The following is a 144179-nucleotide window of genomic DNA, read 5'->3' on the forward strand; positions in this document are numbered from 1 at the left end:
TCTATCTATCTTTCTATGAGGGGTTAAGCAAGATGTTATAATTTTAGCTTTCTATGCTCTGTTCTTCTGCCTTCACACCACCTAGCAAGCAACATTCAAAACAGGCTAAATGATTTTCTAGTTGTGATACCCATCATATTTAATGTATAAGTGGAAAAGGTGATTATTCAGTCCAATAATCAAACATATATGGACAATGCATGGAAACATACACGGAACAATAATGAAAGGTTTATAAAAAAAATCATTCCTATTTGTAGAGACGTAGTGAGATGTAGCACTCAGGGAGAGGCTCTCTCCTGCCTTGTAAGAATTGATGTTCTCTTTACCCAGCAGCCCTCCCATCACAGGACCCACTGGGAACCCCAGGTCACCTATCTCCCCACTACCTCTCCTTTTGGCTACCGACAGTGGCATCAACCAGCAGCTCACTCCTGGTAGCACCTTCTAACATCCATGGACAAGATGGTGAAGACATACTGTTGTGGCCACCAACTGTGGAGAAAAGAACATTTCACTACAGAGGAATCCTTTGATTTGTGTCTGAACCAGGAGCCACTGAGATGTTTATGTGATAAAACTTTTATAAATTCCCCAGACATGGTGCAAATATCTACACAGAAGATCTCTCCTGGAAGTCCTATGTAACTAAGAATGTAAATAGGTTCAAACAATATTCTATTAAAACCTCAATGCATTCCAAAGTTGGAGGGGTGGCTACAATTCTGTAGGGGAAAGAAGGAAGGAAGAAGGGGGAAGGGAAGAAAAACAGAAGGAGAATGGGGAGAAGGAAGGAAGGAAAAAATACATTTCTGGTAGACTAGTACTTCTCAGCCATGACTGTATAATGAAAACTGGGTGAAAAATAGCAATGCTCAAGCCCATGTGAGAGATGTTAAAATTCCCCAGTGACTCCATGTGCATTCAGGGTTTAAAATCAATGTCATGTGGCATCATATTTTATTAAATAGCGACTCAATAATATTCAGTTACTCAACAAGAGTGGGAACTAAAACAGATTTTAAGTTGTTAAGAATCGCTACTAAAAGCCCACCTGCTTATTACAGGGGTCTAAGAGTTCCAAAGGCTCTCCGAGGATTCTCTCTTTCCTTGGAGTAGGTACTGCCATATTCCTGAGTCCTGAACCCCACTTTCTGAGGGCTGCAGAGGAGCCCCACACCTTGTAATTCTCCCCATGTCTCACTCTTCTAAAATTGTTGCCAGATCGATGCTTCAGGCTCAGTCCAGTCACACATCTTTTTCTAATAATAAGACAGACTCTGGGGCTTTTAGCATCCATAGATCATTCCCACAACTCTTATTAACTAAAGGTTCATTCATTCACTACATCAAAACTTTTATAACTGCCGGCCAGTTGAAAACGACCTGAGGCAGAGTGATGAATTGGAAAGATCACCACCGCACAGGAAGCTGAAGGCCTTGAATCAAGCTTCAGATCCGTCTCCCGATGACCTGCAGCAAGTCACGTAACACTTGGAGTGTCTGTTTCCTTAAACATAAAGTGAGAAAGTTGGTTAATGTCTACTATCTCTTGCGACTCTGAAATGCAACTCTGCATAGAATGTTCTTATCCATGTGCTGGTGATGGTGCCAATGGACAATAGAGCGAGAAAGTAAGTACAGAGAAGCCTAAGAAGAAAGTTAATGGTCCAGATGAGCAACAAGTTGACAAATTTGCTCTCAAAGCATTGGCATCCCTGTAAGTCGCCTGTTTGAAAGGCTACAATGGAGTCATATGGCAGTAAAATTTGTTAGGTTCCACTTTCTGCCACTTGTCTGTATGAAAAGACAATTTTCACTCCCCTCACACTGTGAAAACCACCCTTGCAAAATGAAAAGGCAATGATCTGATTCTCTAGCTGTTAAATTGCCTATACGAGAGAAAGTGGTGATGTTTAAAGTGAAGAAAAAAAAAATTCCTCCAATATGCCAGGAAAGTTTAAAAATATTCCAACCCCAAGTTCAGCTCACTGTTCCTTTACAACAGCTCATGCACCCACATCTCTGCATTCTTGTCTTTCCAATGACCATGGCCATCTCATCATGTGACCTCCTTCTCAAGACCACCCTTCATGTACATCTTTGCCACTTGATGTGACCTTCCTCCTCCAAAAAGTTGTAAGACTCCTTATTTCCTGCAGATCAAGCTAAACTGTTCAGCTTGGCATTCTCAGATCTCCACTGTCTAGCCCATAACCTAACTTTCCTCTCACTTTTCTTCAACATATTTCCTCCAGCCACTTTGCTCTACTTATTGTCCATCTATCAGTGATGGCATATCTGCACTTTGCCTTGCTCAAGCTCTTCCTCCCACATGGAATGGCTCTTCCCATTTTCTCCCACATAGACTCATCTCGGGCATTCTTGGCAACTGAGCCAGCTCCCATTTCATCTCTGCCATGAAGCTTTTGTGTTGGTTTAGAATGATCTTTCTCCCCTCAAATTGTACGAGGCAGCACTTAAGCTTACACTTTCCTGTAATGTCTACTGTGTTGTTTATTATGTGTTTCCTGATTAGACTGTATATTCTGAAGGACAAAGCAACACATTAAATGCTACTTTCTGCCTGTTTCTTCTCCTTTCTTCTGTCCTTTCTACCTTCTTTTCCTTCCTTCTTTCCTTCCTTCCTTTCTCCCACTTTCCCATAGTATGCACAGTGGAATAGAATAAATTATCAGTAGTCACCTTATTAAAAAAAGAAACAACACAGTAATACCAGACCTTAATCAATCAATGGAATACAAAAGTTCACTCATGTCCCTTAGCTTTTAGCATGGAATTCGACACCTTTCAGCGTATTCCTTGGTGAGTATACTTTGTACTACTCAGACACATTCCCAGTTTAGGTCCCTTTAAAATGGTGTGTCCACAAAGGTATAGAGATGTCCCAAGAAATATGAGCCACCTTAAAAAGTTAAGTATTACAGTAATTAAATCGCTTAATTATTTCTTACAGTTGAGTGTTAAGTCAACCACTCATCATTTAGAGAGTTAAGGATAACAGAATTAGAAACTACTAAGTCAGGAAGGGAGCCCACCTTCTGGTTTTATAGATGAGTCAGCTGAGGCTCAGACACCAAGTCTAAATGAATCTAAATCTTGCAAAGTCCTTTGCCCTCCCCTTCCTCTTCTAGCAGCATGTCTCTAAAAAGGGGTTCCTCGATGTCTGCCAAACCCTTCCCCATTTAGTCCTTTTTGTTTCCCAAAGACTGTCTATAAATAGCATGCAGCCTTACACAGGGACCTAAAGTTGGACAAAAGGATCAACCCATAGAGATCTCTTCCAATTTTTGAAATGATCTTATTTATGCTTTTAGGATAGAAAAGCTTTCTAGAAGCAGCCTCTAAGCCTTGGTGAAGAGAGAATTTTTATGGACCTGAGGGCTAGCTATAAGAGGTGAGTTATAGATTTAGATATGTAAATAATGATTGTGTCTAAGAGGCAGTTGCATGGAATAGTAAGAGTCTGAGGACAAGCAGAAGTGGGACAGAGCTGGTGCATCCTTTGCTACTGGGTTCTGGAACTCCCAGTCAGGCTTGGCAAGGGGTTAAGAAGAACACATGGCCCTCCTTTACCTTCCTCTCTCCATACACAGAATGGAGTTATGTTAGAGAGATACCCCACCTGTAGCCTCAGAAACAACATGCTTTTAAAGTCACTCTGGGATCCCAGAATACTCTGTCTCTTTGTCTGTATAATCTTGGCACACCCAGTGAAAAGGTGGGATCTTGCCGCACCCAAGGTAATCCTACTATTCTTGGAACCTACCTGCAAGACCCCCCTGCTTCAAACACGCGGTCCTGGACCATTCAAAGACTTTTAGACTCCCTTTTCATTTCTATTTTAGGATGGGAGGTGGGTTGTAAGTGGAGAAGAAAGGTTTTCCTAAAATTCCCCTAGGAATTTCCCCTAACATTTCAGCCCAAACTTCATTTTTGTTGTTTTATTTTTTGAAGACTGGAAACCAATTGCAGTTCTTCTCCCTTGCCTCAACATGTTTTTCTTCCATAAGTAAGAGTTTTGCGTTTCTGGAAGCAGGAAATAACCTTATTTTGCTCATTCTTTTTGAAGCAGCTGCTTCGAGACTCATCCCTGGAAAAGTAGTTTTATTCTCTCTGGATCTTAAATTTCCCACCTGCTCAATAAAAGGGTTGATGAGGGATGGTTAAATTCTCATCCACCATAAACAGTGGAGGAGTCTGAGGCCCATTGCCAGTTGACTTTTCTCCTGGAATGTCCAGCACAGAGTTAGCTGAAGGTTAAGGATCTCTCCAATGCCATGTGGTTAACATGGGGGTGAGGCTCACTGGCTGCAAGTTTGCAGCCTCTCCGTGGCTCAAAGACACCCCTCTCCAAGATTCTCGAGTGTAAAGCTGCTGCCGGGTCTTCTCCATTCTTTCCCGCGTCCTGGCGGAAGGTTTGTGTGGCCCAGCTCTGTCGGTCTCCCGGCCACCCAGCTGTCTATACCATCTTTAAACCCAGTCGAGCCCGCACCGCACACCTAGCTCGGTTTCTCACGGTTCTGCCACTACCCCTCTCCTCCAGGTGCCTCTCGGTTCCCACTATTTCGCACTTCCAGAAATCCCTTCAGCCACACCAGCCACACTTTGCACTCCTCGCTTGAGGCTCTGGAGCTAGGCGCGGAGGTGAAGTGGGGGCGCTCTCCCGGGGCGTCCCGGGCTCCACCTCCACCTCCCCACATCAGCCTTTCTTGTTCGCTGCCCCCCACGCCCCGCCCAGACCCCTGCTGCCTTCCCTCCAAACTCCTTGTGTGTTCTCCCGGAGCCCTTTTCCTTGCATCCTTGTAGGGAGACTCCTCCCCGCCCTTACCTCCCCAGTAAAACGGGAGCGGGTCAGTGGGTAGGGCGGCTGGCCCAGCCGAGTCACCGGACCGGCTCTCCGCTGGGCGGGGACGGGGACAGAGAAGGCTCCGGGCCTTCCTCCGGACTCCAGGGAGCGCTGAGCTCTGTCGGGCAGCCGCACCGCGGGTCCGGATCACTAGAGCAGCCTGGAGCGGGAACCCGGCACCAAAGCGCCCGAGCCACTGCCTCCAGCCCGCGGGCGTCCCCCGCGCTCACCCCGACTCCGGAACGCCGGAGCCTCGGGCGCCCCTGAAGCCCCGCTCAGCGTGCGGGTCTCGAGCCGCACAGCGCGCTCTTTTCCAGGCCCCCAACAAGGAGGGGCGCGCGGGGGACCCCAGAAGCACCTCCCGCCAGCCCGCCCTCCCCCTTCCCCGCCCGCGCACCGGGTCCGCGCGGCGCGGCGCTGCGCTCGGATTCCGGGAGGAAAGCGCCGCGCTGTGTCCCTGGCGTCCTCAGTCCTGCCCCTCGAAGTGGAGATGCGCGAGAGGCAGGCGAGGGCGCGCAGCTCGTGAGACGCCGCGCCAGCCGGCACCATGCGCCTGCGGCCGCTGCCCTTCGTCGTGGTCCCCGGCTTGCTGCAGCTGGTGAGTGTCCGGCTCGCCGCGCGCCTAGCGCGCGGGGGACGCGTTTCGGCGGGAAAACCGCGTCCGTGGCCGACTCAGAAGCGGAGACTGAGGTTGCACGGGACCTCGGGTCTGGGAGCACGCGGGGTGGAAGGAGTTTGGGGTTGCTTTAGGGGTTGGAGGGGAAGAATCGCGGAATTTAACAGGGGGACCTAGAGGCGTTTGGAGGGTTTAGCAAGGATTGGGACTTGAGGGCTGGGGTAAAGTAGGCAGAAAGTGACCGGGGAAGAATATGCGAGAGGGGATGAGAGTAGAGGGGTACGATGAGGATGATCCGCAAGATTTGCCTCCAGGCCAGAGTTTGAGGGGCTTGGTGGTTTTTGTGTTTCACATGGTATTTTGCCCGGATGCCTGCAGACACTCCTTTCAAACCGGGCATCGTGCATCCTTGTTCCCAGTGTCAGTTAGTAGCTCCTTGCTAAGGGAAACTTAGGCAAAAGACAGATTTGGGAATCGGGGGGAGATTGGATTTGTCTTGGTTTTCCGTCTGGCTCAGGGGACTGGGATGGGGCTTTGCGCCGGTGGGGTTGCGGGATATAACTTTCACGCCCAACTCCACGCTGGAGCCCCCTCTCGGGAATCTGGTAAGCAGTTTGCTGCCAAAGACTTCTCCCACCTCGTCTGTCTGAGGGGGCTCTGAGGAATATGAAGGCCGTTAGAGAGTGGTTCAGGGTTCTCCGGCGAGAACTGTTGGTGTTAGGTGACTGTTAGTCCTTTAACTATCTTCTCTCCCTGGTTTTCCCGCGTGGCGCCGCGCTCTCCTCCTTCCGAAATATGCCTCCATAATATATATATATATATATACTGTTAGTTAATTATACTTAAGGAAGATCCCAAGTAAAACCTTCCAGAAGACAACTTTTAAAGTAAAATAGAGAAAGGGACTGCTTTCGCCTGTGGATTTCAATTGTTCTATAGGCACTTAACCTTGATACAGTGCTGTTAAGGGTTTTCTCCAGGTTCCACGGCTTCTTTGGTCCTTACACTTAAGATTTTGCTCAGTTAGCTCTGGGCTGTTAAAACAAGGTTAAGGAAACCAAGCTCTCAGAGAATGATTCATCTCTCCTTTTCTCCTCTCTTCTCTTCTCTTTCTCTTTCTTTCTCTTTTCTCTTTCTCTATTATTTCCTTTTAGAGTGAAAGATAACTAACTTAAGAAAGTTTCTCTGTGAGATGTGTGATACTGTAGATGCCGAAGTACTTGCACATTTTGAGGATGGAAGGGATTCTAAAAGGTCTTAGTGAAGGGGAGAGGATAAGGAAAGGCCTGTCCATTCTGGTTACAACAGAGATTAGCTTTACTTGCACAGCATTGGGTAAGAAATTCTTCAGTGACATCAAGAAGAAAATGCAGTGATGTTTCCAAATGTCCTTCATGGAGCCATCACATCCTGCCTATATACAGTATTGCATATTAAAATAAATTTTGCATCTAAGGCATTGTGCATGCAACATATATGCCACATTAGACTTTAGTATCACTTGCTTTTTTAAAATGTTTAAGCTGGATTCCAATAAAAGATGGTCTAACCAGCAGCATTTGTATGGTGTATATAAATAAAACTCCAAAGGCCTAGAGAAATCAGGTACTTAAGTAAGATTTCCAGGATATCTTCATGAATCTCTTAGTTAATTTAATTTTGCATTCAGTGATCATGAACTGTGTATCTGTTCCACTGTGTAAGACTCTTAAAGATGAGGAAATATATTTGGGCATATGATGAGAAAAAGTTCTCCCATCAGCCACCGTATTGGAAATGTTACATTTTTTTTTTCACACCACCAGAGTCAATAAGAAATAGGAAATACATCTTGAAGGGATTATATACCCTCCTTAAGAGCTAGATTCTAATATTACAGCATGGATTGATTGATTCATTTTTAAGGAAGCTTATGTCAAATTCTAATCCGTTTTTGGATTGTGCTTGGGTTGTAATGTTTTTTTCCTGGAGCACTTTATCATGGTAAGTGAGGTGTGAGCTGCAGCTGTGTGATAAGCACACATTCCTTACTCTGCCATCCTTTTGAACAATAAAAGGCTGTTTACATTCTCCACATTCTTAGAGCTGTTTCCAGCCACACAACACAAGGGGGTTAGGATGTGAGCTGAAAACAGAGTGACTGAGGAAGGTAAACCTAAATGAAACCTTCCCCAGGCCCACCATGTACCCCACCCTGGCAGGTATCAAGGAGGGCAGGTCATAACTGGACCCTTTGGATGACTCACAGTTTTATTCTACCTTTTCCAAGCTGATATTGGACTTACTTGCTCAGTCCCAACAGCAAGTGGATAAAGTGTTTTCTAGATGTGAAACTGGACTTTTAAATTTCTAGGAACTAGACATAGTTGTATTTAGTAGATCTGCCATGGGGGGAGTGCAGAAGTGGGGGCAAGGTTGGATTATTGCTGGAATTAAATTTCATTTTTTCAACCACCTGGGCAACCTGAAGAATGTACTTTTTAAAACACGCTAAGTATTTTAAACCAGTAGTGGATTCATTTGGGGATTTTGAAATGGAATTTTAAGAAAATGGTCTGTTTCATCGAAAACAGTCACACGGAATTGGGTCCAAATAAGTCAATGGGTCCAAATAACCACATGATACTGGTACAATAACTAGAATGTTTTTACTTGTTTTTGTAATACTTAAAATTTGTAAGAAAACAGTCGGATGAATTGGTAAATATTGCAGGTAGCCTATGAAGTACGTGCGTATTAGCTGCCCTTGTCCAGTTCTCCTTCCTGCGTCCAGTGTTTTAACAGATAGATTGCTCACCTAATTAATAGGATTGCTAGGCAGTTGCAAAATTTAAATATCAATCCTGAATGTATTATTTTTTCTGAAATCCTTATTCAGCAACCATTCTTTATTATTGTATTAACAACACATTATTTCTTTTCTGCCATCTAATGATGAGAAAATTAGCATTTGAAATTAATATTATAATATAATGAGTGTTATTTCCTGACATGATGCAAAGTAAAGACTTCTCCAGATGACAACTTCTTACAGATTTACATGATAATTTAGGACTCATAATAAGTGTGATTTTTGCCTTTAAGTAAAATGCAGATTGTAAAAGATTAAATTTGAATTTAAATAGATTATTAGCTTGAGTTTAAGTTAAAATTCAGTGATGATTTTTAAAATAAGTTTGTCGTACATTTCATCTTGTTTTTCTGTGTTACAATGATTTTACAAAGTAAAATATAAATTAGAAGTGATGTAAGATAGCGAATTTTTAGAATTCTATAAAATCAGAACCCTTGTGAGGAAAGGTGTTATAATTTTAAGTTTATCCTCATTGTGTAGTGTCTTCCCACATGAACTTACTTTGTTTATCTTTTAATAAATTAGTAATTTTAGGATTTGTTTACTATGATATTCATAACATACATTATTCTCAGCTCCTTGTTTACTATGATATTCATAACATATATTATTCTCAGCTCCGTATTTACAAAAAGTGGTAACTCATGACTGTCTTCCATTCAAAAATCGTAATTTCCCTCATACAGTTCTGATCAATAAACATCAAAACAGTATTTTCTAGTGTAGGATCAATAGTCTCTTGGCGAGATGATGATAACGCACAGCCGTAAAAATACTGCAATATCATGGCTACGATTTAAGAGTTGACGGGGCATTACAATTAATTCCTCATTAAAAACACCATTATCTTAGACGTTCTTAAAAATGAGAATTAGGATTAGACAGCTAAATCCTCTATTCTCGCCATTCATCTCTCCGTGCATGTTGTGTTCCCTTGGCCTATTCTGAGATTTATGTTATCTGGTTCAGTTTTAAATGCCTTCCACATAGGAGATTGACTCCTCTTGGGAACTTATTTTATAGCTTAATAGATTTCCAAATGGAAAAGAAAAGCTTTCTTAATCTTCGTTGTTGTTTGTTTTTCTTTAAGATTCTTTTTGTATTGTTTTTGATTAGTGATCAAAATGCTCAATAAGGCAGAAGGCTTTTTGGAAAACCTTTTAGAGGTTTGACATTGTCAGCTTAAAATGTGTAGCTCTTGCAAATCGAATGAATTAAGAAATGTTGATTTTATAATATGTTGTTCACCTTTTACCTGTTAAAGAGCTAATCAATACACTTTGAATGATTTAGACATTTGGTAGTAGCAATCAAAGGTGAATATAAATGTGTCACAGGTTTGTGATTTTGTAAAAGCTCTAAGACGGTCTCTTACTGTTTACATATTCTGTGGACTCCTTTACCTGAAGCATTGCTGGGTAAGATTTGAAAAAAGAATTACAGCTGCACACTCAAGTGCCTACAGTTAGGGCTGTGTCAGCGTTTCTGTAGAGAATCTCATTTCTATCTTAGCCATAAGCATTATTGCTGGTAAGAAGTTGGCATTTAATATCTTGATCTGGGAGTCAATTATTTTAAAGCTGCTTTAAAAAATTGGTCCAAATGATCTTGAGCACTCATCCATGTGAGGTTACTCTCACAGTATTCATACAGTACGGAAGACCATGATTTAACAAACTAATTTCTGTATTAGTCTGGTATAGACATTATAATGTTTAAATTATTTTAAATAATCCTTTCCCAATTAACCCATTTATTGCACTGTTGTAAGACTTTGAAACACTATTTCATCATAAGTGTTTTTTACCGTGCCAAAATCAGATGCCCTAATGATTATTTTTATGAGTTTTTACTTTCTAACAATCTACTTGATTTTTCAAAAATTATTTTTGAAATGACCAATGGTGTTAATACAACTCCATTCCTTATTTCAAAACCCTATTCCATTAAAAAAAGGATTTAAAACAATTTACAGCATAGATTTTCATATTATAGAAGGAATTCTAAGATATGATTGAAAACGTTCATTTTAGGTTATTTTTAATTTATGAAAATCTAGATTAAAAACCTTCAAACAACTGTTTGGTTCATTGTGCTATAAGATCAGTATATAATAAGGGATTCTGTTTCTTTGTAGAATGACCATTAAAAATTAAAATGTCATTATCTAAACCCAAAAGCTACAAATCGTATTTTCCTTTTTTCTTTGTCAGATCATTTAAGAAGTTAAAATAATGTCTTTAAACTTGCCGTTCTTATCAATTTTGTCTGTCCTTGATTTATGGACGTACGATAAGGGACAAGGGAAGTTTTGTATACTTAAATTACAATAATAATGCTGTCTTAAAGGTGCGCGTACTTACTATTTTCAAGTTTCTTCCATACATTTATCATGTTCTGTTCTCCCAATAAAACTATAAGATCAAGAGGGGCATTTTAAATGTCTCCATTTGTGTATTGGAATGAACAATGTTCCATTTTTTTTTTTTAAGATTATTTATTTATTTATTTGACAGAGAGAGATCACAAAGTAGGCAGAGAGGCAGGCAGAGAGAGAGAAAGGAGGAAGCAGGCTCCCTGCTGAGCAGAGAGCCCAATGCGGGACTCCATCCCAGGACCCCGAGATCATGACCTGAGCCGAAGGCAGCGGCTTAACCCACTGAGCCACCCAGGCGCCCCAACAATGTTCCATTTTTAAATAAATTGCACACTCAACAAATATTGACTGACTGGCTGTTTTGACCCAGACAACCACACCGAGACGACAGGAGACATTGGGGATGTACCAGTAAGCAGAGTAGGACTGCTCTGAGAGTGTGAGTGTGTGGATGTTGCCCACACATTTGTGTGTATGTGTCTTGTGCAAGTCCCTTAACAACCTCAACCCTTCATCTATAAATGAAGTCATTAATGATAAAGTGGATGAAAAGTGCTTTCTTGCATCACTTTCCTTTTTATCATATGGTAACAGTGTTTCTGGATTTTTCTTTTTATGAATTACATCTTTAATTACTGTAAAATTTAAAGTATGTCTTAACACAAACATAATTGTTTTAAAGATAAGTTTTACGTGGAGTTTATGCTGTGTAGCCACATCACAAATGATATGTGTATTTAGAAGTAGATTTAAAACACTGCAAGATTGATTAATGTTATCACTGTTTATGGGAAGAGAAAATTAGTGAAAGTAGGCAAAGGGAATTGATGAACATTTATTTAACCCATATAATCACAAAATCAATAAAATTTAAATTAAAATGGTGTATTCAGGCTTTTTTCCCCATCTATACTATTTTTAAATTGTAAACTACGAAAATTCTGTTATTGAATTAATTTAAATAAAAGTAAATTGATGCTGAGTTAAATTCTAATAATTAAGATAAACAACGTAACGCTGTAATACTGTACTTCAACCAGAAAATGATCATGTGACTTTTGTACACCTCAGTAGAATCCAGCCTATTTAAATCAGAAATAGTTTTAACTAACTAAAAAGTTTTCAGGAATTTAGATGTAAATGGTATGGAAATTTTAAAAGAAAACCAACAAAGAACTGGCATGTGAGACCCTATCAAAGGTGGAGAAAATGTTAGTGGTCTTAACATTAAGAAACGAGCCATCTGAAACAGACCTACTAGTCCTGGGGTTCACTCCAATTACATATTAAACAATGTAAATGTCTTTAAAAATGAACCCTGACGGGGCACCTGGGTGGCTCAGTGGGTTAAGCCTCTGCCTTTGGCTGAGGTCATGACCCTGGGGTTCTGGGATCCATCAAGCCCTGCATTGGGCTCTCTGCTCAGCAGGGAGCCTGCTTCCCCCTTTCTCTCTACCTGCCTCTCTGCCTACTTGTGATCTCTCTCTGTCAAATAAAAAAAAAAAGAAAAAAGAACCCTGACATTGTGATATTACTGTTTGGGCCAGATAAGGTAAGTTTATGGTCATAAAAACACTTGTTTAATTCTCTTCATGTAAGAATATGCAAGATTATGACTTTCAAGCATTGTAGTATAATACTGACAATATAAAAACCTTATCAGTTTTACCTTAAGTTACATAGATGTATATTTATTCATTCACAATAGTAACTTAAGAAATAGTCTAGATTATTTGCAGAGGGAGACCGCATGTTTAATTTATATAAAGTCCATGTGATTCCCATTCCAGAATTCTACCCCTCGTTTATATGTACAGACTTAACTACTGAAAGTGTTCGATTGAGTATGACAATCGCATGACATTTTGAATGGATAATGTATACAATAAGAGAATAGGGACTCTAAAGAACTATTTAACCTTTTGCAGTAGTGATAACAATCATTTTTATTAACAAAGTCTTACTTTTAATAACCCAAACAGAAGACAATTGGGATCAGTAAAAAAGAAAGGGAGGTGAAGTTTTCAAACGTGTGTTTTCCATAACTCTGAATTCACCGGTTAATCGCATGTCGATGACTCCCAAATTTGCACCTCGGTCCCTGACCTGCTCTTCAGACTCCAAGACCATATCTCCATAGCTCCCTGTTCATTTTGACTCGGATGTTTTATTACCAACTCACACCCACTCACCATGTTCAAAGTCACATCTTTCCTGAACAAGTGCCTTCTAATATTCATGGGTTCAGATCTTCTAGTCACAACCTCCCCCTTTTTAATGTCTGGTATCTTTGTGTTCAGACTGTGGAGACAAGTGACTCGGTATAAAGCGCTACATGGTTTACTAGATTCTTTTCCCATATGTGATCCTGTGTTTTATCTTCGCATCAGCTGTGAAAGGTAAGCAGAACAGTAATGACTTTAGTGCATCCACTTTGCAGATGAAGAAACAAAAGCGTTGAAGGTTTCAGAAATGGGATGTAGACCAGAAAAAGATAGTTCAGCTAAAAGGTCAGGGCAGTATCCACTCACAGCAGAAGGTCATGAGATCTGACTTTGACCTCCAGAATGCCTCACTCTGTTCAGTGTCCATGCTGAGGTAGAAACCTCAACTCATTCATTTTAGGAAAGTTTTAAACAAGTTTGTCATAAAGTCAAAGAAGGTAAACACAACAAACAGGTTCTTGGATCATGTCCTTTGGTCAGCAGTTCCATTTAGAATTTAATCTCCCAGAGTCCAGTTTGCCAAGTACTTTGGCCAGTAAATGTAGCTCCAGTTATGATCAACCGAGGATCTAAGAGTTCCTCTAATTTCTCAAGATCTCAACCTGCACCACTTGAGATGAAAAAGATGAACAGGAAGAGAGCAAACGGTCTTAATTTCTATTAAGGGCCACTTAATCCCAGGTGTCTAAGGAGAAGGTCGCAATGTGAGAAGGAGCCTGGGGGATGGGGCCCGGCTACATAGTAGGTACTTACCCTTGTGCAGAACTTGGGAGCATCCGTATATGATTGTTCTTTAGCAGTAGCAAACTTCCTCTTGTTTTCTCTTCCCTTTCTTACATTTGTAAAGGTAGTATATTATTGACTCTCCATCCTGATCTCTTTGGATCTCTTTTTAACATTTCTATGCACAACCCCCTCCCCTCCACTTTTTGATTTCCATTCTAACTCTGGGCAACGGTAAATCTCCTGCAAAGAAGTACCCCCAGGTGCTGGTGTTGGATGCACCTTGCCAGGAAGCACTCAGAGTCAGAATGTCCTTCTGTTCTCTTCCCTCCCCCTTCAGCCAGCTTTTAACAAATGACTCACAGGTGCCAGAGTTGTCTTGCTTGGAGACTTGGCGGAATATTCCAGAGTTTCCTTTAAGGCAGCAGGTTGAATCTACCTCAAGTGGATTTTGCCTGACATCATACATTTCTATGGCTTCCTTCCACTCTCTGACCTGCAGCTCCACGCTCTTACCAGACTTCCCTGGAACCTCTTCATTAGAAATCACTCGCATTCAAACACTGGTTCAGGGTCTGCTTCTGGGGAAACCGACCTAAGATTTCTGTTTAAATTTTTTTTTTAAATATTCAGAAACTTTTAAAATAGGTATTCTCATTCCTTTCTGCCATCTCACAGTAAGAGATAATCACTATGAATAATTTAATGTGTATTTTTCCAGAAATTATGGATATGTATGCTTTTATCATAATTATATCAACACAACATAATGTGCTATAACATTTTTGTTATAGAATATATATTATGGCCATTTTTATATAATATAGAACAGCTTATATTTTTGAGGATTCATAGTATTTCATAGCATTGACATACCATTAATGTATTTGATCAATCCCTTATTAATATTTTAACTGTTTTGAAGTTTTTGTATATACTTGTAAATATGTAAAATGAATTCCTAGAGTTGAAAATTCTGGTTCAATGCTGGGAATGTACAATATGATTTTTGATAAATATAAATTGTCCCCTAATTGTCCCCTAACAATACCAAAATAGAGTACCACACACAGTGTATTGGCACATGTGCGTTCCTATCTGGATAGTGTTTTCTCTTTTTTTTAACTTTTCCAATCTATTAGAGGAAAGAACTTCATTGTTTATAGTGAAGGTGAAGTGTGTTTTCATATTTAACCATTGTATTTCTTATTCTTATTAATTTTCTTAATTTTTCCATTCTTTTTTTCTACAGCTTTAAATTTATATGTCTTTTATATTGCTCTTGCACAATTGTTTATTTTATTTTATTTATATATATATTTTTAAAGATTTTATTTATGTATCTGACAGAGAGAGATACATGGAGAGAGGGAACACAAGCAGGGGGAGGGGGAGAGGGAGAAGCAGGCTCTCACTGAACAGGGAGCCCAATGTGGGACCTGATCCCAGGGCTCGGGGATCATGACCTGAGCTGAAGGGAGACGCTTAAGGACTGAGTTACCCAGGCGCCCTTGTTGTTTATTTTATTACTCCTTGGATATTTTATACATTATGGGGTTGTTGTGGATACTGTTTCTATGCCTGACATTTTAAAATTATTTTTTGCTGGCATAGAAGGAAAGATATTTATTTTAGTGTATTTATGTTTGTATGAGTTCTATTTCTGAACTAGATTCTTTTTAATAATCCTTTAATTTGATTCTCCTGGATTTTACATATAGATAATTTTATTACCTATAAATAATCTGACATTTGTCTCTTTAGTAAACATTGATGCCTCTTGAGTTAAAATCTATTCTCCTAGTGTATTGAGTAAAACCTTCAGAATACTGTTGACTAACACTGGGAAAGAAAGAGTTCTTGTATTTCCAGCGTCAGTGAACACTTCACTCAATATGTTTACTTTTAGCTTCTGGTAATTTATCAAGTTAAGAATATACTTTTATATTTTACATTAAAAAAATTGTTGATCTCAGAGGTCGATTTCAAATATGTTTTTAGCATCCTTCAAAATGATCATATATTTTTAAAATGCTAACCTCCATGTATTTCTTACTTATATAACATAATTTTCCCAATATTTTTCCTAAAATTTTCCCAATATTAAGCTGTTTAAACCAAGTTAAATGATCTATATTTTAATATACTGGTACATGTGTTTTTATCTTCTTAGTATTTTATTTAGGAACATTGATAATAATACATAAGTAAAATATAACAAAAGTGGTTTTACATCAGGATTATTCTAAGATCATAATTAGAAAGACTTTTTTTTTTCCTTAGTTCTGGGAGAAATTAAGATGAGAACTGCTTCTGCCTTGGAAGGTTGTTGGGAATCATTTTAATCCACTTGAGGCTTTTTGTTTCAGGAGAGATCTATTGGAAACATTTAATTGCCATTATGACTACTTATCCCCTCAGATTTTTTTTCTTAAAAATTTTATTGAGTCCCTTTTGTTATTTTAAAAGAAAAGTATGCATCTTTGCACATCTTCAAATTTACTTAGTGTAATATCATATACGCTATTACTTTAATTTTTAAAAATTAACTTCATATCTGTGAATTTACACCAAATCCCCCCGATCCTCCTGCCCCAACCAAGTTTGTGTGTTTCGGAACAGCCGTTGCTGGGGGACGGCCTTCATTCTTTTTGTAGATCTATGGCTGTAACTAGAAACTTTCTGTGGCAGATTCCAGAGTTAATTCTGTAAGCTGTCCAAGATGAATGAAGCCTCACGTTAAAGGGTGAGCATCTAGAGCCTCAGCCCTCTTTCTGCTCACTGGACAGACATTGCAGCCTTCTGGGAACAGCCCTGGTACCTGTGTGAGCTCCCAGCTCCCCCTAGGCTGAGCTTGGTGGTGGGAAGAGGGTATTCGTGGGTGGGAGCGATGGGGAGGGGTGGTTGGGAGTAAACCCCAGCTTACTGCTCAGGTGTTGTTCTCCTTTGTCATTGATTACGGGCTATTCAGCACATCTGGCTTTTGCATCATTCTGATCCACTCTTCTTTCCTTCCTCTCGAGGCTCTCACATCTTGTGGACTCTTGGCCTCCTTTCCTCTTTCTAGCACCACTATGCATTCATTCTTGTTTTTGCATTCCTAGTTCATGTCGTGGGAAATCTGGGAGGGAGGCAAGGTAAATACATTCACTCAGCTTTCCCCATTGCAACTGGAAATCTTTTAGTCGTTTTTGGCTCATTTTTCTTCATCCCCTACAATATCCATTCAGTCACAAAATCCCACGAAATTTCCTTCCAAATCCTTCTGTAAACTGTCTCTTCCTCTCCACCTGGTGCCATTTCATCGCTACAGCAGCTTCTAGCTGGTCTACTTTATTCCAAAACAAGCCTTCTAAATTCATTCCACATGCCATAGAATCAGCTTTCTTAAATCCTCTTTGAATTTACTGTATCACTCAACTTTTTTTTTTTAAGATTTTATTTATTTGAGAGACAGAGTGAGTGAGAGAGAGAGAGAGAGCACATGAGCAGGGGCCAGAGGGAGAGGGAGAAGCAGACTCCTTGCTGAAGAGGGGGTCCAACATTGGGGCTTGATCCCAGGACCCTGGAATCATGATCCTAGCCAAAGGCAGACACTTAACCAACTGACCCACCCAGGTGTCCCTGTCATTCTACTTTTAAGAATGAGATTGTGATTCCCGTTTTCCTAACATGTGGTATCTAAGTTTTTTTGGCCTGGGTTTCTAGCCTTTAATCACTTGTCCAATATTCATCACATGCTACAAACTGCAGCCAGGTCTGCATCCTTAATACTCTATGGATCCTTTAGAGTAGAGGGAAAGCTTAGGTTTTGATGACAGAATGATTTGGATTCAGTGCTTTCTTTGGCATCTTGGACAAGCCAATACGTCTACTCGATGTCAGTTTCTTCATAAAATAATGTCAATTATAGCTATTTCATAAAGTTGTGATGATTGTCTAAAAAATGTAAAATGCCTAGTACCTAGTATTAGCTTAAAAAAGATCAGCGTTCCTTTCCATCGGCAACATCTTAGCTTCTTGGTATGCAAGCAACGGAAGCTGACTCTGACAAACTTAAGCAGAGAAGAAATTCATGAGAACAGGGCAACTCACGGGAAAATTTGTAGAACCAGGCATGTCTAGAGCAGAATCAAGGATCTGGGTATCAGGAAAGTATCATTTAGACAAGAGGATGAATAAATGCCAACTTTTTTTTTTTTTTTTTTCCTCCAGTCCTTCTTTTGCTTCATTTAGGATGTCATGTTCAGGTTAAGAGCGTCTGGTAGACTTGAAAAAGTTGGGCTGCTTAGACCAACAGTTCTACACATCCTAAGGAATCAACACTCCGTGTTCCCATTAGAGAGAGCTTGTGATCGGAACTCCTGCTAAAGGAAGAACTCTATCAGAGGAGGAGACCCAAACTCCTACAGCTCTTCATCTTGATTAGTGTGATTTTTTTTGACTCATAGATTTAAAAAACCACAGATCACCAGACATTTAAGAGAAATCATTGACAAAAAGGAGGAGGAGGAGGAAGAAGAGGAGCTACCCTGCAGGAAACAAATAATATAGTGGATAGATTTCAATTTGAAGGATTCCTAATTAGTATTCTCAGAAACTCAAGAGGTTATTGCATCCTGAAAATAAGAATAGACTGCTATGAAGAAAGATCAATTACTCAATGAAAAAGAATTCCTGGAAATGAAACGTATAACAGATGAAATTTAGAAGTTGAGGAGAAGATTGAAAAGAGCAGGGCTAAAGTTTATGCTGGTGAACTCTTTTTACTTTTTCTTTTTTTTAAGATTTTTTATTTATTTACTTATTTGTTTGATGGAGAGAGAGAGGGAACATAAGCAGGGAGAGTAGGAGTGGGAGAAGCAGACTCCCTGCTGAGCAGGGTGCCTGATGCAGGACTCTATCCCAGGGCCCTGCGATCATGACCTGAGCTGAAGGCAGACGCCTAATGACTGAGCCACCCAGGCACCCATGCTGGTGAACTCTTAAGAGGAAGTCAGCCACAACAGAACCAAAAGACCAAAATAGGAAATAGGAGTTAACAGTGATGAGACACAGAAGACAAATTCAGAAAATCCAGTTCAGATGCTCCAGAAACAGGCACTGTGAGGGGAGGGAACATAGTAAAAAATTTAAAAACAAACAAAACAACAACAACAACAAAAAACAGTGTTGAAGGGGCTGATTTAAAAAGAAATAAAAATCTGGTGAAATTTCTGAACTTGAAGGAGAAAATAGAAAATCCTGAGAGTTTTCAGAGAAACGAGATTACGCCCCCCCCCCCCCACGCATACACATCTCATTAACCACGCTGGATGTTGGAAGCAAAGGAATAATGCCTTCATCGTTCTGAGAGGAAAGGGGTATTGAACCAATAGCAAAACTATAAAGTATGAAGGAAAAAGGAGAAAGAAAAAGCAGAGAAAATAAAAAATGACTTGGGCATGCAAGGATCTCAGGGGAATTGCTACTCACTCCATATGGAACAATTTTCAAAGAAATACCTCAGCCAAGCAAGTGGAAATATAGAACGGGGGGATGATGTGGGATATAGTGGTGTCTGAATAGGAGTCAGAAGTGAAGGAAACTGGAAAAGGATCCGTTAGCCTCTGACCTTGGAAAGGTATGGGGTTCCGTTTCCTTTTCTAGTTCAGTCACACTGTGGCTCTACAGGGATTTCCATTTCAACCGTTTCAGTTCTCTAAATGCTGTTTTTTTAGTGTTTAGAATGGATTTACACACAAAGCATGAATGATTGAAATATAGTCTAAGAATGGAATGTAACTGCAATGAATATTAATGAACTTAAGTAACAGAATATTTTAAAAATTTGGAGGTAAATGGAAGACACAGGTGAAGATAAGCAAGCATGCCAGTTTCCTTATCTTTCATAGGAAGCAGTTAAGAGGAGCTGTCTAATGTTAAAAAAAAATTAAGAAATAGAATTCAAGGGGTACCTGGGTGGCTCAGTGGGTTAAGCCGCTGCCTTCAGCTCAGGTCATGATCCCAGGGTCCTGGGATCGAGCCCCGCATCGGGCTCTCTGCTCAGTGGGGAGCCTGCTTCCTCCTCTCTCTGCCTGCCTCTCTGCCTGCTTGTGATCTCTCTCTGTCAAATAAATAAATAAAATCTTTAAAAAAAAAAAAAAAAAAGAAATAGAATTCAAGTATTAAAAGCTACCAAACAATAGAAGAATTAAAAATAACACAACCAACAAAAATTCTCATGTGAATTTATTTACAGTGCGCTTTTATTTTTTCCTGTCATATAAACAGATTAGAATACTAAATTTAATAGTAACATCAGGAGATGGGATTGTGACCTTCAAATGTGATTGTATGAGTGCACTTCTTTTTGTGTAGTGTTTTTGACAAATATTATCACTATGAATTTCAAAATAAGGGAGGTCTTCTTCGTAAAGGGAGCAGTTGTAAAGACATGCATGTGAGGTAATGTGTGCTTACACAGGGATGTGATGGGTATGTTAATAGCATAGATTGTGGTGATATTTTCATGAGTGAATACTTATCTCCAAGTGTATATGTGATAAATGTATAGCTTTTTGTATGTCCATCATGCCTCAATAAAGGATTTGAAAAAAGGGGTAAGCAGAGGTCATCTCTTGGGTCTTGCCATAGGGCAGGGTTTCCCAACCTCAGCACTATTGACATTTTGGGCCAAGTAATTACTTGAGTGAAGGGTTGGGGTAGTGAAAATGGGGCTGCTCTGGGCATTGTAGGATGTTCAGCAGCATCCCTAGCCTCTACCCACTAGATGCCAGTAGCACACTCTCCCAGCTGTGACAACCAAGAATATCTCCAGAAACTGACCAATGTGTCCTGGAGGACAGACACTCCGGGACTGAGGCCCACCATGGTAGGAGATTCCTGGCTGTGAGAAGCAGAGCCACGTGACCTCTTTGGCCTCTGCCAATTAAATACTCTATCTTTGCGCTATTGGGAAGGGATCAACATGTTGCATAGACCTAATTTCTTAACACTTTTTTTTTCTTTTAACCCCATCTCAGTTTCCTTCAGTTCAGTTTTCTTCAGGTCAGTTCAATTCAAACTGTTTTTGAGTGCAGCTCTGTCAGACACTCTGCCCAGGGTACCCACCTCTATTAATTTTCATTTATAAGGCAAATGGATAAGTAATTCCTCTGATATTGCCCTCTTGGATAAGATTTCCCTCTTAGTAGAAATTCACATGCTTCATTTTGCCTCAGGTACAGCTCTTACCAGTTGTTAGGGCTGCTCAGAGAGTTTTAGTAAAGCCTTTGAATTTCCATATTTTAAAATGTGATAATAAGAAGTTTAAAGACAGCAAATAAAAATGAAAATGGTGATCATCAATGATAGTTGGCTAATAAAAAAGTGAACTAAATCACACTTGATGTATGTATTTGTTACAATTAAAATGTAGTGGGATTACAGTCTTCAAAAGAGTTTATCACAAACCTAGATTACATTATGCACATCAGAACTAGAGAGTAGCACTTTTTTTTAAAGATTTTATTTACGTATTTATTTGTCTCAGATTGAGAGAGAGAGAGAGAGCAAGTGCACATGCGCATAAGCAGTCAGAGTGGGCAGGCAGAGGCGGAGAGAGAAGCAGGCTCTCCGCCGAGCAAGGAGCCTAATGTGGGACTCGATCCCAGGACTCTGGAATTGTGACCCGAGCTGAAGGCAGTGGCCCAACCGACTGAGCCACCCAGACGTCCTAAGAGTAGCACTTTTGAATGGAAAATTTGCTTCAGTGTTTTTGAGATTTTTAAAAAGTAGCTTAAAACTATTAAATTCAACTCTTAGGAGCTAGAATATGTTTCCTTTTTATTGAAAAATTGGGGGATTTCAAATTTGCTGAAATGTAAACGCTGAGGTACTCTATTTTTATAAATAGTATGAATCACTTTCTTCTACAATGGAATGCTTTTTTAATTAAATTTCTTCCTTAAGGCAATTCTTAAAAAAAAAAAATGTATCTATGAAGGTATACTAGAAGTTGCATCTTCTCCCCTAGAGATAAACATGGTAAGAAACAAGTAAATAGACCCTGGCTGGTGTTAAAATTTGAAATATAGTATATTTTCATGAAATTACAGATATGTATAAATGGTGACTTTCCTTATTGGGATAAAGTCTGGGAACCACAGTGGGCTATGCACTATGCTTTTCTGTCTATGGTGGATAAGCCTCTGCATAGGCTCCCATAGCCTCTGGAGTGAGTGTGTTGCTCACCCCCGGGGCAGGCCAGTACATCCTTGTTCCTGCCCTTATACACACACACATGCACACAGATATACTCTCCGACTGAACTTTTCCCACCGCATCAAAAGTGGTATCTTTTGATTGGCAGGGAGGATATTTAGTCTCTACTTCGGCAGTTAGAGACCTGATTATATTGTGCTAATGTCACTCTCTGCAAATGCCCAAACAAGCCAGGATTTACTGGTACACTCTTAGCTTCCCTCAAAGGTTAGCGTAGGAAATAGCCATAGAAAAACATTTTTTTGGTAACACATATATTCATATTTTCATTCACTGCTTTGTTTGCCAGTTTAAGGGTCTACTGTAGGCGTAGTATTCTGCCAAACTTTTCTTTAGAATATTTTCCTAGGGACAAAATTCTAAATTTCTTTAGAATTTTTCCTGGTAAGTCAAGAATCCTTAAAGAATGAAAAGTTTTCTACTCAGTGTTTCCTATTAACTTTTCCTACCAGGAAGAGCAGAGCTAATTTATAGCTCATTGCAACACGTATCTTTACTAAACCCAACTTTCTTCAAGTTTTTCTCTCCCACTATATAGTTCTTGACCTTCTATTCTATTACATACATAATAGTCCTATTATGTATAGCTTATGTCACGTGCCTTGAAAATACTTTTTGAAAGTATTTGAGCTGAAATTTTCTTTGCCAGATGTTTCTCCATTGCTGTTCTGATGTTCTTGAAATTTGGTGGGGTCTTTTCACTTCTGTAGGTATGAATTTCCTCAAAAGTTTTCCTTGTGAAAACTGAGGTGGTTCGATTCCACTGTCCTTGTATGCTGGCCCCCGTGACAGCCACAGCGAGAAAGCCTATTCAGGGCCTTTGGGCGTGTTACCTCAGCGTCTCTGGGTTGGGGCCAAGGCACCAGGTGTTGCTGGGGCCCAACCAGGTTTAGGAACCCCTAGACCAGATGGTCTCCTAGATGTTCTTTGGGTTTATGAATTTACAATGCTGTTGAGAGCCCTGACCCCCAGTGGGTGGAATGTAAGCCAGCCCCAGGGAAGGAGCCTAACTCTCCTGATTACACTGCCATTGTTACAGGAAGGAAACCCTCAGGTCACACAACAGTGTTCTTCCCAGCTTTTGCAGACCTTTCCTCCCGAGGCACGTGAAGTGCTTCTCTCTGGGCTACTGCACACAGGGCACACCTGCGTTGGAGCGTGTATGTGATGGTATTTACGGATGTGCACTTTTGTATATCCCACTGAACTTAAGTGCAGTCCGCAAACAGAGAGCATGGCTGTCCATCTCTAATGCCACAGCCAACCACCAGTAGGCATCCAGTAAATGCTCAGGTGACTGAATGAATGAGCTTTTGAGAGAAATCAGCCAGGAGCCCCCTGCTAAGCTGTGCTTCAAAGCTAATGGAAAACCACCTGGGTGACAGATCACACGGAAGAAATTTCAGTGGCAAATTAAATCTAAGCCTTTAGATGTCAGCGTCACTGACCTCCTCCAAAGCGTACCTGAACCCCCTTTTTTTGGAGCTCTGGATTTCTACAGGAGAGGGTTCTTAACTTTTCTTAACAGTATTACAAGGATCCTTTGGGACAGAACTTTTACACCTAGGTTACACCATCATACAAAAATAGATTTATTTGTTGTGTCTGTTATCTTCTACTAGAATGAAGAAAGGATATTCTCAATAGTCAAGGAACTGATTGATTCCATTGTTTACTCTTTTATAAGGCAATATAGATAAGCACAATTAAAATTTGTTGTTCATTAGCAAATATGCACCTTACAATGCTTTATAATCTCTTCCCATGATTATCATAGACTCATGATTTTAGTAAAATATGTTTTGCTGTTGTTCTTCTTAATATATTAATATTTAAATAATTAGAGAAATAGATAATATAGGAAATTTTTAAAAAATTTATTAACATAATGCATTATTTGCTTCAGGGGTGCAGGTCTGTGAATCAACAGTCTTACACAATTCACATATTTCTAAAGGTTAGAGTCAATCATTTGATAGAAAAAAAATCATGAAAATAAGGATTTAGATATCCAACAGTTTTATTTTTTTTAAAGATTTTATTTATTTATTTGACAGAGAGAGGGAGATCACAAGTAGGAGAGTTAGGTGGAGAGAGAGGGGGAAGCAGGCTTCCCGCTGAGCAGAGAGCCCGATGTGGGGCTCAATCTCAGGACCCTGAGATCACAACCCGAGCCGAAGGCAGAGAGAGGCTTAACCCACTGAGCCACCCAGGCACACACATCCAACAGTTTTAAATTTACGATCAAGTTTTCTGATCTGGTTTTAAATTTTGATATTTTAGTGCTTTTCCACACAAATCTCCTTATTTCAGCTATTTATTATTTTCTGAGACCGCAGGTTTAATCTGTTGATATTTATATACTAAGGCCACTTTCTTGGTATAGCTTAATTTACCCCCTTTTTAGATTGTAATCATATATCAGGTTTTTATTTAGCATTAATTAAGGTGATTATTTCCTCGTTGAATCTTTAAAAAATCTCAAAGGCCACATGTGGTTTTAGCAATCATCACCTTACCTATGAGTAAGCACCGTAACCTCCTTGTAACAATGAGCTATGCCCCAATTCTCCCACCTTATGTATAAGTAGATGTGATGCAACACAATGGCGCATGTAAGTAAGCATGGCCTGACCCGAGGAGCCAAGTATGGCTCTGTAGGGAATGGTGCCTCTTCTCATTATACTAAACAAGCATATTTCTAGCAGATAAGGGAGCAGGTCTACTTTCAGTTGAAGATTATTATGTGTAGACAGTTATGGTTTAAGCAGGACACAGCTCAGCAGCTCCGGGTGATAAAGGCATCCTCTGTTTACCCACAGCAACACAGACTGTCAGGGAAGGTTTTTGCATTTTCATTCGGGACCAGCTTTTCTTCTGGGTTCTGAACAACAAAATATTATGGTATAAGAAGCCCTTTTAATACATTGTACCACACTTAAGTTAGCACATCAAAATTGACTCAACAAAGGCATATGACCAGATCATTAAGCAAATTTCTTTTATAATATTTAGTTTTGATTTGTTTGTCTTTGGGTTTATACTGGAGAGAGGTAGAACCAAATCAAATGTATCCAAGTGGTTATGAAATGACACGCCTGCAGCCGAAGAACAGTAGTTCACGAGTGCCTCCAGTGAGCAAAAGCTGTCATCTTTGAATGTTATTAATGAGAGACTTAAAAGTTTCTGTTAAGAATTCTGGGGTGCTAGGGACTACTGGGTAAAGTGTGAATCATGGGGGGAGATGTGCCAGTATTGGTGTGAAATCTGGTTCCTTTAGTGATGTGATAACATGTCATAGCTTGCGGACTCCCATTATCTCAAGCTGACCTTGTTGATGACATAATACAGTGTAGTTCAAGGCTCTTGTCTCCAGACATGTCAGAGAGAGGTTACAGGGTGTGCTTGTAACAGAAGCAAAAGTCATGCTTTTTCACTTTACATCTGTTGCCTCTTCTCGCCTCACATACACCCAGCTTTGAATCTACTTAATATGCTTTCTAACAGAAACTTCTACTAAGCTCTTTCTCTGGGGACCCAATTCTGTATATACCGTAATTCTCTAAGACAGGAAAAAAAGCTCTCTAAATATCAATTGTGCCTAACCTGTACACTACGCTGGATTTTAATAAGCCTAATCTAGGATTTCAGCCTTTGTAACCGTGTACTGTGAAATGGGGCGACGTTTTGTATGGTTAGCTCTACTCCCATGTCACCCTCATGAACACCTACAAGCATCTTAAATGGTTAGCTTCAGATGCCTGGCTTTTAATTTTCTAAATCTCAGAGCCCCTAGGTTTCTCTTTAGCTGAATCTGCCAACCTTCCTTTTTATCTTCAGATAATCCATACATTTGAATGCACATGATGAAACATATTTTGCTTTAGATAGGTACTTCAATCAGAATCTTTGAAAGTTAAATTTTCTTGTATCAGCAAGTGGCCAGAAAACCACTTTCCCAACTTTATTTTAGTGACATATAGGGGATAGAGGAAGATGTACTTGGGTACTAAAGCCCAAGCCAGGATCCTCCTTTCTCAGCTTCAAATGGCACAGGAAACCCCCATCAGATTTCCAGCATTCTGTCCCAGAATAGCACTCATTCCTGTTGCCACAGAACATGCTTTGGCTTCTTGCTGAGAGCCAACAGGAGGCACAGCAGATGTATTAGTAAATCACAGAAATTACAAAACTATGAAGAAATACAGCCACAGGACACTGAAAAGCTCTGCTGCATAAATGTGACTGGGAGTATATTGTGGCCCCTGACTGTTGAGGACCTGGCCAAGAAACTGGGTGTTAAGGTTGTCCCATTGCTAGGACAATCAGCCATAGGTGAGTGGTGAGATCAGGTACTACAGATCAGAAAAAATGTGAGGCATGGGGGTTAGCCAAGGGCGGCCACAGAATGTTTTCGAGACTGGCAAAATGACTGAGGTTAGGCAGGGCATAGGCAGGGAAGACTGGAAAGATCTGGAGAGGTTCAAATTGAGGGAAGGGTTGGGGCAGGTGGCAGCAGTAGGTCAGGCACAAAGACAGAAGATTTGGTCCATGATGGGTCTCTAAGTTTCAGGTAGAGTTAGCTCTGGCACCCTGAACATCTCTGTAGGACAGGCATCTACTTGGTGGCAGTGTTATTCAGTTGGAGGCTTGTATGTGCCATAGGCTGGTTTCATCTGGTGGCTGCTCATGCCCTGATATTTGCTTAGCAAAGGGAGCTCAGGACTTTATCCTCAGCCTTGCTCCTGTAAAAAAAGTGAAATTATTGTTCTTTCAGAATTTGGCTTCAGAAGGAAGGTCCATGTCTGGTCTGACTGACAGTTCTGCCAGCCTGTCCACTCTGCCCTGAGGCTGGCATATTAATCTAAGAGACTGGTCTTCAACTTTTAATTTGCAACCACCTGGGAAGCTGCCTAAAACTGCAGGTTCTTAGCTGCTGCTCAAGGAGATAGATACCAGGTGTGTAAGGTGAGGCCCAGGAGCCTGGATTTTAAGCAGCATTTAAAGGGTTTCTAAGCCCTTAAGATTTAGAGATAATTGGAGAAATACTAGCCTAAAGGGAGCTGGTTCTACTTTATTTTAGAAAAAATGTTGCTCTAGGGCCATTAATGACTGAGCATTTCTAAGGACCCTGACTGAATTTGTTCTCCAAAGCAGGGACCCTCTGCAACAGATGAAATGTAGTTCCTACTCATTACACCTTCCCAGGATTTCACCATTGCTAAGCGTGTTTCTAACACACAGTCTTTTTCGTTATGAAGGGTCAGGTTGAGTCATCTTAAAACTTAAGCAGATATTGAGTATGTGGACAGACTCTGAATATGCAACGGAGCAAATAGGAGAGTGGCTTGCAGATAGATTTATTATTCACTGGTAATTGGGGAACTGGAGGCCCATTTATTTTACCGTTGTGTATCTTAGACATATGGTATTTATCCAATTTAGGGTTGGCTTTGTTAATTTCCTCACTTGTCTTTCAGAATGAACAAATTGCAGGTAAATTTTAGCTTTTCAATTTGGAAAAAAAAAGTTCATAATGGCTTATGATTTTGAAGCCTTTTTCGGAATGATTGTTAATTTAAATACTTTATTGAAGAATAGTGGTATAAGTGTCTGTGACAGATACTACTGGCTGGCTGTCATAATCACCATCAACAGACTCTTTGTTCTTTGTAAAATTCTGGCACAAGTAGAATTGTAAAATTCTTAAAATTCTTAGAAGATATTACTAGGGACAGTGGCATACAAGTAAAAATTTGCCAGGAAACCTTTTGCTTTTTTGATTAAAATAAGGATATATTTGGTTGGAATGCCTTTTGCCCTTTGGCACTTTACCTCCTTTCCACTTGGATTGTAGAATTGTAGCTAGGGGGTGCAGCAGCCATCCTGTGAACATGAGGCAGCAAACGCAGGCAGAGAGCTACATCTTGAGGACAACAGAGAGGAATGATGACAAAACCTGGGTCTTTTATAGCTTTGTGGCACATCTGTGTCAGCAGTTGCCTGCCTGTCTTAGGGCTTCTTGTTTCTTGAGTACCTGACTATTTAAGCCACATATTGTCCTAATTGATACAGGATGCTAAAACATTTTGTGACATGTTCCACCTTAATAAAAATATCCATTATTGGGGCACCTGGGTGGCTCAGTCAGTTAAGCAACTTATTTCAGCTTAGGTCATGATCTTGAGATCCTGGGATAGAGCCCCACTTTGGGCCCCTTGTCTATGCTCAGCATAGGAGTCTGCCTCTCCCCATTCCCCCTGCTTCTGCCCCTAGCTCACGTGCATGCTCTCACTCTCTCTCTCTTAAATAAATAAAATCTTTTAAAAAAAATTTTTTAATTAAAATACCCATTATCAAACATAGTTGCAAACCATTATGAACAGGATATCTTAGTTAAAAAGAAAGGAAGAAAGATGGTGGGTGGCTCAGTGGTTTAAAGCCTGTGCCTTCGGCTCAGGTCATGATCTCAGGGTCCTGGAATTGAGCCCCGCATCTGGCTCTCTGCTCGGCAGGGAGCCTGCTTCCCTTCTTTTCTCTCTGCCTGCCTCTCTGCCTACTTGTGATCTCTGTCTGTCATATAAATAAATAAATAAAATCTTTGAAAAAAAAAAAAAAAGGAAGGAAGAAAGAAAAATGTCTTACAGATCATTTATTAGAGCCTGGTGGGATTCAGAAAGAATTACAAGGAGTTTCGAATGACAGTCTCTTCCTCTTAACAGCATACATGATGGCAAATTAACTTTGTAACTTGAGGTAGTGGCTACAGAATATCTCAGGATCTGAGATGGTGAGTTCTGCATCTTATAAAGTAGCCAGAGGAAACACTTTCATAACATAAGCATATTACGGTGTAAGAACTGGACCAACTCTCATCCCCTCAAAATCAGAGACAGAAAATGGAATGTTTCAGTACAGCTCTTCAGTGAACTTTTGCTGGGTTTCTTGGTGGGGGACAGTTGGTGTAAATAAAACCTGAGTACTTAAGAATTCTCCAGACTTGGTAAACCAGTCAGAGAATTAGATCTGCAAGGCCACATCTCTAATTATGAGTCTTTCAATTTTGAGAAATGGAATGTGGAAAGGTTATCATGTGACTTAACAAACTTGAGATGTTTCATAGTGAGATGGGGCATGTTTCAACCAGAAGGCTTATGTAGGAGTTCATGGGGCTCAATCAAGTGGAGACATAAGTCAAGCACAAAAATAGTATTGTGTAAGGAACTCTCGACTGGGGACATGAATTTGAACTTGAAAATTAAATTCTTGTTAACTAGCTGCTTGACTCAGAGTAAGTCATATCACTCAACCTCGGTATTTTTCCCTGAAAAATGTTATATACACTTTAAAGTTATGCTTAGGCTTAAAATTCTGTGATTCTACAGTAATTTCACAAGGATAGAGGGAACAGGTCCTTCGTGTCAAAGCAGATTTCAAGCACAGGCCTCCTACATACCTGAGTAGCTCCTTGGCCAAAATACCCAGGTGATAATATTAAAAATTCAGTGATCAGTTTTTTCAAAAGAAGTGCAGTCTTATTCAGCTATGATTTTTCATTCTTCTGGAGTTCTCTGTGTTAAAAGAGCTTTGGCCTCTTTTCTGAGATCTAGTCTGTGGAATATACGAGATAGAAATTTCCTTAAGAAGTTGCGTCTGAGAGTCATCCCTGATTCAGCCTGTGCCTCTCCCTTCTCTCATCACACATCTTGTTGAAAACTACATCATAACAGTGGTGTTCCTTGGACCACCACTCTTGTCACTCAGAAGTATGATGCTGGGAGAAAGTTCATTGGTGTGTGCCTTAGTCAGGCTTCAAGTAGGCAAGCAGAACCAGTGAGAGATTAGATAGATGAATAGAGAGAGGATAGATAGATAGATAGATAGATAGATAGATAGGGACACACACATACGTGCATGCATACATATATATCTATCTAGCCATATATGTGTGTGAACACATTGTTCACTATCCACTGATCCTAAATTAAGGTTATAATTTAATAAATTACCTTTTAACCCACAGCCAGACTAGTGGCTTTAACTCTCTCTGTCATACTGACAAATCCTAGGGAACAGTGAGAGTTTGAATTCATTAGATACCTTCCTGAGCACTTTCGAAGCAGAAAGTGATGATGAGACAGAGTTTCTGTTGTTGAACCCATTTTCTTTCTCACGCAGTTTATTCATGCCACCTTCAATTGTTATTGTGATTCTGTAACATAGTTATGATTTTGAATTGATAAAAATTCTTTCTGAAGAGAAAGATAATGTCATGTATAAAACTTCAGTTAGGTGTCTTTGAAAAATTAAATAAGGGCTAATTATTTTTCTAATTGCTGGAAAATTAGGAATGGGCAAGACAACTGGAAAAAAGACAAACACTTTTCTAAAACTCTGGGCAGATTCTGTATCCAGATTACTTTGCAAGTATGTTCATTTGGGAGGTACTTAAAGGAATTGATACAGTAAATCGTAGAGAAATTATGGTTTTCATAAGAAATATGACATTGTAACTGCGATCATGGGCCCATTCTCAGAGAGAAGCTTTTGATCTTACAAAAATGGACATATTTACATTTTGATCAAAATAAAAAAATGTTTATATTAGAAGTCCTTACTAACGCATTAACACAAGGAAAGTAAGCAGTGTTCATATTAGAAAAGGATGAATAAAATGGGTGATTTGATTGTGTAACTAGAAAACCCCCCAAAATCAGTAACAGCAAAAAATCCTAGAACTAATAAGTGGGCTTAGCAAAGTCTCAGGACACAAGGTTAATATACGAAAGTCAATTTCTGTCTTATATACCAACAAAGAACAACTGGACTTAAATTTGAAAAATAATAGCATTAGAACAACACCCAAATTAATGAGGTACTTATGTAAGAAATCTGAAAAAAAAAAAATGTCAGGATCTATCTGTGAAAAACTACACAACACTGATGAAAGAAAACAAAGAGGAGCTAAATAAATGGAGAGAGAGGCCGTGTTCATGGTTTGGAAGTCTCAGTGCTGTTATGATGTCATTTTTTACTAACATGATCTACAGATTAATGCAATACTATTAAAAACAAAAACAAAAACAAGAAGGCCATTTTGTAGATATTGACAAACTGGTCCTAAAGTTTATATGGAAAGCAAAGACCCAGAAAACCAGTATAACACTGAAGAAGAAGAACAAAGTTGGAAAACTACCCTAATTTGGGGACTTACTATTAGGCCATAGTAATCAAGACATTGTGGAGTTGGTAAAAGATTGATCAATAGAATAGAATAGAGGGACTAGAAATAGACCTGCACAAATCTAGTCAGTGGATCGTTAACAAAGGAGCAGAGGCAATTTAATAGAGAAAGGACAGTCTTCAACAAATGATGCTGAAGCAATTGGTTATATATATGGAAAATACATAACTAGACACAAATTTTACATCTATCATAAGAACTAACTCAAAATTATAAACCTAAATATAAATTACAAACCTATAGAACTTCTAGAAGAAAATAGGAGACAATCTGGGTGATCTTGGGACTATTGATGAATTTTTAAATGAAAACCAAAAGCACAATCCAGGAAAGAAAAAAGTGATAATATGGTCTTCAGTAAAATTTAAAAATTCTTGGTGAAAACAGTAGTAAAAGGATGAAAAGAAAGACCACAGACTGAAAGAAAATGTATGCTGAGTGTATCTGATAAGGGAATTGAATCCAGAATATACAAGGAATTCTTATAACAATAAAAACAATTTTAAAATGGGCAAAAGATGTGAATCTCATCATAGAAGATATATAAATGGCTAATAAGCATATGGAAAGATGCTCAGTATCATTTGTCATAGATAAATTGAGCATTAAAACAATTATGAGATACCGCTACACACCTGTTAAAATACCTACACGCCAAGTAACTTCCAATACCAATTGCTGGCAAGGATGTGGAGCAACAAGAACTCTCCTTCATTGATGATGAGAAAGTAAAATGGTACAAACACTTTGGAAGACAGTTTGGTAGTTTCTTACAAAGCTAACCATAGCAATTGAGCTTTTACATGTTTATCCAATAGAATTAGAAACATATTTATACACAAATCCCTGCATGCAAATATTTATGACATCTTTATTCTTAATCACTAAAAACTGGAAGCACACAAGATGTCCTTTAATAGGTGAACAGATAAACAGATATTGGTACATATGTATAATAGAATATTATTCAGTAAAAAAAAAAAAAAAAAAAAACCGTGAGTGGTCAAGCTACACTTCATGGTTGCATGACAGTCTGGAAAGGGCAGAACTGTAGAGACTGAACAGATTAATGATTGCTAAGGGTTCAGGGGGCAGGGAAGGATATGAATGGCAAAGCATAGGAGACATTTTAGGGCAGTGAAGCTATTCTGCATGATACCATAATGGTGGATATATGACACCAGGCATTTGTTACAATGCATAGAATTTTGTTGCACAAAAAGCGAATCTTAATGCATGTTTAAAAAAAAAAAAAAGAGTTTAGGAGCGCAGGGGATTCTAGGTTGGAATACAGAATATGACAAAACAGTTTAACTGCACTAAAAATGTATGAAGTGACCTCACTGAAGAGGATAGGGTTCGGGGAGTTGCTGACCTAAGCAACTATAAATGAGTCGGGTCTGCAAAACTAAAGGCAAAAATCTGTACATAAGCACTGTACTTGAGTTGATAAAAATTTTTCCCTGGAGGTCCAAGTCACTAGTCCTTACATCACTATACATGTACATTGGAATCAATCAATCAAGTAAGTGCGTGGTGCATGTTGGAGCTAGACTTCTTACTTTGGATCTGGAATCTACAGATAAGGAAGGGAGAAGGCTATAATGATCCATGTGGTAATGGGTTAGACTTGGAGTCACCAATACAAGCTCATGTTTAGAATAAATATAGATGGTTGTACTTAAAAATATTTATAGATGTGTGTATATATGCAAGTTAGCACACACCCATGTATTTCCTTGCTCTGCCTGCTGAGAGGACCTTGCAGCAACAACACCCCAGTAGCAATGAGCACACCCATCAACCACATCTTAGTTTCTAACACCATTTTTTCAATAAAAGGAACCAGAGCTCCTTAGAAAAACAACCAATTCTAGAACTAAGGCAAGAGATACACAGTTCATGTCTGGAGCATCTTGCAGTGTCAGAGAATAAGAAATTGTTCAAAAAGAGGGGAAAAAAAAAAAAGAAATCCTCAAATGATGACAAATGTCAAAAGGACACAAGAGCCAACTGAAAGAGCTTCCAGTGGCCAAAGCTGGGTAATGTGAGCAGCAAGATAAATCATTATGGGATGAATTGTAACCCAAGGTTTAAAATAAGTGAGTCTTTATTGATACAAATTACCAAATAAGCAAATCTCCACCCGGAAGGATTCCAAATGATTTTATATAGATACGCCACCTTCAAGGAGGAGTGAAGTGTGGCTCTTCTCCTTAAGCTTGGTCTGCGCATAGTGACTTCCTTCTAAGTAGTACTGTATGGAAAGGGGAAAAACTAATTTGTGGAGAAATCTGAGTGAAGTATGGGCTTTCATTGATAATAGTGTACCAGTATTGGTTTCTTAATTACAACGAGTATGCCATACTGATGGAAGATGTTAATAATAGGGAAATCAGGGAGAGGGTAAATGGGAGCGCTGTACTACTATATTCATGATTTTCTGTAAATTAAAAACTTATAAACTGAAGTTTCTTTAAAACACGTTTAAGGTATGTGTGATGTGTAATGTACATGTCCATCTCTTTTCAACTGGCCAAGGCCCAAGGGTCGGGCCCAATCTCATCAGATCAGAAGCATTCTCCAGAAAGCCCTGCCATTAATTCAGGACCTGGAATTCCACTCGATGCCTTTCTTTTTTATTTTATTCAGTCCCTACCGCAACACTGTGGGGATGGTGTTTTTCTTCAGCTCTATGAATAAGGAGCCTGATGCTGAGAGGAAATGGGGGGCTTGTCAGAATTCTATTTCTAACAAATAAGATTTGAGTGGAAAAGAATTCATATGGGGGCTTTTCCGCTTTACATTTCCTTTTTCACACTGTTAGATATAGGAAGCTTTTAAAGCCATGTTGTTAGCTAGAATTAAATCATTCTCTATTGCTCTATTCTCAAAATTTATTTTTTAATCCCTTCAGGCCTCCATTTCATTAATGTGTCTTTGAGACCAAACACAAAGTAATTTAGGCATCTCAAATATTCCTGAAGTTATCGCCCTATAATCTCAATGATGTCTGTTACTCAATTTAGTATGGAGTATTTAGTGTTGAGTATTAAATTTAATATTTAGCATTACAATTCAAATTCAGTATTCCCCACAACCTTTAAAATAAGAATTGAAGTTACCCTAGAAAGAAGAATATAGTAAGATTAATTTAAGAAAAATCTAAACAGAGTTATGAGGTGGATAAACAAATACTTTAGCCATAAAAGCTAATAGAGTTGTTAAAATTCATCATGAAAGCTGCCAGTGTTTTATCTGGTAGCCAAGAAAAAGAAGGAAATATTAAGTTATATTTCTCCTTTGAAGAGGGAACATACCAGATTTTCAGTAAAACTTTCCCTTAGTTCAGATTCTGAAAGAATTTATTATTTAGGGTATTTCAAGGGGGTAAAACAAAAAAATTGTTCACGATAGTTTCACAGCCATTAAGAAAATAAAATTTATATAATTGTTTCTCATAAAAACTGACTAAAAGATTGAAGTCGTAACAATAAAAAGCAATTCAATGCTCATAGTTATTTGAGAGGATATTGTGATGTAGTCCATGTATATTGTAGGAAATTCCAAATTCTGATTCACTTTGAGGATACATTAGACAAGTAAGAGTGTATATACATAGCTTGTTCCTAAAACGATCTTCTCTAAATATTATCCTTCTCCTCTGGGTTTCTGGGAGTAGCTGGGTCTCAGAGAGAGCATGGTATATTTTCTAGTACGTGATCTGTACTGTTCATTGATTTCTTGCACAAATATTTCTTTCCGAGGAGCTTCTGTGTCCCAAGATATCCTGGTTCATCTAACAACAGACATCTGTCTCCTGAGCATGTGCTCTAGTGAGAAAGACCCAAGAGAACAAGGAAATAAGCCATTAGGAGATGGACAGACAGTAAGGGGTGCTATGGAAGAAAAAACCCAGGGTAATGAGACAGAGGTGGGATGAGGGGTGATGGTGGGGACACATGTAGGGTTGAGCAGGTGGAAAAGTTTTATAGAAGGTAGTAAGCCAAGGCTTCTCAGGCTCAACAGTAGACCTGAGGTCAGAGGGGAAATAAAGAAGCCAGACATGGAATACCTGAGGAAAAAGAATCTGTTTCCAGAAAGAGGGAACAGAAGATGCAGTGATGCCTATTTGGCTCATTTTTGCCCATTGTAGGCATTAATAGCTTACATAACAACAAGGTTTAAATAGTAAATTATAAATGTTAAATGAAGGATGCATAGGCTTCTTCTGGCATTTCACCTTTCACATTATCTGGTTCAGCAGGAAGCCTTTTTGCCTCCCATGATGGTGGTGGTATCACAAGGCAGCTTTTGAAAAAGTTTAATAAAACAGGAGACTGTGTCCTTGAAAGATGAAAATAGACTTAAATTTTTCTTGGAATATTTTTCCATAAGATGAGGAAGATTTTAATGAGGACAGACTTGCTTCTTCATTAAAAAAAAAAAAAAAAAAAAGTATACTGAATCAAGAGACATAAATTTGCTGCTTATTAAAAATAAATTTTTTAAAACTGGAATAATACTGAAATCTAGTATTGAAAGACTCTAGTAACTTGATGGGCCTACCATTGTAAACACCAACTGTATGGTCATTTTAATTATAATTTTAATTTATGTCAGGGAATTATCTCTGAACTAAAGGGTAAAATGGGGAAAATGATCTGCCAGTGGCCAATAGAGGAGTGTAGGTGTTAGCAGAAAGAAGTATTTAACGAGGTCTTCTTGCCTAATCTAACGAGAAGCTTAGGACTATGGATTTTGAAGCATATTTCCGGGAACTAAAGAGCTTTATGTCATTACTTTAAGGTTATGTTACACACCATTCACCAAGTAAATACATTCCCAAACTTATTACAATTCTAAGCATTAAGCTTAGGGCCTCCCATAGGAATTTATTTTATACTTTTTTTTTTATACTTTTTTAAAGTAACAAACTATTTGATAGAAAATACTGAATAAAATAAATTCTTTGTTTAGTTTAACTCAGTACAGTCAGCTCACTTTCGGTTAGTTTCTTCTGAATGCTTTTAAAATAATCTACAAATGTGTGATCATGTTCGGGGAGTGCATTTGGCTACAGAATGTTCTCATTCAGGCTTGCCAGATCCTTCAGCCGAAAGATCTGTCCATACCACACCACGTGAGAAGTCACAAAATAGCCTCTGGCACTAGAAACCACAGCTATCATTTGTAACTTGGAATGAGTGCCTCAACATTTCTGATTTTACTATAGCTTGTAATATTTAGATTTTTAATTTTGGCTATCTTAACATGGCTGGGGCTATGCATACATCTCTTTTTCCTTTTAATTTCATTTAAAAAAAAATTTTTTTTTTAATTATTTGACACAGACAGAGATCACAAGTCGGCAGAGAGGCAGGCAGAGAGAGAGGGAGAAGCAGGCTCCCCACTGAGCAGGCAGCCCGATGTGGGGCTCTACCCCAGAACTCTGGGATCATGACCTGAGCTGAAGGCAGAGGCTTAACCCACTGAGCCACCCAGGTGCCCCTACTTTTAATTTCATTTTTGAAGTCATACTATTGCCCAGTAGATTTTGGCGACAGTATCTTCATTCACTTATCTGGAAGGTAAAGACTGGTTCTTATTCACCTTTGTGTCACTAGTACCTAAGCATAGCTCCTATCCTTGTAGCAGTTCTCGGTAAATGTTTGGTGAATGAATGAACGGACACCAGGGTGAGTCTCCACTCTGCCGCTACCCAGCTACAGCTCTGCTGGCTGGGCTGGAGCCATGATGTTGGTGACATCTAGACTATATTCCAAATAGATTTTCTCCTTACTTCATGAGCTTCTTTTATTTGAATGCCTACATTGAATTATTTAATTCTTTGTTTGCTTATGTCATTGGCTGAATTTGGACTGTATATTAATGTTTAGAATTAAATCATTTGCATACATTCCAAGTTTGGGGCTTTTAAAATCTTTTTTCCGTGGGAGATACTAAAAGCAGAATACATGGATGACTTTCACATTCACAAAATGTTTCTTTTGAAAATAGTAAATGGTGAACTATAAAAAGAAACATTTCAGTCCTCACCATAGAGGAGAATAAAATAAGACCTATATTTTGGATGAAACAAAAGATTGCATTATTATTTTCATCCTGTAGGAGCCTCACATCACCCCATTGTGTGTGTATCACTTGTGTTTTCTGGTTAAGATCACAAGGAAAAAAATGTTGGAGCTAAAATGCCTACCATTTCCCTACCTTCCCTGAGATTCAAAGGAATGGACGCCTGCCCCCTAGGTTTCTGGCTTCAACCTGACATGTAAGCATCTTTTGAAATGAAAAAACAAAACAAGTCTTTTGTAGAAGCAACACAGTCCCTGCTATTGGTTTGATTTAAGATACCAGAAAGCGCTTGCACTGGTCTTAAGTTAAATTGATAGAGGAATGTTTGCTCATTTAAATTCATCCTTATGAGGAACAAAACTTAAATGTAGTGTTTTCATAAGAGAAACCTTTCCTGTCAGTAAAATTTATTATTGCATCCTGATATTATAAACTGTACTCTTAACTATTTGTGATTTAAAATTATCATTTCTTACCTCTGTAGTTCAAGCAACTATCCTCAAAACTTTGAATGTTTTTGCTGTTTTACTTTTTAAATTAAGAATTCAGCTTGGGATAAAGAGGCAGGTGAAAGGTAAGGTATAGAGAAACATCGAATTCTTGAATTTGTTTTAGATTTTCTGTTTTCTGAATAAAAAGTTTATTCTTTGCAGGATCCATCATTAGAAAATACAAAAGCATATTAATAACATAAGGCAAAGATATGAAAGTAATTTGATAAAAATAAAGGAGCATATAAAGTATTATCATTAATAATAACTTTACTAAATCAAATCTGAAGATTCAGGACTGAATGAATGAAGTCATGCATTTCAGCCTTTTGGTAGGAGAAGAAGCAGGAGCAAGAATGCAAACCTACATTTCTTTTATTCCACTTTATTATATAATCACAGAAGAATCCTGAAGTTTGCTGACCACAATGCATACTTTTTTTCTAAAAAAAACTCCTTTCTCCAACTGCTCTGTTTTATGTATTGCCTCCCCTTATTCTTAGGGTTGCAGTAACATGCCATCTTTGATTTCTAAAAGCAAATCTAATAGTAAGTAGAAGTTTCATTTCCGCTATTTAGATATGTCAATTTCTCCTTCCTCTCCTAATACATTTTCCACAGTATATTACCGTATGTGTGTGCGTGCATGTGACCATACATCTCAAAGGCAGACATTTTCCATTTCCAGCTCATTTCTATCCATTATAGTAATAAATCTTTCTAGCGGACACCATAACGTTTGCACACCTTTGTGTTGTTTGTTCTGTCATTCTTGTCTAGCTATGGACTGGACCACGATGGGGAGTGGCCCCGCTGGACCAGTGGATACTCATGCCATGCAGAACTGTAAAGGCTATAAATGACGACTCTGAGCTAGTTTTTAATGAGCGGCCACTCTGAAACACTAAGCTAAGTCAGAACTTCCCGGCAGCCCTCCTCTCAGCAGTCCTCTGAGATTGATATAACTCTTTTGTTCCCATGTCACGGAGGAGGAAACAGACTGGCGAGGTTAAACAAACTAATTGTTTGTCATTCCTCATCCTTCCTGACACACGGCAGGGTCACTAGTACGTGGCATGGGAGCAGGCACCTAGCAACATCCCTGCAACATTGCATGAATGACTTCATGAAGTCACTTGCCCTGGTCAGTGTCAAGGCCAAAAGGGATCCATGGCCTCTGATTCCAAACCCAGTCACCTAACCTCAAGTATACCGTGTCAGAAAGAAGCTGTTAACATCACCTAGAAACAGCGAGAGGAGCAAGGAGAGCCTGGAAGTGAGAGCAATAACGGCTAGGGGTGTGGAGGCAAAATTGAGTCTAAGTCAGGACAGAGGAAGACAGTAAGCAGATGCAGCTGTTTCCGTAGCTTTGCCAACCACACAAGGAAAAGTGAGAGCCCGAGGCACATGTCTGCATTTGCACCCGAAAGGTTGCATGGCTGAGGTCCTCGACTCTTGAGGAACAGGTGACCACTTACTTGCCCACTGGGCATGGACATGGAGATGGGAGGAAGTCTCTGTAAGCAGCAGTCTGAACTCAGAGACGCCCACCTAACCTGGGGAGAATGAGTCTGACTCGGTCCTTGCACGGTGGGACTAGAGCCTGGAAGAACTACTCCCTTCACAACAGTGGAAAAAGCCAGACGAAAAGGACCAGAGTTGTGACCAAGAAGCAGATTCAAGGTGGTCCATAAAGGAAGGGAGGCTTATGAAGAGGAGGGAGGTCTGGACACCAGAAGGAGGGAGACAGGGAAGATGATGGTGGAGTAGCAGATTGAGGGAATCAGTAACTGCAGGGGGGATCAGATACACCCGCCCAATGTCAAAACATTGAGCTCATCAAAGCAAAGCTTGGTCTAGGAGGTGGTGGTATACACTGATAGGATAACATGTTCATACAGGCCTCTGAAGACTGACGGGACATAGTAGGACCAGTGCCAACGATGACAGTGAATAACTGCCCCCCTCCCCTCTGAGAGCCTTTCGTTTGTCCTTTTCTTTTCTTCACCTTCTTTTCTTTGGACAGAAAAGACATCCATTCTTAAGCCAGTCATCAATTCACATATTATTGGTCTGTACTTGTTAGGGGGAAAATGCTCTCATATATTTTATTGGTGGAGACAAAATTCTTAGAACAGTATATTCTGATAGTCACAGCCAAACCACATTATATGCCTGCAGAAAACACACAGTGTTTTTTGTTTGTTTTGTTTTGTTTTGTTTTTAATGGCCAAGCCACTCTTCTACTAGTAATGATCATAAAGAGAGAGTAAGATGTTTAAAGCTATGGATTTAAAAATAAAATAACAGGGTAGCTTCAGTCATTTTAAAAAGATTTTATTAGGGGCACCTGGGTGACTCAGTGGGTTAAAAATATTTTATTTGTTTATTTACTTACTTACGATGAGAGGACAGAGTGGGTGGGGGGAGGGAGAGGCAGGAAGAGAGAATCTCCAGCAGACTCCCAGCTGAACGTGGAGCTGATGACACAGGGCTCAGTCCCACCATTCTGAGATCATGATCTGAGCCAAAATCAAGGGTTAGAGGCCCACCAAACTGAGCCACTCAGGTGCTCCTAGCTTTAGTCATTTTTATAAGTTTCATTAATATGTAATTCACAGACCATAAATTTGACCCTTTCAAAAATGTACAGTTCAGTGGTTTTTAGTATATTCACAGAGTTGTGCAATTGTCACTATCTAATTTTAGAACATTTTCATTTTATCCCCAAAAGATATCCTACCCATTAACAGTCACCCTCATCTCCTACTTCCTCCAGCCAGAGACAATTCAAGTTATTTCTTTATGGAGTGACTATTCTGGGCATTTCATACAAATGGAATCACATACTATCTGGTCATTTATGACTGTCTTTTTTCACTTAGCATAATGTTTTCAAGGTTCATCTATGTTATAGCAGGTATCAGTACCTCATCCCCTTGCATGACCAAATAATATTCCATTATCAAGATACACCACAATTTGTTTACCCACTTACCAGTTGATGGACATTAGTTTGTCTTTTTCAACTAGAAGTGGTTCATGTCTGGATAACTATGACCTCAAAGTGATACCCCATGGCATATGTAAATCCATTTCTTCCTATGTTGGGTGCAGACTCACGGCCTTAGTCACAAACACCCAAACAACTACATGGTTGCAATGGCAACTTTCTTGAAATATATTTGAGAATTCTTTCTTTTGGCCAGCTCTTTGAAATGTGAATTACCTATATTAACCAGAAGAAATAGTCTTGCAAATTAGAAGTGATCTCATGGACTTATACCAATACATGTTGAATTAGAAGTGAAAAGTCATGAAAAAATATTTTTGCTGTTTGTGTTTGCCATATCCATGTCCAAGCAATATTTGTTACATTTAAACCACTACCATATCTCTAGTCTCTATTATGATGTTGATAATAATAGTAGTAGTAATGTTGTAATGTTCCAGGTCAGTCTATATGCCTCCCAGATACCTTCGGACATGGCAAAACTTGAGTCGAGATTTAAATTAAGTCACTATTTCATTTTCTTTGAATTCATAGAATAAATAAATAGGTAAATAAAGCTGGCTTGCTCTGGACCCAGGAAAGGTTGGAGGGAAAGGGAGGCAGTGCCAGCTTGCTGGGAGTGAATACAGTGTCAACCAAGTGAGGGATCTGCATTGCTCATTGGTGTGTCCTGCTGTTGTTTTACACACACTCCTGTCACATTCATACATTGTGACATCCACAATGTTGATGTTTTGGGAATCTTGGGAAGAAATCTTTATTCTCATTTTATGTGATTATATATTAATGTCTGAGTTTTTTGTTTTTTGTTTTTTAAGTTGAAATATAGGTACACATAATGTTCCATTAGTTTCAGGTATATAACATAGTGATTTGAATTTCTTTCTTTTTTTTTATAAACATATATTTTTATCCCCAGGGGTACAGGTCTGTGAATCGCCAGGTTTATACACTTCACAGCACTCACCATAGCACATAACCTCCCCAATGTCCATAACCCCACCCCCCTTCTCCCAACCCCCCTCCCCCCAGCAACCCTCAGTTTGTTTTGTGAGATTAAGAGTCACTTATGGTTTGTCTCCCTCCCAATCCCATCTTGTTTCATTTATTCTTCTCCTACCCACTTAAGCCCCCATGTTGCATCACCACTTCCTCATATCAGGGAGATCATATGACAGTTGTCTTTCTCCGATTGACTTATTTCGCTAAGCATGATACCCTCTAGTTCCATCCATGTTGTCGCAAATGGCAAGATTTCATTTCTTTTGATGGCTGCATAGTATTCCATTGTGTAAATATACCACATCTTCTTGATCCATTCATCTGTTGATGGACATCTAGGTTCTTTCCATAGTTTGGCTATTGTAGACATTGCTGCTATAAACATTCGGGTGCATGTGCCCCTTCGGATCACTACGTTTGTATCTTTAGGGTAAATACCCAGTAGTGCAATTGCTGGGTCATAGAGTAGTTCTATTTTCAACACTTTGAGGAACCTCCATGCTGTTTTTCAGAGTGGTTGCACCAGTTTGCATTCCCACCAACAGTGTAGGAGGGTTCCCCTTTCTCCGCATCCTCACCAGCATCTGTTATTTCTTGACTTGTTAATTTTAGCCATTCTAACTGGTGTGAGGTGATATCTCATTGTGGTTTTGATTTGTATTTCCCTGATGCCAAGTGATGTGGAGCACTTTTTCATGTGTCTGTTGGCCATCTGGATGTCTTCTTTGCAGAAATGTGTTCATGTCTTCTGCCCATTTCTTGATTGGATTATTTGTTCTTTGGGTGTTGAGTTTGCTAAGTTCTTTATAGATTTTGGACACTAGCCCTTTATCTGATATGTCATTTGCAAATATCTTCTCCCATTCTGTCAGTTGTCTTTTGGTTTTGTTAACTGTTTCAAAAGCAAACACTTTTGATCTTGATGAAATCCCAATAGTTGATTTTTGCCCTTGCTTCCCTTGCCTTTGGCGATGTTCCTCGGAAGATGTTGCAGCGGCTGAGGTTGAAGAGGTTGCTGCTGTGTTCTCCTCAAAGATTTTGATGGATTCCTTTCTCACATTGAGGTCTTTCATCCATTTTAAGTCTATTTTTCATGTGTGGTGTAAGGAAATGGTCCAATTTCATTTTTCTGCATGTGGCTGTCCAATTTTCCCAACACCATTTGTTGAAGAGACTGTGTTTATTCCACTGGACATTCTTTCCTGCTTTGTCGAAGATTAGTTGGCCATAGAGTTGAGGGTCTATTTCTGTGCTCTCTATTCTGTTCCATGTATCTATGTGTCTGTTTTTGTGCCAGTACCATGCTGTCTTGATGATGACAGCTTTGTAATAGAGCTTGAAGTCCGGAATTGTGATGCCACCAACGTTGGCTTTCTTTTTCAATATTCCTTTGGCTATTCGAGGTCTTTTCTGGTTCTATATAAATTTTAGGATTATTTGATCCATTTCTTTGAAAAAAATGGATGGTGTTTTGATAGGAATTGCATTAAATGTGTAGATTGCTTTAGGTAGCATAGATATTTTCACAATACTCATTCTTCCAATCCAGGAGCATGGAACATTTTTCCATTTCTTTGTGTCTTCCTCAATTTCTTTCATGAGTACTTTATAGTTTTCTGAGTATAGATTCTGTGTCTCTTTGGTTAGGTTTATTCCTAGGTATCTTATGGTTTGGGGTGCAATTGTAAATGGGATTGACTCCGTGATTTGAATTTCTATCGGTTACGCTAGGCACAGCTCACCACAAGCATAGCTACCACTTGTCACTCTACATTGTTATTACAATACCATACCAAAGTGTTTTTGAAATGAATATTCAGCAAAAATATTAGTAAGAAAAATCCTGTCAAAAGTGCATCAATACTTAAGATCCAAATTCATCTCTTCATTATTTAAAAAAAAAAAAACCTGCTTTTTGTTTTTTGTTTTTTGTTTTTTCTCACTGTGCTCTATTGGAGATCACTCACTTTCTTCCAGGATTTCTAAGTATTTTAACCTAGGTAGGTTCCAGAAAAACATCCACACCTCCTTCGGGCTTCAGCCCCTCATCCAAGAGATTACCTGAAGACAGATTCAAGTGTTAGCTCAGAGACGTCTCACGTGTCTCTGATACATGAGATACCTAACTCAGAAGTTGTGGAGGATAAATAAAACAATCTGAATTTTGAGCCCAAGACTCATTATTCCTGGGATTAATACCTTCGTAATGAACTGGTTCAATTCGAGCCAAATTTTATGTTTCTCCCTTTCATTTGGAATGCTGACAGTTGGCTGGAATTATGGGCTAATGATGGCATGGGATTGACTTTTCAGGCTCATAAATAGAGAGCAATATGCTAGCTTCTGCAGAACGTGTAACCATGAATTAGCAATAGTGCATTTTACCATGGTAACATTCTACCCATTAATGCCTAAATCGAGTGCAATACAGGGCTTTCTGTACTTCGGGGATCCTCTACTTCTCTCTGTTCTGCATCTAGGTAATTATATCAGATCTGGGGAAGCAGAAACAAATGTAGTTAATATCCAAACAGTTCTAGTAGCAATCCAGAATGGAATTAGATGTAACCACTATGGAAAGTATATAATGCACTAAACCTTGCTTTCACATCAATTTCTGCTACTTTTGTTCAATTAACTTGGGTTTTTTTCTTGTGAAATTAAGATATTTGTGTCGAGGTTATTTCATTTCAGGACCACGAGTAATTTACAAGTGGTACAAGTTCCCCATATAGGGAAATTAGATGACAAGAGGTACCGTCCCCAGTTGAGAAATTCGTTTATCTCTTTCAGAAATAACTGGGATTTGGATCATATAATTTCAGAACTTCAATAGTGAGAAATATGAACCAAAAAATGGGGGATGATTTCCTGTTTTTCTAACATTCTCAAAAATCACGTCAAACAGAAGGTAAGCAAAGGTAGCTCTCAGAGACCCTGACCTAACGTTTCTTTATTATTTCTGAGCTCCCCAGCTCTCATCCCTGAGTAGCTGCACGAATGCGGGTGTGCATGGCTGTGCAGGCCATCCATCCCTTGGGCCAGTGGCCTCCGCAGCTCTGCCAACACCATCTCAGCTGGAGACGGTAGCTATCTTTGAACACTATGCTACCATGGACCGATTTCCCTCATTTCCATGCGCAACAAAGGCGAACCATCAACAGCATTCCCGTCGCAGAGAATCAGGCCAAGTTGTCAGACAAAGGTGTTTTCATTCCTGTTCTCAGATCTGTTAAGTGGATTTCTGTTTTGTTGTATTTTAAAATAAGTCATTTTCACCAGGAGTTGATACAACGCCTCAGACTTGCCAGGAAAATGCGGAGGGGGAGTGGGAAGCAAGGGGATTGTCCCAACATGGCTCTTCTCTCTAAGGATCTGTTTCACAATGTATTTTTTTCCCACCCAACCCCCACTCACATCTCTCCTTACACTGACTGTTCAAAAGTACAGGAGGCACCAGCACTGGTTTCTGACACTGCCTTAGCGAATTTGCTGTGTGGCTTCATGCTTATCCTTTCAGATCTGTGGTGAGGCCTCCTTCCCCCACCCCCCCCAAAAAGCCCCATCGTGAACACATTCTTACTGCGATCTATAAAGGAAGCAAGAGACTCTAAACTTTATAATGCAATAAGAATTAAAATTTGGATGATAAAAGTTACTACACATGAGTGAGTTTGTCTCTCCAAATCAGGGAAATAAATTAGGTTCCCTGCTTTGTAGCATATGGTATCCTCAGAATTGCCTTCATATAATTATAACTCTGTTTATTAAAAAGAATTATGTAACAGTATGGTTGATTTATTCTGATGTGATTGGCTTAGTAGCTTAATTGGACTAAAGCAATATACTCGAGATAAAATTAATTTAATTAGCTGATTCATTTCAGGATGACTAGAACCCCTCATCACACTTTGATAATCTTCTGAAAAGGTGTGTGGGCAAACAAGCAAAGTTCATGAACAATCGGATACCCGTGTGGTATGTTGATTAAGAGAGAAAATAGGGGGAAAATAGAGTAGCGGAGTACCTATTGCCAGAGAGATGAAAAATAATACTTTACCTCAAGCTCTTAACTCTTTTTTTTCCAATGGACAGATTTTCTCAAAGACGTCTGCGGTCCTAGAACCCTGTCTTCCTAAGTTAACCAGGACCTAGTTACTAAAGTCTACTCCTGACTTGTCCTTCCTTTTTCTGCCGCAGACTGCAGTCATGATCTCCAGTGGGGCAGGCCTTTTGTGCCCCCTGGGCGCTAAGGTGAAGAACTGAGCATGAACTTGAGCCCAATATGAGCCAGTGTGCACGGTTCTTTTCTGTGGACTGAGAACACCAGTGTGCAAATTTGTACCATTTCAGCAAAAGAGGATTTTAGGGATATGGATGGATTAGGGAAAAACTGCCATGGCTGTTACAAAAGCAACTCAAAGTGCGCATATCCAAATAATTCTAGAGAGTCAAGAACTGTATCTTCTCACCTGCTTCTGGTCTGTTCTCCCTGCTTGTGCCCCCCCCCCCCCAATAGTCTAATCTGTTCCGTACAGTGCCAGTAGATAATATATTATATATCTTTTTGTTTCTTTATACGTATGTACAGCTTCTGCCTCATTCCTGAGGCAGATTCACTACTGCTGGGTTAATCTTACACTGCATCTTTGATCATATGTCATTTCCCTACTTGAGAGCAGATGGCTTTTCATCAGCTAAACTGCAGAGGAAGAAAATCACAGTTCTTCAACCCGGTGCTCATGTCCCTCTGTAACCTGCTCCCACCATAGTCCTCTGGCCTCGCCTAATGTGACCCCCACTGAGGGTGACAGGAACTTGGGACTTCTTGCCCTTTCCTCCCGGCCACTCTCGTCCTGCATACCGTGGCTCATTCCGTATTCTCTTTCCACAGTAGCTCCTCACCACATTTCATTTCTGTTTACCACAGGAAATCTTTTCTGATCGTCGGGGTCAATACTTACTTCTTCCTCTTCTGAGTGTGTGTGTGTGTGTGTGTGTGTGTGTGTGTGTGTGTGTAAAATTTGAGGGGATAAATATTGTGAATGTTTGTTTGTGTCTACCTAGTTTTGTTTCCACGAGGGCTGTGGCCCATCTTCTCTACCCCCCGCACGTCCTGGTGCAGCAGTCAGATCTGAAACCTGAGGTGGCATTCGATGATTACTTGTTGCATAAATGAAAGCACATTACTGTGATTGTGGTTGTGGTGTTGCCTATCATTGTTGTTACTTTATTTTTATCACTGATACAGACATACCTAAGAGCCTGCGGGTTCGGTTCCAGACCACTGCGATAAAGCAAATATCATATTAAAGCAAGTCAAATGATTTTTTAGTTTTCCAGGATCTATAAAAGTTATGTTTCAGGGTGCCTGTCTGGCTCAGTCAGTAGAGTGTGCAATTCTTGATCCCCAGGTTGTGAGTTTGACCCCATGCTGGGTATAGAGATGACTGAAAACTAAAATCTTGGGGGAAAAATGTTATGTTTACAGTCTACAGTGGTCTGTTGAGTGTGTACTAGTATTATGTCTGAAAAAATGTACATACCTTAACTATGCAAAACTTTGTTGGTAAAAAATTGCTAACCATATCTGAACTTTTAGCAAGATGTTAATGGCTACTCAATAATCAAGAAGGTGGTTGCTGAAGGTTGGAATGGTTGTGGCGATTTCTTAAAATAAGGCTACAGAGAAGTTTGCCACATTAATTGACTCTTCCTTTCATGAACAATTTCTTTGTAGCATGTGACACTGTTTGTTTGATAGCATTTTACCCACAATAGAACTTCTTTTAAAGTTGGAGTTAGTCTTCTCCAACACTGGCACTGTTTTATCAACTAAGTTTATGTAATATTCTAAATCCTTTGTTGTCATTTCAACAATCTTCACAGCATCTTTACCAGGAATAGATTCCATCTCAAGAAACCACTTTCTTTGCACATCCATAAGAAGCAATCCCTCATCCGTGAAAACTTTATCATGAGATTGCAATTCAGTCACATTTTCCGGCTCCACTCTAATTTTAGTTCTCTTGCTGTTTCCACCCCATCTGCAGTCATTTCTTCCACTGAAGTCTTGAACCCCTCAAAGTCATCCAGGACGGTTAGAATCAACTTCTTCCAAACCCAATGGATGCCTAATGTTTTGACCTCTTCCCATGAATCATGAATGTTCTGGATGACATCTGGGAAGGTGAATCCTTTTCAGAAGGTTTTCAATTGACTCTGCCCAGATCCATCCAAGGAATCATTATTTAGGGCGGCCACAGCTTTGCAAATATATATATTTTTTAATAATAAGGCTTGAAAGTCAAAATTACTCCCTGATCCATAGGCTGCAGAATGGATGTTGTGTTAGCAGGCATGAAAACAACTTTAATTTCATTGTCCCTTTCCATCAGAGCTCTTGGGTGACCAGGTGCATTGTCACCAAGCAGTAATATTTTGAAAGGAATCTTTTTTTTTTCTGAACAGAAGCTCTCTCAACAATAGGGTTACAATATGCAATAAGCAGTGCTGTAAACAGATGTGCTGTCATCTAGGCTTTATTGTTCCATTTATAGAGCACAGGCCAAGTAGATTTGGCACAATTTATGAGGGCCCTAGGATATTCAGAATGGTAAATAAACATTGGCTTTGACTTCAAGTCCCCAGCTGCATTCGCCCCATCAAGAGAGTCAGCCTGTCCTTAGAAGCTTTCAAATCAGACATTGACTTCTCCTCTCTAGCTATGAAAGTCTGAGATGACATCTTCCAGTAGAAGGCTGCTTTGACTAAATTGAAAATCTGTTGTTGAGTGTAGCCATCTTCATTCTCAGAACTCAGATCTGAGATCTTCTGGATCTAGATCTCAGCTAGATCTTCTGGATAATGTGTTACTTCTGGATAATGTTAATCTGTCAGCACTTCCTGCTTCACCTTCTACTTCTAAATTACAGAAATGGCTTCTTTCCTTAAACTTGATGATCCAAACCTGGCTAGCTTCAAACTTTTCTTCTGCAACTTCCCAACCTCTCTCAGCCTTCATCGAAATGAGGAGAGTTACGACCTTTTCCTGGATCAGACTTTGGTTAAGGGAATGTTGTGGCTGGTTTGATCTTCTCTCCAAACCAAGGAAACCTCCATTTTAGCAGTAAGGCCATTCCCCTTTCTTATTCGTGTGTTTACTGGAGTAGCAATTTTCACTTCCTTCAGGAACTTCTCTTTTGCATTTGCAACTTGGCTGGCTGTTTGGTACCGGAGGCCTTGCTTTCAGCCTGTCACGGCTTTCAACACACCTCCCTCACTGAGCTTAAGCATTTCTGGTCTTTGCTTGAAAGCAAGAAGTTTGTGACTTTTCCTTTTGCTTGAGCACTTAGAGGCCATGGTATGGTTACAGGCTGGTCTAACATCAATATTGTTGTGTCTTAGGGAATAAGGAGGCCCAAAGGGAAAGAGAGAAAAAAGGGACTGGATGGTTGGTGGAAGAGTCAGAACACACATTTATATATTATTTGCTGTCTTACATGGGCATGGTTGATGGTGCCCCAAAAGAGTTACAGTAGTAACACTCAGGATCACTGAAGACAGATCCCCATAACAAATACAGTAATAACAAAAAAGTTTGAAATATTGTGAGAAATACCAGAGTGACACAGAGACAGACATGAGCAAATGCTATTGGAAAAATGAAGGTTGCCACAAACTTCCTGTTTGTTAGGAAAAAAAGAAAGAAAGAAAGAAAGAAAGAAAGAAAGAAAGAAAGAAAACGAAATAAAAGAAAAAAGAAATATCTGCAAAATGCAAAAAACTGAAGGCAAATAAAATGAGCTATGCCTAAACAGTGCTTTGTAGTTTCTGCTCCTCCTTGGGCAATAAAACATCGCCTATGGAAGCAATCATTGCTAACTTATTCACCATCCTGTATCCAATGTCAACTTTAATCTGTTGCTTAAGAAGTATTTTCTCTTAAAAAATAAGACCCTGTTTCCTAAGAGTTTGTTAATTTTTGAAGCCTTTGAAGGCTTTGAGGGTTTTTCTGGCTCCCATCATACTGGGTAGTCTGTGGGTTGCAGGCAGATAAGGTCTCTGAGGATGGTGTCACAGGTGTGTCCATAACCGAAGAAGCTGATGAGAGACAAAATCCCAGTTCACCTGCTTCTGCCCCCTTTGATGCTACAGCACATGTGGCATGTGTGATAACATGTTTCCCACAAGCAGCACTAACCAGGCAGAGCAAGAGAAGCAAATTCAGGCAGTCCCCTCGGTTCTGCCTCTTTGTTTCAGTGAAGTTAGATTAGGGTTGCACTGCATTGCATTGAACTTGGGTGCTTTGATTTCTTTTGTTGTAGGAACAAAACTGTAAAAGAGAGAATAGAACAGAGGTGCTTCTATAATGAGCATTGAAGTGATCGAGGAAATCTATATTGGACAAAAGACCCATTTATCAGTGCCATGAAAATCCTTTGAATAACCACAGTGTTTTTTTTTTTTTCTTTAAAGTCTTTTATCCCTTGTCGTCTGAGGTAATAGGTATATCTCTAAAGGTTAGATAAAGATTTTTGCACACAATGAGAGAAGATGAAATATGTTTTCCAAAATAAAATTATAAATAGTGATTACTATATGGAGGTGAGTCAATTAATTGTTGTGAGCTATTCCCAGTATTTTTTTCCTTCATCATTTTATTTAATTACAAAAACAAGCCCCATATTGTTACCATTGTTACCATTTTCCAGTTTAAGAAATTAAGTTTTAGAAAGCAATAAAGTGGTTTGGAATCCAAAACCTAATCCAAACTCTGCTTTCTTTCTACTACACTGGATTTCATCTATATATGAGAATGAAGATGTACAGCTTAACTGGACAATGGAACAACTCCTTTGTGTTGGTCACTGGATTATTAACCACAAGTTAGACTGGCAGTGACTTTGAAAGGATGACACACCACATAATGATTCAAAGAAGCACTCTCCTTATTACTTGCCTGAAAGTTGTGTGTTGTGTATTTTATAGACACCGATTAGGATACCAGCAATTTGGCAGGGCTGGGCATCCAGTTCTGACTAATTCCAACACATTGCTCTTGACTTGAGAGATAATATCCCTGGATGGCCGAGACATTCCAGAGACAGATTGGCTCTGAAATATGTAGTAAAATGTGTGGGGATTGGTGATAGGGGAAAGTAAGAAAGAAGGATACCATATAATGGGATCCTAACTCTAAAACCCACAAAAATCAGTCTCAACCATCAGCTATTTTTTATAGTACCTATGAGATTTATGACCTTTTAGATCAATAAAAACCAAGTCCAGACATCCAATATCGTTTCCAGACTAGTACCATATTTATGTTCAAGCACAGCTTTTTGCCTGCCACAAACTCCTTTCCCACCTGACCTCAAAAGACTGACTTCTCAAGATTTTATTCTTGGCTTTCTCGCTTAGTAAAATCTTCTCTACCACACCCCAGTTAATATCTCCCACTATTAAGACTAATTACCACTTACAAACTGATGGCTACTAGATCTATACCTCTGACCTTGATCATTTTTCTTATTTTCATCTTTTGATTCTACATTTTTACCATGATGCCTCTGAGCTACTATAAGCTTATTGAATTACCTATTTTCTCTTCCTGTCCCTGAACATCCCCTGCTCACCATATTGCCTCTGTTCACCATGGTACCATCAGCCATCCAAGCATCCAAACACAAATCCCTAGAATCGTCCTGAGTGCATTTCTCCTTCACCCCCCTTAGTCTCCCCCACCAACACGAGGTCATATTTACTCTCTCCTGTCCTCCTGTCCAGATCTCCTCCCACTCCTGGCATCTCCCTCTGGCTTTTGATTGTCACCTTTCTAACTGGTGCTCACTCCCTCTATTCCATATTCCGTTCTTCTACAAGCACACATTCACTTCTCATGATTTAGCTCAAACACAACCATGTTTGTAAAGCTTTCTCTAGTTTGAACATTTCTTCCTCTCTGCCACCAATCACACTGAATAGATACTTTATCTCATTGCCTCCCTGTGATATTGTGAGTTACAAGGCGTATATATTTGGTCATTCAGATAGATATAGAGAAAATATATTTCTCTTACATATTTGGTCTTTTGGGTTCTTGACTCACAACACACCAAATCCTTGGAATTTCCTGAACAGTAAGCATCTTTTGTTGTAATATTTGGTTTCTCATCTTCAGTTCCTAATACCACTTCAGAGCCATACAGGTGTAATGGGTATCTCATGTTCACAACAAACCCCTTTGCACCACAACTGGGTTTATGGTAATGAGATGACTTTTGTGTAGCACCTAAGGATGGGGACTGGTTGCCAGGGGAATCAACCCTGTGATTAGAGGGTTGGAAATTTCAGTCCCATGCCCCTGACCTCTAGGAAGTAGGGAGGAACTAGAGGTTGAATCAATCACCAATAATTTAATGAATCATCAGTGATTTAATCAATCTTGCCTATGTAAGGAAGCCTCCATAAAAACCCAAAAGGAATGGGTTCAGAGAGCTTCCAGGTTGGGTGAATACATGGAGATTTGGGGAGAGTGGCCTATTTGGAGAGGGCATGGAAGCTCTGCACCTCTTCACCATACCTTCCTCTATGTATCTCTTACTTCTGACCATCCTGAGTGACGTTCTTTTATGATAAATCTGTGATTAGTAAGCAAACTGTTTCTGAGTTATGTGAGTCACTCTAGCAAATTAATTGAACCCCAAAAAAGTCATTGGAACCTCCAACCTGTAGGTGGTTGGTCAGAAGCACAGGCAGTGACCCGGACTTGCAGTTGACATCTCATATTGGGGATGGGAACAGTCTCATGGGACTGACTCCGTAACCTATGGGATGTGACGCTATCTCTGGATAGATAGTGTCAACCTATAAAGGAGGCAAAACTGAAAAAGAACAAAGACATTTATCTGGGAGTCTCAGAATTGTAATTCAGGGAGGGCAGATTCCAGCAGTAACCAGAAAAGTGTCCTGCCTACAAGGTGAATGCAGGGGGTTTTATGAGTCAAAAAAGACGGGGAACAATTAATGACTCGAATAAATGAGGACAAAAAAAGTATTCATTGATACTAACAGGCAGAGCTGCTTTTGGTTACACATTGATCAACTCTTCTATTGATGTTAAAAAATGAAACTACTCCTGGGTACCTTAATTAGTTTAGCTATTATGTCTTTAAAAAGTCCACAACCCATTGTCTTATGATGAAGATGTCCATTGTCCTGTTGACTTTATAAACAATTGCTTGTAAAATATTTGCTTGCTGTTTCTGGCACAGTCCAAAGGTCTTTTTGCCCAGTTCACAATGAGTTCATTAAAAAGAAAATGGAGATTTTCTCTAAATGGAGTCTCTCATGCCCTGAAATTTTATCTAATTCCACAATAATGTCAGATTTTGAGTTAAATTTAAAGACACCCAGCTGGTACCAGAACATTGCTTATTGGTGGGGAGAAAACAACCCCCCACACATTGAGATTGGGTGCTCAGAACTTTACTCCCCTTTTAAAACACAAAGTTGAGAACAAAGATGGAGCCCTATTGATCTTTGTATTCCTGATGCTCAGACTGTAATAAGTAGTTAAGTTTTTATTAAATCAAATATCCCCAAGCTGAGTTCTGCTTCTCAGTAACTTCCATGCATTCTTTCAGACCTACTCTTGACAACTACTCCAAATGTCTCCTTTTATTTGACATTTTATCTAATATTTACAAACAACATTCTGATTGATTCTGAAATCTTCTTGCTTCCTGATGTAGAACTGCAAATCTTTCCATTACCACTGTCTTTATGTTCTGGAAACTTCCAGATCCTGGTCCACCCATCTTCTGGAGACAGTTCATTACTTAATGCTCCTTTCAGAACCAAGTGTGAATATCACTACGTGATCTGAAGTCCATGAGTGCAGTGACCTCCTTTGATCACCCCATATAACGTCCTTCTATAATGTGACCAAAAATTGGGAGAGTTTTCTTAGGTGTTATATCCCCTTCTTGCTTAAGTATAGCTGGAGGACAACTAAACATACAGATATTTTTTTCACATGAAACAACAATTTCCACAGAAAGTTTTTCCAGGTTTAAGTGCAAAGACTTCCATTTTTCTCCATTAATTTCATATTCTTTCCTTTTTGCCTTTCAAGATCTTTCAGATTCTCGGTTCTGTAATCTGATAGGCAAATAATCTTTTCCAGTTTAGAGTCACTGCAGATTTGATAAGTGGTTTCCCCCTTGATTCACACAGAAATAAAATATCTAGATATTTACCTCTGTTTTAAGTCAGATATTCTCTCTAAATCTCTGTAATGTTCTATTCTGTCTTTCTAAGGTACCCCCAGTTAACAAAATAGCCTTCTGTTTATATTGATTTCTTTAAATACACTTATCACTGGATCACTCATACTAACCAATTTCATAGAAATTTTTCAGTTAATAGAAAAATCATTTTAAGGGAATTTCTCCTTTAAATCATTTCATTATAGGCCATGTTGATACATGGAATGAGAAAGAATTTTTAGAAGATACAACACAGCTTACTTCAATAAATTCACTTTTCTCAAATTCTTAATAAAAGAAAAAAGAAAGAAAGAAAAGAAACAAGTCCTAAGGTATTGGAAGCATTTGTGCATGTTAAACAGGACAAGAAATGATTTAAGAGCACAGAAGCTGCATTTTGAAAAGGAGAAAATGTAGTCAGTTGCTTGAAAGTCTATTTTGCACAATACCAAATATTTGTGATTTGCCTCAGGTTTTTTTTTTTTTTTTTTTTTCTATTTAATCTGGAGGCTTTATGTCAGATATGTCATGAGGCATACAATCAATGACAGTGAGCAAACTTTTAAAAGTGGAATCGAAAGAATAAGCAATGGAAGTAGGAAGAGCCATATTATTCAGAATTATGCAGAGCCAGTTATTAGGACTTCACATAAAAGTTTAAGGGCACAAGCTAAAACCAGAATGCCAGCAGAAGGAACACTGAGAAGACCGTAGGCTCAGAATGATAGGTCAAAGAGATCACAGCACAGGCTCATAAAACCAACGTGACAAGACAAGAGAAGGACACTTCTAGTGAGGCTTTGAGGTACATGACTCAAAAGGCTGGGCCAGCAGACCTGAGGATCTCCCCTCATTAGAAAGAAGTCCACATCCTCAGGTCTGATGCTGACAGAACTTTAGATGAGACCTTCTCCTGAAAGGAACTCCCACCTTGACAGTTTAACAGAGTTACTTGTTCAACTTTTTCTCATTACCTAACCATGTGGCTGCCTTTTAAAAAGTCCAATTATACATCCGACTCTCCTCCAGGCCCATATGTATATAACAGGTCACCTAAGAAGCTTCTCAACCCCCTGCTCTTCTCTGGGACTTTCATGGGCCAAATTTCTGTACAGGATTCTTGAAATATTTTTAATTGCCTGAGATGATTGTATCCCTAATCACAGAGCTTCCCCTTCTGACACAGCACGTACAAGATCAGCAGACTTGGAAAGCAATGATTTATTTCTAATTTGACATACTTTGGATGTAAACCAAGATGTCTGAGAACAATCAGCTAGTTCCTTAACCTTCTTTGCCACATTACTCACATTTTTCTCATTTCTGTTTCCTCTTTATCCACACATCCATCCACACCTGCCTACTCAACACAGCCTACACAGATATCATTTTCAGATTTTGGCTGAGGTGCATACACACAGATCAGAGGTTGAGGCAATGTATAAATCATGAGAACTGAGAAGCATAACTAGAAACAATGCAGAACTTTTGAGCAAAAACAACAAAGAGGTACTATTACAAAAAGAAGTGAGTTTTAAGAATTGTGAAGCTGGGCTTGTCAAGGCCATGCTCCTGCCTCCTCCTTGTGATGGTTTTAGTGGCGCTGCTCACTGTAAGACCAGAATACTGACCTTGGCCCTAACACTCCACCCCTCTCCTTGGGTTGACCTCTGTGATTTCTAACAGATCTACCACGGACTTGCTTAAATCGTTCATCCATGTGTGCATAGACTTCTAAAGACTCAGCCTAGTATTTATCAAAGAACTTGGAAACAGCCTCACCCACCAATGACAGAATGTCATGGGCATTTTGAGCCAGTACTCGCATCACTTTGATTCCCATCTTAAGTTGCCAAAACTCTGGGGAGGCTGTGCCAAAGAGTAGACCATTTGTGAGTTGCCACAGTGCTGTCCACAGGTGGATTTATTTGGCTTTTGGGTTTCCTTGGTCACCATCACATTGTCAGCTCCTAGATTAGAGCCAGCAAGAACAGGTACTCAATCAAAGTGTGCTGCTTACATTTAACCAAGGCTCTTCCGAAATCCCATCAGTTTACTTTCAATGATTTTTTTTTCCAACAAGAACAGAGTAATGCTGACCTGATAGTCATCTGTCTATTCAACAAGTACCGTGCCCCCTCTGATTATGAGCACATATAGCATATCTGATCCAGGCAAACAAATGGAAAGTGGCTCTTCCTCTTAAAAAGCAAGTAGTATTATGGAGAAGGCAGAAACTGAATGATAAATATAAATGATTAAATGCATTTAAGTGTCTATGGATGCTCTGAAGGGGAACAATAAGGAACTCTAAGACAATGAAAGGGGGGGAACACTTTATACTGGCCATCAGAAGAGACCTTTCTAAGGAGGTGAAGTTCAAAGTGAGAGAGAGAATGACCAAGAGCAGAGGGAAGAACATTCCAGGGAGAAAAAAGAACATAGATGAAGCTGGAGATGGTGTTACTATTATCTATTGCTGGGTAACAACCCTATCCCAAATTTAATGACATAAAACAACCAATTTACGAGCATCTGGATGGCTAAGTTGGTTAAGCCACTGCCTTCAGCTCAAGTCATGATCCCAGGGTCCTGGGATCGAGTCCCACATCGGGCTTTCTGCTCAGCAGGGAGCCTGCTTTCCCCTCTCCCTCTGCCTCTCTGCCTACTTGTGATCTCTGTCAAATAAATAAATAAAAATCTTTTTTAAAAAATTAACTGTGCTCATAGGTCCTGTGGGTCAGGAATTTGAAGAGGCTGCAGCCAGAATAGCTTCTCCCTGCTCCACAAAGTATGGGGTCCCATCTGTAAAGACTAAAATATCTGGGTGACTTGGATGACTAGGGGCTGAAATCAGCTAGAGTTACTAGGACTTTATTCCCATGACTGGCTCTTGTGTGGGTATAACGTGAAGACTGGGCAGAGCTGGGGCCATGAACCCGAGCATCTACAGGTGGCCTCTCCATCGGCTTGGACTTCTACACAGTATGATGCCCCAGGGAAGTCATATTTCTTACATAGAGGCTTAGGGCTTTAGAGTAAACAACAGACGATTTCTAGCCTTCTATACCTAGCCTCAGAAGTGTTTTAGGCTGACATACATCCCTCCAATTTCATATATTGAATCCTGGGCTCCAGTACCTCAGATGAAACTGTATTTGTAGATAAAGCTTTTCAATACGTAATTAAGGTTAAATGAGACCGTGTGATTGGCCCTTCCACTATGAATGGTGTCCTTATGAGGGGAGATTAGGACACAGACAGCATCAACGAAGGGACAAACCATATGAGGACACAATGAAATGATGTTTGTCTACAAGCCAAGGTGAGGAGCCTCAGAAGAAACCAACCCTCCCAGCACCTTAATCTTGGACTTCCTTCCTGCCTCCAGAACTGCAAGGAAATCAATTTCCATTGATTAAGCCACCCAGTCTTTGGTCTTCGTTACAATTACTTCTTATGTCACTCTCTTGGTATGAGCAGTCTCAAAGCCACCCAGATTCAAACAAGAGAGACATGGACCTCATGATTTCTTCATGATGAGTGTCGAAAGATGGGGGGCAGTGTTTTAAAACTGCAATGTGTTGGAAAAAACTTGGCAGTTGGAGGACCTAAAGGCCAGTGTGGCTTGGACATGGTGGGCAAGGTGTCACGCGGAAAGAAGTAAACACCAGGGGGATTGACTGTTCAAGGACTTTTTCATCCAGGCAAAGAATTCAAACCGTGCTCTAAATGCAGCGGGATTTTTGAAGGTTAATCTGGAGATGATGTTTTGATTTATATTTTTTAAAAGCTTCCACATCTGGAAGCAGAGTGACTGATTATTACATGGACTGAGAGATTCAGAGGAACAAAATCATTGACTTGGAGGAAGGGACTGGGGTGAAGATAGAGAGGGACAGGTAGGTACAAAATAGGATTTGAAGGTAAAACTGGCAAGATTTGATGAGGAACTCAATGTGAGTTTGCAGGGAACTGAAGACATGAGGGGTAACTACCAGATTTCCAGCTTGAGAAACTAATGATGCTATTTTCTGGGATGAGTAAAAAGAGAGAGACAGATCGGGTGGGAAGATGAATGCAAATCAAAGGCTTATTTTGGATACATAAAGCATCTTTTGAACTTCTTCAAATGGAATTTAGCAAATCTTCTCAGAAACAATAATCCAGAAATGAAAAAGCCCCCATAATTTTACTCATGTTTCTCTCTTTTAACAAAAGTAGAGTGGAAAGAAATTAGCTGGAACTACCCAAGACAAATGTCACCTCCAGCTTCCAAGCACCCCTCCCGCCCTCATCCCCAGCTGAAGGGAGACTCCAAGTATGCAAGCATGTACTAAAAACTGTGCTTGTAATTAGAAAAAAAAAAAAAAGGAAAAGATTAGACCTGTAAAAAAATATCAGTCTCACTTTATAAAAGAAGGAATATTACTTTTTAAGAAACAAGTAAATCCAATTTGTCCAGGAAAATAATCAGAATATATTAGAACTCTCTATACATCAAGAAAAGAATAAAACTCTAAGCAGAATTTGGTACTGATCTCATTTTTTAAAGAGGAAATAACAAGTTTCCTTCTTATTTTAAGATTTTTTTTTAAATTTATTTATTTTGACAGAGGGGGAGAGATCACAAATAAGCAGAGAAGCAGGCAGAGAGAGAGGGGGAAGTAGACTCCCTGCTGAGCAGAGGGTCCGATGCGGGGGCTTGATCCCAGGACCCTGGGATCATGACCTGAGCCCAAGACAAAGGCTTTAACCCACTGAGCCACCCAGGTGCCGTAACATGTTTTCTTCCTAAGAACAACAGGTATCACCTGTTCCATGATGCAATGTTTAGCAAAACATAAACAGAGTTCTGAACGTTGGGAGAAGAATGGACTCAGACACAGTCTATGGCTTTCTTTGGAAAGCAAGTAATTTAGTATAATATTTGGGCCAATATACATTAAAGGAAATATAAAAAAGAAATATAAATAAAATTCTGATCTTTTTAACCTTAGAAAACTAATCAGAGTCATAAAATACCTTAATTATAAGTATGAGGAAATGACTTAAACCCTTAAGCGAAATTTTGTGTCTACTTGAATCCTTACACTTAGACTGAAAAATGAAAACAGAAATAATTAAAATGTTTTATAAAGCCACATCTGAATATTTTTACTGATTTTTTTTCCAATTTTAATCTATAATTTTGGTTTTGTTCACTATGCACAGCTTGATGCCTAGATAATGGCAAACATTTTTTATGAGGGACGAAGTGTGCCCACATTGTTGTTACAGCCTTATTTTCACATAAGAGTTTTTATTTATACTTCATGTTTATAAACATTCTTTATGTCTTTTTTTTTTTTTTTTTTTTAAAGATTTTTTTATTTATTTATCAGAGAGAGAGGGGGAGAAAGCAAGCACAGGCAGACAGAGTGGCAGGCAGAGGCAGAGGGAGAAGCAGGCTCCCTGCCGAGCAAGGAGCCTGATGTGGGACTCGATCCCAGGACGCTGGGATCATGACCTGAGCCGAAGGCAGCTGCTTAACCAACTGAGCCACCCAGGCGTCCCAACATTCTTTATGTCTTAAGGAAAAATGTATTTCTGTTAAAAGACTTCTGTTTGACTTCTGCTAGATTAAGCAACTGCTCATTAAAAATAATAATAGCTAATGTTTATTGAGACCTTTCTGTACATCAGATATTATGCTAAGTAACTGAAATGACTTTCTTTTTCATCTAAATACTTTGTATCAGGTATGTGCTATTTTTGTATCCAGAGGATTAAAAACTCCGTATTAGAGATTGTGTTAGTGTGCTGGGGCCGCTATAGGAAATACAACAGACTGGGTAGTTTATTTTATTTTATTTTATTATTATTCATTTATCAGAGAGAGAGGGGAGAGAGAGCGAGCACAGGCAGACAGAATGGCAGGCAGAGGCAGAGGGAGAAGCAGGGTCCCCGCCGAGCAAGGAACCCGACGTGGGACTCGATCCCAGGACGCTGGGATCATGACCTGAGCCGAAGGCAGCTGCTTAACCAACTGAGCCACCCAGGCGTCCCTAGACTGGGTAGTTTAAACAACAGAAATTAACTTCTCACAGTTCTGGAGGCTGGAAGTCCTAGATCAAGGTAGGTGGGGCTGGTTTCTGGTGAGACCTGTCTTCCAGATGGCCTTGCAGACAGCCGTCTTCTCTCTCTGTCCTCATGTGGCCTTTCCTCAGAAGGTGAGCATACAGAGAACTCTAGAGACCCTTCCTCTTGTAAGGACACCAGTTCCCTCCAGTAGAACCCCATTCTTATGACCTCATTTAATCTTAATTGCCTCTTTGAAAACCCTATCTTCAAATATAATCACATCAGGGGTTAGGACTTTAACATAAGAGTTTTTTGAAGAACCCAGTACAATCCATATGGAAATATTAAGAAACTCATCCAAGATCACATACCCAGCAAATATTGGAGCCAGGTTTAGAACCCAGGTAGTCTGACTCTAGAGCTCTACTTGACATGTTCACTCATTCTGCCTTATATATTAACCTCTGACTCTATCTTCCAGAAACCTTGGCAGGTAAACAAAAATTAGAAGCAATGTAATCAGCAGAAATTTATTTAGGTCAAATAACATTAAAACATGTTTCATGTACTCAACCAATAAAGTTGGTCTTTCATTCTGTGTTGAAGATAGTGTGTGTGTGTGTGTGTGTGTGTGTGTGTGTGTCTTTTTTATTTTTTTCCAATTGATGCAAAAAAAGGAACTTACTTCAGTATGGATTGAATTTTTTTAATCTCCAGAAATCCTAAGTATAGCAGTAATAATAATAGTCCATTTCAGTAACACAATTTCTATATCTAGGTTAATAATCTAGAGGGAAATATATCAACATTATGTTAATTAAACTCTCAGTTGGCCGTACCTTGGGAGATGTTATGAATGGTCCTGGAGAGAGAGTCAATATGCAAATAGTTATAGTATCAAGATATAGTCAGGAAATTGTGGCACAGATGAGACAAACTCATACATGCATGGAAGAATATAAATGTAGATAATGTGAATGGCAGTAAACACTAGACGCAGGCATACTGGAACAATGATAATACTTCTTACCTGTGCACTTGAGAATGGGTTCCACACAGTAAATGGGTTTTTTAATGCAAGAGAATTAAAAAAAGCACAGAGACTGTCAGAGAAAGCCACTGATCATTGAAGCTGGAAAATACAATTCATTGTCAGAAGGCTATTTTGAAATACAAAAAGCAACTATATACATAGCTTGGTGGAACAAATGTGGGATAAATTTAAGAATAGAAAGCAATGTATCTACAATGCCAAATATTATGTAACATAAGCCTAGAATATCCTTTTGCCTCAATCTGGAATTAAAACTATCTATGTAAAAGAGCTTGCTTCCATGAAATTTATCTAAAACAAAGAGTCACAATTTAACATCTATTAATAATTATTTGCTTTCGGGTCAACACACATTTACTGACTCGGGCCCTCAGATGAGAAATCGTAGCTTTTTGGGTTCATCTCCTTCCTCTATCCCCTTTCACAGACCTCCTCTCTCTCCCAGATGGGAACATTAGTAAACTACCGTAAATTCTGCGTGTAGAAGATGGGTAGATGCGTGGCTTAGTCTTCCCTCTGGGGAGGCAGAGCCTATTTAACACAGCATCAGATTAAAAATTTAAAAAGCAACCACTAAGTAAATATTTGTAGTGAGTTGCCTCAGATACCTGCGCATTTAAAAAACTTGCAGAGGTTTAAAACAGTAGGATAAAATATTCCTTAATTAACTGTCCTCTCCACTTTTTTGTTATGGAATAGACCTAATCCGTGTTTATCTTCCAGACTGCATTTTCAAAGCAAATACCAATTGTATTTTAACCACAGTATGTCTTAGCTCATCTTCACTGCTCGCACTTGTTAGCACAAAAAAAAGTAGTGAAGCCTCCACAATGTGGGACACAGCAGGGAGGGGGCAGTAGTAGTGACAGCAGGCAAGGCAACAGGCTGTCCCTGGTGTAGTTTCTTCCATTCAGACTGATTTTCAGCTGTGTGTAATCCTATTGTGTTATGAGCGCCTGGTTCCCTAGAGAGCACATAGCATAATGCCTGCTGCATAATAAGCTCTCCATTGCTGTTTGTTTAATTCATCAGTTACAATCTTGGTCTTCTTGAGCCACTAACAGACTCATTCAGACAAGAAACAGACACGCATCCCCCCAAACAAGTATCAGGAGTGGCGTTTTGTCATTTCATCAAATCCCTTTAGTATTGAAGCAGTCATATATTAGGAGCAATTCAGGGTATCCCCCATTTTCTCTGAGGAGGCTATGCTTTTCTTAAAGGTAGAAATAACATTGGATAGTTTTGGGGGAAAAACAATCAGAATGGAAGGGAAAGGTATGGAACAGCCCACAATGACCTGCTGAGCTCTGTCCCACTGTGCCGTCACACTGCCATATCCAACGTCCAGAAGAACACACACCTACACTCATCACATCAGACAGAGGGGGGTTGGTGAAGTCAGGGCCAGCTTGAGTGTGTGACTTGCTGTAGCCGCGTCACAGGCCACAAACTGAAGACGTGAGGGAAAACAGTCATGCTAAATGTGAGGCAATGCTCCCTACAGTTGATAAAATGTCTTATGTACCTGAAGTCGTGCCTGATAAAAATATTAGTAAACCAGGAAATGCTGGTTTAGGAGGGATGGTGAAAGCGTGCAGGGGCTCGGGAAGTGAAGGTACCAACCATGGGTAGAGAAGGACATGTGAGGCCAAAGAGGAGAGACTGTGGGGTCCGTGTGGGCTCAACCGTGTGCAGCTTCATGGGGTAAGAGCTGCGAGGCTTGGAATGAGGCTCAAGTGCCCCCTCTGAAAACTGGGGACAGTGAAAGACAGCCCAGAGCCGCACTGTGAGAGCTGAGCACAGTGCCGGGACCTGACAGGAGGCAGATGCCCAGTAAATATAAGTTTCTCGTTTGGATATTAAACCTAGGGGCCTTTTAGATGCCTTAGGAAAGGGCCAGGCTTAGTGTTTTCTAATGAGATGCAGCTAGGAAAAGCTAGGATGGTAAGAAATACCAAGGCTGTGCCCCTATCACTTGGATTAACATGAAAACCTCACTCAGAGAAGAGAAGCCTTATGGTGTAATTGCTAAAAACTAGATTTTAGGGAAAGGCTGGAGCCACATGGTTTGGTTTCTTTTTGAATGTCAGGTATTCTGCCAAGTACTTAACCATGGCTTTTCCATCGATTTTCCAGTATTTCTAATGTTCAATGAGTTTCTTTTTTTCATCGGTTCCTTCTGGAACGAAGTCCACTACCACTGTCAATTGTTGCTATTCAAGGCTTCATTAAAGCTACTTGGATTAAGGCTTTGAGCCTTGAGAAACACTGTTTGTTGGCTTGGCTGTGCTTTAATGTGAAAGGCTGTAATGAATTTCCTCAGTGTTGTTCTGAGAAGGAAAATATCTTGCGTCAAGCAGTTCTTGTCTCTGCTTGCCCTAGTGATAGATATTAAGTAATGTGGTGTTTAACGTCTTCATTTTTCTTCAGCCAGAAAACAAGCAGTCAGAGACACAGGAGGCAGTAGGTAGGAGCTGAAGAAGAGAAGAAGGGCCGTACGGCTCTCCCCTGCACCCCCCACTTTCTTGTATTTTTCTTTCTCTGTGCCATTTTTAATTTGGACATCTACTGATGAGGAGAGAACTTCTAGTGAAAAATCCAAACTCAAATCTAATTGATGTGGGGTTTCACAGTGTTCTTTCTTCCTCTCCCTCTCCCCCGACTTGTGACGCTCTTAACTATGTTCTGCCTACGAACAGCTGGAGACGCTAAAGAACTTCCAAGGAAGATGGAAGTGAACTCGAGTTCTTGAGCAACTATCGAATTTTAGGAATTTTTTTTTTAACTTCGTTTTATTCTTATAAGACCAGCCAAAATTTCTTGAGCCGAAGATCACACCTTAACCACCTGTCAGCAAATCCTGCCAGAACTACCTACTAAAAGTGGTTCTAGAAAATTCCACTTCTAAAAGTGGAATATAACCACTCTACCACCCCTTCCCCTCCTAGTCTCATCTTCAGTGTGTGGCCCATCTCAGATCTCCCCGTGGTTGGAGTGGTATCTCCTCCTGACACGCTTAGAGTCCGTACTCAGCCCAGCAGCCTTGTGATGCTCAAAGTGAGTTGATGCCCCTGCTCTGCTCAGGACAGCTTCCCCTGTCTCTAACCACTCCGAGGGGGGGCTGGCTGAACGCCTATCTGTGCTGACTGGCCGACCCTCCACGTAGCCCACACATCCCGTCTGCTTGCTCCGTGTCCACGGTTTTGTACTCTGATCACACTCACCCCCTCAGCATTCCTGCCCCTGTGCCCAGCTTGCTTCCACACCAAGGCCTTTGCACTTGCTCTTTTTTAGGCCCAGAATTCTCTTTTTTCCAAATAGCTTCAACACTTACTTCTTCGCCTCCTGCAAGCATGTGCTCCGGTGGAAACAGCGAAGGACGCCTTCGATGACCACCTTCTGCAAAAAGCTGATCTCAGTTACCCTCTAGCCCCTCGTGCTGCTTTGCTCCTCTTTACAACACATGCCCTCTTTGGTGTATATTTATTTGTTGCATCCATCCACGTTCACGTGTATGTAAATTTCATGAAAGAGATTAATCTCAACAAATGAGATTAAGTTTGAGAGCCATGAGCTTACCCATAGTGTGGATGGAGCAGCTAGACCACAGCGTCCAGTCTGGCAGTCTCTGCAGCCCGTGTGCTCCCTGCTACATGAAGATGCTGAGTTTGAAGCAAAAATTGCCACGCTCCATCCATCGCTCCTGTGGGTCTGCACATTCAATAAAGACAGGATGCTCAGAGCACACTACACTTATGTATCTACCTGCTGCATCTACATCCTGCAGACTTCTGGCATTACCCACTTTCTGACAAAGGTTACTCAGCCTGGGGAGGTTTACGCTTTTGTCAGTCTTAGGTTTGCAGGAGAGGAAAAAAGGATCAGGAACATGACTGAACACAACACAGGATTCCTTAGTTCCCAGAGCCTGTGTCAGTCACCTATCTAGCTATTCAGCATATTCTTTTCTTAGTAAGCTTTATTTCCTGCACACATCATATCTCACCCATTGCAATTTAAAAAAAAAAAGTCTATATGCTTCTTTTGAAATAAAATAATCTTCTGCCTGCAATATTGCTGCAAATCCTTTGTACTGTTGCCAAAAGGGTCTTTATAAGACATAAATCATACTATTTTATTCCATTTGGGAAAAAACAAAACAAAACAAAACAAAAACCCGCTGTCATCTACAATCATGATTCCTTGACCTAGCACACTAGCACAGGAGGCCCTTGCTAATTGAAATCCTGCATCCCTCATAGCCCTCTGCCCAGGCTTGCCCCCTCTGGCAACTTTTAATTTTACAACAAAGAAGTATCCATAAGGGCCTGCGTACATCATGCAATGTCCCATTTAGACACTTTCTTCTATTCTGCACACTCTGAACCACGACCTGCTCTGCCCGATTCCTGTCTGTTGTCGTTAACACCGGCCTCTACGGAGAGCCTGCGACCTGTCAGGTGCTGTTTGTCCATAAACATAAGTGAGACACATTGCTTCCTGCTCACAACAGCTCAGCTCACAGCATGTTGAGCCCAGACTTTACAGATAAAGGAGGTACAGCTCAGAGAGCCCAAGTCCCGATGACTAAGCAATGGGAGAACAGGGATCCGAGCCCCGCTTTCTTGCCACGACCCCAGTGCGTGCCAACTTTCTACCGTGCTGGGTGCCATGCATCTGCGCCTGTCATCCCATCTCCTGCTAAGATGGCAGGCCCCTCTGGCAGAGTCGACTCGTTCTCTTTGTAGCTACAGTGCCTCGGTGACCCGGGTCATCAATTTTGCAGTTGCATAAATAGGATTAATTATCTGTGAAAAAGAGCGTGACTAGGAATTACGTGTGAACACCAACAGCTTTGGGGCCGTCAGCCCTCATCTTGACTGTGTGGCCTTGTCCCTCACCACACAGTCATGGCTAACAAATGCACACACCTCAAGGAAATTTGCTCCTTTGGTTGATGATGACTGCAGGTCTATGAACACAGCCATCCACAAAGACTCATGCTTGCTCCGGCTTGGTGTGAGGAAGTTCACAGGCATACCTTTTTCTGTTACTAAGGGTTTAGTTTTAGGTAAGAAGATAGGTTTTCAATACTTACTGCTGGTGTTCTTCATACACTCAACAGCACACCTGCTTTGCATTGTCCTTTCAAATGACCTCTGTTGATTTAAACATACTGCTTTTTTTGTTTAAATTTTTTTATAACTGATAGTGTGTTTCATGTGATTCTCCCAAAATTCAACAGATTTATTTTTTGTGTGTGGGACTAGGTGATTTGAAAGTTCATATGGAAAAATAAATGCAAGAATTCTCAAGAATGTAAGAGAGAGAGAGAATAATGAGATGGCTCAGGTAGTACCAGATATTGGAATTTACTTTAAAGCTAATGTAATAAAAAAAAATGCTATTTACACAAGAAAAAGTAAATAGAGCAATGGAATAGGATCAAATCAAACGTGTAGAAGTAAATGTGGGATGTTACTATATGATAATGAGAGCATTTCCATTCTGGGGGAAATTGAGAGTTGATTTAATAAGTAATATTGGCATTATTTTGTTATCAAAATAAAAAAATAGTTTGAATCTTAATAATTTCATTTTAATTGAAGAAAGGAAGAATAGCACTCTACATTTATAAATTTATATTTTTGACTTGTTACAACACATATTACCTTTGTAATTTAAAAGAATTAGAATTTATCTTAAAAGTAGTATTTATATACTGCATATTGTATATTGTATATTACATGTTCCTAACATTAAAACAGTTCAGAGATCATAAAACAGTTCTTGGTCTTTTGGAGGGCTTTATTGAGTAATGCTTTTGGAAAGTTTTTTAGAGTAACAAACTTTGTGGGAATTTATATGACTGAGAATGTTACATAAATAATCGTTTAGATATGGAATTCTAAATTCATAGTCACTATCCCAATGAGGATTTGGACAGTCTTTGTAAATGTAAATAAAAGTAAATACTGAAAGACTCCTTCCTCTTTATGGAAGCTAAAGTTTATAATTTCAGTTTATAATTTCTCCTCCCTAACACTTTGATGTGCATTTACCTATACACATGCAACCATTTTTTTTTACCTTAAAGGACATGACATGATATTTTGCAAATTATATATATTTTTACATTAAATATATCATTGTGGATGACATTCTGTGAAAATATATATTGACAAATCTCAATCTTTCCAAAGGCTACACACAGTATTCCGTTATATGATTCTACCTTCAATTTATTTAAGTAGCCCTTTATCGATAGGGATGTCTTTAATATAGTTAGAAGTCATATCATACAGAAGGAACAAAAATGAAAAGTCAAGTTCCCTATGGCTCTATTTCTAGCATTCTTCCCCAGGGATAAACACAAAATGGGTCTGTGTCATAGTTCTGAGGTTACCATTGCAGCTTAAATGACATTTTCTTCTTTCTTTGCTTTTTGTTTTTGTTTGTGTATTTATTGTTATTGTTGTCTTGACTTTAGAGAGTAGCTATGGCCTTCCTGATACAGAAACTATACCATCTAGTGAGTCTGCTCAGTCTCCAACTTCCTCCACTTCCTTATGTCTGCCGTTCTGTGACCATGATTATGTATTACTTGTTTAGTCTATCAGTCAATGCAAAGCTTTTAACCTAGATTTAAGAGACATTAATGAGATCCTGTGCCTATCGATATTTATTACAGAACAAATTATGTTGTTGGATTTAGAGAGAGAGAGAGATAATGTTAAGATACTAATCGCCAGCCACTCAAAGCATGATGCCCAAACCTGAAGATCTAATGATTTCTTTTAATTTCTTTGGAGTTTTTTCTCTTCTTCTAAGTCGTGTCAACTGTTACCCTTATGGCTTATCGCATACTCTTTCTTCATTATTTCTCTTTTGCTTGGTCTTTTGGAGGGCTTTATTGAGTAATGCTTTTGGAAAGTTTTTTAGAGTAACAAACTTTGTGGGAATTTATATGACTGAGAATGTTACATAAATAATCGTTTAGATATGGAATTCTAAATTCATAGTCACTATCCCAATGAGGATTTGGACAGTCTTTGTTCCTGTGAGCTTTAGTGTCCAGTGTGGCTAATAGAAAAATCTACTACTAATCTAATTCTCCTTCCTTTATAAATAACATCATTTGTTTTTCCCTCTGGAAATTTTTAAAATTTTCTTTCCAGAGATTTCAACAGTGCATATTGAAGCATGGATTTTTTTCCATCTGCCTTACCTCAATGAGACTTTCAATGTGAGAGGTCTTATCCTTCTTCAGTCTGGAATATTTTTATTACATTATTTCTTTCATTATCTCCTCTCTCTTCTGTCTTCTCTTGGAACTTCTTTTAGTCAACTTTCTCTTTTTTTCTTGTATTTTTTTTTTGTTTTTTGGTGTTTTAGGTTGTTGAAAACCTCTTTGCTTGTGCTTCCAAATCAATAACATGGTTTCTAACACCATTAGAATGCGGTGGTCCATTGATTTTTAAATTTCAGCCATCAAACTATAATTTCCAAAAGTTCTTGTTTTATAGGTACAGTAGCCTCCCTAATTTTTCTGAGGATAATATTTGGAATTTTTAAGGACATTTTGGATCTCTTTTGTTTCCTCACATTCCTGCTGCTCTTCTGCTATCTGCTTATATTTGTGAATCTTTTAGGTTGACCTGAGGTGCCGTGTGGTGAGTAATTCAGAAGTTCTTCAGGCAATTCTTATCTGGGGTAGAGACCTAAGAGTATCTCTGTCAGTTAATAAGTGTAAGATGATGTACATGTTGCTTCACTTGGTCTTCTTTCATCTAATAATATGTCCTGCAGATTTTTCCTTATCAATGTATAGAAAGATCCCTACTTTTGGAGAGCTTCATGGTATTCCACTGTGTGGATGCACCATAGTTATTTAATTATTTCCCTATCGATCTGAAGCACTTGAGTTCTTTCAAATATTAGGGGAAGGAATTCTTTCCTTAATGCTGCAGTGAGTAATCATATCTAACTGTCACTTTTTTACCTGTGCAGTTATACCTGCAAAATAAATCCTCTAAAGACAAAATCTGCATTAAAACAATATATATATATATATATGTATATATATATATATATTTAAACAATATATTTTTAATTTTGGAAAGTATTGACAAATTGCTCTTCAGTTTTAAACATGAAGAAACAGGGGCACCTGGGTGACTCAGTCAGTTAAGCCTCCAACTCTTGGTTTTGGCTCAGGTCGTGATCTCGGGGTCCTGAGACTGAGCCCCATAGTGGGCTCCAATTCACTGAGGAGTCTGCTTAAGGCTCTCCCCCTTTCCCTTAATCCCTCTCCCCTGCAAGCTCTCTCTCTCTTTCAAATAAATAAATAAATAAGTCTTCAAAAAAAATTAAAAATACTAACAAACATGAGAAAACCTCCCCAGAAAGATGAGGTGACTTAAAAATAGGTAGGTATATAGCAAATTCCAGCTTGGGTGGGGAACAGAACCATTACCTCTGACATTCGGTCCAGTATTTGTTTCACTGTGTAACACTTCCTTCACTATGTTCTATAACCAGGGACTATAGCTATGTCAGGCAATTTGGTGGAACTGATTAATCATCAGGGGCTAGCCAAGATATCCTGAATCAGTGCCTGGAAAAGCACTAATACCTGCCTCCCGTTCCCCATAGCCTCACAGAAATAATAAAACAGATATATGCATATAAAGACAATGCAACAAGGCAAAATGATATGAAGAGAAAGTGAAGCAAAATAAGAGTGGAGTTAACAGTGGACTGGAAAGTTTAAGGAAATTTTGGAGTAAAGAAGCAGGACAGGAAGAACTATAGCCAGAAACACGAGAGACGAAAGCAGTTCTTCTCAAGATGGCTTCCAAGGGAGGCACCTGGGTGGCTCAGAGGGTTAAGTCTCTGCCTTTGGCTCAGGTCATGGTCTCAGGGTCCTGGGATAGAGCCCTGCCTCGGGCTCTCTGCTCAGGAGGGAGCCTGCTTCCCTCTCTCTCTGACTGCCTTTCTGCCTACTTCTGATCTCTCTCTCTGTGTCAAATAAATAAAATCTTTAAAAAAAAGAATGCTGCAAAATGTTTAAAAAAAAAGGAAGATAGCTTCCAAGGAAAGTCTAAGATAATTAGGACAATGGCAAGAGTAGATCATCAGAAAAACACCAATATTTTTAGATTAAGAACTAAATTTAGAAGAGCCAATTCAGCTGCCTTGCTGGCTTTCAATCTACCCCAATATACAGAGGCTCCTCCAGAGCTGGCATGAGATGTTTTGCCCTTAATATTGAAGACCATCCAAGTTCTAACTAGACTCAACCCTGCTTAGCTTCCAGTATCAGACAAGATTGGGTATGTTCAGGGCGATTTGGTCAGGGACTGAAGCCCTATTCTCTAATGAACAAGTGGCTGATGGATTGGGAAAGGGTCTTAATATATGTACTGGACCTGAGAGAGAACAGAAATGGAGATTTGGGCAACCCTACATGTCTGTCTACTTCAGAGAGCCAAGGGGAAAAACAGGAAAACCCTCTAACCATCCAAATAAGGACTTTCTTCCTTGACTGTTGTGGGATGCCCAGCCTCCTTCCTAATCCAAGCCAGCATGCCCTACTGGGAAGCCTGTCAGAAACCTGAACACTGTCACAGGTGAATTCTGCCCTTTGATCAAAAAAAGCATTTCTTAAGTCAGCCTGCGCCAGGACTATGTTGCTTTGTTACACTTCATCCAGCTGTGTACAAGAATTTGTGCAATATTGTTTACCTCATAAAACCTCCCCGAGCGATTCTAAGTAGTATCCAGGACTGAGAAACCCTGCTCTAAACAACTGAATGGAATAGTTGTATGTGTTTAATATAAAATAATCTCTGCTCTTTTGAAATTGAGTTTAGAGTGAAAAATCAAATCCTAAATCTACTTAATAGGTAAGTGTTTTTGTGTCCAGAAAGCTATTAGCTTATAGTCAATTATAATCAAAATACAGAGACTCTAGTTAAAAATAAAGTGACTGTAGTGGACTACAATGAAATATTATTTTTAGCGTGTTCAGATGAGCATACCTAGGGTTGAGAGAACTGTCTTGTTGCTTCAGATTTCATGTCCCTGTCATTGATTTGGGAATTCCACTATGATGGGTCTACTCCTGGAATTGTTTTACTCATTTCCTTTCAGTTATTATCTGTAAATTAGTGTCTTTCATTTGGTCTGGGAAATTCCCAGTCATTACCTCTTCAAATATTTCTTCTCTTCCATTCTTTCTGTTCTCCCCTTCTGAAATTCTACTTAAACATAGGGTAGAACTTTTTATTCACTTCATATTTTTAAACTTTTCTTTCATATTTCTATCTTTTTTTCTCTCTATGCTGATACTTTCTTCAGATGTCTCTTCCTGTTTCTCTCTTTAGCTCTATCCAAATGGCACTTTTGCCTTTTTCTTCCCAAAAATTCTTACCATTTTTAGAGTTTCTGTTTGATTTTTTTACAAGCCTACCAAGTCATTCCTGGTAATTCCTTCTTTCTTGCCTTTTTTTTTTTTTTTTTAATTCCCATATTAATTCTTTAAATTGTTCACATGTAACTGTTCTACATTCTTTATCTGACAGTTCCAGTCTCTGCAGTCCTGGAGGATCACCTCTGTTCCTTGTCATTTGCTCTAACTCTTTCTTGGAGCTTGCTTTCTCTTATGCTTGGAGCTCTTTGATTTTAAGCTTTTTGTTTGCACTTCCTCTGTGGGGATCCCGTGGGGATGCTTTCGGCCAAGAGAGTATCCATATCTGCTTCTACTGTGAACTAAGGGTCTGCACCAACCTGGGACCACTTGGTCCCTCTGAGAGTCAGAGTTCAAAGCAGGATTCTCAGGCTCAGCTTGTCTATGATGTTGGCCTAAGATCTAATATATGGCATGAGACCTCAGGGCAACCCTTCCCCTCCCTGCCATTCCCACTCCCAAATTGCTTGCAGTTTGGGGTTCTATGACCACCAGGAAGCATGCCCCAGCTAGGGTCATTTCTATAGTAGGAGGGTCCCTCCCAAAAGTTATGGTCCACCATATTGCTGGAAGCAGTTATTGTGATGAAATATTTTCAGCACTGTTCTGGGGAGCCAAGCATGATTGTATCAAAAGTAAATCAGTACAGCAAGGGAGAATGTGTTTGGTGATTAAAATAAACTGTAATCAGCTGGTTATCATATTAATATAGTGAAAATAATTTTCTGTCTGATGTCTTTGTATCAGTCCAACATTTCTTTTTCTAACATCTCTAATTAATTCCTAAATTAATTTGTTTGGCCACAGTGTCTTATGGATTTTCATTAAAAACTGTGACAAAAATGTGCTAATAAGCCTTTCAACTGACTTGGCAAGTAACTTTATGGCACATATGTAATGCTTCCTCTGATTTTCTGTCTTTCTGGTTAAAGAAACCATAGAGGTTATGCTAATGGACATCAACAGTTTGAAAAGAGAGAAGTATCAGCATTCACCTTTGTATCTGTCTATATTGTATATGTGTATGCCTTCAGATGTTATAATATGGGGCATGAAGTCAGGTTCTTTTAGTACATGGTCTAATTTCTTCTAAGTGCTAGACCTTTGTCTTTGTGCTATTTTGCTCATGGTAGAAGTAAAGTAATCCAAATGACTTAACACCATTGTTTCAGAGGTGGACCTAGTTCTTCAGCACCTCACCTCTTGCTTTTTTTATCAGGCCATTAACAGCAAAGTGTGTCATTTCCAGTTTGTGGGGAAGCAAACATAGCCTGCTTCCTGCCTTTGCATTTAGAAAAGTCTGGCATTCTCCTAGCACGTGATCTTCAAAAAGGCTTGAAATTTCTTCCTAAGGTGCTGGGAATAGGGGAGTTTTGTATTAATGTGAGAGGGTTGCTCCATTTCTAGGAAGCCAAATAAATTCAAGATATGAATTTTACTAAATGAGAGTATATTCAGCATGGAGTAGGGTATCTGACAGACACTTAACATTTATTATTTGTTGAATGAACAAATGAAAAAAAATGAATGAAGGAGTCTTTTAAAATAGGGAACCAATAATCCAAAACTATCCTACTAGTAGGGATCTCATGGTGAGATTTTATTTGATGTTTTATTCAGTATACCCCATCCCACCACATGCCTACATACACACACAGCAAGAGAGAGAAGCAGGGATAGAAAATAAATTTAATTTATTCCAGTGTGAATTTTGAGGCTGGAAATAACTAATTATTATAGTCCAAATGAGTGACCTATTGCATTAAGACATATATTTAAGCTCCTATACTTTTATAAAAACAACGAAAAAGAAAGAAACTCTTCTCACTAATTTTCCTGGCTTATTTTGTTCTACTGACTGTAGCTTTTTTGTTTTGTTCTGTTTTGATTTTACATAATTTGAGAGTGGTGCACTGACTAGGAATGTGCCAGTAGGAACTAACATTTATCTTGTGAGGAGATAAAAATCAGTATCTGGAGGATTGTTTGGTAATTCACACTGAAAACAGAAAGCTTTGATAAGAAACACATTGGATTCCCCTGGCGAGTACATTATGAGTCCGTGAGAAACAAAAGGCCAGGAAGGATCCCTTGGGCCCACCATCCTGTCCTAGTCTATTGTCCAGACCCACAGCCTCATCACAGAACACGTCACACGTTATGACGACATTTCTCTTGGGATCCTGGGCAAATGGAGATTTTGCTTGCACTAATGTTGCAAGTTTAAAAAAAAAAAAAAAAAAGGCTTCTATAGTTGACTTTAAGTGCAGTTAAACCACCCTCTAGAAAGGGTTTTTTAAATTTCTCATGTTCTCATTTCTTATTCATTCCGTTTCCCTCACTGAAATCAGGAGAAGAGCACTGAACACACCGGATAACCCAGTACTAGGCAGCAAAGCTGTAACCAGAGTTCGCTCCATTTTTATTTTGTCTCCCTTCATTTGCAGGCTTCTAAAGATGGCGGAAGAAAAAAAATACAAACTTAATCTGTTACTCCCAGTGGATAAGTGTTCCTCTTCAGACTGGGTCCTCCACAGAGCCAAGAACATTCAGCAAGCTCTCCTGTCATGTTCTGAGGCTTGCTACTTGAAGGGAGGCAGGTTAGACCTCAGTAAGAGGGCAGCAGTTGGGGGGTCTGTGTGGCTCAGTGGGTTGGATGTCCACCTCTTGATATCGGCTCAGGTCCTTATCTCAGGGTCATGGGATCAAACCCGGCGTCAGGCTTAACACAGTCTCCTTATCCCTCTCCTTGTGTTCCTCCCCACTCTCTCTCTCTTCTCTGTCTCAAATAAATAAATAAATAAAATCTTTTAAAAAAAAAAAGAAGAAGAAGAAGGACACAGCAGTCAAGGTCAGGGGCAGCTCCCAGGAAGAGCCACCTTGAGGGTGGGGGCAAATCCTGAGTGTCCTCCCAATCCAGTTTTTTCCCAGCAGGAAACCGCTTTGGAATTAGCAGCGATAATGTATGTAATCAAAACTATGTAAGGCTTGGAAGCATTGGATAATTAATTTAATTTTTTTTTTTCATTCAGAGCATTTTTTTTAAGCAACCAGCATATAAAACTGTCTCCAAACAGTTAGTAACGGTAGGCATAGCTGCGAGAAGGAAGAATTAGAGGGAATTTATCACAGTGTTTACTATGATGGTCTCTGGTTGTTCCTTTACTCAGTAGTACTGGCTTGATACCTGCTGTGTAGTAAGCCATATAGGGTGTAGACAGATACAGGAGACATTGACCTTGTCTTCAAGGAGTCTTTCATTCATACATGGAAATAAGGGCTGAACCCAAGTACTTACAGTGCAATGGATTTTCTGCTCAGTGGCACAGAGTAGTCAATGTATAACAGAAAAGTAAACTAATGCCTAAGAACATAAAGAATGGGGGAAATAAGCTTTGCTTTCTCAGAGTTAACCAAGGAAGATACACTCAGCTACATTCACAGGGTTGAACTTGATTTGAGGATAAACCAAAGATAGGACGTTGCTGTGGATTTGGGGAAAGTAAAACCAGACTCACAGGTGCCTGAATATCAAGATGGAGGACGGAGGGCAGGAGGAGGACAGGTGGGGTGATACTGTGGTGAATTGTATTTAGGCTGGTGAGAGTAAAACTTAATCAAGAGAAGGCCGTCAGCTCAGAGAGAGAACTCCCAATTCCAATGCTCACCAGCTGAAGATAAGCAGTTCAGACCCTGGGACAGAGGAATGAATCCCTTCAGTGAACCAGCACCTTGTTATAATTCTGTACTCACTTAATATTCTGATTATAAATTGGCTTCCAGTTTAATTCTATCCACCAGGGGAAGAATCTTCCTACCTATGTGACTTATGCTTCTATCCATGTAGGTTATAATGTAATAGTATTCTGCAGTGCACACACCCCTGCACACACACACCAGTTCCGTGAGCTCAGGTAGTGTACATCCATTTGTAAGAAACAGTTCTGCCCAGCATGCACTGCTCAATGTCAGGTTCCCCACCTACCATACTAACAATTAGACCCTGACATTGGTGCATGCCCCAAGATCTCCTGATTGAAACCATTTGACAGACAGCCATCTGCTCTCCTGTAGTGACACCCTAAGCTCACTGGATCAGGCTTCAGATCAAGCTAAAACATACACAAAATGCTACAGATGACACGAGACTAGAAAATGATACACATTTCTCTTCTAACTAGAATGACCACAGAACCCTTGAACAAATGTAGAGGTTCATTAAGCAAAGGGCTTTGGTGAATGGGAACCCAAAGGCCATGTCATGAGCCAGATGCAGAGGGACATGCATGGGCTGTGCAGATCCGAGCTGCTAGGAAATAGTGGAAGCTGGTGTGAGAAAGGTGGGTTGGGCCACTGTGGGAGGACTGAACCACTAGAACTAGGTGTTTGAATCATACTGAGTAAGAACTAAGGAACAATTAAAGAGTTTGAGTAAAAGAATTTGTGCTGTAAAAGATATGCTATGATTGCAGTCGACAAGATGGATTCAGCGGAATTAACTCATGTCACGACATTCTGCAGTGCACATACCTACATATACCTACACACACGCACCCGTTCCCTGAGCGCAGGTCATGTGTATCTGACCGAGGTGCAGTTGAGAGGTCAAGGGACATTTGGAAGCTGTTGTCTTGAGGTAACTATGGCCTCAGGTAGGATGGAGGCAGATGGATGACTGAAAGAAAAGCCTAAATGCTAGAAGAAACCGAGGAAATTCCTCTGGAAGGGCTCGTTAATTAGTCAGCCTCCTTTCTCTGGCTAATATTTTTAAATAGAATCATGCCAGTCATAAGACAGCATTGTGCAATATCAGATTTCAAAGGAGCATCTCACTTCATTTTAGTAAGTGAGAAGCTGGCTCTAGGGAGAGGGCAGCAAGAGGAATGGAACTAAGGAGCAGGGAGCATCTCAGCAAAAAGTGCTGAGTGGCCCAAGGGAGATCAGGGAAAGCCTGAGGAGGGGTTGGGGAAGATGGGTGCCAAGTTGGATCAGTGTTGTTAACCCCTGGCCATTTAGATGCATTCGAGGTGGATTAGACACTTCAAATGGAGAGTGAGGGAATAAAGGCTGTGTTCATGGCGCAGTGATTCATCTGAGATACAGAAAAGGAGGTCTCAGCGAGTGGACTTCCAGGGAAGAGCTGTAGGTGAGGGGCTGGTGAACGACAATAATTTATAGAAAAATGTATCTTACAGAATCTGAGGTGGAGTAAAGAGGCCAGGTAACCCGCGGGTGAACTAACCCCTCTGCTTGGGTCTCCTCAGCAGCAGCAAGTTGGAACTCTTATACATTGCTAGTGAGAATGTGAAATGCTGCATTCGCTGTGGAAAACAGTTTGGCGGTTCCTCAGACAGCTAAACATAGAATTGCCATGTGACCCAGCATTCCACTTCGAGATACTGAAAAATAGAAAAATTGAAAAGAATTGAGAACAGGAACTCAAACAGATACTTGTACACCAATGTTCATTGAAAAATTTATTCATGGTAGCCAAGGGTGGAAATAACTAAAGTGTCCGCCACCAGATGAATAGATAAACAACACATGGTGCATCGGTACAATTGAATGTTCTTCAGCCATAGAAATGAATACAGTTCTGATATATGCGACCACATGGATGAATCTTGAAAGCATTATGCTAAGTAAGATAAGCCAGGCCCAAAAGGGCAAATATCGTACGCGTCCACTTATAAAAAACATCTAGAAGAGGCAAATTCTTTGAGCCAGAAAGTAGGTTTCCAGGGTCTTGAGATGCATAGATTTATTGCTTAATGATTACAGCATTTCTCTCTGGAGTAATGAAGAGATTTTGGACATACTGGTGATGCTTGCCTGCCCAACAACGTGAATGTACTTAATGCAACTAAATTATATACACTTAAATATCATTAAATGGTGAACTTTATGTTGTGTATATTTTACCACAATTTAAAGACTTTTTTTTTTTTTTTTTTAAGAGAAGCTGCAAAGGCTGCTTGTAGGGTGAAGAGTGAGAGAGAAAATGCAGTTTGAACTTGTTGTTCCTGAGGGGCCTGCCTCAGGAATGCCAGATCCCACACCCCACAGTTGCCCCCATTGCCTGAGAGGATGGGAGGCTCCCTCTGCCCCACCGTAACCCACGATGGGAACTGACAGCCCTCATTCCAGCTTCCCTCCAGTGGCTCCCAGAGTCAGTCCTGTGGGGTCTCAGTAGCTTCATCGTTGATTACGGTTAGCTCCACTGCCAGTCCCTGCTGCTAGAACACACATGGAGACCAGTGGAATATTGTAAGTGCCCGTTTCCACAGCTTTTGTTTGGTAGAATGCCAGAGAACACAGCTTTTGCTGTCATAATTGGTTTAAATTTAAATACTCACTTGTTTTTGTTTCAAATTGGTTTGCGGGTGCGTGGACACAGCCTAGGTTTGTGGGCATAGAGTCTATTTTGTCAACATGGAGAGAGTGAATCAGGCGTTTTTGTTATCCAGCCCAGCCCTTGTTTTCAGTCTTGATTTCCCGGCGCCTTGATAAATGTCCTCCAGCCTTTGAGTCAAGGAGAGGTTGGAACCCAACCACTTAATTGGAGGTTTTCCAGTTCACAGCAGTTAACTTTTCTACAACTTGTCTCCTTAATTTAGAACAACATTCAAAGAGTAATGAGCACTGTAACTCACATTAGTTTGGGCCTATTTCTAGACTGCTGTGTCGAATATTCAGCATTCAAAGACATTTATTGTCTTTCAAGAGTTTTCAGTAAGATTATGAAGGAAAACAAAGTTGTCTTGAATTTTATAAGTTAATTTCAGTCAAATTGCTAAATGGGGTGATTTAGTATTTTTCAGTGAGTGCAGCATTAATTTGCATATTAAATCACATTACATCTGCCTCCATTAATGAAATTATTTTTAGATTTAAGCAATCAATACAGTCTTCTCCAATATTCAAATCATGGTGCAAGAAATAGCGCTGCCTGAATTGCATGCTCAGATACTTGTTAAAACATCTTAATTAGTCTATGCTCATTCTTCTCCTGCGTTCAGGTTCACGGCTTTGGTGATTGTCACAAAGTGGTTTGTGTGGATGACAGCTGGAGAAGTTAGCAGCTGTTTTTGTTATTGTTTTATTTTGGTTTTTTTTTTTGTCTTTTTCCCAAAAAGGTCCTCCTTGTCATCCTATGCCAGAAAAAGAGTTAAATTCTCTGCTTTAAACAGACTTATTAAATGCCCTGTGTTTAGACTACATGCACTCGTGCTCGAGACACCACGTGTCTTGGGACAGCCAGCATGGTGACTGCAATCACAAATTATTCTAGTGAGGAAGAAATGGAGGAAGTATCTATAGTTATCAGCTTGACTGCCCAGGGAGCCTTCAGACAAGGTCAGATTTTAAAAGGGCAGAGGAGACGCAAGTCTTACTTATTAAATTAGCTGATGACATGAGGCTCAGAGAGACAGGGGGGATGTGTTGGCTGACAGGATTCCAATGGAGCTCAGCAGCTTAGAATGATGGGCCAAATCCACAAGGAAGAAAGTTAAGAGGGACCATTTTGAAGTCGGATACTTGGATATAGAAAGAACAACCACCAGAGGACGGAGGATATATAGTGAGCAAGTATGGAAAAGTTTTAGCTGAAATAAACTAAAGTTGTGAGTCATCAATATGGTGAATGCTTTTCAAATGTGCATGAGCTTTCCAGAATGCTTATGCAATCCTAGACTATATTAATAGACTCTGGTATTTAGTAAGAGAACAGCGATAGCATAAAGCATTTGCAGGCACTATACACAGATGTCAAGCAAATGCTCTTTGGGATCAGACAACAGTTTTCTCAGATACCATCTCCGGCTCATGGTGTAGTAGAAGCTCTTCAGGAGTGATTCATAAAAATGTCAAATGTGCATTAAACTTTTTAAATGACACTATGAGTGTTCATTCTTCCACAGATTTTTTTGGTGTAGGGTCAAACCTTTTCCTTTGAGGGGTGGCTCGTACCTTTAGCCAGTGCACACAGCTATGGTCATGCCTGTGGTTGGTGGCAGACTCCTATCCTCACGGGCTCGGTGTATGTTCTCATTGGTTTTAACAACATTTGCAACATCATCCCCTTAAACATGGGTCCTGTCACTGGAGTTTTTATTTTCTCATTATAAATAAACCCCCTTCTTAATGAATTATCTAAGATTCCTAACTCCTGCTTTTTTTTTTTTTAATAGAGCACATACCTAAAGATATCTTTCAATCAACTCAAATTGTTCTGCAATTTTTACCTTTCTTCCTCTTACAATTCTCTTGCTTTCACTTATTTTAGCAGCAATATTTTAAGAGACTCATCTGCAAAAAGTTTCTCCAAGCAGTCGACTTAATTTTTACATAATTTTCTTTCCTCACTCATATTTCATCGGTTTATGTAATATTTTATTAAATAATTAAAATGACCAATATGACTGACATAAACAAGACGGATACAAATAGCTGTCTCCCCTACAACTCAAGAGAAGTGGGTGGGTACCCGAGAAGGGTCCACAAGGGGTGAGCAGTCAGTGTGCTGTGAAGTAAGACCGTAATCAGAGGGAAGTCTCCAGGATGGGTATGGGAATCGAAGGGTGGCTTATGATTGATCAAGTGGAGGCATTTAGTCTAAAAAGAGGCTGAATGGGGTGCCCGGGTGGTTCAGTGGGTTAAGCTTCTGCCTTCAGCTCAGGTCATGATCTCAGGGTCCTGAGATCAAGCCCTACTCATCGGGCTCCCTACTCAGTGGGGAGTCTACTTCTTCCTCTACTTTTGCTGCTCCCCCTGTTTGAGCTTTCTCGCTCTCTCTCTCTCTCTCTGTCTCTCTCAAATAAATAAATAAATAAAATTGAAAAGGAGCTGATTTGCAGATGTCTTCAGCTGTTGAAATGTTTATTAGATGGAGGATTCTTCTCTAGGACTCCAGAGAGAGAGTGATAGAGAGAGAGAAAGAAAGAAAGAATGAACACAAATCACCAAATAACATTATAGGCAGACAAACTTAAGCTCATACTAGTATGAATTTTAATAGAGAGTTTAAAGATGACACAGGCTGTATTTGAGATACCTGTCACTGGACATGTTCAAACACAGGCAGGATCACCATCTTGGCAGCAGTGATATAGAACAAATACAGGATAGTGTGGAAAATTCAATTAGATGATGGTAACTTCTCAAATCATAGTGGCAATGCCAGGAAGTCATAACTCAGGACAATCTACTAAAAAGGATTAAGCAGAAGACTTTCCTTGAGCTTTTACATTGCCAAAATAAGGGCAGTCTTAACTGTTCCTGCTTCAGCTTAATTTTAAAAAATAAACTTCTCTTCAAAAGAATGATTATTGTGTCAAGATGCCAGAAACATAATTAAGAATATACACACCTATATGAAAACACACATAAATATGAGTCTACGTGTGTATATATTCTCTTCCAGTATGAGAATTCCATATCTCAAATCAAAGCAAAAGAAACAAAGAAACATTGGTCTTCTTAATATTATTAACAATAATTGCTTCCTCGAACAGGGTAGTTTTATGTCTCCACTACATGAAGATACATTAAGTGAATTTGTCGTATGAATTTAAAATTACTTACAAATCTGAAAAGACATATGAAAGTCTAAGAAGACTTAATCATGCTTACTTTGAAAACTATGGTGGGTCCTACTCTGTTGGATAAAATCCACTTGATAGAGTTACAGCTGCCAGAGTATAGAATTTTAAAAGCAAAGGCATCCCTTTATTTTGTTATTAGGAGACAAGACACAACAGCAGCATTATGGTAGTTTCTAACTCTGGACGGTTGTCACATTTTGAGGGATACGATTTGAGCCTCAGTATATCTTCGCTCCATTCTATAATGGACTTTTACTCAACTTCACGGCCAGTGTGTACCTATAAATTTCCAATTTTGAACCCCTTTAAAGCCCATCTATATGGACTGGAAAAGTATCTTCCCATCACACGTGGCTGCACCTGTCATACTAACTCAGAGCTCTTCATGACGTGATTCATCCCATTTGTATCCTGTAATAGGAAAGGCTGCCCCTCAGCTGCTACGGGTACGGTAGCAGGATTGTGTACAGCCCGCTCGGTTCTAATTGGTGGGCGCTTCAGATCTGGTCGGTTAGGAACGGTGTGGGACCAGTCCTTAGATCTATTTAGCAGCACCACCTGAGAGTTCCCTGAGGGTTGTAAAACCCAGGTGACTCTCTGGCTCCGCATCTCCCTCATTCTGATTTTTTTAGTTGGTCTGAGGTGACACAAGCTTTCTAGGTCAGTTTTCTCGGACCATCTCTGTAAATGGCCAGTGGTGATTTTTTGCTGTTGCTTGTTTTAAGTTCCAATAGCTGTGTAAAATGAAAAACTGTAGGACTGAATGTTGTTGCAACATCTTGGCTCTGAAAGTTTCTAAACACTGAAATGTTTTTCTTGGACTGGTAACAGTTTGTGGCTCCTACTTTAAGAAGCACTGATTCTAACCCAGGCTGGCGTACGGAACCACAGGTTTTAGAGAGCCTGCCTTGCGGGCCGGCCATTGCCTTCCATATAACTTCTTACATATCTATTTGTATTTTACACTCCAATAGCCCAAAGAAATGTTCTAGTCAGGACCATTTATTAGAAGGATTGGCTCACATCGTTATGGATGCTGGCAAGCCCCAAGGTCTGCAGGGTGAGGCGGCAAGCTGGAGACCCAGGAGAGCCAAAGATATCTTTCCAGTCCAAAGGCCAGCACCTGAGAGACCCAGCAAGAGCCAACATTCCAGTCTAAGTCCGAAGGCAGGAAAAAAGCCAGTGTTCCAGTTCAAAGGGTATCAGCCAGAAAGAATTCTCTCTTACTCATGGGAGGGTCAGCATTTTGTTTCATTCAGCTCTTCAGTGGACTGGATGAGGTGCACTCGCATTCGGGAGAGACCTCTGCTTTACTCAGTCTCCTAATTTAAATGCTAATCTTATCCCAAAACCTCTTACGGAAATGCCCAGAATGTTTGACCATATATCTAAGCTCCCTGTGGCTCAGTCAAGTTAACCATAAAATGAAGCATCATGTTGTGACACATAGGAAAATGCTAGCCCTTTGTTAAATATGCTACATCACAGGTATTGTCTAAGTCTCTGAGGGACACAGATCCCTCCGTCAGTTCACGGGGTGTGCTCGAGGGGACCATAGCTAGCATGCTTTCACACCGTTGCAGCACTAGGAAGCACTCGTTGCAATGAAGTCCCATCTAGTGTGGTGTGGTAGGAGAGGCCCATAGCTCCCAAGGCTTCTGCATGTTTGGAATGAATCCTAACCATGGGTATTTTTTCAAAAGTCTCCCTACTCTGCCTTGTTAAATGATAAATAGGAACAGGCACATAACAGATCCCCCGTAAGCACGTGTTTCTCAGTTAGGAGGTTGTCTGCCACCCTTTGGACACCAGCTGCCTCACCCTGCTAAGCACCCATTATGATGCGTATGAAGGGTCACTGTCATCTGTGTTCTGTCCTGTCAGCCCTATTCACATTTGTCACATCAGATCCCAAACTGAAGGAGAATCCTTGAGACTCCCTTAAAACAGGAGTAACAGTAAAAGCTGCTCTCACTGAAAACTTGGTGTGGTTAGAACCTGTGCTAGGTTTTGGTCACATACCGCTCACACACCTACCAGGCTGCTTGATAATGACCCCCAGGATCCGACTTTCTGTTGTACCCAAGTGGTCGGGAATAGCTTGCTGTGACACCTCTGCCTTTAAAAGGCACCGGGGACTTATTATTTTAATCCTTGTACAGCCTGATTTATCCCTCCCAACATCTGTCAGCTGTGCTTTGTCTTGAAATTGGTACCGATGCTGCTGCTGATTTTCCAACAGCAGCTGGGAGACGTTCATTAGTTAGACTCTCAGAGGGTGTGTATAGCTGTAATATTTTCTTTTACTAATGATCTCTGAAGCATTAAATATTATGCATCCCATATCTACAGGAAATCTTGAATTTTTATTTCCCTGCTTCAAGATTTGAAGCATTAGGTTTTACTCAATTAGCTAAATTATTAACAGCCAAGTCCCTGGGTCCTGGAGATATAAAAGAAAAATGGACTTTTAGTTCCTAGGTTAAATACTTGTTATTTAACACAGGGGAGAGAACATGGCCCATTCTCTGCGGCAGATATAAATAAGAGCTGAGGCACAGTTTTTCTTAAATGATTTCCAAATTAATTTGTCAAAGGAACATTCCTTGATTTAGCTCTCATTAAGCCTGATTTAGCTCTCACTTGCTTTACATTCTATGCTCACGACCGAGGAGAGGTTCTTCTGCCCTCCTAGTCTTTTCTGTCCTACCTTTCGTTGGCCATTATTAAAGCTCCTATTTGTCTGTGCAAAGATCTTTCTCATTTCTTGTTCTGGGCACCTGGGAACTTGCTTCTCCCATGTGGACAAAGGCAACAGCATTTTATACTGTATCTGAAGCCTTGAATATTCTCTGGGAAAGTAATCTATCCCTCTGGCCCCATTGTTACTGCACTTCCATCATGAGTTTTCACTCCCCAAGTTAATTCATTCATTCAGGTTATTTGGGGGTGCATGGGGGTGGAGAAGAACGGAAACTCAAGAAAAATTTTGAATCATCTGTAATTCTTCTGGGAGTGGATGCTGTGGGTAGGAGCCACGAGACGATATGATGCCAAGGCCATATTTATAATTTTACTTAAGTTGGGACCTGAGTCTGGAATATATTAAAAGATAAAGAAATTTCCTCTGAGAAATCATGATCTGAACTGAAGGCAGCCACTTAACCGACTGAGCCACCCAGGCGACCCCATAAAATAAATAAATAAATCTTAAAAGGAGAAAAAAAATTGATGTGTACTGGAGGCTGAGACATCTTTAAGGAAGGATCTGTGTCTTACTCATCTCTTTCTCTCTGAAATAATGAAAATTAGTTTCACGTAAAGGAAAACACATAAAGTGTGGCATTGGACAACCAAGGTCTTGAACGCAGATTCTCATCTCTCCAAACCTCAGTTTCCTCATCAGCACTATGCAGCCAAGTCTTAATCTAACCTAAAGACCCTAATCAGGCTCACAATAAATGCTCAAGAACTGCTCCTCTCTCTGCTCTGTCTCCTGCAGTGAGCTGCAAGTAGTGGGTGCTCAGAAACACTAGCAGCTCCTCGGGACGTGCTTCTCCTGCCCCTCACAGTCATCCCCTGTGCTGTCCATCTTTTGTTCCTGGTCTGTTGTCTTAAACTTGTTTTATTTTCCTTAGGTTGCCTTTTTTTTTTTTTTTTTGTCCTTTCTTGTGTATTTTATACCTTAAGTCTGAGAATTGCACTCAGTTCTGCCATCCCAGGATAAAGATATCATCGACCTCCATCCAAAACACGGAATAGCCCACCCCACCCCGCTTCCCACCCATGTGGGCCAGCAGATTGCAAATCCTTCAGGAGTTAGATCAGCTGATGCACAGTTAAAATCCTCCCAACTTGACAACAGGACTATTACCTGCTATGCTTCCTATTTGATTGCTTTTGTTTTGTTGTGTTTTTTTCCCCCAGAAGGGATGGTCATGAAAAGTTGTACAATTGAGCCTATTTAGCATATTTACAATTCTTCCTGCCTGCCTTTGCTGCTTTTCTTAAAGCACAGTTCTCTACATTTCTTTCAAACTGCCTCCTTCTTTGAGAGCCAAGGTAACTCTTGCTCGAGGCTCCAGGGGAGGAGAACAGATGTGAAATTCTCCTGCAGTTAGGAGATAGCACCACTGCGTTTCAATCGCCGATATGAACCAACAGATAATTACAGTTTAAAATTAGTATTTTAATGAACCAGTCTTAGCAAATGTGAAGTGAAATCTCCCAGGCTTTCAAGAAGCGAGCAGGAGGGAGGACATTAACTAAGAAGTCCAACAGACGGATGGTCAGCAGGTGCTGGTCTGATAGAGGGTTGAACGTTCCAGTTTTTATGTGCTGCACAAGGCAGGGAAAAGCCCATGTTTAAAGGTGAGTGGAAATACCTAAGGAGTAGTGTCAAAGTCAAATCAATCATACATCTGAGGCCTCAGTCCAAGAACTTCAAATTAAATATCAGTGCAAAATCTAGGGAAATAAATTCCTTCTTCATTTAAGCCTAATGTCAAGGTTCTCTTTGTCTCATTCAGAAATTAATGACATCATTAAATATGTATGTGGCCTGATACCCAGCAGTAACTGTTAGCAGTATTATAAACCATTTCAGCAAAATAGAAATATGAGAAACCAGATGTTGGTAGGTGAACAGATCATCGGACTGTTAAGGTTTAAATGTCTATAGTGCTGAATATGTATTTTACTAAGGGCTTGGGTGTTATACCACCTAGTCAAATAAAAGAAAAGGCATAAATCATGTTAAAAATGGTTTGAATGCTGGATTGGAATGGACTAGTAGATGCATCCCTGTAGGGGCAGGAGAAGCAGGGTTCTGTTTGTTTGGGGGGGCTCACCTGCTTACAGCACTTGGATTAGTTGCTTAAACTCTATGCACCTTGATCTCTCATCTTCAAAATGAGGCTGTTACCCCACTTTGGAAAACGGTGTGGAGATTCCTTAAGAAATTAAAAATAGAGCTACGCTATGACCCTGCAATTGCACTACTGGGTATTTACCCCAAAGATACAGACGTAGTGAAAAGAAGGGCCACCTCAACCCCAATGTTCATAGCAGCAATGGCCACAACTGCCAAACTGTGGAAAGAACCAAGACCCCCTTCAGTGGATGAATGGATAAAGAAGATGTGGTCCATATATACAATGGAATATTATGCCTCTATCAGAAAGGACGAATACCCAACTATGTATCAACATGGACGGGACTGGAGGAGATTATGCTGAGTGAAATAAGTCAAGCAGAGAGAGTCAATTATCATATGGTTTCACATACTTGTGGAGCATAAGGAATAACATGGAAAACATGAGGAGATGGAAAGAAGTGAGTTGGGGGAGATCAGAGGGGGAGACAAGCCAGGAGAGACGGTAGACTCTGAGAAACAAACTGAGGGTTTTGGAGGGGGTGAGGCTGATGGTGGATATTAAGGAAGGCATATGTTGTGTGGAGCATTGAGTGTGGTGCATAAGCAATAAATGTTGGAATACTGAAAAAAGTTAAATAATTTTTTTAAAAAAAATTAGGCTATTACCATTTGCCTATATGACTTACTGGGAAGCAGGGAAGATGGAATTCAGTAATGCTCTCCAACAGCACCAGCCCGCATGAGGACGCTCCCACATATGCATGGAACAGTCTGGGTTATTGCACAGAGTGTGCACTGGCAAGGCCTACCACAAAAGCTTCAGTTTGCATTTGAATATATTTTGGCCTCCTGTAGAATTTTGGACTAAAGATTGCCATGAACGAGAAAATACATGGACATATTTCCATAGCTCCTGCTCTGCACCTCAGCAGGAGACTGATTGGGATCAGTTGGATACTTGCTCCCCCAAAGCTCTGTCTAATCCCTGCAGATAAGTGCCCCCTTGTGCTGACGTCCATCTTCCGTCATCTGCCTTCTCAGAAGCTGGACATAGCAATATCTGCCCTCATTCTCACCGCACCATAGGCTAGCTCCTTTAGCGTACTTCAATCTTGAACCCTATTCATCTGTTCTCCCCACCATGTTTCTAGGCCAGCTCTCATCCCAGGGACTGGATGCTGCTGGAACAGGAAGTACTTTCTAGATTAGATCAAGCACAAAGCCAAGAGGGGAATATTTGCCCTCTCTTCCTCTGCTCTGTTAAGGATGAGTCTTCCTAATGAACTGTTCACAAGGTGTCAACTGCTAACCCAGGTTGTATTGTTCCTTGATTTCCTCTACTTTCAACAGCTCCCTGGTGGGCCAGCTGATGGGATGAGGAAAAGCACTTTACTCCCTTCCTCCCAGGGCTATGTGGCAGCACTGGCATTTCAGTAGACACTTCATCCTTCTGCCCACAAAAGATTGAACTTGCACTTCATTGACAACTGAAGAAGAGGGTTATGTTCAATCCAGTGTTTTCTACATATATGGTTTAAACCTTTTACATATTGTTGAGTGATATAGGAGATTGCTTTATATCGTGCGTGTATTTATGTACATACGCATTCATATACATCTTCAATATTTTTTTCATTTCTATTCATTGTAAGTTGCACTTATTTAGCCATCTTGTCCTAGAAATTATGCTAAGCATCATAGATACAAATCTAAATTTATTTAATGCCTTACTGTTTTCTGTCCAGACACTGAAGTAGTTTGATTCCCAAAATTTATTGCCCTTTTCCATTTCACCAGACACTAGAAGACTAAAGGATTCTACATTTGATAGCAAACTGCCTGAATGTGTTAATCTTGGTCTGGACATATTTTAACTTCAGAATTTTATTTGGGAGTAGTTGTATTTATACCTATTTATATTGTTGAATATTTTCAAAATATACAAATACATTAAAAATAAGGGGAGAATTGGGTGCCTGGTTGGCTCAGTCTGTTAAGCTTCTGCCTTTGGCTTAGGTCATGATCCCAGGGTCCTGGGATCCATCCCACATTGGGCTCTCTGCACAGCCAGACTTCTGCTTCTCCCTTTACCCACCCCCCTGGCCCCACTCATGCTCTCTCTTGTGCCCACACGCACAAATATAAATAAATAAAATCTTTTTTAAAAAATAGGGGGAAAATCATCAGTGACTTTTCTGCCTAGTTGTAACCTATAAGTATTTTAGGATATTTATTCTAACCTCTGTCCCTTTATTTTTAATATAATATAGTTGAAATAATACCTTATAGACAATTTTGTAGCCATTTTAACTTAACATTATAGAAGTAAGCATTCCCCCACATTATTAAAATCCGTATCATTTTTAAATATCAGTTAATAAGCTTTTAAATAAATGTATCAAAATCACTTAGCAATTTTCATAAATTTTTAGAGATTTTGGTTGTGTGTAGTTTATCATAGTATAAATAACACTGTAGTGAACATCATTGTACATACATCACAGCTGTATTTTGAAAGAATTTTCTAAGGCTAATACTTCAGAAGTGCAATTATTACATCAAAAGGAATGAGGAATTTTAAGGCTTTTTCATATTGTAAATCACTTTCTAGAAATACTCTGTTAATTTATATTGCCATAACAAAGTAGGGAAAATATCCTTTCCAGCAGTAGATATTCTCATTCTAAAAACATAATCTGTTTTCATACATTTTATATTTGCTGATTCATTAGTCATAAAAGCATCTGTTCTTTAATTTGTACTTGATTGGTTAGTAATAAGGTTGAATGTTTTATTAAATTGTTAATATTATCCATTTATACTTAATCTAAAGAGAATTATTTTGTCAGTTTATAATTTTTATTTTGTTTTTCTTCAATACTTGCATTTTTAATTCTTTCTGAATTAGAATAGTAGTACAGATTTAATGTAGAAAATGAAACATAGTGCAACTACATAGAAAAGCACCAAGAATTCATTATCCTGAGACAACCAATTAGCGACTTGTCCTGCCAATATTTTTTTCTACTCTTGCCAATTTTTTAAATTGAAGTATAGTTGACATATAATGTTATATGTGTACAATGTGTACAATATAGTGAGTTGACAATTCTGTAGATTCTTCAGTGCTTACTGTGCTAAGTGTCCTTACCATCTGTCACCATACAGTTCTTATGTCAATATATTGACTATATTCCCTATGCTGCACATTTTATCCTCATGACTTATTTATCACTAGATGTTTGTGCCTCTTAATCCTCTTCACCTATTTCACCCATCCCCTGCCCCCTTGTTCACTGTATTTATGAATCTATTTCTCTTTTTTTATTTGTTCATTTGTTCTGTTTATTAGATACCATATGTAAGTGATATTATATGGTATTTGACCTTCTCTGACTTACGTCACTGAGCATGATACACTCTAGGTCCATCCATGTTGTCGTGAATGGACAGATTTCATTCTTTTTTATATGGCTGAGTAATATTCTATGGCACATATATACCACATCTTCTTTATCTATTCATCTATCAGTGGGCATTTCTGTTGCTTTCATACCTTGGCTATTGTAAATAATGCCGCAATAAGCAGAGACACATTATGTCTTTTCAAATTACTGGTTTTGTTTTCTTTTGGTAAATATCCAGCAGTGCAATCACTGGATCATATCGTATTTCTATTTTTAATTTTTTGAGGAACCTCCATACTGTTTTCCACAGCATCAGCACCATTCCCACCAATGGTACATGAAGGTTCCCTTTTCTCTACATCCATGCTAGCTTTTGTTCCTTCTTGACTTTTTGATACTAGCCATTCAGGTGTGAAGTAAGATCTCTTTGTGATTTTGATTTGCATTTCCCTGATGATTAGTGATGTTGAGTGTCTTTTCATGTGTCTGTTGGCCATCTGTATGTCTTGTTTGGGCCTGCCAATAATTTTTTAATGTGTATATAAATTGGTTTCTTCCAAAAATGGGTCATTTTTTCCCACTTACTAACATTTCATTTTTCTTGTTATTAAATGTTCTTTGTTTACATTACTCTAATGGATCCTCATATCAGTTACATTTTATTACTTCCATTAAATGTATACACAGTATATTATTGCCATTATGAATAATGCTATAATTGATAGGCTTGTACATAAATTGTGTGCATCATTTCTTTTAAATTTTTAATCAACTTATAGGAGATATGATTTACACATAATAGACTTAACTATTTTAGAGAACAGTTCTGAAAGTTTTGACAGATATGTACACATGTGTAACTACCACCATAATCAAGGTATAGAACTTTTCCATCACTTGGAAAACTTCTCTCCAAGTCCCTTTGAAATCAACACCACCACCAACCCCTTGGTCAAATGCAACCTTTGACCTGCCTATAGCATAGTTTTGCCTGTTCTAAAATTTCTTATCAATGGAACCATGCAGTGTATATGGACTCATATTTTCTTAGTCAGTAGTTTGTTTTTTTTTGTGCTAAGTAGCATTTCATTGCATGGAATTATCCATTTATATTCCTCCTTGGAGAATTACTTTTTTATCTAATGGTTTTTTTTTTTTATTTTCCATTTGATTATCCATTACTTAATCATTCATTCATATTTGTCCATTATTTGGATATTTGGATTGTTTTCATTTTGGGGCTGTTATGAGTAAAGTTGATATAAATATTTGTGTTTAAGTCTTTGTCTGGATATACACAGGCATACCATGTTTTATTGTACTTCAGTTTATTGCACTTTACAGATAATTGCATTTATTTAATTAATTTATTTTATTTATTTTTTAACAAATCGAAGGCTTACAACAACCCTGTGTTGAGCGAATCTCTCAGCACCATTTTTCCAACAGTATTTGATCATTTTGTGTCTCTGTGTCACATTTTGGTAATTCTTTCAGTATTTCAAACCTTTTCATTATTATTATATTTGAATTGCTGCAATCTCATGATAAACCTTTAACAGGTAAGGAATTGCTTCTTATGGATGTGAAAAAACAGTGGTTTCTTGAGATGGAATCTACTCCTGGGGAAGATGCTGTGACAGTTGCTGAGATGACAACAAAGGATTTAGAATACTACGTAAACTTAGTTCCTAAAGGAGTGGCAGAGGTTAAGAGGATCAACTCCGATTTTGAAAGAAATTCTACAGTGGGTAAAATACCATCAAACAGCTTGCATGCTATGCAGAAATTGCTCATGGAATAATCAGTCAATATGGCCAACTTCACTGTGGTCTTAATTTAAGATATGGCCACAGACAACCCCACCTTCAGCAACCACAACCTGATCAGTTAGCAGCTCTCAATATTGAAGCAAGACCCTCCCTCCACCAGCAAAAAGATTACAACTCGCTGAAAGTTCACATGATGGTTAGCATTTTTTACCCATAAAGTGTTTTTAAATTAAGGTATATACCTTTTTTGGACATAATGCTTTTGCACACTTGATAGATTACAGTAGAGTATAAAAATTACTTTTTTTCGAACATAACTTTTATATGCACTAGAAAACCAAAAAGCTCATTTGACTTGTTTTATTGCGGTATTTGCTTTATTGCAGTGGTCTGGAACCAGACCCACGATATATTCGAGGTGTGCCTGCATACTCATTTCTCTTGGATAAATAGCTAGGAGTAAAATTGCTGATTCTTAGTGTAGGTATGTCCTTAACTTTATATGAAACTGTCAGATTGCCTTCCAAAGTTGCATTTTACATTTTACTTTCTTGACAGCAATGTACAGGAATTTTAGTGAGTCCACATCTGATACTAATGCTACCATCTGATACTGTCAGTCTTTTTCATTTTGGTCATTCTTGTGGGTATGTAGTGCTATCTCTTGTAGATTTCATTTTAATTTCCCTGAAGACTAAGGAGGTGGAACATTTTGAAAAGAGCATATTGTCCATTTGTGTCTCTGTAGTGAAATACATCTTCTTTTGCTCAACCATTTCCCTTTGTAAAAATAATGGAATGTTGATCTTACTATTGAGTTGAATGGATTCTTTACTCATCCTAGATATGAACCCTTTGTAAGTTAAATGTATTGTGAATATGTTTTCCTAGTCTGTGGCTTGTCTTTCACTTTCTTAACAGCATCTTCCAAAGAACAGATCATATGAATTTTGGTGACATATAATTTAAATTTTTTTTCTTTTATACTTTTTGTTTTTTATATCCTAAGAAACCTTGGATTTTATATCCTACGAAACCTTGGCTGAAGATTACTTCCCTTTTTTTGAGGTCTTATAGTTTTAACTCTTACATTTACATCTAAGATCCATTAGATCCAATAATTATTGGATTTATCTAATTATTGTGTTTGGTGTAAGAGATTCATTTTCCCCATGTGGATATCCAGGTATTTCAGCACCTTTTGTTGAAAAGACTACTCTTTTCTGATTCGATTACTCTGGCACTTCTGTTATAAATCAAATATATATATGGGTTTATTTCAGAGCTCTCTATTTTGGCCCATTGTTTTGGGCATTATTTTGCCTTGGACTGAATTCCTAAACATGAAATAGTGGGCTTGAAGGTATCACAGGTTTTAAGGCTATTAGTTTATGTGCCCAAATTTCTCTCTAGAAAGATGACATCTTATTTATTTTTCCAGGCATGTTCCCAACCTTCGGTGATTGTGTCACCTTAAAAACTCCATGCCAACTTAACTTTTGGAAAATATTGTCATTACTTTTAAGTAGGTATTTACCTGTTTATCCTAATATTCATTGGCTACTTGTATATCTTTTCTTGTGAAATTTATGTATCTTTTGTGTTTCCATCATAATTCTTAGCTCTTTTCTTAATGATATCTAAAATCTCTTCATATGGTAAGATATGAATCTCTTTTCTACCATATTTATTCAAAGCAACTTATTAGTTTGTGTTTGCATTTTAGCTTCATTAATCTGTACTTTTTATACATATCAAGAGGTGTTTAGTACTTTTTTCTGATTGGACTTTAAAATCATTTTTTCATGTTCTCCAAAAAATCCCATTAGGATTTGTAGATCAAATGGCATAAAAGGTATACATTTACTTGGCCAGAAGTGATGTCCTCACACAATCCGTTCTTCCCAGTCAAGCACATGTTATGTGTCCACTTGTTTGGACACATAGAGAAACAAGAGAACTCGTTTCTCTTGGTAAAGTTCTGTATATTTACCCATAGAAGTCCTAGATATTTCCTGTTAAAGCCATTTCTACATGTGTCAAACTTGATGTTGCTACCATGATCAGCATCTTTTTCAAATTACATTCTAGTACTTTTAATACTAAAATATAGAAAATTATTTATTTTTGTTATTAATCGTTTATCTAGCTACTTTGTTGGACTAGTATCAACTTTGAATCCTTTTCATTTGATTCCCTTGGGTCCCTTACTTATGCAACTTATTGTTTTCAGCAACTAGTGATAATGTAGTCATTTCATTACCAGGATTTTTTCCAGTTACCTCCCTTATGCCTTATTGAATTGGTCAGAACTTCGGCAACCACTTTAAATAATAACGGTAATATAGCCTTATAATCTGAGAGCCTCCAGTATCATTGACAGACCATAGGAAAGCATATTAAAAATGAAGGTAATTGGAGACTAGAAAGATCATAACGTTTGTTTGTTTGCTTAGTTAATTTATGGATTTCCCTTACAACCTCAGATATTCTGCTTTAATATCTGGAGTGATGAGGACAGAAGAATCTACTGTCTGCATTGGTTTTCTAGGGCTGCCATAAAAAAGTGCTACAAACTGGGTGGCTTAGAACAACAGAAATGGACTCTGTAGGGCTTTGCAGCCTCCAGGTCTGAAATCAGGGTGTCGGCAAGAGCAACACCTTGGAAGCCTCTGGGGGAGGATGCTTCCGTGCCTGCTTCAGCTTCTGGTAGCTTCAGGTGTTCCTTGGCCAGTGGCATCCGAACTCCAGTTCTGCCTCCAGCTTGAGAGATTGCATCTGTGTGTCTCTGTCTGCCCAAGTTTTACCTGTGTGTTTTTTCTTTTCTCATAAAGACTCCAGTCTTACTGGGTTAGGGTGCACCCTAATGACCTCATTTTAACTTGATTATATCGGCAAAGACGCTATTTGCAATAAAATCCCATTCACAGGTACCAGAAGTTAGGACTTAAGCATGGGCTGGACATGCTGAACCCATAACCCATAACCCATGGACACAGTCCAACCCATAACACCCTCATAGGAGCTGTTCTATTGATGGGCAGTCCTTTGGTTAAAAATGCCTTCCTTTTACCAAACCATGATCTGCCTACCTCTTGTCTCCATACATAGACCTAGGGCAAACCACTATAAATCTCACCTGGCTTCTGTTGGACAGCCCTTCAGATATACCAAAACCTCATACATAGCTTACTGTTTAGAGATAGTCACACCTTTGATGCAAAAGAGAGAGAGAGAGAGGGAGAAAGAAATCAAGAATTGGCCACAATCAAGAATATATACATTATATGGAAACACCTTCTCACTAGTTGGTAAAAGAAACTTCAGAGGTGCCCATAATAAGCTAGGTCATAGGACTTGTAAGTTTTGAATATGCTTTTCCTGATCCTCACCAGGTATCTCAGAGCATAATCTCAAATTCTGCTGATTTGCATGCTCTTTGAGCATCTGAATTAATCTTCAGCATACTTGACCCAGTGTACTTGCAAGCGTAGCCCTTACCTTAAATTTTTAACTTGACCAAAAGCCAGTAATAGAGAACCACTCACACTTTTGTAATAGTGAGTGCTCTCCTTCAGATGCCTAGGTGGTGAAGAAGTGGGTGATTTTTATTTTTCTTTAGCCCCCTTTTTGCTGACCATGGTACAGAGCAGGTAACTACCTGTTAACTACCTGTATATGTGTGAGCTATGCTGAGAGACAAAGTATGAGAAGCATAAGTACATTCATGAAACCAAATCAAGCAAAGATAGTAAAAAAGGAGATACAATGGAAAAGAAACAGGAAGGTTTTTAAATGTTATTAATCATTAATTCCTTGCTTGAATCGCCTTTTAAGAAATGCCTGAAATGGAAATGCAACCTACATACACTTTGTTAAGAGGGGGAAAACTTGAGCTTATTTGAAAAAGACTTTCTTGGGACTCTGACAACTGACTTAAGAAACTAGTCCTCTTCCAATTGTTTTTTCCTCTGCTAGCGCCCTCTATAAATATGATTCCTTTATAAATATTGCAAATCTCCAAATATAATGAAGCACCCACTCTTCAGAATTAGGTCATAACAAGATGAGGAGTGAGATCTATTAAAGATCAAATAAGCCCTGTAAAAAATGATGTCTGTTGTTAGTATATATTAAATAAATAAAAACCAACGATCCTGAATTTTACCTGGTTTCTGCTGACCTGGCTTAGCAATATATACTCGATCATTTTCTTCTTTTTAGATATCCATGCAGAATTAACCTTTATGAATCCTCTTCAGGGCAAAAAGTTGACTGATTAAGACCCAAGCTACCTAGGAATTCACAAGCAAAAAAACAGAGGGATGGTTACTTAACATTGGAGTTTGTCTTACATGTTTCTTGAATATCCTTGAAATAAGTAAATTGACCCAAACTGCACTGGCTGGCGGGAGCTGGCATTGGTTCCTTGGTGGTTGGCACATGTCTTATGGAAGTCATACCAGCATTCTGGACTCAGGTGGTCATATTTAGGTGAGCTTCGGGTTGAGTCTGGACTTTTCTGGAACCATCCCAATGATGACTGTGAAATCCTGGAAGCAGAGTTTAGGAAAGCCCTCAGGCTTGGTGTGGGATCCATAAATCAGACTGACTCCGGCTGAATCACCCAGGCTAAGGCTGCAGGTTGCTCCACACACACACAACCTCATCTGCAGGACAAAGCTCCGATTATCTTTTTAGCACTTGCACCTGTGTGGCTCCTACTCCTTCCGCTCACAGACTTAGACACGCCCTCCATGTTTCCCTTATTAACTGCATTAAAAAAAACTATCCTGGGGCTCCCGGATGGCTCAGTGGGTTAAGCCTCTGCCTTTAGCTCAGGTCATGATCTCAGGGTCCTGGGATCAAGTCCCGCATCAGGCTCTCTGCTCATCGGGGAGACTGCTTTCCCCTCTCTTTCTATGTCTGCCTCTCTGCCTACTTGTGATCTCTGTCTGTCAAATAAATGAATAAATTTTTTTTAAAAGCCTCAAAATTTGTGGAAATCTTAAGGCAACAGCCATTTTATTATATATCATGATATCATGGATCCAAGATTTGGACAGGGCTTAGTTGATGGAGTCTTTTGCTTTGAGTGGCAATTACTGGGATCCCTTGGAGGTACCCCGTAGCACTTGAACAGCTCTGAAGAGCTCAGGATCGCTTTACTCACATGAAAGGGCCTTGGAAGTTTGGCCTCAATGGGCTCTTTGCCCTCACCATGTAATTTCAGAATGTCTACACCCAGTCTCTCAAATAGAGTAGTTCGACTTGATACCTGCCTGTTCTAAGAGTGCATATATTAGAGAGTTATAATTTGGGCCCAATAGTGGGGAAAGCTTTCCCTGATAGAGAAAACACAGGGCATAAAGAGCCCAGAGGAATCAAGGGACGAGGGAGCTTTCAGGCAGAGAACAGCATTTGCGTTAAGAGTGTGGATAGATTCTGGGAAACTGTCACTAGCTGTCACACATTCTGAAAAAAGACTGTTGATTCATGCATGTCAGTCACATTCAGTGTGTGCCTGATAGAAGCTGGCATTGTCCTCTGCAGATGCTAAGTAGTCCCATCTCCACACTATTTCTGGGTCTTCATTTATACGTAATAGTCTATAAGGATACTAGAAAAGGCTCTTAACAAAGAATGAAGAGAACTTAGTTCTCTATTTTTTTATTAATTTTAAGGATCTCAGTTTCTTAAACCTGTAGAATTTTGTAGTTGGTGTATAGTCACTTCACGAAAACTCAATAAATATTTACTAAACACTTCCTACAAGCAAGATGCTCAACTTGATGCCAATTGACTTGACCCTTCTCTTGCCTGGTTCTCCAAAATCACCTCATGCCCTTTCTCCTGGCGCTAGCTGCCTCCATATAATTCCTGGAATTCTCCGAGCTTTATCTTGTCATAAAGCCTTTCACAAGCTGGACTCTGGACCCTCTGCCCACAGCACTCCTTCTGCACTGTCCCTGTAATTCTGTCCACGTGAGCTTAAATGCCACCCCCTCTAAAGACACTTAATCCTATTCTCTGGTGCATCTTCTGTTGGTTTTCTTCTCTTCACTGCCTGCCCCCCCTCCCAGCTTGCATTTATTTTGTAAATGCATTTGCTTACAAATTTCATCTCGGTCTTCTCCCACTGAACACCATACTCCGGAAAGTAGGAGCTGTGACTGTCTTACTCACCACTACACCTCATTGCCCAACCGAGTGGCTGCAGTGCAGATGTTCCTGAAATGTGTGTGGAATACATGTAAGAGGAAACCCAAAGTAAACTTACAGTCTAGTGAGAAAAGGCAACATGAGTCAGAATATTAATATGTCTTACGATAAGGACCATGAGCAAAGTTCTTTGTTGGTTTTCAAGAGGAGTAGACAGAAGACGTCTTCCCAGGAGAAAGTGGAATGCACACTGGAAAGGCAAAAGGAGCCACAACCAGAGGACTTTGCTCACCATTTGAGAAGTCTGAATTTTATTCTTAATGCAGTGGAATATGCTGACAAGTTTGTACTGTGGAGGAACATGGCCTGGTTGTATAATTGTCACTAGGCAGAGAATGAGTGAAAGGTCAAGATTGGACACCGGTGATTCTGAAGGTGTCCAGGAGAGAGATCACCTTGTTGATGGAGGAGACAGCAGAAGTGAAGGGAGGGATACATATTTAAAATAGATTTGGGGGGCACCGGGTAGCTCTGTTAGTTAAATGTCCCAAATCATGATGTGGCTCAGGTCATGATTTCAGGGTTGTGAAATCGAGCCCTCAGTCAGGCTCCACCCTCTGCAGGGAGTCTGCTTGAGATTCTCTCTCTCCCTCCCCTCTGCTTCCCCAACTGTGCACTTGTTTTCTCTGTCTCTCTCTCTCTCTCTCAAAATAAAATAAAATAAAATAAAATAAAATAGATTTGAGAACAGAATACAGGAATTAGTGATGAATTAGATGGAGAAAGGTGAAGACAGGGGAAGGCTTCAAGCATAACACAAGGATCTGGGTCGAATTTTGGAGGGAGGGAGATGCACCAGGTGGGAAAGATAAGGCAGCAAAGGGAGGAGAATATGTTTGAAGAAGGAACTCAGAAAGGAAATGAGCACAATGATCCAGTTATTGAATAAGGGATGGGCACTGTTGAGGATAGGTTCACATTTCAAGTTTGTCAGTCTCTGGATATTTGCTTTCTAACCACTTCCTCTGCTACCACCTCAGGCTACCCATCCATTTCACTGCAAGTTCTTAATGAGGGAATGTTCCCCAAGTGGTCTTTACATCATAGTTGTTCAATAAGCACCAATCTGAACCAAGTTTAATTAACAGGTTGATTAGTTCTTAATACTTGTATGTAAAGACCTAGTGAATCACTGGTTGTTCCTCTTTCCCAATAACACATCAGGAAGGTGTCCACTGGTTATTAAGTATTCTGACTTACTTAATAGATTGTTAAAGGTGTCTACAAAAGCCAAGGGCAGTACAGTGAGAAATGGAACATTTATCTATGTGGTTCAGGTCCAAAACACTTTTAGTCTGAAAAAATCAGCTCTCTCCACAACACTGTAACTTACCTAAGTATCTTTTTCTCTAGTCATTTATTTGATGGGAACACTTCTAGAAAAGTATACTCTCTCCTTAGCAATTCAGTGGATGCTGCACCAATTCTCCCCTTGTCACTAAAGGACACTTTTCACAGAAGTCTTTTTCCCTTTCTCTAATCAAATGGAGTAAGCCACAACATCCCCTTTCCAGATCCCTTCCTAATCTGACAGTATTCCTCAGCTAAGCCTAACAATGCTTGTCTTCTGCTGGATCCCAGAGGCTGGGATTATGCTGGAGTCTCCAAGGGCCAGAGTGGCCAGGATCCCATCAAACATTGTTTGTAGCATCCCATTCTCTTCCTTCTGTAAGTGTGGCTTTTCTCTCCAGGGTCCCTACAATAACCACAGTTAAACTTTTTGAATTTGATCACCGATTATCTAAAAATGTTTCATGGTTATTTGGGTACAGCCCAAGAATGATTTTACAATATACAAAGTCTCCTGAGAAAACTTAACCAAGTCATTCTGTTACTATTGAAATTATATTGGCACTTTATATGAAGGATTACACTTTTTCAGCAATGTATGCTTACTACATGTGCACTTTAGACATAAAATAAATGCGGGGCTTTGAGAATAGAATGAAGGATAAGAAAATGTCTGTATCTTAAGATAATTCAGCCTAACAAAGGGACACTCAACCAACTCAGGCACTATTATAGGAGTAGAATGGTGGGCCCACCAAATCCCATCTCCACACTACTTCTGGGTCTTCACTTAATAGTCTGTAAGGATACTAGAAAAGGCTCTCAACAAAGAATGAAGATAACTAAGTTCTCAATTTTTATTCTTAATTGGGGTGGGGAATGACCAAGTCCACTGATTGTCGAAGACACTCTACGGTGGAGATGTTGCCATGAGCTCTTCTGAGGCTCATATGACTGTAGTACTCCTCTACTTCCCCTGATTTCAAGTAATATGTGTAAGATCCTTATTACTCTCATTCATGAAGTTTGTAAGAATTGTTACACATTTGAACTCACATATAATTGCATTAGTAAATAACACTGGTGTCTCTTGTATGTATTAAAATTCTACCAAACCTTACTTTGAGGCAAAACAAAAACAAAAACACATTCCACTGCTTTTAATTGTGAAGGCATCAATTTAGGTAACAGGGAGATTTTTAAAGGCTCACAATCAAATCCCAGTAGATCTTAGAAAATGCACCAGGCTGGATACCTGATGGGTGATGGGTGTGGCTTGACCGAAAGTGTTTCAAGAGAGAGCCAGGGCCACTGTCTGTGGGCCTGAACCAGCTCCTGATCCCAGGACAATCCTTTTGGACCTTCCCCAGGACTATCTGAACCACATGTTGGGAGAAGGAGGTGGAGAGAACAGAGGGAAGGCTACTCAAGCATTTTCCAGAGAGACAGAAAAGACTTTGATTTGATCCTATTTGCAAATGATTTCAGACACAGAGAAGAAAGAAGGCATGAGTGATCTTAGCCAGTATCAGATGACTGAAAGTTGTCTGTTTGCAATTATACGAAAGCCCTCAGGGCTCTGTGAGCACAACTTCAGCCTAGTAGAGACTATCTGAAGCAATGTTGCAATCATTTGAGTTGTAACAAAGAGCTCCCTTGACCGCCCCCCATTGAAAAAACCTTCTATCTGCATTATCTTTAACTGCTACTTACACTATCACAAAGGAATCATACTATGTTTTACAGAGTTTTATAAACTGGTGTGTACTTTCCATGGCTAAACTTGTTGTAAGCTTTCTTTTCCTTTAGTGCCCGTGGTTCTTGGTTGTGCCCTTTAGAAGAACGAAGAGGTAGAGCAGAGGGAGAATGGTGGGGAGCAAAGCAGACTTTATTGAGAGTACAAAGTTCCAGAAGAGGGAGGGGACTTGAAACATTGACAATTTGATATTTAAATCTAGGATGTTTTATGGGCTCTTTGATGTGGGCTATTTTAATCTGATTAACCCTCCACGTCCCTGTCATCTACTTACCAGGTGGTTGTTCAAGTGAGAGAGGTGGAGGGCTCCTTCCAAGGTGGTGTTTCTATAGCCTCTGGGATCAAGGGGGTGGTGGCCCCACTGCCCTAAGGTGCACCTTCCAGCCACAGGCCACCAAATCAAGCACTTTGTTTAAATATTAGACTGGCTATTCAGCAGGCCCCTGGGCCTGGGTAAAAACACCCAAAACCATTCCCTTCCACTATTTTAAATACATATTGTAAGGCCTCCTAGCAGGAAGATTTAAGGCTGTAGCGCTGAGTAAAGCCTAGAACAACAGGATGCGATCTTTTCCTTTTAAGGGTAATTTTACTTTTAGGACAGGGCCCCTGTCTCTGCCTGCTTTTCTCCTGACTATCCTTCTTTAAAGTGAACCTGTCTGTTAGAAAGCTAGATCCATAAATCTTGAACTCCAGGTTAAGTTGGGACTAACAGTAGAGATTTGTGAGTAAATCTCAACTTCTAGGAAGAAGACAGTCACGGGAATAAGTACCCCTTGAGAGTAATAGAATTCAGTCCTTTTTTTTTTTTTTTAAATAATACTCTCTAAATTAAGTTTTTCATTAATTCCTGCCAAAACTTTCAAATATTATTTTGAATTTTTTCTATTTAATTTTCATTCTTCCTCTACCACATTATCATTTCTGCTTATTCAGTTCCATTCTCCCAACGTGTAACTCTTCTTTCCCTGTCTCCCCTACTTTTTCTACTTGACTACTTTATCGACTCCATTTTATTTAGGATTTAGAACATTTTCCAAAGTGGCCTAAGAGTAAAGCCTAAGGAAATAAAAAGTAGTGAAAGGTCCAGGATGTTACACACTGCTGGTCAGATTTATGTACTCAGCTTTCATTGGACGCTTATTGTGAATCAAACACTGAGATAAACGCTGGAAACATAAAGGCAAGCAAAACAGAGCAGCTGCCTTCAAGGAGTCTACAAGAGGAAGAGTCAAGTAAAAAATAAATAATAATGATCATAACAAACAACATGGCAGGTGAAGTGATTTGAACTTGCACAGGTTACTTTTGGGAGACCATGGAGACACTTGACCTTAAATCTGAACTTGTGATGAAATCACGATCAAGTATCTCCTCTGCTGGGTTCTATGGATAATATAAGAAAGCAAGAGACATAAATGAGTCATGAAATAAGATATTTACACATGAACATAATTATTGAAATTAAAAGGTAGTGTATTGGAGTTAGCCAGAGATACAGAATCAACAGGCTAGAGAGATGATAAAGACAGGTAGATGAGTAGATAAATGGAAACCTAAAAAGCCACCTTTCAAGGGATTGCTTCTTGCAATTGTGGGGGTGCCAAGTCTGACATTTGTAGGGCAGGCCCCAGAAACTTTCAGGTAAGAGTTAATGCTGCAATTTTGAGGCCCAATTTCTTCTTCCTCAGGCAAACCACGATTTTGTTTTTAAGACATTTCGACTGATTGGATAGTGCCCACCCACAACAAGAAGAATAATCTCCTTTACTTAGAGTCAAATGATGGGCTCTGGGGAGAACACCAAAGGTGTGGGTGCTTTTGCTAAAGACTTTAAGTCTATGACTCATGGATCCAATCAACTACATCAGCAGAAACCAGGAATAGATACAGTTATCCAGAAAAGATGTGTGGAGGACGTTCTTGTTAATGGTTTGGACCCCAGTGAATGACACAGGAAACTGATGTGTTTTTAAGAAATTCATAGTACCAGAAATGTCACCAGCTTGGACTAAGGCACTTTAGAGGGAAGGGTCAAGATGAAGAGGGAAGGCAAAGCCATGGATACAAAGACTAGAGCCACAAGACCTCTTTGGGCTTCAAGGATGTAGCCATCCCAGAGAACAAGTTTGGTTCTGCCCAAAATGATCCAAATAATTGACTTGGACTTGGATGACAAATGATGGAACAACAAAGTGTGGAAGGTTTAAGGAGGAGGTCTAGAGAAAATGGGCCCAGATTTTTACTCTTAGCAATAGTGAGATTTTTTTCTTCTAAAGCATTTAAGCTGTATGCAACTGAATACAATGTATTTTCTTAAAAGTAATTAAAGATACTATACAAAAGGTTGTTGTACCCGTTTTCGCATCCAAGAGGCCATCAAGGAGCCAACACTGATGCAGTCACATGAGGGTTTATTTGACAAGCTTAAGCTTGGGCCCAAGTATACCCGGGGCACAGAGGAGTAGGAACTTGGACCCCGAGCTTAGTTAAGGCCAGGGGTATTTATGCGTTCCTGTTACTAAGGCAGGGTGGGGATTCCTGTTACTAAAGCAGGGTGGGGGTCTCTGGAACCAAAGCAGGGTGGGGGTCTCTGGAACCAAAGCAGGGTGGGGCTTCCTGTTACTAAAGCAGGGTGGGGCTTCCTGTTACTGAAGCAGGGTGGGGGGGGCTCTGGAACTAAAGCAGGGTGGGTGTCCTTAGAACTAAAGTAAAGTAGGGAAAAGTTCAGCCCTTGGGCACAGGAGTCTGAGATGGCTTCTGGAGCTAAGATGGCTGTACTTATGCTAAGGCTAAACCTGAGGTGGGATGGCCTTAATTTTTCTCGACCTCCACATTGATGTATCATTTGTATTACATATTAAGAAAATATAAATACTAAAATATTCATTTACCTGACTTTAATTTTTAGTTTTCTTAGTTTTATTTTCTAGAATAAACATTTTGTAGTGAAAAGAAATTTTTTATTTGTAAGGTAAATAGTTTATATTATATCATATTATTTGTATTATGTTGATCAAGTTGTTTTTTTGGTGTCAGACCCATTAGAGTATTAGTGTGAAAAAAACAATGACTTGATAAAAAACTGATTTCTGTATTTATTGCTGCCTTTCAACATTTGGACCTTAGACAACCCCTCATAAGCTCTCCAAGGCTATCTTCTGCCCACCACACCTCACAAAGTAGGTATAAGAATCAAATGAGATTATTTATGAAGACCGTAATTCTCAGTATAAATATTAGGAATGATTATTGCAAAAAATAATTTTAACACTGTTATCAGTTTCATTTACATGAGTAATAATGCAGTTGTGTTCTTTGTGAAATAGATACTTTATCATATGGAAACTATCACTAATTTTCTAAAACATTTATATTGTGTCATAATAAAGCAGCACATTTATGTAGGATCATGTAAAAATCCCCAGTACACTGCAAATGTTTGCATTTAAGTGAAATACCAAACTATATATCTAAAACCATTTGAAGATTTATTTTAAATGAATAAATGTCATGTGTTTGTTGAAAGAACAAACCAGTAAACACTGAACATTTTGAACGAAAAAGAGAAGGTCAACTAATTGTGAATGTCAACCACATTGACAATATACCTTCACAGCAACACCTAGATTAGTGTTTGAATAACTGAACACTGTCACCTCGCGGAGCTGACACTTAAAACTAACCATCACTGGGTGCCTGGCTGGCTCAGACCGTGGAGGATATGACTCTTAATTTTGAGGCTGTGAGTCGGAGCCCCACACCGGTGTAAAGATTCCTTAAAAAAAAAAAAAAAAAGAATAAGAAGAAATTTTAAAACTAACCATCACAGACAGTACATGCTAATTGCCAGACTAATTGTACCTCAAGACTGAAATATCAAAAGGATTTGATGGTGAAGTACACAGCCCTGCACATGTGCACTTCTAACCCCCATCTCCTGTCTCTCTCTGTACCCACCCCCCACAATGTGCTTCCTCATCCCTCATCAAAACTCTGCTTAAAGGGATAGAAATAGCGATATCTGGCATTTCCACTCCTCCTTTGACTGTTTTTCCCTTTGTGGTAAATTTCCCTTTCAAATGCCAACATTTACAGGTGAAGACACAGATTCATGGGGCATCTGGGTGGCTCAGTTGGTTAACTGGCTGCCTTAGGTTCAGGTCATGATCCCAGAGTCCTGGGATTGAGTCCCAAATCCGGCTCCCTGCTCAGCGAGGAACCTGTTTCTCCCTCTCCCTCTGCCTCCTGCTCCCCTTGCTTGTATTCTCTCTCTCTCTCAAATAAATAAATAAATAAATTCTTAACACCCCCCCACATACACACACACAGATTCATGTTTCCCAGGCATTATATTTGAGAAGTATTTATGTGTTCCTATCATGTGAAGCTTTTCTCTCTCATTAAAAACTTGGGTGGGGGGATGCCTGGGTGGCTCAGTTGGTTGGACGACTGCCTTCGGCTCAGGTCATGATCCCGGAGTCCCGGGATCGAGTCCCGCATTGGGCTCTCAGCTCCACAAGGAGTCTGCTTCTCTCTCTGACCTCCTCGCTCATGCTCTCTCTCACTGTCTCTCTCTCAAATAAATAAATAAAATCTTTAAAAAAAAAAAAAAAAACTTGGGTGCAGTTCATAAGGACACATGGATGAAAACAATACCGCTTCACGTGCTGATGCATTGATTCCTTAAACTGCAAATGGACTATTTTTCTTCTCTTAGATTATAAAAAATAAATAAATAAATAAATACCTTGTTTGACTTTGCAAAACTTGCAGTAATGGAGACTACAGTCTGACCCCATTTCACTCTGGAAGCATGGTCTTGTCGTGACACTTAGCCCCCTCCCACAGGACATCCTCAACATTTGTTTCTAACCTGTTCATGCTTGTTTAAGAGCCCCTTTTATTTAGCTTGCTAATACAAAATGAAATCTAAGTTTCCTTTCACACCATTTCCCCTAAATGTTTTCAGAAATTATGGTACGTGCATGTACGCATGTGTTTATACACATGATATTTCTGTGTATCTGTGTGTGTGTGTGTGTGTGTGCATTTTTTTTGTAGAAGTTATGTCATTGATTTTCCAGATTACTGTCATCAGGATAAAATAGGAATTGCCATATTTAACCTTAGCAATAAAACTACTGCCAAGCATTGCAATCTAGCTTTTTGGCTCTTATTGCTAAGATTTCTGTCTTCACATTTATGTTTCCTGTTAGTTCCTGTATCAATTTAGAAAAATGTAAAGGGTAGCTATTAAAAGATATCTGGAAGGTAAAATGAATTTGCTACACTCAGCAGAAAGGAAGGATGTCCACTGTTTAGCTTTCTTCTCCTAAGCAAACATTTGTTTTTCAACATGCAAAATGAATTTTGAAACAATGCCACTTTATTGCCACAAAAAAATTAATAGGCACAATTAATATATTGATACAGGTTTGATTCTACCATCCTTCATTCCCTTTATGTCATTCTTCTTTTAATCTGCTGTGAGTAATAGAGCCCCAGAAATATGACTTTAGGGCCAGCCACACTACTAATCATCAATATAGCATTGTGTGTTGTCCATCAGGTACGTGCTTCTATTTTGTCGGCAGTGACGATAATCTGTAAAATTTCTACTCAGAAAAAAATGCTTTCCAAGATTCCTTTACAAATAAAAAATTTAATGGGATGCTGAGTTTGATCATGACAGGGATTTTTTTTTTTTCTTTCTGCTGAGCTGGTTGTCATTTTAGTTTTAACCACAAGATACAGGACAGAATTGTTAAAGCAGTGCAATTATATAAGCTATATATATGCAACAAAGATAAGGCTTTAGACCACCTTCATTATTGGCTCTATAATATACAGCTCTATAATGGCATCTGTGGGCCACTTGTAGGTTGTATAGCAGGGGTCACTTTGGGGGTTCTTGGCGTAGACTCATACCCTCAGTAAAATAATTAATGGCCAGCTACATGGATTCCATCATGAACAACATTATAAACAGAGCTATTAAACAAACCAGTTCTCCTTCCAAACTGGCACTTAGCAGTGATTGTCACTTGAAAAGAACATTAATGAATGATTCCAGGATATCAAAGGGAGGGCAAGCCAGCTGCCTTTAAAAAATATTTGTACAGATTGGTATCAATTTATCTCTTGTAGCATATGCCACTTCTGTTATTAAGGAAAAGCCAACTTTCCCAGCTTGGTACAAATCCACAAGTTTGGAGCATTTGGTTCCCTCTGCCTCATCCTGGAAATTCGGATTTTTTTTCTTTTAATGGACAGAGGAGTACATTTTTTTTTTTTTAAGATTTTATTTATTTGTTTGACAGAGAGAGATCACAAGTAGGCAGAGAGGAAGGCAGAGAGAGAGGTGGGGGGGAAATAGGCTCCCTGCCGAGCAGAGAGTCCGATGTGGGACTCAATTCCAGGACCCTGAGATCATGACCCGAGCCGAAGGCAGAGGCTTAACCCACTGAGCCACCCAGGTGCCCCCAGAGGACTACATATTTTTAGTGCAGTATGAAACAGTTAAGGGTATGGCCTTCCTTGTTAATGGTAGGTAATATATATAATCTGTGCATTGTGTGTTATATATATTATGGCAAGTGTTTCATGGTAAAGCAGTATGAGCTGTAAATACTATATATTCATTGTAAACACAGAGAACTGAAAACATCCTCTTGAGGTATAGATGTCTTTCAGTGCTATGATTGTGAAAAAAAATATTTGTTTTGTTCTTCCTTTTATTTAGAACAATCAGTATTTCTTATGAAAATCATAGATATCATTCAAATTTATTGTCTACTAGCATCTTTTCACATACCTAGAAACATAAAGACAAACCTACCTTATTTCAGAATACTTATCCAGAACATACTTAGTTCATTATCAATCAGCATTAATATATATTGTATTAGTTATATAGTATTATAGGAAAGAGCTATAACATAATCATGGCAAAGGCCTGACTCTCCCAGAACCCAAGAATGTATACAGTTACCCTTGAACAACACAGTAAGTTAGGGGTGCTGACCTCCACACAATCAAAAATCCACATATAACATTTAACTCCCCTAAAACTGAACTACTAGTAACCTATTGACTGGAAGACTTACCACCCATAACCTAAACAATTGATTAACACCTATTTTTGTATGTTATATACTGTTATATATTCTTGTGTACTACTTTCTTAAAATAAGGAAGCTAGAGGAAATAAAATGTTATTAAGAAAATCATAAGGAAAAAAAAAAAGAAAACCATAAGGAGGAGAAAGTTAATTTACTGTACCCTATGGTATTTATTGAAAAATATCTGCATATAAATGGACCTGCAGAGTTCAAACCCATGTTGTTCCAGGGTCAAAGGTATTATAAACCTTCAGCATCTCGTAGGAGGTTTAAGGGTGAAAGCCCAGGCTGGCTAGGGTTGTTACCTAAGAGTACTAGACTTCCTAATCAGGAATTCAGTGCTGAGAACGTTGGAGTCCACTTATGGTTAACAGAGGTGGTCATGTACTTTTAGTTATAAGACAAGTAAGTTCTTTAGTTCTAATGTACGGCTTGGTGACTGTAATATATAGTACTGTGTTGTACAATTGAAATTTGCCAAGAACCCTTTCTTAAGGGTTCACTCACCTTCCCCCTAAAAAGGTAACTCTGGGGTGAGGGATGTGTTAATTAACTGGGTGCTGAGGATCCTTTCACACTGTCAACATGTATCAAATCCTCACATGGATTGCTTTAAACATATTACAATTTTGTTTGTCATTTATACCTCAATAAAGTTGGGGGGGGGGGCAGAAGAAAAAGAAAAAGAAAAAAAATTAACCTTTCACTAGAAGAAATATAACTATTGTCTTATAATGTTATCATACTCTCATTAGTAATTATAAACAAATCAATACATAATTTAGAGTAGGAAAAAAGGAGTATAAATACCAAGATCAATATGTTTCCTTGTCACTGATTTATTCATTATCAATCATCAACTGGTAAATCTTGGATTTCATTTCTCTCATCAGAATAAAGGTACTAATTACATGGTTCTATTTACTCCCTGTGCTGTTTCTCTCCCTGTTGAGGACTAGGGCTCTTGACTTCCTGCTGTGCTGATATATGTAGATATAGATACAGGTATAGATATAGATACAGGTATAGATATACAGATAAATTTCCTGGCCCTTATGACAAGCATTAATAAGTGAGATTTATGTATGATTTATTCTTCTTGTTCCTGCTCTTCTACAAATCCTATGAAGGCAGAAACTATCTGCCCCTTGAGCAACGTTCTCTCAATACCTAGAGCATAAATGCTACATCTGGAAGGCACTCCATAAATAGGTGTTCAGTCAGTGATTAAACATGAACGCTTACATCTCTGGCCATGGTTCTGTGTCTCCTCAATCCTCTGGACTATAGAACTCATGTCATTATAAGTGTCCTGCCCACAGAGCGGCCTCACCCTGATTCACTTGCTACCCTCAGGACCTCCTTCTCTCCCAAGTTCAACTCCAACCCTCCCTGCCTCTACTCTTACCATTGAAAAAACAGTCATGACTGGCCCAGGATGATGGGATCATAAGTGATGATGCCAGATTACCAACCCAGTGCTCTGACCCCAACTCCTTCCAGCAAATCAAAGCACTGCTATTTCCATGCCTCATTCTTCCCTGCTGTAGTGTTTAACATATTCTGATCGAATTCCTTGTGTCTGCTTCTTTCATTCATCACTCTTTTTTAGTATATGTGCTGCCGAAGCGAGCACTCATTCATCACTCTTGGGACAGTTTTTCTGTTGGGCAAATTCAGCTGCTGGAGGATATGCCGACAGATTCTTTTCGACAATGGACGGACTTGTTTGGGACTTTCCATTTTGTCTCCCAGTCCAGTCATTTGTAAATGCAATGTGGGAAGGAGTCCAGTCACGTTCATCTGGCTGCAGGTATAAGCAAAAGCCAGTGAGGCAATTAATTTACTCCTCCAAAAGTAAAATAATTTTTGTGGAAACATTTCCAAGCTGTTTCAGGCTTCCTACTTTCTTAAGAAAGGTATGTTAATGTCATCCAGTCTGGCCTTGCTAAGTCAGGAGAACTATATATAGAAGCAGCGAGCTTCAAGTGCTAAGCTTCAGTTACTTAAGAAATTCAAGCCTTTCCTACTCCCCTGGTGTCATGTCAGTGAAGAGTTAGTGGGAACAAAATAAATGTGTCAGCTGTAACTGTTAAACACTGGACCGGGACAGCAGGGCTGGTGGAGAGATCTCTTCTGCTGGCATTTCTTCAGATGAAAACACCATCTGCTCAAAGTGCTGTAAGATAGAACTACCTGGACAGATAGTGGCATGGTATAGATTGAATGGAATTTGAACCCCAGAAGCTCAAAGCTTTAAATGCCCTTCACTTCCTTTCTGTTATGCACTGTGTATAAAGAAATCTCCTCTCCTCAGCCCTATAGCGTCAGCTACAGAGAAAAAGCAAAGCTGTCACAATGATAGACGTAGAGAAAAGGGTTATCTCATAATTATGCCAAAGGTCTCACTATCCCCAGATCCCAAGTGAGAGCACATAGCATTCATGATCCTTTAGCACCCAGAGTACTATGAATATAGAATGCTCTTTTGTGAGGCTTTCTTTCATTAGCTCCATGCCCCCTTGATAAACAGGCACCCAAGAGAGCCTCATCTCAGAGTTGATACGACTCACTCGGGGTGTCTAGAGACAAGTATGGTGGGCCGGCTCCAAACTTGAGAGAAGGGACAGTTGACCCTGTTATAGTCAGCATCTAATTCTATGAAAGATATTGATAGAATAAGCTCTTCTGACTGAGCTCTCAGTTACTGAAATGGACCCAAGTTTTTAAGAAATTAATATTAAATAAAAACAAAATAACTAATCACGAGGACAGGCAAATGTATAGCATGCAGTATTGCCGAAATACTTTATAAGGAGCATATGACTTCCTAAACAACTCTGAGGTTATTTTAGATAATTCAGTGATTCAATAGTTATAAACTGAAAGGCTTGAGAATACCTGGTTTAAAAAATAACAATAATCCTAAACCAAGTGCCACTGAATTAGATGTGAATTAAACTAAGCTTATGATAACAAAAATGAACACGTTTTATGAAAATTCTGAAAGGAAAACTTTGAAAAAAGGAACTTTTCTCCCAGAATAGAAAGAATAACTTCGACAGTAATAAAGTATGTTGCTAACATGTGCCCCTGAGATAAAGTGATGAAAATGGCACTTCCTCCCCCACCTATAACCCCAGTGTAATCATGGAACAAAAATCAGACAAACTCAAATTGAAGAACATCCTACAAAATGCCTAACCGGTACTCTTCAAAACATACCATTTCATCAAAAACAAGAAAAAACTGGGGTGCCTGGGTGACTCAGTCAGTTGTGTCCGACTCTTGGTTTCGGCTTAAGTCCTGATCTCAGGGTCATGGGATGTGGCCCTGTGTCAGGCTACATGCTCGGTCTGGAGTCTGCTTGAGGTTCTTTGTCCCTCCCTTCCCCCTGCTAGCTCTCAAATAAATAAATAAATAAATCTTTAAAAAAAAAGGAAAGACTAAGAAGCTGTCACAGCCAAGACAAACCTAAGGATTCATGATGGCCATAACGCGGGGTTCTAGATGGGATCCTCGAGTAGATGAAGGACACTAAGGAAAAACAAAGGAAATCCGAGTCAACTATAGACTTCATTTCATAATCATGTGTCAGTGTTGTTCATTAGTTGTTACAAGCACATAACGTAAGATGTTAGCAGTACAGGCAGTGGGATGCCAGGTATATGGTAACTCTCTGTATGACAAAATTTTTCTATAAAACTAAAATTACTATAAAATAAATCATTTATTGAAAAGTATATGACAGATATCGTTTTTAAAAGGATCTTCTGATATAGTATTTGCAGAGGAAAATGCTTTTTTAGTTTATAAATTATTTCCATAATTCGTGACAGTTCTCACATCTGCTACTATAAAATCCATTGCAGCTTCTTTGTCTCTTGGGAAAAAATGCATTTAATTATCAGCGAAATTCAACTCCTGCTTGTTATGATGAATGATTTGAACCTGCCAGCTTCCCCCCCTAAAAACAAAGAACTGAGATGAAATACAGTCTTCTTTCTCTACTCCCTCCCTTCCACCTGCTTCATTTAATTGATGAAGGTTTGAGCTTTTATTAATCTTTCTGAGCTCCTCTGTAAGATGCAGAAACAGCTAATATGATATCATTGTATCTCGCTAATGTGTGTGCTTTGTGAAATTGATACACCCTGCCAAGACATAAATTACTTAAACTTTGATAAATGTGTGGAAATCAGGGAATGTTCAAACAGATAAAGCACAGCAATTCCTTTTTTTCTCCCTTTTTGAAACTCCATTTTGGGTTTGCTTACGCTTAAATGTTTTTGCATTATTATTGTAATACGATGGGACCAAAGGAAGCAGTGATAGCCATAGAAAGCCACAGCAAATAGAAAAGTAAGCAAAGGGATACAACCATGTGTTTTGCAGATAACATCTAACAACATTGACTTGGACAGAGTGTTAGCCAACAGATTCAGAACCACCTCCAGACTCTCCCAGCATGTCCTTTCGCTGACTCAATCGGTATGTTGGAATCAAAGATCCACAAACAGGTTCTGTTGGCAAAGAGGGCTCACCTGTGCCTATGATCTGGCTGTGACTCAGATGCCAGTGAGAGTGGAAACATGAGGAAATGATTGATGTTCTGGGGTTGAGAAAGGTGTTTTCTACTCAGTCATTAATTTATTATATGGCACCGAACAAGTTGCTTGATTAACCATTAATCAGCTTCCTGAAGGCCCAAGAATTCATACAACCCTTTGAAGACAGTTCTTGAATAGGAAACATGGTACTATCCATTGGACCGTGCAAGAGCCATCAGTCATTGAATGCCTTTTGCCAGAAATTGGGCTCGGTAATTTCCATCCATTTTTAAAATTTGGTCCTTACAATCAATCAGCAAGAGAGAGATAGGTGAGGAAATGGGCTCACATCAAACACTCAAGTAAGGGGTGTGAGGTCATCAGGCACTGGATGCCTGTGCCTTTTCCACCGTTCTGCTTCCATACTGGGAGTGTATGAATGAGTGTGGGGCAGGGTTATAGTTCATCCAACCCCTAGTCACCCTTCTTTAGATCTTTGATGTTAAGCATGAGCCTTGGAGACTTAGATCATACAACCTATCTTTGCAGACCTGGTTTAGAAGGGGGTACCCTCTCAGCAGTGATGCATTCATCTTAACAAAATATTCCTGGGGGAATGCTGAACATGTTATACCAAAGGGACAGTAAGTTGGGAGAGGAGGTACAGTTGTCAGCTTTGTAGGACAATTAGCAATATATTTACCCATTTAATTACACTGTTCTCATTATTTGATAACTTTTTGAGATTTGGATTTAGATTTGGAAATCAGTATTTTTGATAACTGTCATGTATTTTGAAGTAAAAAACGGCTGCCTGGGCAGCTCACTTGGTTAAGTGTCTGACTTTGGTTCAGGTCATGATCTCAGGGTCCTGGGATGGAGCCCAGCATTGAGCTTCTTGCTCAATGGTGAGCCTGCTTGTTCTTCTGCCTCCTCCCCTACTTATACTCTTTGTCTCTCTCTCTTAAATAAATAAATGAAATCTTTAAAAAAAATTAAGTAATAAAGAGATGAAGTTATACACAGCTTTTCTCAACTTGTTTAACGTTGTTGTCAAAGTAAAGTGATGGTCTAGGGCAAAGCAAAAAAATTAAAATATATGTATATCTACTTTTTATATAAAAATGTCTTTTATCTAAAATACTGTTAGTATTTTCCCAAGAGCAGGGACCAATTACAGGCCTGTGCTATTAGTTAAATTTTATTATGTTTTTATATAAGCCTACCTTAAAATCATGAGCTCCTTGAATGGGTTTGAATCTGTAGAGTATTGTGTTAGAATATACTTTTTAAAAGTCAAATTACATTTTAAATTCTTATATGAAAAATATTTTCTGAAGGGTTGAAGAGCCTTTCTAAAACCAAATAATTGCATATAAGTTATCTGTTTGATAAACTTAGTTTTTGTTTTTGTTTTTGTTTTTACACTTTAATTTCTTAGGGTTAGTCACATATGTTTGGGTCAATTTGTATAACATAAATTACTAAAAAGAAAGTTTTCATATTTTTTTGACACTCAGTAAATGAATTTTTAGTATTATTATTCTTGTTTTTCTTATTACCATTGAATAATCTCAGAACCAGCACAGCAGAAGTCCTAGAGGTAAGAGGATTTCTTAACATCTGTCTCATAATGGCATCTATGATGAGTAAAAGGCCAATACCAGTCAACTTGCAAACTTACTTGTCATTGAATGAGGTTTTCATCATTCATGTTTATAAGTTTTCAATAATGGAAAAGTAAGGAGAAAAATCAGGTTAAGCAGTAAGTGAGAAAAAATGATCGAGGTAGAAAATTCAGGAAAATGTATAATGTAAAACCAACATTTTGAGGGAGCTAAAAAACGATCATGTTGCCCCTGGGAGCAAAGAATGTGCTCATACTTATGAGCAAAAAAAATATTTTTGAATGGAAAATCAGCCTTAGTCCTGCTAATAAAACATTGATTGACAGCATGGTGTATAAAGATAAGATCTGAGTTTAAAAAAAAAAAAATTTAGAAGGGGAAAATGTTGGAAAAGATTTACTCTATCAAAGAGAGGAAGGAAGGCAGGAGTGAAAAAAGAAGTTTGTAAATTATACCAAGTCTGGGAGTAGAGATCAGGAAGTAAAGCTCTTACAGACAAGATTCTCAGTAAGTGAAATGTATGTCTTGGTCTATCAGCATGGACTAAGCAAAGCACATCTCATGAAATACTGGAAATGGATGAAAAACAGATAGTAGACTCTGGGCAACAAGAATCACAACCACAGAAAAGAGAAACTGGACCTTGATCAGGAAGGGGTTTCTTACCTGCCCATGTGTCCTTGGACGTCTTGCTGGGGAGAGGGTGGCATGTCAGTTGGACCAGGCTTCTTCAGTCAGCTCTCAGGGAACTTAAGTCATAACTGAAGCCTCCACTGAACCCCATGGGCAAGTACCAAAGGATTTGAATGAGATTTACACATTGTAGTAAGAGTATTCAGAATAGGGGGTACCTGGGTGGCTCAGTTGGTTAAGCCTCTGTCTTCGGTTTAGGTCATAATCCCAGGGTCCTGGGATTGAGCCCCACCTCATCGGGGAGTCTGCTTCTTCTTCTCCTTCTATCCTCCCCCTCCTCTACTCCTGCTCTCTCTCTCTCTCTCAAATAAATAAAAAAGGGACGTGGGTGGCTCAGTTTCAAGTGTCTTCCTTCAGCTCAGGTCATGATTCCAAGGTCTAGGGATCAAGTTCCTCATCAGACTCCCTGCTCTGTGGGAGGCCTGCTTTTCCCTCTCCCACTCCCCCTGCTTGTGTTCCTTCTCTCACTGTATCTCTGTGTCAAAATAAATAAAATCTTGAAAAAAAATAAAAAATAAAAATGTAAAAAAATATATATATATTCAAAATCAGAAAGCTAGTCTCACTGTCAGAGATACCCAGAATATTTTGAGCCAGAAATCCAGAGTAAGGATTCTTCTTTTCCTGGTGAATATACTCACCTTTCAACATCAGCAGAGGAAAGAAGTATCAACTCAGGATACATAAACCTCTAAGAAGGTTGCACAAATTTAGGTTCTCAAAATAGTAAGACTGTGCATTGTTTCAGTTTGCCCTTCTGCCAAACCTTAGTAATTTAAGGGAAAAGGATTTTTAAAAATACTAGACATGAAGAAGAAAAGCCATCAGGAAATTAATCAGAGGCAAATATATTACGCACCCTACCCCACCTCCTCACCCAAAGTACACAAAAAGAAAAAACCCATGCATTGAAGTCCTTGCTTTCAGACTCTAACGTGATCTTAGGGGGTTGGGGCATAGCTGAAAACACTTTTCACAAAACTCTATTAGAACTTAAACTTCTAAGCTCTCATGAATCTATAGAAGATAACCTCATGTTATTATTAAGTTCTACCATATGGTGGAGTACAATATTTATAATCCAAGCTGTGTCTTCTTCTCCTTTTTTTTTTCCTCAAAAATTGGATTGAAAGCAATAATTTCTGTAATAATCTGAGACTACTTTTACTAGGTGCTTTGCCAAGTTTGAAAGGGTTGGGGAAACAGTTCATAAATACAGCTTCACTTCTCTCTCATCCTTTTCATCATGCTGACAGTTTTCTGGAGAATCATTACCAGAGTGGTTTGTGCCATTAGAGATAAGAGGCTATCTGTGTTTCCACTAGAAACCTCTATTTTCCGGACTTTATAACTCATCCATAAATATTCACTCCAGGAAACAGTTTCATATATTATGACTCCATCCCTCAAAATCAATATTGGCTTAACTAATTGATTTTTAGAAATTATGGGGACTCTTGCACTACAAAAAGAATAAGAAGAAACATCAGATCCAGATAAAGTACTATGTTTCAGTGGGTGTGATCTGAACCACATTCTATGGAATCCATAAAACTAATTTGCATTCTTTCTTAGCAATCCTTTCAGGGTATAGAATTCAATTATAATAAAATTTATTGGATAATCTATGGTCTGTTATTAATTCAAAATAGACATTTCTAATTTGTTTCTGTTTCTGTTGGGACCACAAAATTTGAAATTTTTTTTCAACTCAAACTTTTGTAGAACTTTCTCTTACTATTCATACTCCTTTTTTTTTTATTACAGAGGTTGAGATGGAATTATATCAAAAGCTATGAAATTATTTGACATAAGCCTTTGCATGTAATAATATCCTTAATATTTCCAAGTATACTTAAAAGACTTAAGTATACTTAAGTATACTTAAAAAAAAGACTTAAGTATACTTAAAAGACTTAAAAGAATACTATATTTTGCATTCAGATGGCTTCAACCAGCATTGGGGAGTCATCTTCTACCTGAAAGAGAAGACCACACAAATGGAATGTTTTTATGAAATGAGATGCCAAAATATATTACTTCCTCCAATCTCAAAAGATAGTATTATAAATATGAGGAAGCAGGGATGAAAACCACATTAACCCATTAAAATGAAATACTTTCTTCCTAATTTGAATTTTGTGCTCACAATTTTACATTGCTTGAATAGATGCTCATCTTGTTAACGCTGTTGAGCCCAGCTCTGTGAGTGAAATGCTATTTGTCAAGAATTGAAATAATACTGCAAGCACTTCCCCTTTGCTTTTGGCTTTAGTGTGTGTGCTCAAAGCCTAACCTCAAGTTTATTTCTCTTTCTTCTTTTCAAACAGCTATTCTGTGACAGTGAGAAGGCAGTGCATGCCACAGAGGGGCTGGACTGGGAAGACAAAGATGCTCCCGGGACCTTGGTTGGAAACGTGGTGCACTCAAGGATCATCAATCCTCTGCGCCTGTTTGTTAAACAGTCTCCTGTCCCAAAGCCTGGACACTTGGCATATGCGGACAGCATGGAAAACTTTTGGGATTGGCTGGCCAATGTCACGGAGGTTCAGGAGCCACTGGCAAGAACTAAACGGAGGCCAATAGTAAAGACGGGAAAATTTAAGAAGATGTTTGGGTGGGGCGACTTCCACTCCAACATTAAAACTGTTAAACTCAATCTCCTCATCACAGGAAAAATTGTTGACCATGGAAATGGAACCTTCAGTGTTTATTTCCGACATAATTCCACAGGCCTAGGCAATGTTTCAGTGAGTTTGGTACCCCCCTCCAAAGTGGTGGAATTTGAAGTTTCCCCGCAGTCTACCTTGGAGACCAAGGAATCCAAATCTTTCAATTGTCGCATTGAATATGAAAAAACAGACCGGGCGAAGAAGACTGCCCTGTGCAACTTTGACCCATCGAAGATCTGCTACCAGGAGCAGACTCAGAGCCATGTGTCTTGGTTGTGTTCCAAACCCTTCAAGGTCATTTGCATTTACATTGCCTTTTACAGTGTTGATTATAAACTTGTGCAAAAAGTCTGTCCTGACTACAATTACCATAGTGAGACTCCATATTTATCTTCTGGCTGAATCTTTCCAACAGTGATATCAATGAGGGGTGAATACATATTTCATTAGAATGACCAAGAACCAAGGCCAACTCTTCGTGGTAAAGGATCCCTTTTGTTTCTGGCATTGAACCTTAGTTCCCTATTAGGCTTTCAAATTAAAAAAAAGAAAAAGAAACATCTTTAAATGTGACATGTGTTTGTTTCGCTTGTACCTTAATCTGAAAAGTCAAACTGTGTATGAAGCCATCGCTTTCATGTAGGATGGCTAAGTCCTAGAAATATTGTTGTTTCTCTAAAATCAACATCAATGGTAGAAACATGTAACAAAAAAGAACCGAATTATGCATGTGATACACATTGCTCTTGAAATGAGCCTGCCTTTGAAATTTGTTTTGGAAGGTTACCTTAAAATTAGCAGATTCAGTAAAGTAACTGAAAAGATAGCATTTGATAGATGAATCACATTTCTGACATTGAATTCTTTTTTTATCTCTGTCCTTCCCCCACATCAGTGCTGTTATTGATATGAGAGATGAAGGGGTAAAATTTGTTTCAAAACCCATGTGTGAGGTTACAGTGCCACAGTGGAACTAAACACATGATTATCTGAGCTAGGCTGGGATGAGACTTAAACACTTAGTCCTGGGTTGGCCACCATCTTTAGGATTCTCATCTGAGTAGTAATATGGGGCATTGGGAAAGCGAACCCGAGTATATTTTAAGTCAGTCCCACAGTCATGAAGCTCATGATGTTTTTAGATTCTTTTGCCAAATTCAATGCCATGAGATTGCCAAAAGTTACCATAAAATCTGCATTCTACCCTATAACCTATAACTTCATGCTATTCATTTGATAGTGTGAGTTTATATACACACATAGAACAACTCCGAAACTGAGAGAAAGCGATTTTGTTCTCTAGGCAAGAACAGAGAAAATAATTGGAAGTGGATTGACAAAATTCCAGGATTATGGATTCATTATTTCTAGCCTCCCAGATTAAGTCCTCTTTGCATTTCATTAATTATTTGAGTGGGGATCAAACACTACCTGGAGATAAAGAGTATATTGAAACATGACTGATTATTATTAAGTGTCAACAACCTGACTCACCAGGCTTTTGAAATCACTTCCAAATTAAAGCGGCTTCACCGTTGGAGTCATTGCCATCTTCTCTGGGGGGGAGCGGGGCAGGGGTGTGGACAGGTGTCCTGCAACATAGATGTGAATGATCTTTGCATCAACACAGAAAGAGGGTCTGGCTGGCCAGCAATAAGGTTTCTAGAACTCTTAAGACTCATGGAAAGGTTACTCTTTTTACAGTAGGTGTTCACTTTTGCCCCCTTATCTGTAAAATACCAGTTGAAGTAAAACATTAAACTTAAAGAAGACAAGTCTAACCAACAAAAATGCTCTTTCTACATTGTTTGAAGAGCCAACAGCTCTGTTCTCTATTTTGCATCTCCATTCCTTTCTGTTTACTGGTGATCTCTGTACAGTGTTTGATTTTGTCTTTTGTAAAAAAAAAAAAATGTACTAGGCTTAGTGTGTGGTAGTACAGGCTTGAAATTTTTGCTCTGAGTTCATCAGGTGCTTTCGTAATTTTGTGGTTGGTGTGAAATATTTTGAGGCATCCTTTTATTTTCATCTATAGACAGGATTAAAATACTATTTATTGTAAAATATGTGGGAACCATATATGTATATATACTTAGAATTTTCTGTGTACAGAGAAAGTATGTGTACACATTTCTATGTAAATAAAAAGAATTTGCTAAATCTGTCACATGACTTCAGGGTTTTTTTTTTAAGACTATTCTTGGTTTTGTTCTCACAAGGGTTTTTTTTGTGTGTGTGTGTGTGTGTGCATGTGCGCATGCGCGCAGATCCCCAAGTGAGCCTTATGATTTTCCTTATGTATATATTAAACAAAGCACCTTGACTATGAAGACATTAATGTAGAATAAAAGGATAATTCATATAAAGCACTTGGCATGTAGCCTGAAACCTGATGAGACCTCTACGAGTGTGAGGTTCTATTATGATTGATATTAATTATTATTATCATTATTATTATTATTACAACATGAAGTATGGTTAAGAACTCTCTGATGTTCAAATGTTGAGTAATATAAACATATCTATGCAAAGGGTAAAAATGGAGATCGGTTTACACAGTTCTTAGATTTTAGCAGGGTTTGTGGAATTAAAAAAAAAAAAAAAAGGAAAGAAAGTTTCCCTAGGCATATTTTTTTTAATTGGAGTAGAACATATGCCACATACATTTTTAAGTCATAATTTCATTTCAAAGACTACATAATTGCCAGTAATGGTACTTGGCACAATATAAATCAGATCCCATTTAAACATGCAAATGCATACATTTCTACAAAACCATTTTTGCCTTTGAATATTACAGTTGAGGGAAAGGACATTCATGTAAGCTAACTTTACACACAATTACAAATTCTTCAAAAGTTAAAGAATAGACACTTTTAAAAACGAAAACATAATCATTGTACACCTGAAACTACTATAATGTTATATGTCAATTATAATTCAATAAACATGTTTTAAGTTAAAAAAAAAAAAAAAACTTAGCAGAAATTTAATCTTCAGGGAGATGTTAGGCGTCTTTCCAGGGGCTCTGCAGGCTTGCTGCTTACTAGAAAGCAAATTAGTTTGAAGACCTTTTCCCCCTCAGCATGACCAATCTTTTTACTCATCACACTGAATCAGGAAAGAAACCATATTTCCAAGACTAAGAACAATGTAATCACATCAGCCACAGACTCTGTAAGCTCTGTGGAAGGGCAATGAGAGAAAAAGCCTATGGACAGCATCCAGCAAAGCCGCAATCAGTAAAAAGGGAACAATTTCCTTCCTACTGCTGGGTACTTGGAATTTCAGTGCATTCTCATGATTACAATAACAGCAACAAAGGGTATAGTTCTCTGATATGACCGCCCATAAGAGCACCTGATGCATATTGCATTATAGTCTTTCATCTTTATTCTGCAACACCTTTCTACTTTACTTTATATGACTTGGATGCTACATGCTACAATTTAGGCATGAGTGCTACATTTTAAACATTCCACAATCTGGCTAATTCTGTCTTCGCTCAAGACGTGGTTCTGCCAGGTTGGAGGGGCAGCCCCAGCTCTGAGAGCCCTGCCTTTCAGAGTGTGGTGGACAGATCAGCAGTGTTACCTCTAAGTTTGTTAGAAATACAGAATCCCACGTCCTACCCCCAGACGCAGTGAATTAGGTGTTTTCCTTTTTAACAAGATCCCCATGTGGCCCGTATACACATTTAACGACTAAGAGAACTATTTACCTAGGAAGCCCGATTTAGTGAATGTGCTACAGGGATCATATACTTTTTATAGGAAATCTACATTTTGTTAACCTTTGATTTTTTTTTTTAATTTAAGTACAGTTGCCACACAGTGCTACATTAGTTTCAGATGTACAACATAGTGACTCAACTTCTCTATACATTATGTTATGCTCACTATGACTGTAGCTACCATCTGTCATCATACAATGTTATTACGGTATCATTGACTAGAGGAATCTACATCTTAATAAGCATCCTAGGTTATGCTGGTTCAAGTAAGCTTCTGAAAATACTTTCCAAAACAAAAAAATAAATGAATAAAGGAACAGGCCCTTTTAATAACAAAAATTAAAATAATAGGTTGATAATCAAATAAAAAGTGATAGCCTAATATTAAGATATAGAAGAGTAGTAGAACTTCAAAGAGAGTGCAACCTATCTTCTAGTTCAGCTCCCTCATTGGACAGACAAGGAGACCAAGGTACCATCATAGAAAAGAATATGCCCAGTAGCAAGCGGCAGACCCAACTGAAATGCATGCCACCTGATTCCTAATCTCAGGCTTTGTGTTACATAAGAAAAGTAAATTGGGACAGATTTTCAAGACGAAACAAAAATAACTGCAGTCGGGGTGCCTGGGTGGCTCAGTGGGTTAAAGCCTCTGCCTTTGGCTCAGGTCATGATCCCAGGGTCCTGGGAGCCCAGCATCGGGCTCTCTGCTCAGCAGGGAGCCTGCTTCCCTTCCTCTCTCTCTGCCTGCCTCTCTGCTTACTTGTGATCTCTGTCTGTCAAATAAATAAATAAAATCTTAAAAAAAAAAAACAAAAACAAAAACTGTAGTGGTTGTATAACAAGACATGATGCAGAAGGCAAACTAAACATGAAATGCTCTCCCTCCAAAACCTTCGAGGTTATAATTTCCCTAGGAACATAAAATTTTTAAAAACTAACCACTATAGAAAAATAAAATCAAGATAGAGTCATTATATCCAAAGATAAGAGCCCTGGGATATATTAGAGGTATGACTGGCTAAGAATTAACAGCGGTAAAACACCACATTTGGCAGAATTTTCCAGTGATTATAACACCTGAAAATATATTTTCATAGAACTAGGTAAATTGTGTGAAATACTTTAATTGCCTGGAGGTCCAATTTTACCTTACAAAGAATCTTAAATTAATTGGTCTATAAAATAGAGAATGAAGTCATGCATTTTTACTTGCAGTAAAGCTATAGTTAACCCCAGCTTAATTAATCAAAACTTTCAGTGAATGGAAATGTAATGCGTTCGATTGTCAGAGACAAATCGAGGGAAACAAAGTTTCACTGGAGATGTTTTTCTTCACAAAAATATTATAGAAGATAAAGGGTCATTTCATATTTGCCTTCATCTCCTACTCCATACTGTGAGGTCTGGAATCCTAGGCATGTAACCTCTTCCACTTCATTTTTAATCTTCCCCTTTCTTCATCCAGCTCAGCTCCTTCATAAATAGGATGTAATCTATTCTCAAAAAGAATGAATCAACTCCTTTGTGTACCCCACAGCTCAAAGTGTCTGGAATGGAGTGGTTACTTGATCAATATCTGTCATTTGATTTTTTAACAAATTTCAAGCACAATCCAAGGATTTGTCTAGACCCACTCTACCGACATAACCCAAGAGTTATCATGCACCATTTCCAACATGAACACATTGCTCCAGCCCACTGAATGCTAGCTCCCAGAACCACAGAAACATAAAAGCTAGAAACAATTTTAGAAATCATCTGGAATAAGTTTTGTTTCTTAGATAAAGAAATGGAGGCCTGATGAAGTTTAACAACATGGGTGTTATTGTCCTTCCTGCCTGGGCAAATGCATTCATTCTCTTTTATTCTTCCCAATCATTGATGCTACCCGCGTCTGTTACAGAGACTGTCAGCTGTCCACCAGAATGGACCTTCTTCCTTCTCCCATTGCACTAGAAGATCAATATGTGGCTGGCCAACTAGATTGCATGACCCTGCTTCTCCTGCAGTGAGCTACGGTTAATGAAATACGGGAGGAAGGGAAGAAGGAATGTGTTCATTCCAGGAGTAGACTCAAATAAAAGTGCACTCGGGCATCTCTGTGTTCTCTGCCCCTTGGCTGTCTCAGAGAGATGACCTGAGGGTGCTGAGATACTGGACAATGAAGGAGGCAAAGCACCTGCCAGTCTGAGTGCCTTTCCGACCACAGAGCAGAGCCACCCTGCCCACAGAAAGCCCACCCTTGAGGGCTACATAAGAAATAAACCAACATAAGGGTGCCTAGGTGGCTCAGCCGGTTAAGTGTCTGTCTTAGGCTCAAGGCATGATCCCAGGGCCCTGGCATCCGGCCCTGTGTCAGCTCCCTGCTCAGTGGGGAACCTGCTTCTTCCTCTCCCTCTGCCCCTCTCTCCCTCTTGTGTGCTCACTCGCTCTCTCTCTCACACGTTCTCTCTCTCTCTAATAAATAAATAAATAAAATATTCAAAGAAAAAAAAGAAAGAAACCAATATATCCCTCTTGAAGTAACTGAATTCTTAGTGATAACTGAACGATTAATGATTTACTACCGCTTGACCTAACGAATACAAATGTTGCATAAAATCTTCTCTGTGGATTTGAGCCCACTCTGATCTCCGTCTGTTTAAATTGTGTCTTTAGTCTATTCTAGGCATTGCAGTAATAATTCCATACATACATTTTTAGAGTGTCTTATTATTTATACTTCTTCATGTGTCCTAGAAAGAAAATGTTTCTGAGAAAGCCAGAGATTACATTTTATACTTAATTTGAATGTCCCACAATGCCCAGATAAAGCCATTGCCTTTTAAATGGTATACACACGTTAAGTTGCATTCGAAGATAACATAGGAAGTTATTTACTTGAAAAATTGGTTTTAAGAATGACCCATATAAAATAGTGATGGAAAAGTCTTAAAAGAGAATGAAACAACAATTTAAGAGTCATGCTAATTCTATTTCACCTACCAAGACACGGAAGAAGTCTATCGGTATTCTTTTCTATTTTATTTTTTTGTTAGTAATCCACTTACATGAATTTATAATTCCCAATCTACCGACACAGTAGACAGAGCAGGATCTCTCTCCTACCCCTTTTCTATACCCAGGCTTTCCCATCTCAAAAGGAAAATCATAATATAATCTTCTCGTGTATCCTGACAGAGGTATATTAATATGTGTTTTAAGTGATTACAAATGTTTTCTTCAGTTTTTCATGATGCTCCCTTTGGGGTGTATTTTGATTAGCTAAAGCATTATGATGCATTTCTTTGTTATTGTTTCCTCTTTTAATTTAATAACTCACTTTCAAATACCCAAATTTTTAAAATTAAAAATGCTATCCATAATTCCATCACTGATAAATCTATTTATTCTTCTATTTTCCTTCTCATCTTTATTCACATATATGAGTATGTGTGTATATATAAGAATAGCTTTTATGTAGTTGTAATTATGTCCACCATATTAACTAATAAATAGAGCATTATATCTTATGTATAATCATAACTCTTGGCTGGAATAAAAAGACACCTAGAACATTTCCTGAGCGAACCATCTAGGATTTAGCATATGGCTTGATATGAACTCAAAAATAGGATACCCTGGGACTATGTGAGTAAGGGGATGCCCTCCACCTTCTCTCTTTTTGTCATCTACCCTATGACAAATAGAGCATAGAATGATTCTAGTCCCTGAACCATAAAACAGTTTTGTAGAACTTGCTATGTCAAAGATTATATTACAAAACTTAATTAAGAGGATCCACTCACAGTAGAATCTAGGAAGCCAACTCACTCTCAGAGCCCCTGTGGCATCTAACATGGCAAGTGGAGCCTATCATTAGCATAGTTCCACCCCACTCCCTTTCTGAAAGAACCATGCAAATCATAGTATTAAGAAGTGAAAGAGTCTTTACGAAGAACTAGAGTTAATGTCCACCAATGTCTACTATGGGTCCAGTACCATCTGACATAATTTACAAATAAGCACAGAGTTTTGAGTTAGTGTAACCTGGATTTATGACTTGAATTTGCCACTGGGAATGAGCATCTCTTGCACACTGGGCCAGTCAGAAAACTCCTCTAGGAGTTTAGAATTAGGACAAAGGGACAGTTCATTGTGTAATACTACATTTAAAGACTGTTGGCCATGACATTTTCCAACATACAGGAAAGAAGCAAATGAAACTATCCTACAGAAAGAGAAAGAGAAAAGCAAACACAAGGGAACAGAAAAGCAAACACAAAAGCAAAAACAAGTCCTGAGAATACTTAGGTCTCATTCTGGTTTATTACCAGGGAAGGCTGCAATCTCTGCCTTTGGGTTCAGTAGGTCTACTCTATATATCATTGTAATAAATGTCTTTTTTCCCCCACTAAAGATAACTGTATTAGTCAGTCCCAGCAGAAAACAGAAATCACTCAGTGCAAGAATCCTGTGGGAAAAGTGCGACTTGTTTGACTTTCGGCATGGTCAAGTTATATGCTTTGACCACTCAGATGTGAATGGACTTGACATTTGCCTTATCCAAGCAGAAGCTTTACATGTAATTCTGGAGTTTGGGTTGGGCTTTTCCTTGAGTTTCTCCCCTCTATCATGAAAAGATCATATTCTTTCAAGCCAAGGATTTAGAATGCAAAAACACCCAGCATCTAAGCCACAGCTGATCTAGAGCCCTCATGTTACATGAGCAAAAAGCAGAAGTCTATTAAGCTGCTGAGATTTTGCAGTTGTCTGTTGCCACATTAAGCTGACAAAGAATGTGATGCACCCATAGATGCCCAACAGCTAGAAGCCATCACCATCATTAGGCTAAAGAAATAAGGAAAGGAAGAGTATGCTGACAGCCAGGGGAAGCTGGAATAGTAAAGAAAGGGCTGTGTAGCCTGGTGGGAGCAGTGGTCAAAAGAATGCAGCCACCACTCAAAAACAGAGTGAATAAATGAACAGCCAGCTCTCGCTCTCTTCTTGCCCTCATTCATATCTGACAGTGCCTCCCATTGTCAATCAACAAGATAGTCTAAGAGAATGAGTCCCCAGGGCTCAGCATCCCAGAGCATAGAGCAACACAGTAGCAGACAACAGCCACTAACCAAAATGATTTTGGATTGAGTGAGTGGGAATGGCAAGTGTAGAATAAATCAAGAAATAGCTCAAATAGATTATTCTATATGCAACCAAGAGCCCTCTTAACGTGAAAGATAAAGAGTAAGTGAGAGAAAAGAGGGAGAGAAACAATGATTTCAGATAAATCTCTCAATAAAAAAGAACATAGAGACCACAGGCTCCTACTGAGCTGTCAGCTACCTTATGGGGGCAAAGCAACTTGATGGGAACAGGAATCACATTGTATTAAGCAGATTCCATGATAGCTACCATTGCTCCACTTACTCTATATGTTACGTAAGTACTTGATCAGGACAATGACTTCGATGACAGATGTGCTTTTCTTCCAGCATCAGTTCAGGAGGTGTCTTTCTATTTTCCCCGATTACTCAACCCAGAAAAAACTTTGTACAGTAGTACTCAAAGATTTTAGGTAAAGAAAAACAGAGAGCGTTCTTTTGCAAAAGACAATCCTGAGATGTGGAATTCTCCTAGTGATTTATTCCACTACGTCATGGGAAAATAAATGTCCTTTCCAACTGACCGAGACTCTTTCCATTTGTCAACTATTGATCCCCTCCCACAACCTTTCTTCTTAGCTCCATGATTCTTCTAGAGGTTAAACCAATGAGGCCCCGTCCCATTTATTTCTTCCTACTTTATGCTGTGGTATCACCATAGATAACATCAGTGCAGCCAGCCACTCATCTTTGGGGAGCAGCACAGTGGCAGATACTAGCTAGACAGAAGCTTTCAGTTGTTGTCTAGGCATTGCCTTTCAGGGCCCAATAATATAAATTAAATCTTGAAAATAATGACAGAATGTATATTTTTAAAAAGTACTTCCTTTACATTTTATGTCTGTCTACATCTGCCTTGCCCCTTTGTTTGCCATTCTAAGAAAAGTAAGAAGGAAGATCGTAATAGGCATCAGCATATTGTATGTTACACAGGAGGCTGGTAGGTTACAAGAGGAAGAAAGAGAATGATCAAGACTGAAGGTCGAAGAAAAACCTCTGTAACTCACAAAGGCCATAATCTTGATAATTTACTTCTAGGATCCATGGACCATGTTCCCTTTACCTTAATTTCTTGAATTCTGCTGAAGAACATTTTGCTTCCTGAAGATTTATACTTACTGTACAGATTCATGAATCACTGCTTCCTCTTTCTGAACTATAATGTAGAGAGACTCATCTCCCCTTTAGAGCCTCCCGTGAGTTTGGCGTGGTTCTGAATACCCAGGTGTTCAGACTCCTCCACAAACACTTAGAATACCCAAATACTAGCGTATAGTAGTAGGCTAGTAGAAGCAAGAGGCCAAAAGAAAATACTATCTGTCTAAATAATTGCTTTCGATTCCTTTAGATGGAAGAGTGATTTTGTCATTTCAGGGATATTGTCATTTGAATTGTACTTACTTTCCTATTAAACTGGAAGCTACCCAAGGGGGGAAAAGTGTTCCTTTCAATCTCTTTTCTGGTCTATGTAATATTCACAGCAATCATCTGCTCTTTGTGGTGCCTGACCAGTGTTGTTAATATACTAGTAGATCAGTCTATCTCTCAATTTACTAATGCGCCATTTTGTCCAAGATACTATGTAAGGTGGCTTATAGGAATGGATTTTTTTAAAAATATAAACTACTATAAATCAAGAATAACAAATGAGTTTTATGCTACGTGAAACTTTATTGTTTGATAGAAGAGGCCCAGATAGGTCTAATGGCTAATAAAATGGCTAATAAAGAATGAGTGGCACATTCAGTTAGCATTTTCTGCCATGAGTGTGGGAGGGGAAAATATGGATATGCCATTCTAGTTTTTTTAATGCAGAAAAATGAAGCCAAGCTTCAAATGAAAATGTAAGTAAATTCTCAGGTGCTAAAGATCCTCCCGAATATGACACCAAGACAGAAACCATTAAAAAAAAGACTGCTAATATTGATAATATAATATTGAAACAGACCACCCAAAAAAAAAGATAAAAATAAGTTAGAAACTGGAAAATATTTGACAATACCTTTTTTTAAATGTGAGTGTAGTTGACACATAATGTTACCTTAGTTTCAAGTGTACACACCTTAGTGACTTGACAAGTTTATACATCATGCTATGTTCACCACAAACAGGGGCACCATCTGTCCCATTACAGCTCTATTATAGTATCATTGATTGACAATACTTAGTAAACAGGCATTCATACCTTTTAAGTCTAAAGACCTCTTCTAAATCAATAACCAATTTATGGTCTTTACAATTAAATATGGACAGAGAATATTATCACCTATACCTAATGGAAAACCCAACTTATAATAGCTTAAGGAAATAGAGGTTTTATTTTTCTCATGTACATTTACATTTACAAATGTAAAGGTAGGTGATCTGGGGCTATTATGGAAGCATTATGATGTAACCTTGCCAACGAGGACCAGCAAATTATAGGAAGGAAGGAAGTGATGGATAGAAGAAGGAGGAAAAAAAAAAAAACTTAGTTCAAGGGGGATGGCAGGAGGAAGCTTAGGAAGAAAAATGACATGTAACTATGTGAAACAGTTAACTTTCTCATCATCAATCAAGTTAATACAAACTAAGTTATTTTTTCACAAAGCAAATTGGAAATTTAAAAAATATTTTGATATTCAAATTAAAAGGTATATAAGAAAGAAAAGTATGCATAGTCTGCCCTTCTTGAAGGCAATTTGACAATGTCTTCAAAGCTTTATGGTTTTGCTTATTCTTTGGCCCTGCTAGTGGACTGCTTAGGAGCAAGTCACAGATAAGAGTGAACACTGAGCAACAAGGATATTCACTGAAGTGTCATTACTAATATGAAATACTAAAACAACTGAGATTTTCAGATAGGAGACTAGTTAAGAAAAATGAGGCACATCTATACAAAAGGGTTTACTCCCCTCCCCCCACTCTCTCAAATAAAGAAATCTTAAAAAAAAAAAAAAAAAAAAAGAATGGTCACCTTTCTGTTCATTGGAGTGAGAGGTGGGGAGAAAACAGGCAAAATGCAATTAACTCACTCACAAGTAATATGTGTTTAATAAACAAGTGAAGGAGAAAACACTTCAAAACATCCTGGTGTTATCCAACAGAAAATTTTTAACTCTCTCATCCCCAGACCTTCTCAACTGACTCATACATAGATCCTGTCTGAGTATCAACATAGAAAACCCTATGCTGAATATGAGCACCTTAGTCCAAGGATAGGCCCATGAAACTACAAATCATCAAATATTATTTTTACTTGATTTTCTATGAGGTGATAATGAATATAATAGTCTATAGCACAATAGCTGTGTCTAGAGACCATGTTCTTGTTAATAGATGTTGTCTTGAGATGCAACCTTAGTTACATGATATCTGGCCAGGGTACAATATGGATGCAATGATAAAGAAGAGATAAATAAGTGCTGTGAAGTGTGTAAACCTGGTGATTCACAGACCTGTACCCCTGGGGATAAAAATATATGTTTATAAAAAATAAAAAATTTAAAGAATAAAAAAGAAGAGATAAATAATTTGTATAAGGAAAGCACTGTCAGCTTGTTTGGACGACGGACCTCTTCTTAGCTGCTCTTGTTCATTGCTCTTCCCTATCACTTAGCAAAGCTCCCAAACCCTGGTGTGCTCACTTACTTGTGTTATAGTCAACTGCCATCCATTTAGGGCCATAGTTGTAGAACTATTAAAACTCTAGCTTTCAAATGGCTCTTTAAGAGCTAAAGAGATGTATCTATTAGTCAGTATTCTATCAGGAAACAGAAGATACCCTAAAGAGGTATTTTGAAGAAAATTTAATAAGCGGGCTGTTTTTGGAGGTGTTGCAAGGACAGAGGAGCTACCAAGGCATATTGAGGCACCCAGGGAAGGCATCAGTGGGAAATTCCTACCATTTCTCATCCTGAAGGGGAAGGAAAGGGAACCGTGTCACACAAACCCAGTGAGTTGGAACTACAGAAGAAGAGATGTTGAATAAGAGCTGGAGCCCTACTGGGATGAAGACACACGAGAGACTTAGCCTGGAGCAGAAGGAAACAGGGAAAGAAATACCCCAACAACTCTCTTCAATTTAGGCACTTTATTTATCTATTATAAATAGTTATTGAAAATAATAATGAGATAAACATCTTGTGCATATTTTTTTTTACCTCTCTGATTATTTTCCTAGGATATATTCATAATGGTAGAACTGATGGGTCACAGGCCAAGGGTGTTGAAATATGACTAGCCCTCCAGGAAAAGTGTACCAATTTATACTGTACAACAGAACCTTGGTGTATGACGGTGCTATTTCTTGACATTCTTGCTAATTAACACCCCCGCCTCCAGGTGTTAAGTTCTCTATCACCTCAATGACTTTATTTCTATTATATTCTTTATATTCTTTTCCTTTATATTCTTTATATTATAATATTCTATTGTATTCTTTATATTCTATTATATTGTATTTATGCATTCTATTTATTTCTTTTGTATGCTGGCTAACTCTGCTGTCCTCCTAATACTCATGACCTCGTCTTCCTCACCCATCTCTGCCAGTTCCTATTTGTTCTACATTTCTATCATCCCCCTGGCACCTGACCAAGCATAAGGCATTGCAATCATTTGTTCACTTCCTTGTCTCTTAAACTAGGCAGTGAATTATTATTGAGGAAAAGGATGATTTATTAATAGTGGTAGTAAAAGTATTCAACTCTGTAACCTCACTACTTAGCACTATCTGAAATGTAGGACATACACAGAGCTATGCTTTAAATGAAAAAGATATGGAAGCTGACCACCACTGTTGTATAATCCAAGGATGATCTGTCAATCCCCACACTGCTATTGTACCACTTAGCCTGGTTCTAGTGTTAGTCCCATATGGCTGGCACAGCTCTGGAGAAGAACATTTCTCTTGAGAGTTCCTCAGAGCCCAGCCAGTTATAAGAAGCTGCCCAGCCTATTCTTTAGAAGCTGTTGTTAGCCTGTTCTTTGAGTATTACAAGTAAAAGAGATCAAGGACACCTGGGTGGCTCAGTCAGTTAAGCGTCTGCCTTCTGCTCAGGTCACGATCCTGGGATTGAGTCTTGAATTGGGCTCCCTGCTCATGCGGGGAGCCTGGTTCTCCCTCTGCTTGCAGCACCCCCTGCTTGTGCCCTTTCTCTCTCTCTCTTTCTGACAAATAAATAAATAAAATCTTTTAAAAAAAATAGTAAAAGAGATCATCAGATTAAGGAGATGGGGAACTGTGTGGGGATTGATCGAGCTCTAGACCCGATGTCATTCCAACCTCTTTCTTTCAGGACCTGTTCACATTCATCAATATACTTGGCACATATCTTGTTATTCAGAAAAACAGGAGACTTTGAACATTATAAAAGTGGGGAGTAGATGGGGAAACCTGAGGGGGAAGTCAGAAAACAAGGAGCAGAAAGACATCATTCCCCATTTAGCCAATAAACTATACTTACATCTCTATGATAAAAATGTAATGGCAGGAAAGACAGAACTGTCTTTGTTAGTGTTTGTTATTTAATGAGAGTTTTGAAAAGTCATCAGGGCATTGGTGATAACCAGAAACTGAGGGAACCCTGCACCTCTGAGCTTAAGCTGAGTGGCCTTGGGGTTAAGTGGTGGACAAAGGCAGAGAAGTGCTGGTGGGCATTGTGCCCCATGGCTGCAGGGGGCTCACTGAGCAACACTGGCTGCTGACAGACAAGCTCTTATGCACCTTGTGGTCACTGTAAACAGTGAGGCCTTGGCAAGTGGCTCTGTAGGCGACAAAAGTAAACAATAGAGGAGGAACCACAGATGGTAACTAGGGCATATTTCACTATTTCTTGTCACTATAGCTGACAACAAATCTGAGAAACCCCTTCAATGATTCCTTTCCTGGAAGACATAGAGGACTTCCTTCTTCCCCGTCTTTTAGTCCAAGTTTTGGGCTAGAGTTCTCAGTGGAGCTTGAGATATAATAGGAGGGACCAATGTGTCCAGGGTCAAATTTTCACCTGATATGGTCAGGAAATTGAGCATAAAAATAAATACATTGAGAATAATGGAAGCCAGGTATTTTATTGCCAGATAGGGGAGTTACAATTAAGAAGAGGGGAATGCTAATAAATGTTAATAGTGCTGGACTGAACTATCTTGTGATAGACAGACAGATAGATAGACAAAGAGATAAAGAGATGCAAATGTATATGTCTACATATGTACATAGATTTCCTCGTGAGGTCCTATGAGAGGCTCTAGAAGCAAGAACACTCTGAAGGTTAGATCTTGATTTCTTATTATCATTCTCCATTAAAAGGAATTAGGGTTCTTGAAGAAATGGCTTTCTCCAGGACTAAGACAAGAAAAATACAAAATAAAGCTAATTTTTTTTTGTGCCAGAAAGTACTGAAACACTCAAGAATGATGGAGAGGAGATATCAGAAGGCCCCCCAAATCAGTTTAAAGGGGCTCCCATTGGCATAACTCAGGACAGTTTGAATATTAAAATAATCATTTTAACATACTGCAACCCCTTAAGTAAATAGAAGGCCATGAGTATATGCTGATAAAAATGAATAAACAAAGGAAGAAGGGAAAGTTTACCTTACAGTAGATTGCCAATTAGTAAGTCTAAAGAGATGATGGAGTCAGAAAACCACCATTCAACATCGTGAGTTTCATTTCAACCACTAAGGTAAAGGGACACTTTCTTGGCAAGGTTCATCTTTTTCTTCACTATATGTAGTTCCTTTATCATTCTGGATATCGTCTTCTCAGATCATCTATACTTTCACCATTGTATTATTTTTCAGTCCCCCAATTTGACTCCTTCCCAGTATGGTTGAATGGGACCTGCCCCTTGAGACTGTGCTACTCCTTTGGGCTCCCCCATTACTTCCACCATGTGTCTGGCTTCCTTTCCCTTCCTTCAGCCCAAATCCCCAGCCACAGCCCAAATCCAGAGCTCCCAGAAAAAAGACAAAACTGATTAACTTCTGCTTTCTGATATAAAGACAATGGATGCAGTCCCCCCCCCTTTTTTTTTCCTACCAGTAGTTCATCATATTTTCCCCCTTTTCATCTGAAATGTGTTTCAGGATTGGCTACTGTTCAGTCTCTTCAGAATTGAAAGAATATGAAAGTGACCTAATACTTTATCCCTTTCATAGAATGTGTTCTGCAGTGATTAGAACAACGAAGAGCAGGATGGTGGGGGTGGGGGGGTGGCAAACATATTCTCCAGCGCACTTTATTTCCCTCCTTTTTTCTTGATTCTCACTGAGTCCCTTCTCTTATCTTTCACCACAGGAATTAGTATTTTGATTATAAGATAGACGAGGAAGATGTGGGTGAGTCACCTTTAGCATCTGGATTGTAGCTGAATTCAGTGAACACAAATGATGTGATCTTAGGTAAACAATGGAATCATTCAAGCTTAGTGTCTTCCCTGAAAAATGAGAGGTTTGACCTAATAACTTCTTACAGCTTTTCTATTTCTTAGTCCATGAGTCTGTGATTAGAACTTTAGATATTTAAATGCTCCTGAGCGTGGTCCTAAAAATTCTTTCTTCTTTACTGACATCAGTGACTTCCTGAAAATCTCCTGATTTCATATACCAACTCCCTGATAACCCCAAATTTTATACCTCCAGTCCCTATCCCTCCTTCCTTCCCGCCCACCATGAGCTTCCTATCTACAATTGCCTGGTTGATAGATTCACCTGGCTGTTCAACATGCATTATAAACACAATGTCTGGAAGAGAAGTCTCCATTTCTAACCCGTTGTCCCTCTCTGGTCTCTGCCATCTCAGTAAAGGGCAAAACCATTTACCCAGTTTCTCAGACAAAACATTGAGCAAATATCATTGATTACTCTCTTTCTGTCAATTTCCACATCCATTGTAACAGTAACTCCTCTTTGCTTTTCCTTTACAACTGTGTTCAGTCAGACCACTTTTCAGCACTTCACCATAGCCACGACTTAGTCCCTGCTCTCATCACCTCTCCCATGAATTATTATCATAGCCTTTCTTGTCCCTACTTTATAGTCTCCAAAGAGCTTTCAAGTTCTTTTTGAAAATTGAAATCCAAGCATATCATTCCCTTGTTTAAAATCTTCTGGTAGCATGCCAATATACCCAGGAAAATAACACAAAGTCTGTTCTATGACCTGAAGCCTTACCTGCCCTGGCACATGCTCACCTCTCAAATGTCACCTTCCCTCAGGAACAGTTACTCTGGCTCCTCCTCTATGTTCTTTATGTATGCTGGAAAGAGATGGGCTAACTGCTTCCCAAACCTGGATTCTCTTCTTCCCAAACACACAGCTAAGTTGCATTTTCCAGCCTCCTGTGCGGTTAGGATGGGCATGTGACTGGATTCTTGCTGACGAAACAAGAAAATGAGTGCTATGTGCCATTTTCAGACCTGGACAATAAAAACTTCCCATATGACACATTCCCATCACTTGCCATTAGGATAGAGAGGAGCTAGGATGCTGGAGGGCGGTAGAGCTACCAGGGGAAGGGTCCTGGGTCCTGGAAACAGTATGGGAAAACACATCCACTAGACCCACAGTGACCTCTGCAGTGAGCAAGATATAAGCATCTTTTATGTGAAACCACTGAGTTTCCATGATGAGCACAGGTGGAATGGGTATGGGTTCCCAGTCACCTCAGGAACTTCCCTGTTATAATCTAAAACTAGCTCATATGTAGGACAGGGAGAGGCCAAAGAGAGAGGCAGGCCACTCCAGATTGGTAGGTAGTAGGTTTAATAAGCAAGGGAACTTACTTACGAGTTTTATCTTGGGTGCCCACATCGCAAGTAGATCTCTGCCTCCACTTATCAAATCTTGGAAGTTGAGATAGCAGTCTTAACTGGGTTTACTCATGTATACCATCCAGGTAGTCTCAGCACCACATCACTGTCTTAAGGCTGTGTCCTTGGACAGTTTCTGGGACCGGAGAAGGCAAACAGAATGCACATTTCAAGGACAGGGAAGGGAGTGAGGAGTCTCTGACGGTTGGGGTCCAGTTCCAAGGTTACCAAGTGTTCATATATGCTCAGTGACCTCCTCCAATGTTTGTTGAAACATTTAGCTTCCGCTGACTGAACAGTGAACCAAACTTCTTCCTATGTTACTTACTTCCTTTGCTTGGAAAGTTCTTTTTGTATCCATGTGGCCTATTTCATTAGATCTTTGTTTAAATGTCACCTCATCCAAAAGGTCTTCTCTGACTACTCATTTAAACTAACCTAAAACAAACAAACAAACAAAACATAAATTAACCTAGTCCCATTTCCCTATTAGCTCCTTACCTTAAACTAATTTTTTTCAAAATGCTTATCATCACCTAATATTGTTAGATATTTAATTTTTATGTTTGTTGTCCCTCTTATACTACAATATCAGATATGTGAGGACAGTGCCAGCCATTTTTTTCTCTCTCTTTTTTTTTTTGTGGTTCTATATTTCATGCTAGATCAGTGCCTCACACATAATAGGAGCTCTATCACTACCTGAAAGAGAGAATGAATGAATGAATGAGTGAATGAATGAGTGAATTTCAGCTGCCCTTTAGCAGCTTGGCCCTGTTTCAGCTGCAACTATGCCCACAAATCCAATTTCGGCTCGCACACCTCATTTTCAGATCCAAAGCAGCACCTACCTCCTCACTCTCCAACAATTAAGCTTTCGCTTCCCTTATCTTAACAGCTCTAAATGAGGCAGCGTGCCTCCTGAAAGGCGATATACTGTCATGGCTTTAAAAGTTGAGAGAAGCAAAAGAACGAATGTAAACTCTAAGAGCAAGAATCTAAGGGGTCTGGAAGTCTGACGGGGACGAAAGGGAACACAGCATCCTCCAAGCACTTTGGCCGAGACAGGCCCCTGCAGGAGATGCTTCCTGGTTCTTGCTTCCAGGCAGAACTCTCTATCCTCTACTCCTCTCTGGCCCGTTGGTTGAAGGAAATTGCTGTAGTTAAGAGTTGGACAACCTTAGGTTCAAAGCCAAGTTCTAATGCCAGCAGGTCCACCACTCGAAGTGAGCGGGGCCTACTGAGGGGAAAGATCGTAATTGTGATTCTGGACGTTGTGACTTTGCAGCGGCAGCCGCTTCCTGCCTGTGAGTATTGGGCCCGAGTGTGGCATAGTGAGAACATGACTATCCTGAAGAGTGACTAGAAAGCCTGCGAATGCTCAGCAACAGTATTTCTCTTTCCCTTCTCACTTCCAGCCTTCGGTCATTAATTCATTCTATCCCTGTCAAGCAGTCTTCCAGATCCATGCGTGAACCCCTAACGTCCCTGTTGTTATGGGGCTTACTTCCTAGAAAGATAGACTGATGATGATATAAGCAGACAGTACTCTGGGGAAATGCTCCGAAGATGAACAAGGCAGGGTGAGGAGGAGAGATGCCAAGGAAGTCTCTGTGGGGCAGTGACAGTTAAGCATAGACTGGAGTGAAATGAGGACGCCTTGAGTGCAATGACGGTGGATGGGGTCCAAGCAGAAGGGGCCAGAAATCATGAAGACCCTCAGAGGCCATTGCTTGGCTTGTTCTGGGAGTAGCACAAAGACCTGTGTGGCTTGAAACCAGTGAGCGAGGGGATCCTGGTGGAGCTGATTTAAACAAGTGGCCAGGACGGGACCATACAAGGTAAGGACTTCGACTTTCACATGGAAGCTACTGGAGGATTGTGAGCTGGGGATGAAAAGAGCCACATTCTATAGGACAGAATGTTTTAGCCTGTGCCCGAAGCAAGAACCTTCATCAACGGAACCAGCTCTCCCTAATGTTCCTTCTTCTTTTTCCCATTTCTACCCCAACTCAGTGAATGAATATAGAGAACAGCTGTTGAATCCAATTAATTTTTTTTAAATGGCATTTATGGAGTATTTACTATGAATCTCTTCCAGGTCCTTTCCCACATGTCAAGCAGTTCAGATAGCAGTCTCTGTGTTATACCTTCACCTGGAGATCAAACACTGGGCTCACCTGCTTTAACAGTATCTCATTTGCTGTTCATGTCAACCAAGGAAGTGGATTTTATTACCTCCCTTTCCCAGATAAGGAAACTGAGGTTCAGAGAAGTTAAATATCTTATGTAAAGTCACACAGACAATAAATGGTAGAGCCAGGATGCCCCACATGTGCCCAAGGCTTGCTTCCATGGCTCCGTGATAAGATGTGGCTGTGGCACTTAATTCTTCCCTTGAGGGTGTTTTATATTGAAAGGAGTGGATCTGAAAACAGACAGACAAATGACCAACCAGCACAGAGTATGTTCACAGTTCCAAAGAAGGTGCATCATTAACAATGAATGGAAAGGGAAATCTTCAAGCATAGAAGTGGGAAGAACTTTCCAATCAGAAAGGACAGCAAAGCATACATACTGTTTAAGGTCCCATTATACTGGTTCCCCGCCCTAATGACACATTAGAATCACATAATACGTGTTTGTGCATGTGCTTGTATGTTCACACATACCCGTGTTTACCGTGGCCCTTAGTAAGATCGGGGAAGTCTCTATTAAAAAATCCCAGGTCTGTCCTACTATGCAGCCAGGATGGAAAATGCCGTGACGGATCAGTTGTCAAACTGCACCATCCACAGGCCTGGCCTCCTCCTCCTGTGCCGGGTCACCTGTGGGGGGCTGGAGAGTCTATACGCTAAATAATAACCCAGGTGATTCTGAAGCCCGTAGCGCCAGGACTGTGCTCTGAGGAACATCTGAACACGATTCCATAAATGGAATTATATTTGCCATAAGCAGCCATTGTACCTCCAGGCAGGAAGAGGGTAAAAGACCAGGTAGGTGTTTAAAAGGAGAGGCTGCCGGAAGTTAACCAGAGTGGAAAAAGCCATGATTCAGCAGAGCTCAGCAGGGACTTCGAGGGGCCTTCTGACTTCTAATCCGCCCAGCTGAAAAAATGAAAAAGAGAGAGAGTATCCATTACTATGAACAGGAAGTACAGAATTCATAGAATTTCAAACATTTTCAGAAAAAAAGTACTGCCTCTTTTCTGAGTTTCCATTTTCCAAGTGGTTTCTAAGTGCTTTTAATATGGAGGGCAATAACACAGGCTTCTTCTTCTTTTTTTTTTTTTAATAGTGCCGAGCTAATTACCAGACGTAGCCGTTCTGCAAGCATTTAATGCCTACATGCCTACATAAAACATGGGGCCATAATGAAGATAATTGAAAGTATGACTTTCATCAATATTTAATTAGCATTTGGTGCTAACTCATTATTTCGGTACAATTAATTTGACATCTTGCTCTAAGTCCCGAACAGATTTCAATCCAGAGGGCTGTTTTATTGGCGAGACATGTGTAACATCACGCATGCCCCTGCCCAGAGGAAACAATATGAAATATGGGGGAGATGATTGACAGTTTAATCTAGCTCCGAATAGCAAAGCCTAATATATTAAAACCAAATAAGCATGTTTACTTAGCAAGGCGAATCCAGTACTAATGAAACTCCAGGCCTTGCTTGCCAGCCAGTCAGGGCGAGAACCCCGCTGCACAACTTCTGGGGTGTCATCTGTCACAGTGGTCTGGGGAAACATTCAGAGTAAGGGCATGCTGTTGGTCCCCCGCGAGCCAGAACTTAACACCTCACACACTTGAACGACCTAAGCTCAATGTATTATCAAGCTAACAGCAAGAGATTGCACAGCAGAAGGGGACTGAGAACACAAGGAGGCCATCCAGGGATCTGCCAGTCCTGTGATCTAGCCACTTCTTAGCTTTTGGGCAAGTCCCTGAACTTTCCTATGGCTCAGTTAATACATGTGTGTAAATGATAAACAAGACCCATTAAGTCAGTGTCCCTCAAACTATCTGGGGTAAATGTCCAGTTTTTTGTCTTACACTTTTTGTTTTTCTAATTTTCAAGTGCTTGTGAATGGATACATCCTTAAAATACAATTTTTAAAAAAATGAAAAGAAGGGAGGGCTGGGTGGCACAGTCGGTTGAGTGTCTGCCTTTAGCTCAGGTCATGAGCCCAGGATCCTGGGATGGGGTCCCTCACTGGGCTCCCTTCTCAGCTGGGAGTCTGCTTGTTCCTTTCCCTCTGCGTGCCTCTCCCCCCGCTTGTGCTCTCTTGCTCGCTCTCTCTCTGACAAATAAATAAATAAAATCTTAAAAAAACAAAACAAAACAAAACCAGAAGATACTATATTCCCAACACTGTCAGGGACCCTGACATGGGACCCTGTTCTAAGACTCCAGGATCATGACCTGAGCCGAAGGCAGATGCTTAACCGACTCAGCCACGTAGGCCTCCTGGTCAATATGTTTTTTTAAAAAGGCTCTTTTTATTTTGTAGTTATAAATATTTTTCCATGCTAATATTTGGTTCAATTATTTTGCAAATGGAAAGTCGTATATTCTTCATTAAAATAACTTATAATTTTTAAAAGAATAGAAAAAAAACAATAAAAAGACATATAAAATAGAGCCCCAATTTTTAATTATTAGACCTCGTAGATGTACAGTTATTCTTTGAAATTGTATAATCGTTCCTATATTCTTCAATCTGTGTACTTACCTGTTGTGGATCAGTGATCACTTGTGGACCGTACTTGAGGGATACTGCTTTAGACTCCTCTTAGGAAGAATTAAGGAATTAAAGAGGTTTTAAAACAATAGGAAGAAAAAGGGAAAAGCACTCAGACTATAAGAGGCTACTTCTGAGAGGAGGAACACAAATAGAGAGGAGACTGTGGCTTTTCTTAGGATTTAAGTGAGAAACAACAGTCTTCCCTGTTCTTGAGTCAGCCACCCTTAAGCCTTCCTGGGTGACATGTTCAAGAATAACACACTTACTTTACATTGAGTTCTGCTGTAAACAGAAGGGGAATAAACTAACTGGACAAACTGGGATGCTAATGGTATGTATGTTATATCAAAACCTTGGAAAAGCAGAGAGGGGTCTGCTTTATAATATCCTAAGATGGGTGCTATGTGTGGGTTTTGTTTTAAACAGTTTTGTTGTAGTTAAACTGGCAGAAAATCAACTGCCCATACCTTTTTTTTTTTTAAAAAGATTTTATTTATTTATTTGAAAGAGAGACAGAGAGAGCAAGTTTGGCAGGGGGGTGGGGTGGGGCAGAGGGCAAAGGAGAAGCAGGCTCCCTGCTCAGGACCCTGAGATCATGACCTGAGCTGAAATGAGATGCTTAACCGACTGAGCCACCCAGGTGCCCCATGTTTATTTTCTTCTAAAGTCTTATTTATTTACTTCAGACAGATCAAGAAAGTGAGAACACGTGGGAGACAAGGAAGATGGAGAGGGAGAGAGACAATCTTCCAGCAGAATCCCCGCTGAGCGGGGAGCCCAAGCCGGGGCTCAGTCTCATAACCCTAAGATCATGACCTGAGCTGAAATCAAGAGTTGGCGGCTTATCTGACTGAGCCATCCAAGCACCCCTAAACCGCACATGTCCAGTACCCAGTTTAAAGTAACTTTTGACATGAACATCCCCATCACCTCCAAAGTTTCCTCATGCCACTTTGATCCCTCCCTCCTGACCTCCATTCCTTTCCCTCTACCCCATCCGCCAACCCCAGATAACCATGGCTCTGCTCTCAATAATATGTCAGCATTCATTTTTTAGAAATGTATAGTACTGGAATCAAAAGTATATACCTTTTTTAATCTGACTACTTTTACTTTTCATAATATGTTGAGGTTTATCCATGTTATTATATTTAATGTATTATATATAATAATTCATATATGTATATAAATACAAGTCCTTTATTAGATGTATGCCTTTCAAATGCAAATATTTTCTCCCACAAAGGTGTGGCTTTTCATTCTTTTAATGATATCTTCCAAAGACTAGATGTTTTTAATTTTTATGAAGACCAGCTTATTTTTCACTTTATGGATCTATAAATTTTATAGTTTTGGATTTTACATTTTGGCCTATGATTCATTTTAAGTTAATTCTTACAGTGTGAGGCATGGATGGAAATTCGTGTTTTATTTTTTTGCATATGGATATCTAATTGTCCCAGCACCATTTGTTAGAGTATCTTTTTTCTGCTGAATTGTCTTTGCACTTTCACTAACAATCAATTGATTGTTGTGTGTAGGTCTATTTCTTTACCCTCTGTTTTGTTCTATTGATCAATTTGCCTATCAGGAAGCTAATGCCACACACTGCCCCCATGACCGCAGCTTTATAATAACTCGCAGTCAAAAAGTTTGAGTTCTCTAACTTGGTTCTCTTGTGCAAGGTTCTTTCGGCCATTTGAGGTCATTTGCATTTCAGTAAGAATTTTAGAACGGGCTTTTAAATTTCTTTTTTGTTGTTTTAGATTTTATTTATTTATTTGAGAGAGAGTAAGAGCAAGAACAAGCAGGGGGAAAGGCTAATGGAGAAGCAGACTCCCAGCTGAGCAGAAAGCCTGATGTAGGACTTGATCCCAGGACCCTGGGATCATGACCTGAGCTGAAGGTAGACACTTAACCAACTGAGCCACCCAGATGCCCTAGAATCAGCTTTTAAATTTCTGAAAGAAACCTCTGTTGGAGTTTTGAAAAGGACTGTGTTGAATCTATAGATATGAGAATGGACTCCTCAACAGTGAGTCTTCTGATCCATAGTGTGCTCTGCATCTCCATGCTTTTAGGTCTTTACTTTGTCTCAGTAATGTTTAGATTTTAGGGTATTGGTCTTGTCCAGCTTTTGTCAGAGTCATCCCTAAGGATTTCGTATTCTTCTTTGTAAATGGCATTATTTTCTTAAATTTAATTTGACTGTTGGCTACTAGGATATAAAAATACAATTAATTTTTTTTCAAATATTCTCACTCACCATGTGTCTAAGAAAACTAAACGGAGTTCTGAAAAGATGTTAGATTCTAGGAAATGCAGTAGTCCTTCAGAAAGGAGATGGTCAGTAGGACTTGTTATGGAGAGCCCTAGGTAACTGACAGTCTTCTTCCTGTGCTCAGGAGAGTGGGCTAGGGCACTGGGGTGCCTGATGGCCCTGGATGTGTAAGAAGTGATCCCATGGGTAAGAGATGGTTACTTCCACTGGAGAGATCAACTTAATGCAAAGTGTCAGTTAGTATCCCTCTTAAAGGAACCAGTGCAGAGTTTTCTGAGGAGCCCTGGGCTATGCACTAAGTTCAAAGACAGGAAAAAGATGGGCAGTGAGGTCTTGAGGGGATGAAACAATTTGAGAAATTCTGGCCTCATGTAGAGAATTCTACAACTCAAGAGGAGGGAGCCCTAGGTTGAAATCTTTTTGCTGAAATAAGCTGCTCAGTGAGAACTGCTTCAGCTACCATCCTGAATTGAAGAGATCCCCGCTCCCAAATATACTCAAGTTGTGAGTGCCTGGATAGTATGGAGGGGGCTATGAGCAAACATCTTACAGGTAGGGTAAAACAGCCCCGATCAGCAGAGGACTGGGCAGCTAACCATGTGGCCAAATTAGCAGCAAGTTCAACCACTGGACAGATCATGCCATCGGAGAGATGTGGTGATTCTCTTGAAGTGGTCATAAGAAGGGAGCACCTATTTATTTATTTTAATTTAATTTATATTAATCTTTTAATCTCCTAGCATATAGTGTTTTGTTCGTTTCAGGTGTACAATATATGATTCAAAATTTTTATACATTACTCAGTGCTCATCACAGTAAGTGTACTCATAATCCCCATCACCTATTTCTCTCATCCCCCCTCCCACTTTCCCACTGGTAACCACCAGTCGATTCTCTATAATTAAGAGTCTATTTCTTAGTTTGCTCTTTCTGTCTTGTTTGTTTCCCTTTGATTATTTGTTTTGTTTCTAAAATTCTGTATGTGAGTGAAGTCATAGGGTATTTGTCTTTCTCTAATTGACTTATTTCATTTAGCGTATTTCGTAACTCACTCTGTGTTGTTGCAATGGCAAGGTTTCATTCTTTTATTTTATTTTTTTATTAACATATAATGTATTATTAGCCCCAGGGGTACAATGTTTTATTCTTTTTTCATATCTTCTTATATATTCATTTATCGACAGACACTTGGGCTGCTTCCATAATTTGGCTATTGTAAATAATGCTGCAATAAACATAGGGGTGCATGTATCCCTTTGAATAGTGTTTTGTATCTTTTGGGTAAATGTCCAGTAGTGTGAATACTGGATCATAATGTAGTTCTATTTTTAGGTTTTTGAGGAAATTCCAGACGTTTTCCACAGTGGCTACACCAGTTTGCAAAATTTGAGGATGTGCCAAAAAGATTCAGAAATAAAGATAGATTATAATTTGAATTTACATTTTAAAAATAAAAATTAATTAAAATAACTTAGGACAAAATATCAAAATTTTATTTTTTATTTTTATTTTTTTTAAGATTTTATTTATTTATTTGACAGACAGAGATCACAAGTAGGCAGAGAAACAGGCAGAGGGAGAGGAGGAAGCAGGCTCCCTGCTGAGCAGAGAACCCGATGCGGGGCTCGATCCCAGGACCCTGGGATCATGACCTGAGCCGAAGGCAGAGGCTTTAACCCACTGAGCCACCCAGGCGCCCCAAAATGTCAAAATTTTAAATGAAGATAATATATTGAGCTCTATTGGAGCTTCAGGTAAAAGGAAAAATGTTCTCCCTTGATTTATATTTTTTAAATATTTTATTTATTTATTTGTCAGAGAGAGAGAGGTAGGCAGAGGGAGAAGCAGGCTCCCTGCTGAGCAAAGAGCCCAATGTGGGACACGACCCCAGAACCCTGGGATCATGACCTGAGCCGAAGGCAGACGCTTAACTGACTGAGCCACCTAAGTGCCTCTATATATATTTTTAATGGCCATTTTTTTCCTAGAATATTAGAGTAGTTGGAAAAAATCTTGAAAAAATTGAAAAGCATATGTATTAAAACTCAGAATAATATTTTAAGCATAAGTATTTTATTTGTTCTGAAGATAATTTATTACAATTTAACTCTAGTGAAAGCAAACTCATCATCAATATTTTAAACATCTAATTCCAGACCTTGCAAACACCATCATACCAGAGTCCCCTACACCTCCCAGCCATGGTCAACCTACCATGTTCTTCAACATCATTGTGG

At 39.3% G+C, this 144179-nt stretch overlaps 1 protein-coding gene and 1 pseudogene across 1 annotated transcript; one reads left to right on the forward strand and one right to left on the reverse strand.

Moving 5' to 3' along the window:
- The first annotated feature begins 5377 nt into the window (after nucleotides 1-5377).
- Nucleotides 5378-119398, forward strand: NXPH2 (neurexophilin 2). The gene is made up of 2 exons (XM_059394362.1): nucleotides 5378-5468; nucleotides 116893-119398. The coding sequence occupies exons 1-2, from the start codon at nucleotides 5418-5420 to the stop codon at nucleotides 117634-117636; spliced, it is 795 nt and encodes a 264-aa protein (XP_059250345.1). The 5' UTR covers nucleotides 5378-5417; the 3' UTR covers nucleotides 117637-119398.
- On the reverse strand, nucleotides 47393-49672 carry LOC132013344 (tigger transposable element-derived protein 1-like; annotated as a pseudogene).
- Nucleotides 119399-144179: the final 24781 nt, after the last annotated feature.

The sequence above is a fragment of the Mustela nigripes genome, chromosome 3 (assembly GCF_022355385.1).
Source record: "Mustela nigripes isolate SB6536 chromosome 3, MUSNIG.SB6536, whole genome shotgun sequence".
Taxonomy (NCBI): Eukaryota; Metazoa; Chordata; class Mammalia; order Carnivora; family Mustelidae; genus Mustela; species Mustela nigripes.

Bases quoted from the DNA above. Each gene is read 5' to 3' on its own strand.
- NXPH2 (XM_059394362.1), top strand. From the start codon at position 5,418: ATGCGCCTGCGGCCGCTGCCCTTCGTCGTGGTCCCCGGCTTGCTGCAG. The intron at 5,469-116,892 runs GTGAGTGTCCGG...CTTTTCAAACAG, and splicing joins TCCCCGGCTTGCTGCAGCTG to CTATTCTGTGACAGTGAGAA.